Source organism: Mobula hypostoma, chromosome 3, assembly GCF_963921235.1.
Source record: "Mobula hypostoma chromosome 3, sMobHyp1.1, whole genome shotgun sequence".
Lineage (NCBI taxonomy): Eukaryota > Metazoa > Chordata > Chondrichthyes > Myliobatiformes > Myliobatidae > Mobula > Mobula hypostoma.
The window spans coordinates 92,695,042-92,839,220 of NC_086099.1; the positions used below are offsets into that span (position 1 = coordinate 92,695,042).

At 41.1% G+C, this 144,179-nt stretch overlaps 1 protein-coding gene across 1 annotated transcript; it reads left to right on the forward strand.

The window, feature by feature from the left end:
• Window positions 1–53,091: 53,091 nt before the first annotated feature.
• wdr1 (WD repeat domain 1) lies at window positions 53,092–97,309 on the forward strand. The gene is made up of 15 exons (XM_063043437.1): window positions 53,092–53,263; window positions 56,056–56,177; window positions 56,265–56,355; window positions 58,937–59,084; window positions 63,541–63,721; window positions 72,394–72,471; window positions 74,747–74,827; window positions 75,749–75,982; window positions 79,720–79,807; window positions 81,192–81,348; window positions 82,376–82,463; window positions 83,159–83,269; window positions 88,846–89,022; window positions 91,029–91,173; window positions 96,413–97,309. Exons 1-15 carry the CDS (start codon window positions 53,248–53,250, stop codon window positions 96,520–96,522), a joined length of 1,827 nt encoding a protein of 608 aa, XP_062899507.1. The 5' UTR covers window positions 53,092–53,247; the 3' UTR covers window positions 96,523–97,309.
• Window positions 97,310–144,179: the final 46,870 nt, after the last annotated feature.

Genomic DNA, 144,179 nt, shown 5'->3' on the forward strand with positions numbered 1-144,179 from the left:
CATGGGTGGTGATGAGTCAGCTTATACAAATGAGATAGTATACTTGGCTTGTGATGGAATTGAGTTTGCTGACAACGAAGTTCTAAAGTCAAATGAAGGACTTAAGCTCTATCAGATATAAATAGCACAAGCACTCTCACTGAAGAGATATTATACTGTAACTACCTAATCTTCAAAGACCAGTTCCCTGTATATTCTCCACAGGAAGTCAAACAGCCAATACTTACTATTTGTCCAGTGGTTCCCTCCTCCCTACAAAGAAGATACTCCCAGCTAACAGAGTATTTTAAAACACAGTTGATTTATTTTCAGCGATACACACTTAAATCCTATCAACATTCTTAAACCACTTTTTAAACTCACAATTGACTTCCAAGGCACAAACCATTTCCAAAACACATGAACAATTCCTATAAACTAAAAAAAGACATATCGACAATACAAACAAATTGCCTGTTGCAAAAAAAAATGCCTGAGGAATGCATTCCAGTTCACTTTTTGTTTCATCATGCTTTTTGATATTCTTCATCCCATTCCTAATAAGCTTGAACTGTTCCCTACATTTGTACAGTTTCTTTGCCACTTGGGCATGTCACACATATATGATATTTCCTCATATATCCTTTTCACACAAAAGGTCCAAAAGCTTTCTAGAGACACAGACCTCAGCTACCCATAATTAATGTTGTAAAGCTAACTTCTCTGAGTACATAAAACTCCAAACATTAATAGATTAGCAATTGATATGCTAAATGCTTGTTTCCATCTGGTCTGTAAGCTTCCTTGAACTAAACAACTTAGTTTGTCTATTTTAACACGAGTCAAATTAAATAACCCATTGTCTTACAATGCACATTTCGAGCAGTTAGCCTCGTGGTAGAAGCCAGCAAGTCAAAGCCTCTATACAGAGCTTGTTTGCAAGTTATGTTTTTAACTTCAATCTGATTATGCTTTCCATTTGCATTTTAAGCAAGCCTTGCAAGAAACAACGTGGCCAAGTGGTTAAGGCATTGGACTAGCGACCTGAAGGTCGTGAGTTCGAGCCCTAGCTGAGGAAACGTGTTGTGTCCTTGAGCAAGGCACTTAACCACACATTGCTCGGCGAAGACACTGGTGCCAAGTTGTATGGGTCCTAATGCCCTTCCCTTGGACAACATCGGTGTCATGGAGAGGGGAGACTTGCAGCATGGGTGACTGCTGGTCTTCCATACAACCTTGCCCAGGCCTGCACCCTGGAGAGTGAAGACTTTCCAGGCACAAATCCATGGTCTCGCAAGACTAACGGATGCCTTTATGCAAGAAACCAAAAGGCCCACTGGTTGAGGAAGTAAGTATCCATCACGGGCTGAGTATTGCCACAACAACAACTTCTCACTCAATATCAGCAATATCCAAAAGCTGATTGTTAACTTCAGAAAGGGGAAGGAGGGTGAACATGTTCACTTGGTGGTGGAGAAAGTCAGTAAATATAAATTCCTGGATGTTAACATATGAATGACTTAACCTGGATCACCTGGACCAAGCACACAGATGTAACCATAAGTAAAGTTCACTAGTGTCTTTACCTTCCAAGAAGGTTAAAGTAGTTCAGCTTGCATCATGGTCCGACATAACAAGTCAAATGCACAGGAAAGTAAGAAGATGCAGAAGTTAGTGGCCTCTGCTCAGTACATCCAGGCACATCCCTTCCCAGCAGTGGTAGTATCTCCAGGAAGCAAAGCCTCAAAAAGACATCCATTAACAATCCCCACCATCTGAGCCATGCTACTACTTACTGGTACCATCAGACAAGAGGTACAGGAGCGTGAAGCTCCACATCACTGGGTTCAAGAATAGTTATTTTCCTTCAACCATTCAGTTCTTGAACTAACCAGCAAAACCCTAATCACTTCAGTTCAGCAACAAAAATAGAAATGGCTAAATTAGCATCCTATATAATAAAAGTGTGGCAACCTGAATTGTGCAAATAGCAGTTATACCAAGACTCATTGCTAGAGTATGGGGAAACTAAAGTAGTATAAATCTGTTGAATAAGGAAAAGTTTTATTAATTTAGGTTGGAGTTTGGATCAACACAAATTATTTTTTTAAAGCTGCAAGTCCTGGAAAACAGAAAGTACTGAAAGCACTCATCAGTACGTACAGCATCTGCTGAAAGAGGATTGAAGTTATTTTTTTCAGTCTAAAGACATTTATTTCAGTTTCACAAAGTACCTTTGACCTAAAATTTTAAATTCATTTCCCCTTCCTGGATGCAGCCTGACAAGCTCGGTGTTTCCAACATTTTCTGCGACAGTATTAGATTAAAACGAATGATGCCTGCGAGAGCTGTTTCATCATTAATGTCACTTCCAAGTGTAGCAGCTACATGGATTAGAAATAACAGACTGGTCAGAAGAAGCTCAGGTATGCTTCTTCCCTTGCAAGGTAAGTGTTTCTTCAGGTTCCCAGAGCTCAGTATTGGCTAAGAAAGGAGAATAAAGAGGTCCAGTTGATCTTAACGAACCTACAACAGAGGTGGTTGCCAAGCTGGGTTTGAATCAGGGTTGTTATGGTGAAGGTCCATATCTTTAATCAGTGAACTACTAGAAGAGACTAGATTTAGATCAAGAGGGTCCTATTGCAAAGGAGACCAGGGATAAGGATGGAATTGAACAAAGAAAATTACTTGTGGTTTGGTTAGCAGAGAACACAGGCTAGGACTCCAGAATCACTGCACACAAAGCTGGGCAAAGATGAAAAAAGCAGAGGGAATTTAAATAAAGAAGCAAAACAAAAAACAGATGTACTGACAACTAAACCAAGACTCAGGTGAAAATAATCAACTAATAATAGGTGGGGGGGGGGGGGTAGTATTGGAATTTAGTGGACTCTGGCACCCCCAGGTGGTCAGAGTGAGGCATGACAGGATTCCCCCCTACCCTACTGCTGGCACCTGATGGCTCAGGGAAATTTAGGGTGGTGACAGTGGAAGTCTCCGATCAGGTCCTTTGTCCAGGATATCAAAGGAGAGAACCTATGACCTTTCCTCTGGGCTGTAACCTTCCGAATCCACCAAGTATTGGAGCCAGCTGACTGTTAAAGATGCGAGGAGCTGAGGCAATCTTGAGACAGGAGCAGATGACTGCGCAGGACGGGCCTTAAACGGGAGGTATGGCATGTGGCAACTGGAGATGGTAAGTAACTGAGTTGACCTAATGGAGAACCTTGTATGGTCTAATCCAGTGTGGCACCAGTTTCCAAGACAACCCAGAGAGGTGGAGAGCTTTGGTGGAGAGCTAGACCCTTTGAACAGGACAGTATGAAGATCCCAGCCACCTCCGATGGTTGGCTTGCCTCTGTTGTCGCAGAGGGGCTTTCGGCAGGGCAGTCCACACTTTCCTCCATTGCTGCTGGCAACGACAGACAGGGCTCCCACTCCTGCTCTGGAAGCAGAAGGGGTGGATAACCAAACTGACGCTTGAAGGGAAACATACCTGTAGAAGAGTGGCACCGATTTGTTATGAACAAACTCGGCCCAGGGCAGGAGATCACTTGAACTGCCTGACACAAGGTACCTCAGGGTCTTCTCCAGGACCTCTCTCTGCCCATTGGACTGGGGGTGAATTCCTGAGGAGAGACTGACCATGGCTTCAATGAGCCAACAGGAAGCCTTCCAGAACTGAGAGATAAACTGAAGGCCTCAGTCAGAAACAACGTCTCGGGAAAAGTCAAGCACTCTGAACATGGGTTGCAGGATAAGGTTGCCCACATACTGAGCTGAGAGAAGCTTGGGTAGGGACACAAAGGGGACAGGCCTTGGAGAACTGATCCACCACCATCACTGCAATGGTGGCAGACCAGAAATAAAATCCACTGAGATATGGGACCAGAGAAAGGAAGGAATGGGCAATGGGTCTTCTCCAGGACCTCTCTCTGCCCATTGGACTGGGGGTGAATTCCTGACGAGAGACTGACCATGGCTTCAATGAGCCAACAGGAAGCCTTCCAGAACTGGGAGATAAACTGGAGGCCTCAGTCAGAAACAATGTCTTGGGAAATGTCAAGCACTCTGAACATGGGTTGCAGGATAAGATCTGGACAGATCTGTGGACAGGATCTGGGCTCCTTGTTCTAGGCGCAGATAGGCTGCCACCTATAATTTTAAATCCCCATCTATGCCCAGTCACCAGAACCATCTCTTGATGAACTCCACAGTTGAAGCAGTTCCCAGATATTCTGTGATACATGATGCATGCCATCAATTAACATATCTGAACAGGCAGAGTTAGGGTTGAAAAGTCCATTTACCTGCGTCAGGTAGAGGCAGATACAATAGGGTCTTTTAAGAGACTCTTAAGATAGGTACATGGAGCTCAGAAAAAATTAGGACTATGCAGTAGGGAAATTCTAGGCAGCTTCTAGAGTACTTTACATGGTCGGCACAATATTGTGGGCTGAAGGACCTGTAATGTGCGTAGTATGTCATATGTAGTGTGTGTAATATGTTCTATGAACTTACAGTAAAAATTTTCAAACCCCAGAAACCACTGGAGCTGCTTGATCATAGTGGACTACAGCCAATCCCTGATGAACTGGATCTTGCCAGCAACCATCTGCAGTTTCTCCTTTGAGTCAATACACCTGAGAGGGAGACTGTGGAGACGTGGAGCTCACCTTTCTCCAGCCTGATGAATAGTTGGTTCTGGAGTAAACATTGCCAGACATGATGGACATGTTCATGATAGGTCTTGGAGAAGATGAGTATATCATCAGAGAACATCATTCATAAGATCCTGGAAGACAGCATAGGCGTTGACTAAACTCACGGTCAAACGTGCTATACATCCTTTTGGAAGGGTGGGGGGAGGATGAAGCTGGCAGCTGAAGAAGGCAGGCGGATGCCATATGTCTCCGAACAACTGTTCGTGTGCAGTTCCTACAGCATAGTCTCAAATGTCAGTGGTAATGGCTAGTAAGAGGGAGCGCGTGCACCAGTAGGGTCGCGTTAGAAAGAGCTCATCTGGCACCATCAAATACCCTGGTCATGTCCACTGACCAGTCAAGCATTTCATTAGAGGTATTGCCTTTAAGCGCACTATACAGGGGAAGCATAAGTTCAGCTGCTCGCGGAATGAAGCAGTGATAGAAATTCACCATACCTAAAATCTTCTGTAGGTTTTTAGTAGTGCGGGGCAGTGGGAAATTCATAACACCAACTACTATTGATGCGAGGGACTTTGCACCTTCTGTGGAGATGCGGTGGCCGAGGAAGTCAATGGTTGACAACCCAAACTGGCATTTAGCAGGGTTAATTTTCAACCCATGTTGGCTTAAGTGCTCAAAAAGTTTACAGAGGTGGGATCTGTGCTTGGATTTGGAAGCATTGATGACAAGTATGTCATTCAGGTAAATAAAATGAAAATCTAAGTCTTTTCATACAGAGTCAATCAGCCGTTGGAAAGTCTGTGCTGCATTTTTCAGCCCAAACGCCATATGCAGAAACTCAAAAAGGCCAAATGAGGTTATCACAGCTGTTTTGAAAATGTCCTCTGTACACACAGGCATCTGATGGTAGCCCCTAACTAAATCAACTTTGGAAAAAATTTACTTACTTTGGCTAAATATATTCAAAAGTCTTGGATGTGTAGGACTGGGTAACAATTGGGGATGGTGGCCTCATTAAAGCATCGGTAACCATCACTTGGGTGGCAATCACCATCGGGCTTAGGGACCATATGGAGGGGTGAAGCCCAGGCGCTATTTGACCAGCGTATAATGCCAAGCCTTTCCGTGTTGGCAAACTCAGCCTTCACGGTTGCTAGCTTTTCTAGGCCCAGTCTATGCACGTGGGCATAGACAGGTGGGCCAGTTGTGGAGAATGTGGGCTTGCTGAGGTTTTGGAATTTGCCCAGTCGTCAAGTAAGCTCACATGTGGTGGTGCCTACGCTTGACAGAGTCGTTGTAGTGAACCTACTGAGGAAGAAGGCTAACTACACAATCCTTGACATCCATAAGGCAACAGTTCTTATTAACCATCAGTCCTTGGGCACACAGGAATCTGCACCAAGCAGGTGTCTAGCCACTTTAGCCAAGATGAAATCCCATGTGTAACATCACCTACTGAAGCACAGCATCATCTGTCATGTCCCTTAAGTCTGGATCTTGCTGCCACTAGCGGCCTCCAGCGAGGTTTCATAACTCTTTGCCTTCTCATCAATATGCAAGGCTGGCAGCACACTCACTTGAGCACCCAGGTCTCTCAAGAAGCGTCGCCCTGAATGGGTGTCTGTAATGAATAGTAGATGACCCTGGCAGCTGGAGACAACAGAGTTCACAGACCTCTGATGTCCCGATGTGCTGACATGGTTAAATCTGCAAGGTGGTCGGCACTTCCTAGCATTCCTACTAAAGCATGCATGGTAAAAGCACTGGCCCATCATTGTCCTGTTGGGAGCCTTGCTGACCAGGCTTATTGGGGTAGACAGAGGAGGAGGCCTGTGTGTAGACTATCAGCCATTTTAGTAAGCTCCCTATAGTCCTTCACTGGTGCATTACCAAGGGTTATGAGAACTTGATCAGATATTTGCTGCATGAAGAGTTCTTTAAAAATAAAACAAGGACAGTGATCTTCCAGGAGAGAGCATGTAGTCTATTAGCTCCAAAGGCTTACAAATGCTGCAGCTGGGCCAACTGTGCGGCACCCTAGGCATTAGTTTAAAAGTCTGTAAGAGATTAGTTTTCAGCAATTGGTATTTATCAAGTTCAGGTGGGTGTTCTAGTAGACTCACCACTCTCACAGTCGTGGAGTTGCTGAGCGATGCAACTACATAGAAATATTTGGTGCTGTTGGTGGAGACTTCTCAAAGTGCAAATTGAGCCTCCACTAGTACAAACCAAGTGAATGCACTTTGCTCCCAAAACTCCAGCAGTTTCAAAGCAACTGCATCGGCTGACATATTCAATAACTCTAGAATCCTCTTCGAACATCAGGATCACCACTGTAGGTTTTAGCAAATAAAACAGCGGAGGTATTTTATGTTTCAGAAACTTATTATACCAAAAAAACAGAACTCAAATCACACTAAAAACCCTTTACATAATTACATCATCACGTTCGGACCAACCTTTTAAAATGAAACCCCAGCTCAATGTCAGTGGTTATGAATTACGCACATTTCCACCAACTACATTACCCTACAGACCAGTCAGTTTGTGGGTTGTGGAGTACTAACCAGGGGTGCCTCTATATCAATGGGAACTCAAAGGAATGAATAAAGTGAAATTGGAGAGAATCAGTATGCTGTTCTATATGTAGACAGATGGGGGCAGTGAGGCGACAGATCTTCCCAGAGCCGCAGCCATGACCATTTGGTCTAGACGGTCCAGGGGAACTTGAAGATGTTTTGCTAATTCGAGATCCACAAAAATTGCTTGCTGCGCCAGAATCCTTGAAGGCTCCAAGGACATGTTTTTGTTCTCGTTCTCCCAGCAGATGGAGGTAGACAGCATGACCCCAATGTAGATGACCTGGTAGGAATGGTGGAACCCATCACAGACCTCCCTTCCCCGAATGGGTCTGGATGTTCCCAAACAACTCAGCAGAGGTAGAACGGCAATGGCCTGGCTCACCACAGTAGAGGCATCACTTTCCCTTCATTCTCTGGTCCAGCTCAGCTAGAGAAATTCAGATTCTGCCCAGTTGGTAGGCAGACATTTGATGTCAAGTATATTCATTGTCTAGCCTTGGCCATCTTGCAATAATGTCATGGTAATTGGTGAAATATACCTACTTATTCCTATTTGAACCATCAGTTATACGTTATAAGAGCTACATGCATTCAGACGACAAGCCTTTAGCATGCAGTTAAATGGCATCATTCCGTTTTCCATTCTCAGGCTGTTGAAACCTTGATGCCTTTACACTGTCTGAATGATTTCTTCTGCAAAAATAGAAGCGTGGGAAGAGAGAATTGTTGAGAAAAGGAATCCATTGATTTGGAATGAACTTGGGCTTTGCTGTACTTCACTAAACTGAAATATGCTCTTTCACAGATGGCTCTACATAGGCACTGAGAACTTGTTATGTAATTATAACTTCATTTATAAAGTTCATTTTATTGTAAGAACATTTCTAGTGGGCCATAACAGAAGAAAATATTACATACCCATTTTACATACAAGGAATTTATAAGCAGTACTGAGAAACTTGCAAATAACTACAGGATATACAGTATATTAAGGCAATTTATGAGAAGATCATGGGGGGGCGTGTTATTGGAAGAGGTTTTCATTGGAAGAATGGTGAGGATGTGGATCATGTTATATGGAAGAGTAGTAACAGTAAACACCATTATCACATTTAAAATAAAGATATTCACAAGCACTAAATGCAGTAACCTACAGGGCTATGAATGAAAAATTAAGTGATTGAATGAGCAAAAATATCTGCTTTTAAACTAATGTGACACAACTAGCTGAGCAGCCTCCTCCCGTGCTGGAAATTTCTGCAATTTCCACCACCCTACACTTACATGTAGATTTACATATAGAAAGAATAGTTCAAAAAACTGTAATGAAGTGAAATTTAGCTTCAATGGACTGATTGGGGAGGCAGAAAACTACCAAATGGATTTCCACTTGAAGGGTGTAGTAATTGTGGCGACAAACCAAGTTATCAAAAGATTGATGCTAATGAGAGAGAGATAAGGGAGACAATGGAGAAACATTCAAAATGCTAATAAGAGAGAAGAGAGAGATTAACGAGAAAGAAACACATTTCAGATATTGACAGACCGATTGCTATGAACCTGAACTGTTTGAAGTTTGATGGACAGGCGATACCCCAGCAGGTGGATAAAAAGAACAGGTTCGCTAAGGCACGACACACACCACGAGATCACGAGATAACAAGACCCTGGAAGAGCGGTGTGCCCCCACAAGTTGGTGGGAGTTTGGAGGTCTGGTTCGAGGGAACCGACCATAGACTGACAGGGTGAAAAGATACGATCGGCCGGAACCTGGTGTGTGTGTCCGCCCTTGCCTGGATGCCGGGTTCACCGCGGAAGAACGGTCGTATCCGGAACGGAGGGGTCACAGTCGGTGACCACAGAAGACATAAAAAGGATCCGCCCGAAAGCCAACAGCGAAGAACATCAAAGGTCTGCTTGAATCAAAATTTGCATTCTCTCTCTCTCTCTCCCCAACGGCACAACAATTACTGTGAACTGTACTAAGCTGAACTGAACTCTGTATCACTTAAGACTGATCATTTTACCCCTAGACTGCGATAGAGCTTGGTTCTGTGTACATGTGTGTTTTATCGTTGCTAACCTGTTGCATTTATATCCTTACGATTAGAGTACTGTGTTACTTATTTCTTTAATAAAACTTTATTAGTTGCTGTTAAACCAGTTTCCAACTAGTGGTCCACTTCTGCTGGTTTGGCAACCCAGTTATGGGGTACATAACATAATATACATGGAGAGGCAAACAAGCTGAGGGAAAGTATACTAAATTATAGAAATCAAGGAAATGTGGAGGAGCAGAAGGATTTAGGTACATATGCTACACAGAAGAGCAGAAGACAGTTGGTGTTTACCTTCACCACTGCTAGCTTATTGAAATATAGTCATGGTCACTGTAAACAAGCTCCCCAAAAATTAGATATTTCCAAAATACCAGATGCCTGAATGCGAAGGCAGTTTATTCATATATTTAGAATGCTTGGAAAATGGTAAATGCACTCAAGGACAAAGGAAGGGAATTCATGCATGGAGCCAGAAAAGGTGAGCAGGTCCATGAAGAGTAACTCACATCCATATTTACCAAGGAAAAAAAAATGGATGATGGTGAGATTATGAAGGGATGTGTTGATATGCTAGGGCAGTAGTTCCTAAAACTCTTTGGGTTACTGAAGCCCTGGTCCCCAGTGCCCCCCCCCCCCGGCTTTCTGACCATTACATAAAAACTATGAAGAATTTTGATTTATGATGCACAGGGAAAAGAAGAAACTACAAATTCAAAGCGGTGACAAATAATTACAAAAATTATTCAAATCTTTTTTAAAGCTACAAATTAAATTACTTATTTATTTGAATACAGTAAAACAATTTTCATCAACAATTTTAGAGTGTACATTAGCAGTCCAACTACTCACTACTTCATAACTCCTTCACCCTTCAAAGAGATGGATGGGCTTGGTGCAGTGATATTAGTTTCTCAACATCAGGCTGACTGTCACTCAGAAGGAGTCTCAGATCCCCAGCATTCAGTAATTAGCAGTATGTTTCACTGCTTTGAAAGAAGTTGGGTGACTATACTGAAACCGTGCTCCACTGAATATGATGTTGGAAAGGCAATAAAGAACATCTTCACCTTTTCCACAATACTGGATAGCACTCAGAGATTTCTTCCTGCAACTAATTATATTTTTTTTGAACTTCTGCTTCAACTCAAAGTCATTTTGAAGTGAGATCAGTTCTTCCTCCATCCTTCCTGATAATTCCTCATTAAAAGTGTTCAGGAACGGATTTACTACCCAATATGGAATTTGGACCAGAGAAGATCCTGAAATCTCTCTGACATGTCGATATACAGCTCACCCAGGTGGGCACAGTACAGTTGATGTTCATCATCTGGTTTTCTTTCTTTCACTTCCAACTTGGAGAGGCTTGGAAATTGTAACAAGTTACAATGGCCTATGTTGCACTTAAATAGGATAATCTTGGATAGAAATGTGGAAACATTTAATTTGACTTTGATAAGACTCACATCATTTCCTTGCAATTGAAAATTGATTACATTAAACTTTGCAAATAATTATGACAAATAAGCAAAGTCTTGCCTAGTATTATTGAGTTTGATTACAGAATGTAGCTCTCAGGTCTTCAAAGAATTTTATCACAGTTTCAAAAAGCACATAGAAGTATCACAGGCTGTTTCCTTTGCGAGCCATCTGATTTCTATATGTGTAACAGCCAGCGTACAAACTGGTCATCATTCTCAATACAAAGCTCTCGAAAATAGTTGAGAATTGAGAACATGGAACTTGATTTTATTTACCAATGTGATAACAATATTTAATGATTAGTGTAGCCGATCACTTAGGTATTTTTGTGACAAGATGTTGCCTGTGAATTACAGAGTAAATGGTAAATATGTTAGGTACAACTACAGTATTTAAAGAAAATAATAACTCCAGTGTGGTGTCCTGTCACTGATGTTGCCCTATCTGTTGCACAAACAAGAATGTTGGTGAGAGGAATGTCCCTCTTTTTGAAAAAATTGCTCAACAACCCAAAATATTAACTTCCCCTTTGTATCTGTTTCTAGTTTCTTTGCAAATAGCAACTCTTGAGCCATGCTTTCATCTTTTATGAAACAAACATAACCAAGAAGCAAAGATCTTTTGCCTAGCAAAGTCGATTCATCCAACAGCAGAGCAAATTCTGTTGTCCTAAGTACATTGCACAATGTGTCTTCCACACTCTCAGACCTTTCATCTAGTCAACTTTGAACAGGTTTGTTATTGAGCAGAATTGCTTTAATTCTTTGATCTGGTGTCTTAACCTCCCCTCCTGCTGGTAGATTCTCTAATTGTATGGGGCTTTCCGGATTTATCAATAGCACTGAAAAGTTGTATGAAGCACACAAATCATCGCTGCTTTGTGGCGAGGTGCTGGAAAAAGTGTTTTGAAGTTTTTTCCTGTTTCTGGAAGTTTTCACAAAGTGACTGAAAATAAACCAAGTTCTTGTTTGCTTTATCAGAGAATATTCTCTTGAAGTGTTCAATGAGCCTGGACAGTTTTGTTGCCTCAATTGAAAAAGCTTTTTCATACAACAGACACATTGGCTGCTGTGGATTGCTTACTGCTGAAATAAATCCGTATTTCAGATACTCCACACGATACTGTCTACAATTCTTTTTCATTTGCTCTGCTTATGCCATTTTCATTATAGATTAATGACCGTGGTCAATTACCTATTGTTTAAGTCCAAACTCAAGTACTGCACTCAATAAAGGGTAAAGTTACGATGTCACCATAGCTCAGACAAAACCAGACTGTCTACCTGAAGGTACATAAAGCGGGGCAGTGATATCTCAGTTGGACCATGGGCTAGAGAAATTCCATCAAGACTGTTCGAAAGGGCAGATTGTGAGCTGTACCTGATTGAATACCAAATCGTAATTCACAAGAATTGCATCACTGTGTGATTAGACTGTGAGAATTTGCTAGCTAACACTGTGCTACAGTAGTGAATGGCTGAATAGTTATTTGTAAGTTTGCAAACAATATGAAAATTTGTTGATTCAGGATAGTGAGAAATGTTGCCAAAGGACAGAGCAGGATATACAGTAAATCAGTTGGAAATCTAGGTGGATTAATGGCAGATGGAATTTAATCCAGACAAGTGTGAGGTGCTGCCTTTCGAAAGGTCAAATGGAAAGGAAATTAGACAGCACATGACAGAACACTTAGGAGCATTTTGTATACAGAAGAATCTCAAGGTGACGGTCAATAAAAGAGCCAGCACAGGTGGATAGGGGCTTAAAAAAGAGAATTGAGAGATTCCTCAGGTGCTGGAAATCTTCAGCAACATATACAAAAGCAACTAGCATAAATAATGACCACTTTTACCCTGGTTAATGTCTGTCATCCCCAGGCAGAGGATACCACAGTATGAAAATGTGTACTATTAGGTTCAAGAACAGCTGCTGTTAATAAACCGCTTAAATGGATCTCTTGCAGATTAAAAGTGAACTCTAGGTCTTTCAACCTACCTTGCCGAGGCCTTGATTCCCTTCCTGAGGCAGTAAGACGTGTAGAGTCCAAGGAGGGGAGGCTGTTTTTTTTCTGTGATAGATTGGGCAGCATTCACAACTCTCCGGAGTTCCTTGCAGTCACGGGCAGAGCAGATGCCAGACTTTACAGTGATCCATCCAGATAAAATGCTTTCTGTGGTACATTTGTAAGTTGTGGTAAGGATCATCAGGGACATGCCGAACTTCCTTACCTCAATATACCTATGTATGGAATGATCTATCTGGATGGCATGCAAAACAGATCTTTTCACTATGTCTCGGTACACATAACATTAATAAACAAGTTATCAATGACCAAATTTTAAACAGCCTCTTCAGCTAAACTAGATATTGAACAGTCAAACCCTAAGCCTTTCTGGGGATGAACAACTTCGGTTATTTATAACTATAATAGGCCATTCATAAGTTTTATTTAATCATAATCACATTGCATTCCTATACAGTTACAGACTCATATGAAAACAAGCCCTTCGGTCCATCAACCATGACACCTATCTAGGAATGTAGGTAGAATAAAATCATTTTCACACTCATCCCCTTTTATTCTATCTACATTCCCACCAACTATTCCCATTACCAAAACTTAAGGAACAGCTTTCCATAACCAATTAACTGACTAACTTACACATCTTTTGGAAACTGAAGGACCCAGAAGCAAACCACATCGTTCTAGGGAGAACATGCAAACTCCGAGGTCAGGTCACCTCATACACATCCAGCATAATTTACAAGAAAAGGCATAACACTCATACAATACACTCATATACAATTGCTTGAGCACTAGCAAGACATGCTAGCGTGTCGACTTTGCAAATAGTCAACTCATTCAGGCATAGTAATGTTTAGAAGTCCTAATCTCTCTCTATCAGGGTCCCATTGTCACAGCTGGTCTAATTTGGCTTAGCACATTGATATTTGGCATTTCTTTTTGGGGGGTTATATCTTACTCTTCTATGAGAGAGCTGATAACACTTCACAAGTAAAAAAAATTAACACAAATAGATGAGTAGAACTGGTCTGCTGCACTTTATGTGCAAAACTGATTATTTCCATTTCATGCCTCATTAAGGGCCCCTGTTTGATGCAAAAATAATTCAAATGAACACCTGGCACGATTTTCCAGGATCGAGCCTGGGTTTTCTTTTTATTTCCTGTGCATTTGATTGAGATGAGAACTATAAACGGTATATGAATGACACAAGTCCCATGATGCCATGGAATGCTCTCTGCAATTTTTTTCTTCGCAATGTTTATAGAGCCTTTTATTTTAGAGAAGTATAGTTTTTGGGCACATTTTTATGGAGTAATTTCTTAAGAGGCTGGCCCAAAATTTCATCAGGGTTATTTGTGCTACCATTCAGCTGGAGTTGGACACATATGTTTAACTCTTTGCCTACAACCTGATAAATTCGAATTTCTTTGCTCATGACATCATTATCAGCAATTGATACTGCAGGAATTTTGGTGTGATAGTAGTGCAATCGTTTAGCTATCCTGCACAGTTCAGAAAGTGTGCCTACTGCAAGTTTTCACTCTCCTCTGTGACAGGGAGGAATAATATTAAAGGCTTTGCATATAACACATGGTCTATGTAACACAGACTGGTTGACCACTTGAGGAAGTTGGAGATTGATTTTTCATTCTCTTCCTCTTTGGTCACCAGGCTTTTTAAAACTTCCAACTCCCAGGAAGTTTTGATTCATGTCTGGTCTCAGGTTCTTTCATCTTTTCCCTGCTATTAAGAATGGATTTTGTCCATTTTAATTTTGTACGTTCTTAGTGGGTGATAAAAGCCAACGAAGCAACCTAAACTTCCCCAGAGAGGGCAGGATCAGGCTGATAGGGTGAATAGCTGTGAGGTGGTGCACTCCTTCTATCACTGAAGGAGGGCACTGAAGTGTGCTCCTAATGCATGGTTTCAAGGTTCTCAGTATAACCCAAATGCTCCTTCTCTACTCTGGGTGGTCATGGATGTCCTAAGGTTGGTGAGGATCTTACTATTTCAATAAGGTTTTTGAGCATGTCTTTTAAGTGTTCTTCTGCTTGTCAGGTAATCTCTTCCTGTAACAGAGCTTGGGCCATGCAAGTGCTTTGGCCTTCCCAAGGGATCCAACCGAGTGTAAATTTGTTCTTGAAGAGGATACTCATGTTGCTTCACTGATTCTTCCAGTGAATTTTCTGGATTCTGCATTCAACGGTCAGCAACATCAAGTACACACTTTCAGGATGCTGTGGCACAAGAGATTCTGCAAATCTTGAGCAATACACACAATATGCAGGAGGAACTCAGCAGGTCAGGCAGCATCTATGGAGGGAAATTAACTTTTGATATTTTGGGCCGAGATCCTTCATCTGGACTCAAAGGAGGGAGTTCAACCCATAACACTGACTGTTCATTTCCCTTTAAAGATGCTGCCTGACCAGCTGAGTTCCTCCCACATCTTGTAAATGCTCTGGCTCCCTCTCAGAAGCTATTTACTACAAGTCAATAGCTACCTTCATCCCATAATGAATATCCAGGGACCTCTCAAGCTCCAGGCCATCAAGGACACGATTAGGAGCATGCGGGCAAAATGCTGAATCGGGGTAATAGGTTCTACAGATGAAATTAAGATGCTATATTACTGTAAATAGAAGAAAAATCTGTCTTTGTCTCATGTGCAGCTAACCTGTGTGTTTGTGCATTTTTATGACAATCTGTAAGAGACCACCCATTTTATGTGAACATTTTAATCTGCCAATCAAAAATCCACTGTTGGTTCCTGTGCTAAGGTGAGTGGACAAAATAAAATGGATGTGCTATCAATTATAGTTGATCGGTCAATGAAGGTATTGTATGAATCCGCTGTCTGAGAATTCCTTCAGTAATGAGTAAAGACAGAGACGGTATGCATCACATATCCAACAAATATCCTGCCTAACAGAGCCTCATTTGATACCTAGACACCAACAGCTGCTCAGCTACCCTAAAAAAACTCTGTGTCTCTGCTCTCCAAGTGGAGAATCCGGGTTTCTCTTTTAATGTGCCCACCTCGCCTGCCCTGACAGTACCCTTCCTACTGTTGTATACATCAGCTGTCACAGCCAGGAAATTGGCCTAGGGCATAGAAGTCAAGAAATGATGTCACCAGAGGTATCAGAGTGAATCTATAAATCGGGCGTAATTGTTTCACATTTCCCTCTGGGTTTCAAAACTGTAACAGGAAATATTAGACTCACATCAAGCATACAGTATAACTAATTGCACAATGATGACAGTAAATATTTAAATTATTTTCCCTAAAATAGACATCGCCACTTTATAGCCAGGGTTATAAACTAAGAGCAACGACACTGGTACCTGTGAAACTAAAGAGATTTTTCACTTTGATAACTTTAGTTTGATCTCTACTTTAGTGTGAACAGTGAAGCTGAAGAATTTTCAGTGATATTTGTGTGTATTAAAATAGAATTTTCTGGTATAACTAACTTATATCCTGAACTTCTAGTTTGCAGCAGAAGATCTTAACCCCTTTCTACTATGAGCACTTTAAATGTGGTTAAATATAATTTGCTTATAACAGACCTACTGTTGATCTTTCGAACAAAGTGTTGCAAATTTATGAGGAGCTATATAGTAAATTATTGGGGAGGCTAGTCCTTAACTCTTAATTAGAATTAGCTATAGCCTTATTACTAACCTACCCCACAATGATCAGAACAAACGAGAGTTTAAACATTGAAAATCTTCAATTCCTTCTGATTCTGGAAAAGATATCCAACAGCATCTTTTGTAAAGTATAGATTCTCAGAGCATCATTATGACCTGCACACAGAGTTATTGCTGGTGGTCTCTGGTTCTGAAATGTTGGCCCAAACTGGGCATGTATCTATTGCAGTTTTTTCTCCTACATGATGAGGCGGTTTGCCAAAGGAGAAAAATCAGTCCTTTTATTTTATGGCCTAAATGTGGATTTGTGGCTGCAGGATGTTTGGTCCCAACACTTTTAAATGTGAAGGGAGGGATCAAAAAAATTCTCTGTAGCTAGAATCAGTAAATGAGATAAGTGAAGGTTTTTTGTCACTTAGTAATATGGGCTCCTTTCAGATCCTTTTATTTTGGATGTAAACTTATTTCTGCAGTAGAACTGAACCCCACGGTTCTTCCGAGTTCTCGAGCAGTGCATTTCTGCAAATCATCCCAGAGTGACTTTAATGTACTAATAAGTTGCATTTTTAAAATGATTAAAGAAATTTGCACCAAGATGACATAAAGTAGAATCAAAACAGTAATTTTCACATTTCGTTCAACCCAGTGATGTGTCAGCATTGGAGAGCATTAGGAGGTTCAGTGCCTTTATTTATAACATGCCTCATAGTCAATAGGGTAATTTTGATTTTCCACTTTGGAGGTCAAGAAATGAAATGTATCTTTTTATGTTTGCTGACAGAACACAAAGAGCAAAATTCTTTGTTTTCCTACCACTGAATTAGAAATATGCAGAGAATGTGTTGGAAATTATTACAAATTCCGAACTGTTGCATTCTTTCCCCACTATAGTTCCTGCTTTCCACAAGTACCTTTCATGACACTAAGTATGATTACCATCACTGGAATGCTAAGCAAGGAAGCCTTCCTCAAGTAATCTCTCATAGGAGCCATCAAGTAAGGTGCTGTGCCTTGCATTGTTCTATTACTTTTCTTGGACTCGCAGTATTTAATTTTTCACTTGATTTTATTTTACCAGTTTTTCTTCCATTCTGAGACTTTAAGAAACTCTGAAGTATCCCCTTATAAATATTTTTGTTTCCTTCAATCCCTTCCAAAGCAAATTTTAAACATAAGTGATCCAAGAGAAAATCTTCAGATGCTGGAAATCCAATCAACACACACAAAGTACTGGAGGAACTGGAAACACTCAGAGTTCCTCCAGAATTTTGTGTATGTTGTTTATACATAGGTGGCTGTATTCCTTCAGTGATCCTTCATCTCCTCTAATTTCTTCCCTGTGCCAGGATCAAAGAGTGCAAAGAATGTATTTGTTTAAATTACCTTGACGTTATAAACTCAGTCAAAGTCACTTTATTAAACTGAGCATAATTGGTCCCATGCATTGTAATTATTGCTTGCTACAATGAAAGGTTAGTTTCATGTCTCAGTATGCTTTACTTCCACAGTTCAGATGTTTAAACACTTTTGGCCAAATGTCAGAGGTACAGTAAGTTTCTTGCCAAAATGTACGGTTTTACCAGGATGACGTACTGCCAAAGCTGCTCAAGCCACACTGGAGATAATTAGACAGAGGTTCAACTATACCCAAAGTTGCCTTTTGTTAGTTTTTTCAAGGCTAGATAGATTGATTGTTCCAGCTGTCAGAGAAATTAGAGTTGCTGAAGCACCTACCTAGCAGCACGGTCAGATTGTCTTTGGTGTTCAAGTAGCTATCTCGCTACGACCTTTGCAACAGTAATTAGGGATTATAATAAATGTTGCTCTTGCCAATAATACCATATCCCATAAATAAAAGTAGATCCATATCTCAGCTATCCCTGTTCCATCCTTCTCAATGTGAACAAATCCAGCACATCCATTAACTGTGCTCCACTTGTTTGATGTCATTGAGAATGCATTTGATTACCTGTCTTTAGTGCATTGATAGAGAGTTCAATTTTAGCTTTCTCCAATGTCAATCCAATAACAATAATACCTGATTTCAAGTTTCAGCTGTCAGGCCAAATCTGATATTTTTGAGTTCTCAGCAGTTGTTTTACAATTTTAACTCCTGAGGCGCTTTGTTACCTGGCAATTCTCTGCTTGGATGTACCCAATGAAAAACTGTTTTTGCAGGAGTTTTGATTGAAATATTATGAGCAAAATATTTTGGCGTTTCTGATCTATTCTTTTAATTTTGTCGTGGGAGTTTGCAAATCATTATATGGTTGTTAGCTTAAATCTTTAGTAGAGAGGGCCCAGGACTTAAGTACCTTTACAAAGAAGGCATGACAACTTCTTAGAAGTTAGCAAAGTTTCGGCATGTAATCTAAAATTTTGACAAACCTCTAAAGATGTACAGTGAAGAATATTATGGTTGCATCATGGCCTGGTATGGAACCACTAATGACCTTGAAAGGAAAAGCCAACAAAAAGAAATGGATACAACTCAGTCCATCACAGGTAAAGCCACCATTGAGCCCACCTACAAGGATAGCTATCGCAGGAAAGCAGCATCAATCATTAAGGACCCTCATGATCCAGGCTGTGTTCTTTTCTCATGGTTGCAACCAGGAAAGAGGTACAGGAGCTTTAAATCTCATGCCACCAGGTTCAGGAATAGTTATTACCCCTCAACCAGCAGGCTTCTGAACCAGAGTGGATAACTTCATTCACCCAATTACTGAACTGAGTCCACAACCTATGGACTCACTTTCAATGATTCTACAACTCATAATCTTAATAGTTATTACCTATTTTTGGTGTTTTTATTATTATATGTTTTTCCCATACTTATACAATTTGTTGTCTTTTGCACATTAGTTGCTTGTCCAACTTTGTGTGCAGTTTTTCATTTATTCTTTTGTGTTTCTTACCATTTACTGTGACTGCCCACAAGAAAATTAATCTCAGGGTAGAATATGTACATTGATAATAAATTTGATGAAGTGCAATATTTTAGCTTTGCTTAGCAAATGGACTTCAAGATGCATACAAAGCAGTTGCAAATTGAGCTGATGTATTTATGTAAATGAAAGGTTGGCAAATCTCTCATGCTTTGAATTGGGCATTTTTGTTACAACCACAATTTTCTTTTAATTGATACAATATTTGAAGGCATTTCAAGAAGTCGCATTGGCACATATTTCACTTAGGCCATTGACAGAATTGAGTATTTGACAATGATAAAAATCATTAAGTGTTTTGTAGTTGGTCAGGTTCTCTCTTTCCGGAGATTGTCAATGCTTGGCACTTCTGTGGCACAAATATTACTTGGCACTTTTCAGCACATGCCTAAATGCTGTCAAGATCCTGCTGCATGCAAGTATGGATTGTATCATTTGCTGAAGTACTGTGAATGTAATTGAATATTGTGCAATAATCACTGGAGAGAATGTAATGAATAGGGGAAAGTATCCTTTGATCTACTTAGAAGTCAACAGTCCGTGATCTGGCACAAGTATGAAGGGAAACCTGTGTTTGGTAGACGTTTGCTGAGATATTATTAGAAGTTGTTCCATTTTTAACAAGAATTACCCAGTGGGGCTGATTGCTTAAAATAAATTATTATGATGCTGATTCAGCCTGAACAGTGTTAATGAGTATAGTTTTATTAGTCTCTGACAAATTTGTTTAAAGCTATATATAAATTGCCGGGACCACCTCCTGCAGTTAAGTTGATGTTGTGTTATTCAGCTGTGAAGTAAAGTGGAAATTATTTTATGTGAACTCTAAAAAGTAGATTCAGGAAAATTGTGATGTGTTTTTTTTTTCATTTTGTGGCACTTTTGAGTTTACAGCATACAAATAATGTTGTTAAATATAAACAAATTTTAATCGAGAGAATTTGAGTCGGCTTCTCCAACATGCTTTAGAAATCTGTCTGCGCTAAACAACATGGATAATAGCTTCACAGCCAAAGGAAAACAGCTAATTACATTAGTCTCAGGGGTAATATTCTGACTCACACAGCAGGGAGCCTTAAACACCAAGAACATTATTGGAAATGTGGGGCTATGCTGGCCAAGTTTTTCTAACTACAATCAACAAGATATCATGGGTCATGGGCATAAAGCTGATGACTGACCCTCCTGTCAGAACTATCAGCTCAAAAACTTAGCCCCCCATTTTTGCATTCTTCATGAACTGTGAGATGTTGAAAATCCACATTTATAATTGACACATTATTATTTATTTGTGAATTGTTTGGAATTAAAATTGTTAAAATTGAGATGTATTGACTCAAACATTAACCAATCACTTGCAGTGCACAAAGTTACATGAACACTTATCACTCCTAGAGATTATGAAGAAGTTGAGCCAAACATAAAATTCATTTTTACAAAACAATGGTACATTAAATTGCTGTTATTATAGTATTTTTATCATTTAAAATCATCCAGATAACTTTATGGAAAATATACTATATATCTACCCAGGAAACATAGACTGAAAGCACCTTGTAAAGAACACTGAGTTCTGTAGGACTTGCCACAAGATAATTGTATCCTAAACTCCGACCACATTGCCAGAAACACACGAAGCTGCTTTGTATATTATTCAAAATAGGAGACAGAGTAAAGACATTGAGTTCCATCCCTATAAAATTTGAGAATGAGGCATATAATATTTATGTGACTCAGACTCCAGTGTAGATTGAACAACCAACGTTTATTCACCAAACTTCCATTTTTCCTGACGTCCTGACGTCATACTCTGATGCCACGAATACTCACACAATACATTACAAGGCAGTTGTAATCATTGCAAGGATATTACTGATCAATTCTGATATTTCAGTACATTTATTATCAAAGAATATATAAATTATACAACCTTGAGGTTTGTTTACTTACAGGCAGCCGCAAAGCAAGAAACCCAAAGGAACCCAATACTAAAAAATGAGGACCAACCCCCAATGTTTGCAGAGAAAAAGAGAAAAAACACAAATCATGCAAACAATAGGAGTGAGCAACAGCAGCATTATTCCAAACCAAATTGAGTCCTTAGATCCAAATCTCTGGAGCAGCCTGGAGAAGGCCCAAAGCCTCAGTACTCAGTTCATCATATTAGTGGGGTAAATCGCTGCAAAGTTCACAGGCACAAAGCACTGTAGCTGGGGGCAGTCTCACAGCCTCAACGTCGTGTAGAGAGCAGCCCCTAGTCTATTTGGGCCTGCAATGAAATTGCCCAACCAGCTGATATCCATTGTTACTCTAAATTATATTTGCCTCCACTGAAATGGTCTGTTAGTTGGGTATTGAATCACTGACCATGTGAGGAAAAAATCATTTAGATAAGACAAGAGGATAACTTTTTATGAGTGGAATTAATGGGCATATGACACGGAGGAATAGGATTGTTCTGGGAGCCGGCAAAGATTTTGTGCACCAAATGTTTCTTCTATGTTGTAAGGAAATATAATATGCCAAGTATCCATAATACAAAACATTTTTTTCAATATCTCTTCATATTGCCTTATAATCCTTTTAGTATTTACCATGCACGGCCATACCACAGTTTTGATTAATTGCTGGTACAGTTTACACCAAAGACATCCTTAAGAAGTTACAAGGAAAATTCCTTGCACTGGATGCTTGTTAGTGCATACAGCTTGTGCTGCAAGTTGGACACATCCCTACTGGCATAAATGCTCTGCAAATCTACAACCTCTTAGATTATTTATAGGTTGAAACAAAAGGATGTGGTATCCCAAAGCAGAAGTAGTCAGTAATTGCAACTTCCTAATTCCTTCACAATGTAATCCTTCCACAGTTCAAAAAAAATCTTCAAAACACAAAAAAGAAGTTAACCAAATATTGTTCCTCGTCATTAAATTCAGCGTCTGTTCCACAGTTTCACTAGCGTTCATTTTTGGCTACCATCCTTATTATACTCTCACACCAACCAGAGTAACCATCTGCTCAGCCTGCCCAAACAGGATCTTATCAATTTCCAATCATTCATACAGAATTTTTAATGTAATATTTGTCTCTTTGGAACTTTACAAAAATGTAATATATGAAAACAGTGGCAAGACTAAATATGTAGGCAGAGAGATGGAGTTTGAGATGGGCCTTGAAGAGGAAGGAGTTGAAGAGGTTCATGTGGTAGAATAGACTTGACAGGTCTTTGGTCTAAATTGATTTACTACAACAGAGAGTTGGAGTTGATTTTAGCTGGAATGCGAATTACCTCATACAAAGCAATAAGAAAACTGCCAGTGAAATTTTCAGAATGAGATTTACCCATGATTGAGGGAAGAATTATGCTGAGAGCTTGATTGTGATGGCATCACAATTTAACATGAGAATACTGTCCCATTAGCTTAAACAGCTGAGTATACCATCGAAGGGCCAAACGGAATGAGGAAGTAAAATTCCCGGATGTCGTATGGTTGAATAAGATTACTGGTTTAAGGAAGAGAATGAGAATGGAGGAAAATGATTCTAAAGTAGTCATAATATAGGCCTAAAATACAAATTGATGATAGCAGGGAACTGAATGCCAATCTAAGGCTATGTCCACACTAGACCGGATAATTTTGAAAACGTCGGTTTCGAGTAAAAACGACAGGCGTCCACACAAAGCATTTTTCAAAATATCTCCGTCCACATTAGAATGGATATTTGGGCCAATCTCCTCCTACTGGGCATGCGCAGGACACACAGCAAACAAGCGAAGAGGAAACGATATACTTGGTGCGCGTTTGTCCAGTTACAGACTAGAAAAACTTTAAAGGAATTGATGTTGGCTCTCGCGCAGGAGGACTTAAAACTGAAAAATGACAAATACTGGAGCGTATGGAGGCAACCGACAGGGAGTTCACAGACAGTATGACCCAGCTGACGACGAACATTGAAAAACTGACCAACTCTGTTGCATTAATAAAGCACCTTGTTAAATGTCTAAAACATATCTGCATCAGTGTTATCTTGGATTTTCATATGTTACATTAGGTTGTTGCACATCTATCGTCAGAGAAGTACTTGCATAAATAGGTAAACCACCTTCATACAAGCAAGGACAGAAAATAGGGCAAAGTGAGTATGCTTATTTATTCAGTAAACTATGGGTCAAAGCATTTGGTGAGTACATTTCCAACTCTTCTGGCTTCAACCTCGTTGCCGTCTGTTCTGAAATTGTTAGGTTATGTGGGGGGTTGCTTTCAAGAAAACAACGAAATGCCGCGCTGCGGCAATCTGTTCCGGCACGTCATGACAGCGTTTTTAAATAGTCAAAAAAGCTCACTTTACAATTTAACTCTCACACAGTTCACACCGACTGCACGTTATAACAGCCATACGGCAGTGCTTGCGCAGTACCAAGCAGAAGCAGAAAAAGCATTGTTGTTGTGGTGTTGTCATGACAGCGTTTTAAAATATCTCCGTTAACCCCGTCCACACTACAATGCACAACAATCGTTTTCAAATTTACACACTCCGGAGAGTGTTTTAGAGAAGCTCCGTTTTCGGGGGATGAAAACACCGTTTCAATGTGGACGAAGGGTCAAAACGAAGAGAAAAGGCTTCGTTTTCAAACTTATCTGACATAGTGTGGACGTAGCCTAAGTTAATGGGTAAGTGTGATTTCATGTCAGATATGATACAGGCAGGAGAGTTCTGGATGAGCTTAAATTTAGGAAGTATGAAAAATAGTACGCCAACCTGAAGAGCACACCTATGTGAAATGATGCACATGAAAGGAACATTCCTCATTAAATTGAGACACTGTCACAATACACTCCTAACCCTCTCTGAACTGCCTAATTTCTGGGAACAGTTAATAAAACTCTCAATAATTAAGGTAATAGTATCAGAAAACTCAACCACTCCCACTTTCCACTTTCCGCAGGGAGTGCTCCTTTCATGATTCCCTTGTCCATTCATCCCTCCCCACTGATCTCTCTCCTGGCATGTATCCCTGCAAGTGACAGAAATGCAACACCTCTTCTCTCACCTCCATTCAGGGCCCCAGACAGTCTTTACAAGTGAGGCAACACTTCACCTGAGAATCTGCTGGGGTCATCTACTGTATCCGTTGCTCCTGATGCAGTGTCCTTTACATTGAAAGACCTGACATATATTGGGGGGCCACTTTGTTGATCACCTTATCATCATATCATGCTGATCTAATCTCATCCTGGAGATTTCAATGAACGTTTACCTATTTCTTTCTATGAGGTGATTCTCATTCCCAAAACTGAGTTGGTTGATTCTTATACATCAACACACTGAGAATGAATTATCATAATGGTGTACTATAATTGCTGTAATTAGTGACTTCTGTTTTGATCTCACTAAGGGAGGGTGTCTTGGCTCTGAAATATGAACTGGTTCGTTTTCCGTGGAGGTTGGGTGTTTCCAGGATTTTCTGAGTCCTGATGAATGGTCTCAGCCTGAAACGTCCACTGTGTATTTTTTCCATAGATTTTGTCCAAGTTCCTTCAGAATTTTGTGTGCTGTTCAAGATTTCCAGCATCTGCAGATCTATTGAATCCAGCATTTTCTGGGTTTTTTTCCCCCAGAATACCTGTTTTTGTTTTAAATTTTCATTCAAAGTTTTAGTTCGATACTTTCAAGACAGATGTAATGTCAACACAGGTGGTCAGGCTCTCTCTCTCTGTGCTGACACTGCCTTGTCCCATTATGTTCTGAACCCCTATTATGAGATATCTTCATCAAAAGCATCCTCAGAGCACTTAGTGACACAACTCAGTAGTTCCTGAATCGTCAATAGTGATTTAGAAGTGAGGCTTTGTTTTCATAAGAATGACCACAATATATAATTGGAAAAGGCTTTGAGCTAAATGAATCTGCAAACCCACACACTCTGATATATATATATAAAATTTGTATGGAAAATGGTTTATTCGCTGCACATGGGAACTTGCACTGATTAAATGGAAACTGCATCCCATCTTGTTGTTAATCGGGGACAGAGGACTTCCTCTTTGACCAGGTAGCTGACAATGCAGGGCGACGGAAAGGTCGGTGTAAGGTCGATCAAGGACCCAGAAAACGAGCACTGTCCGGTTCTGTAGGCGTTCCACCGTTGTCCTTCCCCAATGCGGCTGCAAGTTTGAATTTGCGGGTGTCGACATGGCGCGCTGAGGCCATCCAGTGGCTGTTGCGCGAGCTAAGCAGTCTTAATTTTCTGGAACGTTACTTAGTGTCTTATCAGCGGAACAGTAATAAATACCTTGACTCCATTCTATCCCCCTTGGTTCAGTCCCTTCCCATCCACATCCGCGACGCTTAACATGTTCTCGATTTCCTCAACAACTTTCACATCCTTGGCCGTGACTGGCTTAGTTTCAACATGGATGTCCAGTATCTATATGCTTCTATCCTCCAGCAAGAAGGCCTTAGCTCTCCACTTCTTTCTTGACATAAGACCCAACCAGTTCCCTTCCACCATCCCCTTCTTCGGACTGGCGGAACTGGTCCTCATCCTCAATTTCTCCTTCTGTTCTTCCCACTTTCTTCAAATTCAAGTTATAGTCATGGGCATATGAGCCCCAGCTACGCCTGCCTTTTTGTTGGCTACGTTGAACTCTTTCTGCGCTACATTGACATTTGCATTGGTACCACTTCATCCATCCATGCTGAGCTAGTCAATTTTCATCAACTTTGCCTCCAACTTCCACCCTGCCCTTAAATTAATTTGGTTCATTTCTGGAACTTCCCTCTCTGGAGACAAAGTATCTACCAATACCGATTCTCAGGGCTATCTTCACTATGTCTCTTCCCACTTTGTCTCCTGTAAAAAATGTCATTTCCTTTTCCCAGTTCCTTCTCTGCTGCATAGGTTGCCAGGGTAAGGACTTCCTTTCCAGGACATCAGAGATGTCCTCCTTCTTCAAAGAATAGGCTTTCCCTTCCTCCGCTATTAATGCTGCCCTCACCCACATCTCCTCCATTTCATGGGCATCTGCGTTCACTCCATCTTCCCAATGGCTTAACAGGACCAGACTTCCTCTTGTCTTTACCTACCATCCCATGAGCCTCTGCACCTAACACACCATTCCCAGCAATTTCTCCCATCTTCAATGCAATCATACCATGAAACACATCTTTACCTCCCCCACTCTCCACTTTCTGCAGGGAGTGCTCCTTTCATGATTCCCTTGTCCATTCATCCCTCCCCACTGATCTCTCTCCTGGCATGTATCCCTGCAAGTGACAGAAATGCAACACCTCTTCTCTCACCTCCATTCAGGGCCCCAGACAGTCTTTACAAGTGAGGCAACACTTCACCTGAGAATCTGCTGGGGTCATCTACTGTATCCGTTGCTCCTGATGCAGTGTCCTTTACATTGAAAGACCTGACATATATTGGGGGGCCACTTTGTTGATCACCTTTGTTCCATCTGCAAAGAATGGAATTTCCCTGTGGCCAACTAGTTTAATTCCTACCTCCATTCCCATTCCAACATGTCAGTCCATGGCCTCCTCTTTTGCCATAAAGGAGCCACTCTCAGGGTAGATGAACAACACTGCATATTCTTTCATAGTAGCCTCCAAACTGATGGCATGAACATTGATTTCTTCAACTTCCAGTAATTTCCACCTCCCCCTTCCCTCTTGTTCAACTCCCCCACTCTGGCCTCTTAACTCTTCTCCTCTCACCTCCCCCTGGACCCTCTCATCCTTCCCCTTTCCACCATGCTGTACTCTCCTTCCTTCTTCTCCAGCCTTTTGCCTTGCCACCTGTCACCTGCCAGCTTCTTACTTCTTCCCCTCTCCCCCACCCATCTGACCATAACATCACCTTCTAGCTTGTCCTCCTTCCCCTCCACCCACCTTCTTATCTGGCATCTTCCCCCTTCCTTTCTAGTCCTTATGTTGGAAATCCAGAACAACCCAAGCAAAATGCTGGAGGAACTCAAATGTTTATTCATTTCCACAGATGATTCCTGATCAGCAGAGTTCCTCCAGCATCTTGTGTGTGTTGCTTTGGATTTCCAACATCTGCAAAATCTCTTGTGTTTACAGTAATAATGGCCATTTCAGATGACCAGTTTACACAATTAGTTAAAGACCATAAGCTATGATTCCTAATTTTAACTCAACTGAAAACCACTGACTAAATTAATCACATTGCATTAATTTATATTTAAAACAAAATTTGACATACTTGGTCAACCATTTCTCCCATTTCTATTTTATCAATTATGACTTTAAAATGTAAAAGACAAAATCAAAATGGGATAAATGACTTTTAACTATTTTACACAAAAGGTTAATAAAATAGACACAACACTGACTCTGCTGAAGGACAAACTTCTAAATGTGGCATAATTGCAGATATAGTGAATTGGATAATGTAAAAAAGTTTATTAAAATGGTGCAAGGAATGGACATTAGTTTCAAAAAGTATAAGTTCAAAAATAGGTTGTGACTAAAATAAAACCTAATAGCTTTGAAGATAATGTGCCAAAAACAGAGAAGTTCTGGCACAGCTTAATATGTCTTTAAGCAGCTGCAGATCAATCTCCACTCCTTATATGACAATCTCGGTTTAGGTAAGCTGGGGTCCATGCAAGTAACACTCATTTCAGCTGGATGGATCCTCAGTGAATTATACCAGTGCAACTTTCAACTCCTTGGTTCTTCTTCCAGATTTGTTGTTTTTTCTCTCTTTTACATAATTTATTTCCAAAGAAACATCAAAACAGACTCTTAAACGGCTAAATACAGTACCAAACACTTGATACACCCAAGTCATAGTTGACCTTGATCCAAGGGCTGACAGGATTGTTACAAGTTCTTTAAATGGATAAAGATGCCAATAATGTCAAACAACATGGAGAATTTTGAGGAGGGAGATAAAAGACGTAATATTTCAGTTTGATGGGCTTTCAACAGAACTCTGTCCTGCCGAAGGGTTTCGGCCCGAAATGTCATCTGTACTCTTTTCCACAGCTGCTGCCTGGCCTGCTGATGTCCTCTAGCATTTTGTGTGTGTTCCTTGGATTTCCAGCACCTATAGATTTTCTCTTGTTTAACATTAACTCTGTTTCCCACTATACAGATGGTGCCTGACCTGCTGAGTATTTCCAGCAATTTTGGGTTTTGTTTCAAACCTTTGGCATCCGCAGTTTTGCTTTGCTTCTGGAGGAAAAAATCCTTTTAACTGATTTGTTTATTGGATTTCCTTATAAAAATCATAGTAAGGATGTTTTATTTCTGACAAACTAGAACAATGCACATTGATTGGCATGCCCATAGTGGGCTGAATGGCCTGCTTTCATGCTATTTGACACTGCAGCAGTACTTTTACTCTCCAGTTGTTATTGGAATAGGGCAAGCCCCTAGAAAGTGCAGGAAATCATGCAATATATTCACAAAATGATAATTACATTGTACCCAAGGTGAAGTAAGGTTTGATGAACTGGAGGAAAAAGGAAGTGTGGTGGTTCCCTCAGAACATAAAAGTTAGGGACAAGTGTAGCCCAATGACGGTGCTCCATGAATGAATATGATCATGGCTGCTGTGGTCTTCAGTCTTAAAGCTTCTTTCTTCCTTAGTAATCAGAAGTCTTGATTCTCCTGGCATTCAAATAAGTCCTGACATTGCTTACTGACTCAGTAAACATAGTTCTCTGGGGTACAAATTTTCAAAGGTTCACGGCAGTCAAATATTCCTCATCTCAGTTTTATATGATCAGTAGACATACGAAATAGAAGTATTTTATCCCCTTGTACTTCATGCCATTCAGTGGGAAAATGGCTGATCCTTATCCCAGCACCATTTTCCTGTATTAACCCCATATCCTTAGTTCTCCTGGTATATAAAAATCTATTGATTTCTACTTGAATCAACTGAGTCTGCACACATCTTGGGTAGAGAATTTGAGATTCAGTGCCCCTTGGAAAAAAAAATATTTTTTTTTCTGTCCTGTATAGCTGATCCTTATTTTGAGATGGTGAATCCTGAGTCTTGGCACCCTATCTCCCTATCTATCCTATCAAGTTTCAATGAGATCACATCTCATTCTTCTAAACACATGGGAGTGCAAGTCTATTCTGTTTAATTTATCCTCATACAGCAAACCAACCAGCTCAGAGTTCAATATTTTTCTACTTTAACTGCATGTATGTCCTTTTTTGGGTAGGGTGACTGGATCTGTACAATCAGATTAGTTGCGATAATAAATGCGGAATAGACTTGAGGGCCAAGTGGCCAAATCATGCTCCCAGTTCCTATTTTCATAGAGATGAAAACAAATTCAGATCCAACCTCACCAGGACTTGACCTAATTGGAGTTAGATATGTCATATTAGCTTGTCCTCCTCTTACTTGCTGAATTTCCTTGTTAACTTTGAACGATTTACATACAAGTACATCCATTCCTTCGAAATTTTCTTCTAAACATAAGCACCATTCAATTTCTCATTTAAAAAAAAGCATCCTTCTATTTTTCCATATTTTTCCTATTCCATATTCAAGATGCTATGTCCTTGTCCATTCATGAGCCCGTCTATATCCACCCATAGCTTTTGTGCATCCTCCTCACATCCCACACTGCCATCTACCTTGTATCATGAAAGCATTTGGATGCATGAGATTTGAATTAATGCTGCAAATTATAGATACGGATTGTGAACAGCTGAGGCCCAGTATGAATCTCTGCGGCATCCAAGCAGTCTCAACCAAAAATGACCTATCCATATTCTGTTTTCTGTCTCCTCTGTTCTCCAATATGATGCATCTCTTGGGCAGCACCCTGCTACAGCAAAGAGTGCTGCTTTCCGCAGAGCTCCAGCAGCCCAAATTCAATCCAGACCTCAGGTACTGCTGTCTGTGTAGAGTTGTACATTCTCCTACTGGCATTGTGGATATCCTCCAAGTGTTTCGGTTTCTTCTTGCATCCTTAAGGCATGCATGTGGGTAGGTTACTTAGATGCTGGAAATTACATGAGGTACATAAGGAAGAAGCACAGTAGAATATGGAGGAATTGAAGGGTATTTAGGGAGAACATTTAAAATGGGATTTGTGTGGAATTAATGTGAGTGGGTGCTAGATGTTGATTCACAACCTTTTTTGTAATGTATGACTCTTTCAAGGACCTTCAGAAACTCATGAGCCTGAAGTTGCATCCCAGCAGAGACAACATTTCCACAGCCTGTGGCTGTGAAGCTCCCCAAAAACTATTAAATGTTTTCCTCCTAATTTCCAGCTAACTTGCTTACAAAGGGGCCAAAGCATTGTTGAGGATGCCTACCACCCATCACACAATCTCTACAATCCCACTACATTCCCACTACACAATCCCACTACTTTCAGGAAGGTGTACAGGAGCATTAGGACTTGTACTGCCAGATTGGATAACAGCTTCTTCCCTCAGGCTATGACACTAACGAATAACTTGCCATCACCAAGGTCTGTCACTAGTACAGCAAGCTGTTTACTGTTTATTTTTACTGTTTATCTGTACTGCACACTACATGCACTTTGAATTATATTTTGTTAACTATTTGTGGTAATATTTTGTGTTATGTGCTGTATGCGACATATGTTTTGTGCCTGCACTATGATCCGGAGGAACATATTCCCATTTGATTGTAAATATGTATGTATTGTACAGTCAGATGACAATAAACTTGAATGTAAAATCCATTCATCGCATAGCATCTTCCTCATTCATGGAAACATTACTTAACTGTATTGATTCTAAGTGACATATACAGTATATCCTTCTTCAAATAGAATTAACATTACACACAATATATCAGCTATGGTCCAACAGTCAGAGTATGACTTCCTTAATTGTGCACTCTACTCCGTAGCAACAAAGATTTACAGTACTGTGCAAAGGTTTTTGGCACCCTAGCTACATATATGTGCCGGAGACTTTTGTACAGTACTAAATATACTCCGTTAATTATACATACTCTCTTAATTATTTACTGTACCTGCATGCTACTTTTCTGTTTACAGTAAAACTCCAAAAATATACTGACTACAGTGACACACTAATTGTTCACAGATAATGGTTTTTGCATTCCCCTGAAACTCACTGGGTTCCTGGTTGCTGTGTTCCTTTTAAACTTACTGAGTCATCTACTTTCCCCTCAACCAATGTACTAGCTGCCCCAGCACTCTGGTTGCCATTACCTGCAGCTCTAGTTTAAATCCCCACAGCAGTATTAGGAAACCTTCCCACAAGGATATTGGTGCCACTCCAGGTCAAGTGCAAACCATCCCGTTTATATCAGTCCCACCTTCCCTGGAAGAGTAAGCAATGATCCAAAAATATGAAGCCCTCCTGTAATGTATTTAATATTTCAGGAATATTTGAGTAATGTTGTAAATATACTGTTCGGTTAAACATTCTTTTTCATTACATTATTCATTCTGGGTTGTATGTATAAGCACACCAATGGCGTACGTCATTATGTCACCACATCATATGTGAGCACCTCAGTAAAGAAGGAAAACTAAGTACACAATCATCCCCAGCTCCTGTGTTTTTCATTCAATTAGTTTCTGGAGTTATGAAACAAAACAGTGGTGATTAGGAAGTTTTAAAATGAACCCAAGACCACTACCAACCTGTTGAAGCACGGCATGTTTTTTCTTTGGAAGGGAAGAGAAATGTTCAAGTTTTAAAAAAGGGAGAAAATGAATGAAATTCACAGGTTCGTAAACAATGAGTACCAAGTGATTATAGTAATAAATCAAAAAAGCAGAGAAATGGCTGGCCACATTGGAGAGATGAATGTGTTCCACTGCAGAACACATAACTGGATGAATTGAGCAGCATTTTGAAGCAAATGAAATAGTCAACGAAAAGAGAGTGCCAGTGTTACTGTGTGCAATAGAAAGAAATAGATATAGTTTGCATGGTGGTTATCTCCTCCAACCAAAATAAGTGTTCCTGATATTATGAACATAATGCAGGAACATTTAGAAGCAAAAACATTGTTGATTGCAGAATGTTTTAGGTTTCATAAGCAGAATCAAAAGGAAGGGCAGTCCATTTCAGCTTTACCCGGCTGAACTGAGGAAGTTGTCTGAGCATTATCAATTCAGTGATGGGCTTAATGATGCACTGAGAGATTGTTTACTTTGTGGAATCATACAAGAAAGCATTCAAAAATGGCTGTTAACTGAAGGACGTCACATTTAAGTGAGCAGTGAAAATCACTGTATCAATGGAAACAACAGCCAGAGACAAAATTGAGTTACTACCAGGAATGGAGGTGAGCGTGAACAAAATTGCAACATCTAAGCAGAAACCTGCCTGGCTGAATGAATTGTGTTACCGTTGAGGCAGAGGTCACAATGCCAGTTTAAAGGTGAAACTTGCAGAAAATGCAACAAGATAGGACACATACAAGGACCATGTCCGGCAAACATAAAATAAATGGATTGCACAGGGAAGAGAAAAAGCTAAAATGTCAAGTTAGTTTAAAAAGAGCACTAATTTGCATGTGGTTGATTAAAAATCTTATAATGATGAGAGTGGCACAGGACTGAGTAGCCTTAAGATTTACAATGTGAAAACTAATAGGAGACAAGCAATCTGGCTTCCACTAGAAGTGCACGGCAAATTAATAAAAATGGAATTGGCCACTGGCTTAGCTGTTTCAGTCATTCCACAAAATGAGTTTGAAAGGCATTTCTAAGATATGGAATTGAACCCTGCAGATATCCAGCTAAGAAATTATAGTAGAGAAAAGATAACACTTGTGGGAATAACATTTGTAATAGTGGAATACAACAACTAACAAGCCACATTGGGCAGGGAGGAGTGTAGTATATTTAATATTTCAGTAATATTGTTTGATGAAGAATTCCTTGTTTACATAATTTATTATATGCAAGAAGCACATGAATGTATACATCATTATGCTACCACATCACACATGAGTGCCCACTAAAAAAAAACTAAATATGCAAGTATTCCTGGTCCCTGTCTTTTTCTTTCAATTAGATTCTGGAGTTACAAAACATAACACCTCCCAGCTGCACCATCTTTATAGCCACATGTTAAACTGTATTATCTTCCTATTTCTAGCTTCATGAGCATGTGGCATGGGTAGCAATCCTAAGATCACTACCCTGGAGGTTCTGTTCTTTAACTTACCACCTACCTCCCTGAACTCACTTTGAAGGACCTTGACCCCCTTCCTGCCTACGTCAATGGTACTGATGTGGATGATGACCTCTGTCTGCTCACCTACCCCCTTAAGAATGCTATGGAATCAATCCAAGATATCCTTGATATTGGCACCTGGAAGGCAACATACCATCCAGGAATTTTGATCTCATCCATCGAACTTCATGTCTGTTCTCCTAACCAATGAATCCTCTATCACTTTTGCTCACCTCTTCTTCCCCCTTCCCTCTGAGTCACAGAGCCAGATTCAATGCCAGAGATTTGACTGCTGTGGCGTTCCCCTGCTAGGTCACCTACCCCTCCAATAGTATCCAAAACAATATACTTGTTATTGGGGGGAACAACACAGCGGTATCTTGCACTGGCTGCTCATCCCTTTTTCATCTCCTGATAGTTACCTAGTTATCTGTGTCCTGCACCTCAGGTGTAAATACCTCCTGTCAGGCAACCCCTCAGTTTCCTCAACGATCCAGAGTTCATTCAGGTCCAGCTCCAATTTCATAACATGGCCTGTAAGAAGCTGCAGCTGTATGCACTTTTTACAGGTGTTGTTTTCAGCAATACTGGAGGCTCCCAGCCTTCCCCCGTCCAGCAAGGGGAGCACTCCACAGCTCTGACGATCAGTCCCACAGCTCCGACCATCAGTCCCACTGCTCTAACTGTGCAATAAGAAAGAAGGAAAGAAACTTACCAGAATCTTGCCTTAGCCTCCACCTCTTCTTTCTGAAGCATCTCGAGCCCAAGCCTCTGCTCCCACTCTAACTCTGGCCCCCTCACACATGGCCACTACTACAAAGGCCATTCCACTTAAACCTAAATTCTTTTTATCAGTCCTTGCCAGATGTCGAGTAACCCAAATGATTTCAGGCTCTGCAGAAAGTCTTGGCAGGCCCCAATCGCTTTTTAAATCTCGTGCTTACTAGCAACAAGCAATGGCTTGGATGTCTTTAAGAGCCTCAGACAGAGTTCTCTGGAATTTCGTTTTCATAATTCTCTAAAGAAAGATGTACTTAAGGTATGTTGGAATATTTACAGCAATAACATCAAGTAATCCAGAAAATCTGCTGACCTTGAGTATGTTGGATTCTCAGAGTCTAACAGTATCTTGTATGATGATACCAGATTCCTCTAAACTACGGTTCTGTAACCTTCATGTGATGCCTCCATGCAGCACCTAAATTATACCACCTACACCTGCTGGTGATAATCATGAGCTGCCCTTTCTAATCCCCTGCCCAAACTGTTTGCTGGTGATAATCATGAGCTGCCCTTTCTAATCCTCTGCCCAAACTGTTTGCTGAGATTAATAAGGAACTGTAAAATTTACAGATCAAGCTAATTAACTCAATTAGTTAGAATATGACTCAACTCAGCGATGCAACCAACAGTCTCTTATGGTGACGATCTGAACTGAGTTATGCCAGACAAAACACCTTGTACGTATGTTCACTACATCTTTCATCAAGTGAAACATGCTACGGATTTCACAGACTTTTTTTTTAATATTCATAATATGGACAGATTGGCAGCCAAAATCTTTGAAAAAAGTGAACTTTTTAAGGTAGCTTCAAGGGAGGTTTAGAGATAATCTGATCTTTGGGCTCAAGACAACTGGTAGCATAACTGCTAGTGAGAAAGAGATGAAGTTAAATGGCTTATAAAGGAGACTTTCATGACAAGTATGAAAGATCAGGACACTTTAAGGGAGGCAATGCAAGTGTATGTGTTATTGCTTTTAATGATGCTTTAAGAAGAATGTACAACTTTGGCAAAACCTGCAACTGAAATGATCATGTCTGACATAAGATGTAGGAGCAGAATTAGGCAGATTTATTATCCTTCTCAACCCTATTCTCCTGCCTTCTCCCCGTAACCATTGACGTCTAGACTAACCAAGAACCTGTCAACCACTGCTTTAAATATACTCGATGACTTGACCTCCACAGCCATCTGTGCCAATGAAATCAACAGATTCACCTCTCTCTGGCCAAAGAAATTCCTTCTCATCTCTGTTCTAAATGGACGCCCTCTATTCTTTCTTTCGTCTTTTTGCCGTGTGCGTGCATGCGTGTGCGATGTTCGCGGAACGATGTCTTTTTTTCATGCCTTTACAAGGCGCAGGGCGAGAGAGACAGACTGTGTGGCGCACCACCCCTCACACAGACACTTTGCAGTATTTTTTCCTTTATTTTACGAGGTCAAGTTGCGATCTCAAAACTCAACCCGGCACGGATGGAAAGCATACTCGGGAGCGGCTGGATTCGAACCCCAGAACCTTCGTTCCAGAGTCTGGCGCTGATGTCATTGCGCCACCAGCCGGCCCTGGATGCCCTCTATTCCGAAGCTGGGACCTCTAGTCCTGGACTCAGCCACTATAGGAAATAACCTCACCACATCCACCCTATCTAGGCCTTTCAATATTCAATAGATTTCAATAAGATTGTCCCCTATTCTCCTAAACTCCAGAAAATACAGGCTCAGAACCATCAAAAGCTCCACATATATTAACCCTTTCACTCCCAGGATCCTGTTCTTGAAGCACCTCTGGACCCTCTTGGAAGCCAGCACATCTTTTCCTTGATACAGGGCACAAAACTGCTCATAATACTCCGAGTGTGGTCTGACCAATGCCTTATAAAGCTTTATCATAATCTTGCTCTTATATTCTACTCTTCTTGAAATGAATGCCTACATTGCATTTGCTTTCCTTAGCGCTGACTTAACCTGCAAGTTAACTTTCAGAGAATCCTGCACAAGGACTTCCAAGTCCCTTTGCACTTCTGATTTTCGAGCTTTCTCCCCACTTAGAAAACAGTCTACGTCTTATTCCTTCTGCAAAAGTGCATGAACATACACTTCTCTGCCACTTCTTTGCCCATTATCCAAATCTGTCCAAGTCGTTCTGCAGACTCCCTGTTTCCTCAACATTGCCTGCCCCACTATTATCTTCATTTCATCTGAAAACTGGCCCCAAAGCCATCAATTCCATTATCTAAATAACTGACATACTGTATAACATGAAAAGAATAGGTCCCGATACTGACCTCTGCGGAACACCACTAGTCACCCTTTAGTCCGACTCTTTGCCTCCAACCAGTCAGTCAATACTCTATCCACGTTAGTATCTTTCCTCTCATACCATGGGCTCTTATCCAGTTAAACAGCCTCATATACAGCACCTTGTCAAACGACTTCTGAAAATCCAAGTAAACAACATCCACTGACTCTCCTTTATCTATCCTGCTTGTTATTTCCTCAAAGAATTCTAACAGATTTTTCAGCAAGACTTCCCCTTAAGGAAAGCATGCTGACTCGGGCCTGTTTTATTATGTGCCTCAAGTACCCCCTGACCACATCCTTAATAATGGACTCCAACATCTGCCCAACAACTGAAGTCTGGCTACCTGGCCTATAATTTCCATTCTTCTGTCTCTCTCCTCACAGAGTGGAGTGATACTTGCAATTTTCCAGTGTTCTGGAACCATTCCAGAATCTAGTGATTCTTGAAAGATCATTATTAATGCCTCTTTTAAAACAATGGTCCATTTGGTCCTGGTGACATATCTACCTTCAGACCTTTCACCTTCCTAAGCACCTTCTCCTTAGCAATAGCAACTAACTTCTGGCCCCTGACACTCTCAAAATTCTGGCATACTGCTAGTGTCTTCCACAGCACAGATTGACACAAAATACTTAGTTTGTCCACCATTTCTTTGTCCCCTATATCTACCTCTCCAGCATAATTTTCTAGTGGTCCAATATCAACTCTCGCTTCTCTTTTACTCTTCAATTATCTGAAAAAATATATATCTTTGATATCATTGGCAAGCTTACCTACATATTTCATCTTTTCTCTCCTTAAGGCTTTTCTAAGTTGTCTTCTGTTGGTTTTTAAAAGCTTCCCAATCCACCAGCTTCCTACTCAGTTTAGCTATATTATATGTTTTGCTTATATGCTGTCTTTGACTTTCTTTGTCAGCCATGGTTGCCTCATCCACTCTTTAGGATACTTCTTCATATTTGGGATATATCTATCATGTGTGTTCTGAGTTGTCCCCAGAAACTCCAGCCATTTTTGTTCTGCCATTATCCCTGCTAGTCTCACCTTCCAATCAACTTCAGCAAGCTCCTCTCTCATGTCTCTGAAATTCCTTTTACTCCACTGTAATACTGAAACATCTGATTTTATCTTCTCCCTCTCAACTGCAGGGTGAATTCTATCATATTATGATTACTGTCTCCTAAGAGTTGCTTCACCTTAAGCTTCCTAATCAAATCCGGTCCATAACACAATACCCAATCCAGAATTGCCTTTCCCTTAGACAAATTCCCTCTCTTGGGATCCAGCACCAACCTGTTTTCCCAATCTACCTGCATATTGAAATCCCCCTTGACTATCATAGCATTCCCCATTTTACATGCCTTCTCTATTTCCCATTAAAATTCTTGGCTGCTGTTTGGGGCCTATATATATAGTAACCCCTTTCAGGGTCTTTTTATCCTTAGTTTCTTAACTCTATCCACAAGGATTCTACATCTCCGGATCCTATGTCATCTCCTTCTAAGGATTTGATTTCAACAGAGCCCTCTCAACCTCTCTGTTTACCGGCCTGTCCTTTTGATACAAGGTGTATCCCTGGCTGTTCAGCTTCTGACAATAATCTTCCTTCTGCCACAATTCAGCAATGCCCTAAATGTCATAGCTGCCAATCTCTAACTTAGCTACAAGGTCAACTACCTCGTTCTGTACATTGCGTGCATTTGAACTATAACACCTTCAGTCCTGTATTCATCAACCTTTATGATTTTGTCCCCATGTTATACTTCAACTCATCCCACTAACTGCAATTTTGCCCTGTTGTCTCCTGTTGTTCCTCACTACACACTGCATCGATGTATGGCAACTGCCCAATCCTCAGCCCTATCATTCCAGTCCCCATTCCCCTGCCAAATTATTTTAAACATTTAGAAAGTATAATAGGTACTTCAATTTGTTGAAACAAAAAAGGGTGCTGTGGATATGCTCCCATTCTGTGATTTTAATAATGTACAGATATTTTGAAAAAGAACATTATAAATGAATTGATTTTCAATCACTCTTCAGTGAAACTGACCAAGAAATTATGCTGCAATTAGCCTTTACCGATTCCAATCTATTTTTCATAGAATGTCATTCAGAAAAAAAAACAAAAGAGTGACACACAAATGGCTATATAAATGATTCAAAGGCAGAACTCCTCTCAGACCACGTGGTTTGGGCAGAGCACCAGCTGGACTCACTCAGCAGCATGCAGGAGGTAGGCAGTGTTACTGATAAGAGTTTCATGGGGTTCAGCCAGATAAATGGGTGACCATCAAGAGGGGAAGACAGGTGGTGCAGAATTCCCTACGGCTGTTTTCCTCTCAAGCAAGTATACCACTTTTGGTACTATGAGGGCCAGCCTCTCAGGTGAAATGACAGCGATACTCACCACAACTGTCTCAGAGACGCAGCTGGAATAGATGTGGGCAGGGAGAGATACAGTGGTAAGAGATTTGACAATTGGGGAGTCAGGATATTCTGTGGCTCTGAATAAGACAAGCATGTTGCCTCCCAGGTGCCAAGTCAAGGACATCACTGAGCAGTTGCAGAGGAGGAGTGGGAGCAACCAGAAATCGTTGTACACAATGGTACCAATGACATGGGTAGAAAAGATGGATGAAGTCCTGCAGAATGAACAGAGGGGGTTTGGTAATAGTTTAAAAAAGCAGAACACGGAGAGGTATATGGGACGTTGATATTATAACTATTACAGAAGGAAGGATTGGCAGGAATAGACACTTAGTAATGCAGAGTACAGATGCTATAGGTGTGATAGAAATAGGGGGAAGCATGACAGCTGATTTTTTAATTAAGAGGTACACTGCAGCAATATTTAGGGTATTTTTAGGGAATCATTCAGTGAGGCTACATCAGTGGACACAGTGATCACTTTAGTGGGATTGTACTAACGCTGTCACCTGCACTCACCCCCACCCTCATCCACCCGCAGTAGTCAGTGGGGAGCAAGTATGTAGGGAGATTGCAAATACTGCAGCTATAGTAACAATAGGGTTGTAAATAGTAGATGGTTTTAACTACTCTAATAGTGACTGGGACTACCCTAGTCCAAATGGCTTGAATGGGGTGCAATTTGTTGAGTGTATCTAAGAAAGTTTTCTCCAACAATATGTAGATGGGCAAGAAATGGCAAATGTAATTTTCCTTGGACAAGTGTGGTGTTGCATTTTGGCAAGTTAAACCTGGGCAGGTCTTGGCAGGGTCCTGAAGCACATAGTAGAACACCAAGACTGAGAGGTTAATGTGGGAGGTGAAAGATTTAAAGGAGATCTGAGGGGTGTCTTTTTTCATACATACAGTGGTGAGTGTATGGAACAAGCTGCCAGAGGAAGTATCAACTGCAGGTAAAATTAAGATATTGAGAAAAGGAAATTTGGACAAAAACATAGGTTGCACAGGATTAGCCAGAGGTCAACCAAACACTGGCAAATGGGACTAGCTCAGGTAGGCAAATTGATCAGCATGGCAAGTTAGGCTAAAAGGCACATTTCCATGCTGTAAAATTATGTAACATTATGCTTTTCACACTGTAAAGATTTGGATTACGTTCCACAAGAATCTGTATTTAAAATGCAAATATAAATTATCCCGAGCTCTAAATTTGCTGTTTTGGAATCTATACTAAAATTTACTACTTTCACTAAGTTCAGAGCCGCATAAAGTACCCAGTCCACCACTTCTCTGCCAATTCCTGAACATATGAATTGGGATGAGGAATAGGACACTCAAGCCAGCTTCACCATTTTATATGGTCATGGCTGATTTGGTTATGACCTCAGCTTTGCATTCCTGTCCACCCACGGTTACCTTTTATTAGCTTGCTTATTATGTATCCATTTACTTCTGATTTTAAAATATTCTAATGCACTGCTTCCACCACCCTTTGAGGAAGGGGGTCCCAAAGACTCACAATGCCCTGTGAGAAACAAGATAGTTAGTGTTGTTCCCCTGCAAATTTTCCTCTTTTATTCATTTCATGATACAATTAACTTCTGAAAATTACCATTGAAACTGCCTCTACTGCCCTTCCAGAGTGTGCATCTCAGATCATAATTATAATTTTCATACAAGTTCTTACATGACTCCTGCCAACAGGGTATAATTACTCTTTCTAAATTTGTGGAAATTGTGAAGCGGAAAGTGAAAGCCTTTAGAATGGTTTAGGTAAAATTTTAAATTCAATAGCAGTGGGTTACATTACATTGCTCTTTCATTATCAATGGGCATTGAAGAATGCAGTAGAACAGAGGGATCTAGGAATAATGGTGCATAGTTCCCTGAAGGTGGAATCTCATGTGGATAGAGTGGTGAAGAAAGCTTTTGGTATGCTGGCCTTTATTAATCAGAGCATAGGCATAGGAGTTGAGATGTAATGTTGAAATTGTACAAGGCATTGGTGAGGCCAAATTTGGAGTATTGTATATAGTTTTGGGCACCGAATTATAGGAAAGATGTCAACAAAATAGAGAGAGTACAGAGAAGATTTACTAGAATGTTACCTGGGTTTCATCACCTAAGTTACAGAGAAAGGTTGAATAAGTTGGGTCTTTATTCTTTGAAATGTAGAAGATTGAGGGGGGACTTGATAAAGGTATTTAAAATTATAAGGGGGTTGATAGAGTTGACGCAGATAGGCTTTTTAGATTGAGAGTGGGGGAGATTCAAACAAGAGGACATGAGTGGAGAGGTAAAGGGCAAAAGTTTAGGGGTAACATGAGGGAGAACTTCTTTACTCAGAGAGTGCTAGCTGTATGGAACGAGCTTCCAGCAGAAGTGGTTGAAGCAGGTTCGATGTTGTCGTTTAAAGTTAAATTGGACAGCTATACGGTCAGGAAAGGAATGGAGGGTTATGGGCTGAATGCAGGTCGGTGGGACTAGGTAAGAGTAAGAGTTCGGCATGGACTAGAAGGGCTGAGATGGCCTGTTTCTGTGTTGTAATTGTTATATGGTTATATGGTTATATATGAAAGCACAAGGAGGAAATGAATATGGTTCTGAATTACTCAAGAAACATGATGAACAGTTATGTGTCAACAAGGTGGATAAGGAAAGGAGCATGAGATATAAAAGCAGGATATGACATTGATAAGCTCGCTACCAATGATTCAGCTGCGGGCAAAGGGTTAGAAGCAATGTTTTGCCAATGCATCAGAGGATCTAAGGCCTTGACAACTGTGAGAAACCTGGAGGTTGTTGCATAGGTTTATTGGAGTGAGAGGATTTTCAGTTAAAATGGGGATTTTAATTTTAGTTTGTAGAGAATCAACATAGGTCATTATGCAACTACAATCTTCTGCAACTAGCGGCACAGACTGTATTTATTTTACTATTGCTGAATCCAAACAAGGATATGACTCATTTCAATGTTTTCTTCATGATTATCATGTAATGTTCTTTTTTAAATCTTCCACACCACTGATCTATCTTAGTGGAATTCTGTCTAAGTCATACATTGTACGAGGGACGAGAAGTGAGGCTGAGGATGAGGATGATACTTATAAGGAATCAAGATCTGGCCTGTAATGACAGGGATGTGGTGGTGCCTGGCACATATCAGCCAGTGTATCAGCTCATGACCTGGGACTCAGGACACTGGTGTTTACAGGATTCCCTGTGAATGCAGAGTAGTGTATATCGATCAGACAGGGCACACGGTGGAAACCAGTATCAAAGAGCACAGGATGTACATCCATGTGGGTTACCCAGAGAAATCGGTGGTAGCAGAACACTGCATTCGCAATGGCCATAGGATTGACTTCAAAGGCACAAAACTACTGTGCCACACCAATGGCTTTTGTGACCACCTGGTGAAGGAAGCCATTGAAATAAATCTAGAGAAAACAAATTTTAGCAAAGATGAAGGTCTCGCTCTAAGTAAGAACTGGAATTCAATTGTAAACAAGGTGGGACAGCAGAACTCACAACACGTTGGAGGAACTCAGCAGGTTGGGCAGCATCCGTGGAAACGATCAGTCAACGTTTCGGGCCAGAACCCTTCGTCAGGACTGTAGAGGGAAGGGGCCGAGGCCCTATAAAGAAGGTGGGGGAGGGTGGGAGGGAGAAGGCCGGTAGGTTCCGGGTGAAAAACCAGTAAGGGGAAAGATAAAGGGGTGGGGGAGGGGAGCAGGGAGGTGATAGGCAGGAAAGGTGAAGAAGGAATAGGGGAAAACACAATGGTTAGTAGAAGGAGGCAGAACCATGAGGGAGGTGATAGGCAGCTGGGGGAGGGGGCAGAGTGAAATAGGGATAGAGGAAGGGAGGGGGAGGGAATTACCGGAAGTTGGAGAATTCTATGTTCATACCAAGGGGCTGGAGACTACCTAGACGGAATATGAGGTATTGCATACCAAGGGGCAGAAATCTGATTGGATGAGAACCAACCAATCAGAAGGGACAGATGACGGGGGTATATATACCACCAGGCTAGACATGCTGAGGCATCATTCCTGATAAAGACAGCAGAGTTTGTCAATGAAACTTCGGTTAAAATCGATACCTGTACCTGCCTGGATGCCTGAGAAGAGTTTATTCATCATACACGCTAGGAAAGCACTAGATCTTTTTTCACATAACAGTCTGTTTGGGGTGAGTGATTAAAATGGTTGTGGTCCAGGTACATTTAAGTCTCCGCACTCAGAGTGTGGAAGCTGAGGCTGCAATGAAGAACAACTGAAGAGTGGGCTATGACAAGGTGAAGGCATCAAAAGGAAGTGCAAAGAGGCTGCTTCCTTTTATTGATATGTCTGGCAGTAGGGAGAGCATAAATGCTTCCCTGAGCCCCTAAAAATAAATTCTCCATACTGAGACCCAACTAGTCATATTGCAATTGTCCCCATCTGGCTGCCCTTAATCTCTTACATTTGGTTCAACTTAATGTAGCAGCACACAAAAGGGAATAAGGACTTATGCTGATAAGAGTTTGATAAATAAAATGGACACTGTGACCGATCTGCATACTTTTTGTAGATACTGAACACTTAGGAGACCCTGATCATATTGTCTCATCTTTGTCCCTGGTCTGAACATCTGGAAAACATTGTGGGGGGTGAGGGGTGGGGGTGTAGGGAAAGAGCAAGTACTTTGGAGAAACTTCCGGTTTGAGACTCAGAAAAGGTACTTCTAAAAGTCACTGTGCTTTCTCACTCACTGAAACACCAGCAAATACAATGCTTAAATCCTTCCCATTGAAACACCAGCAAATGCAATGCTTAAATTCATCTCAGTCCATGAATCAGGATAGCCACAGCTCTTTAACTGCTAAATCCCTCACCCCCAATTGTCAACTGAAAACTCTACTAATGCAAACAACTCCTAAACCTGCTCCTTCTTTTGATTTTTGTAAATAATCCCAAGCAAAATCACATATCCTATCTCATACTATATCCCACCACCAATCCATCACCCCAATACTCATCAAACTACACCACGTTCTAAATAAAAATAGAAAATCCTGTAAACACTCAGCTGATCAGGCAGCATCTGTGGAAAGACAAACAGTTCCTGTTTCCGGTTCAGAGCTCTTCATTCCTTTTTCCACATGTTTTGTTTTTATTTCAGACTTGGCTCATGAGGCTACGGTGAGCAAAGGCCCAAGTAGTGTTCTTTGAATTTCCTTTTCAGTCTTAGAGCATTTGGATGGTACTTAAGGCAGTGGTGTGCTCCTCCTGCAGAATGTGGGAGATTAGGGAGACTTCCAGTATCACATAACAGCTACACACATCAAAGTTGCTGGTGAACGCAGCAGGCCAAGCAGCATCTATAGAAAGAGGCGCAGTCGACGTTTCAGGCCGAGACCCAGGTCTCGGCCTGAAACGTCGACTGCGCCTCTTCCTATAGATGCTGCTTGGCCTGCTGCGTTCACCAGCAACTTTGATGTGTGTTGCTTGAATTTCCAGCATCTGCAGAATTCCTGTTGTTCACATAACAGCTATACTGACGGAAGTGGTGTCCAGTTGCATCTCCTGCCTGACCACGTGTAGGAGCTGGGTGCACTCAGGATTATTTGAGATGCTGAGAGTATCATGGATAAGCGTTCTAGTGAGGTGGTCACAAACAAGGTACAGGAAATAAGATAGTTGGGTGACCACAAGGAAGGAAACAGCAGTAAGAACATACAGTTGAAGTCAGAAGTTTACATAAACCTTAGCCAAATACATTTAAACTCAGTTTTTCACAATTCCCGACATTTAGTCCTAGAAAACATTCCCTGTCTTAGGTCAGTTAGGATCACTACTTTATTTTAAGAATGTGAAATGTCAGAATAATAGTAGAGAGAATGATTTATTTCAGCTTTTATTTCTTTCATCACTTTCCCAGTGGGTCAGAAGTTTACATACACTTTGTTAGTATTTGGTAGCATTGCCTTTAAATTGTTTAACTTGGTTCAAATGTTTCAGATAGCCTTCCACAAGCTTCTCACAGTAAGTTGCTGGAATTTTGTTCCATTCCTCCAGACAGAACTGGTGTAACTGAGTCAGGTTTGTAGACCTCCTTGCTCACACACTCTTTTTCTGTTCTGCCCACAAATTTTCTATCGGATTGAGGTCAGAAAATGATGCCAAGTCTGGTTCATCCTTGGGAGCAATTTCCAAATGCCTGAAGGTACCACGTTCATCTGTACAAACAACAGAATGCAAGTATAAACACCATGGGACCACACAGCTGTCATACCACTCAGGAAGGAGACGCATTCTGTCTCCTAGAGGTGAACGTACTTTGGTGCGAAAAGTGCAAATCAATCCCAGAACAACAAAGGACCTTGTGAAAATGCTGGAGGAAACAGGCAGACAAGTATCTATATCCACAGTAAAACGAGTCCTATATCAACATAACCTGAAAGGCTGCTCAGCAAGGAAGAAGCCACTGCTCCAAAATCACCATAAAAAAACCAGATTACAATTCGCAAGTGCACATGGGGACAAAAGATCTTACTTTTTGGGGAAATATCTTTTGGTCTGACGAAACAAAAATTGAACTGTCTGGCCACAATGACCATTATTATGTTTGAAGGAAAAAGGGTGAGGCTTGCAAGCCAAAGAACACCATCCCAAACCGTGAAGCATGGGGGTGGCAACATCATGTTGTGGGGGTGCTTTGCTGCTGGAGGGACTGGTGCACTTCACAAAATAGATGGCATCATGAGGAAGGAAAATGATGTGGATATATTGAAGCAACATCTCAAGACATCAGCCAGGAAGTTAAAGCTCGGTCGCAAATGGGTCTTCCAAATGGACAATGACCCCAAGCGTACCTCCAAAGTTGCAGCAAAATTGCTTAAGGACAACAAAGTCAACGTATTGGAGTGGCCATCACAAAGCCCTGACCCTCAATCCAATAGAAAATTTGTGGGCAGAACTGAAAAAAGTGTGTGCGGGCAAGGAGGCCTACAAACCTGACTCAGTTACACCAGTTCTGTCTGGAGGAATGGAACAAAATTCCAGCAACTTACTGTGAGAAGCTTGTGGAAAGCTACCAAAACATTTGACCCAAGTTAAACAATTTAAAGGCAATGCTACCAAATATTAACAAAGTGTATGTAAACTTCTGACCCACTGGGAAAGTGGTGAAAGAAATAAAAGCTGAAATAAATCATTCTCTCTACTATTATTCTGATATTTCACATTCTTAAAATAGTGATCCTAACTGACCTAAGACAGGGAATATTTTCTCCAATTAAATGTCAGGAATTATGAAAAACTGAGTCTAAGTGTATTTGGCTAAGGTGTATGCAAACTTCTGACTTCAACTGTAAGACATAGGAGCAGAATTATGCCATTCAGCCCATCAAATCCATTCCACCATGACTGATCCCAGATCCCACTCAACCCCATACACCTGCCCTGACCAATCAGGAATCTATCAACTTCCACTTTAAATATACCCGTGGAATTGGCCTCCACCAGAGGCTGTGGCAAAGCATTCCACAGATTCACCACTCTTGGCTTAAAAAAAAATTCCTCCTCATTTCTGTTCTGAAAGGTTGTCCCTCAATTTTGAGGCTGTGTCCTCTAGTTCTGGATACCCCATCAGAGGAAACATCCTCTCCACATCCACCTTATCCAGTCTTTTCAACATTTGGTAGGTTTCAATGAAATCCCCACAAATTCTTCTAAATTCCAGTAAGTACAGGCTCAAAGCTACCAGACATTCCTCATATGTTATACTTTATTGTCGCCAAACAATTGATACTAGAACGTACAATCATCAGAGCGATATTTGATTCTGTGCTTCCCGCTCCCTGAATTACAAATCGATAGTAAATATTAAAAATTTAAATTATAAATCATAAATAGAAAATAGAAAAATGGGAAGTAAGGTAGTGCAAAAAAACCGAGAGGCAGGTCCGGATATTTGGAGGGTACAGCCCAGATCCGGGTCAGGATCCGTTCAGCAGTGTTATCACAGTTGGAAAGAAGCTGTTCCCAAATCTGACCATATGAGTCTTCAAGCTCCTGAGCCTTCTCCCGGAAGGAAGAGGGACAAAAAGTGTGTTGGCTGGGTGGGTCGTGTCCTTGATTATCCTGGCAGCACTGCTTCATTCATAATCCCTTCATTCCTGGAACCATCTTCATGAACCTCCTCCGGACTCTCTCCAATGACAATTCATTCTTTCTAAGATAAGGGACACAAAACTATTGACAATACTCCAAGTGCAGCCTGACTAGTGTCTTACAAAGGCTCAGCACTATCTCCATACTTTTATATTCTATTTCCCTTGAAATAAATGCCAACATTGCATTTGCTTTCTTTACCACAGACTCAACCTTCTGGGAGTCTTGCGCAAGGACTCCTAAGTCCCTTTGCACCTCTGATGTTTGAATTTTCTCCCCATTTGGATAATAGTCTGCCCATTTAGATAATAATCAATACACAAGACTACGTAGGAATCCCCTGTGGCCATTCCTTTCAAAATCAAGTATACAGTTCTGGATGCTATTGGGTGGGATGACCTACCACCAGAATTACCGAGGCTCAGTGGGGAAAGGTGAAAGCAAACAGGATTCTAGTGATAGGGGATATGATAGTTAGGGGGACAGACAGAAGATTCTGTGGCCACAAAAGGGGCTCCACAATGGTACGGTCCCTCTCTGGTGCCAGACTCCACGACATCATGACTACAAAATATTCTCAAGGAGCAAAGTGATCAGCCGGAAGTCATTGTGCCTATGGGCACAAATAACAATGGTAGGGAAAGGGCCGAGGTCCGGTGGAGTGAATATAGGGAGAGAGAGAAGAAAATAAATAGCAGGCTCTTGAGGGTAGTAATCTATGGTTTACTTTCAGTATGTCATGCTAGTGAGAATGAGAGGAAATCAGTGGCTGAAAAAATAGTGTGGGGGACAGAGATTCAGATTTTTAGACCATTGGGATCTATTCTGGGCTGAGGTAACTTGTATAAGAGAGTCGAGTTACACCTGAAATGAAAGAGTTCCAGATTTGATAGTGCTTTTAGGGTAGATTTCAACTCGATTGTCAGTGGTGTGGGATCCCAAGCATAGGGAGGCAAATGAGAGGCTATAAAGTGATGCAGAGATCAGTGAGAGCAAGTTGAATACGCAAGAGAATGACAAGGAGTGAGAGAATTCTATTGGACTAAATTGCAATTATTTCTATATAAGAGATCTGACAGGTAAGGTGGATGAACTTGGGGCTTGGACCGCCATGTGTACCTGGGACATTTCAACCCTCAACTGTGACTGTTTGTTCCTTTCTGTGGAAGTTGCCTGGCCTGCTGAGTTCCTCCAGCATTTTTTGTGTGTTGCTTAAGGGAGGGACAGGACTGGCAACTTAATGTCCTGTGCACAGGTACTTTAGGCATGATAGAGATGGAGTTATTGAGTCACAGGGCACGACAGGACAGAAACAGGTCCTTCAGCCCATCCAAACTGTTATTCTGTCTTGTCCTTCCAACCCACACCTGGACCAGAGCCCTCTATACCCCTCTCATCCATGTACTTATACAAACTTCTCTTAAGACTGGCAATCAAACCCTATCCATCATTTTAGCTGGTAGCTTGTTCTACACTCACACCACCCTCTGAATGAAGAGGTTCCCCCTTAGGTTCTCCTTAAATATTTCACCTTTCACTCTTAACCTATGACCTCTAGTTCTAGTTTCACCCAACCTCGCTGGAAAAAGCCTCTCATATCTAGCCTATCTATAACTCTGATAAATTTGTATACCTCCGTCAAATCGCCCTCATTCTCCTGTGCTCCAGGGAATAAAGTCCAAACCTATTCCAATGTGCCAAAATCTCTCTTTATGACCTTGTATACCTCTGACGTCACTTTCAAGGAATTTCCAGATCCCTCTGTTCTACTGCACTCCATAATGCTATACCGTTCACTGTATCAGTCCCACCCTTGTTTGTCCCCCCAGCCCTAAAAGTACAACCCCTCACACTTGCCTTCATTAAATTCTATCTGCAGTTTACAGTCCATTTTTCCAGCTGATCCAAATCCCACTGCAAGCTTTGATCGCTTTCCTCGCTGTCCATTACAGCTCCAGTCTTGCTGTTATGTGCAAATTTGATCTCGTTGACCACATCATCATCCGGATTATTGATATGGACGTCAAACAACAACGGACCCAGCACCAATCCCTGCAGTGAGTGCACCATCAGTCAGAGTGGCAACCATCTCCTACCATTCTCTGGCTTCTTCCACTAAGTCAACGTTGAATCCATTTTGCTATTTCACCTGAGTGACTGAACCAAGCGACTAAAACTCCTTGACCAGCCTCTCATGCTGGACGTTGTCAAAGGTTTTGCTGAAGTCCATATAGACAACATACACTGCCTTTCCTTCATCAAATTCCTGCTAACCTTTTCAAAAAACTCTGTAAGATTGGTTAGATACCACAGGAAGAGGGAAGATGGGTGGGGGAGTTGCATTCTTGATGAAGGGAATGTTAAAGCAGCAGTCAGACATGAAATTACTGAAGGATTATCCAGTGATGCAGCTGAGGAATAAGAAGGAGATGATCACATTGCTGGGATTGTAGCATCGGCACAAATAGTCAATGGCAATTAAAAGAACAAATATGAAGAGCTGTAAGAATAAATGGGTTGTCGTGGTTGGGGACTTAAAGTTGCCTAACATAGACTGGGACTGTTAAGCACTTCCATGGGGTGGAATTTGTTAAGTGTATTCATGAAAGTAGAGGGTCCAACTATGGAGAGGGCAAAACACGACCTGTTCTTGGGTAATATGGTGGGGACAGGAGACGATAGGGAAGCACTTATAGACCTGTGTTCATATTTGTAGCTTTAAAATATTTGTGGAAAGGGACAGAACTGGTCCACAGTTTGAAGTTCTAAATAGGGCAAAGTGCATTTTGTTAGCATGGGACAGGAGCATGAAAGCTTAAGTGGAGCTGGTTGTTTATTGGCAAAAGGAACACAGGCACATGGGAAAGATAGTGAGAGCTCAAAGTCTGCATGCTCCTGTTGGAGTGAAGAGCACTGTTGGTAAGAGTAGGAAACCTGGGTGACAGGGGTTATTGAGGCACTGGCTAGAAAAATGGAGGAGGCATGGGTCAGGTTTAGGCAGTGGGGATCAATCACATCCCTGTTGGAGCATTAGGGATGCAGAAGCGTACACAAGAAAGAAATTAGGAGGGCAGGAAGATAAATTTGGGAGAGAAGGTTAATTAAATTTTGAAGAACATTTGTAAGTATATGAAGGGAAAAATAGTAACTAGAGAGAAAATAGGACCTTTCAAAGACCAAAGGGGACAACTTCGTAAGGAACCACAGATGATAGAAACATAGAAAACCTACAGCATAATACAGGCCCTTCGGCCCACAAAGCTGTGCCGAATATGTCCTTACCTTAGAAATTGCCTCAGGTTATCCATAGCCCTCTATTTTTCTAAGCTCCATGTACCTATCCAGGAGTCTCTTAGAAGACCCTATCCTATCCGCCTCCACTGTCGACAGCAGCCCAATCCATGCACTCACCGCTCTTTGCGGAAAAAAAACCTTACTGCTGACATCTCTATACCTACTTCCAAGCACCTTAAAACTGTGCCCTCTCGTGTTAGCCATTTCAGCCCTGGGAAAAAGCCTCCATACGATCAATGCCTCTCATTATCTTGTACACCTCTATCAGGTCACCTCTCATCCTCCGTCGCTCCAAGGAGAAAAAGCCAAGTTCACTCAACCTATTCTCAGTAGGCATGCTCCCCAATCCAGGCAACATCCTTGTAAATCTCCTCTGCACCCTTTCTATAGTTTCCACATCCTTCCTGTAGTGAGGTGCCCAAAACTGAGCACAATACTCCAAGTGGGGTCTGACCAGGGTCCTATATATATATATATATATATATATATATATATACACAACAACTTTAATTAATATTTATCATCTGTTTTTATAGTGAAGAAAGACATGAAGCCTAGGAAAAGTAACTATGGAAATCTTGTAGATAGTCTGCATTACAGTAAATGAGATGCTGGACATCTTATAGGTATGAAGATAGACAAATTTCCAGGGCCTGACCAGGTAGGTATACAAGATGATACAGAGACATAGAATGCCTTTCTCCCAGAGTGTATATAGCCAATTTGAGAGGGTATAATTTAAGATGATTGGAGGAAAGTATAGTGGGGATATCAGAGGTAGATTTTTTTTTAAACAGACAGTGGTAGGTGCATTAAATGCGCTGCCAGGGGTGGTGGTAGAGGCAGATACATTAGGGACTTTGAAAAGACTTTTAGATAGGTCCGTGGATGAAAAAACAGTGGTGGGCCATGTGTAAGGGAAGGGTTAGAATGATCTTGGAGTAGGTTAAAAGGTCAGTCCAACATTGTGGGCCAAAGGGCCAGTATTGTGATGTACTGTACCATGTTCTATATCTAAGAATGCTGCGAGAGGCTAAAAAAAAAAATTGTAAGAACCCTGGTGGAAATTTTGCATCATCGTTAGCCACTGGTGTGGTTTCAGTAGACTGGAGGGCAGCAAATGTTGTGCCTTTATTTAAGAAGGGCAGCAAAGAAAACCCTGGGCATATAGGCCATTAACATCTGTTGTAGCTGAGTTACTGGACAGATTTCTAAGAGGCAAGATTCACATACATCTGGAAAGACAGGATAGATTAGGGGTAATTAGCTTGGATAAAAAAGGATTGGAAGGATATGGGCCAAAAGCTGCCGAATTGAACTAGCTTGGATGAACATTTTGGTTGTAAGACAAGTTGGGCTGAAGAACTCGTTTCTGTGCTGTATGATCCTATCGTCAGCACCTAGTTCTTAATATAGCAGAATCAGGTTTAATATCACTAGCATAAGTCATGAAATTTATTGTTTTGCAGTAGCAGTATATGGCAATACAGAATAAAAACCTATAAATTACAAAAAATATATAAATATAGATATTTTAAAAAGTAGTGCAAAAGAGAGCTGGGGATGGGAGGTGAGGTAATTACATGAGTTCAGTGTCCATTCAGGAATCTGATGGTGGTGGGGAATAAGCCGCTCCTAAAACGTTGGGTCTCTCTCTTCAGGCTCCTGTACCTCCTCCTTGATGGTAACAATGAGAAGAGGCAATGTCCTGTATGATTGGGGTCCTTAACGATGGATGCGTCGTTCGAAAATGTCCTCAATGCTATTTTACCAAAACTTTGATAAAAGCTCTCATCCAATGTCTAAGGAACACACATAAAATGCTGGAGGAACTCAGCAGGCAAGGCAGCATCTATAGAAAAGAGTACAGTCGACGTTTCGGGCCGAGACCCATCATCGGGGCTCCAGTCTAAAATTATGTTTATCCCCTGTAACCCTCTTTCTGCCTTCCAATCATCAATATTATACCTGTAGCTTGAACTACGGAATTTGCCTCATATGCCTACAGCAATCTGGGCCTTAACTTTATGTGACCGTTCTAGTGGCCTCACTGCCTCTCTCCATTATTCTCAAAATCCCTACCAGTTTATATCACGCACCTCAGGGTTTCCTTTTCAGTATAATCATGTTCAGATGAAAACACCTTCTCAGAATTTACTACACTCAGCCGAGTCCCCACCGTTTAACGTCACTTGTAGGGGGGCTTGGAAAAGGTCTTCCACACGCCGGGCACGGGTGCAATGCCAAAGCTCCTCATTCCAGAGCACACCTTGGACCAGTGCGAGAGGCCACGACCTGGGGCGGATGGCGATGTGGTCGGGCTCGGCCGGTGAGCGCAGCACAGGAAGCACGTACACCTGACCGCGGTGCGTGCTGACGTCAGCACTCGGACGATGGAGGAGGCGGAGGTTGGTGGTGAGGCTGCGGCGCCTCACAGCCAAGGCGAATCGAGCAGCTTTGACTATATATGGTCAAAGCGGCGAGGGAGCCGCCGAGCGCTTGTTTCCGGGTTTGGCGTGCGCTCGCTCCCCAGTCTACAAACTTGCGGGGAGGGAAGGCCGGCCGGCGGCGTGGAGTGGAGTGGTCGTTGCAGAGTAAAGGAGTGCGTTAGCGGCGGCTTGCGCTACTCTTTCCTTTCGCTGTGTTCCGGGCCGGCGAGCGGCTGATCTTGTGACGATGCCTTACGAGCTGAGTGAGTGTTTCCCGGGGGGGGGGGGGAGAGCAGGAGTACCGACTGAGGGAGGGAGCGAGCGAGCGAGCGGGCGGGCGGGCTCTGCTGCCCGTGACTCCAGAGCGGACAGTGTCCCTAGACCCCGTTAACTCCGGGCAGAGTGTGGGCAGCGTTGCCCAGACCCGGCCGTGCCAGTCTAAGGCCTGGCATTCGAGATGTGCAAAAAAAAAGGCCTCGCCCTTCCTTTCGTGATTTGGTTCCCTTTCTTCTTCCTTTACCCCTCCCATTAAGCTGGTTCAAACTTGACAGTTACATTCTTGTCATTGCGTTGCCATGCCGCCAATTCCGCAGTAATAGTATTAAAAGGTATATTTTATCTAAAGGAGATTGGCCGGCAGATTTGGAGATCGATGTAGTGGAATTAGGGAGTTAACAAGTGTCCTTTCCGTCATCTGTGTTTAACTCCAGAAGGACATGCCTTACGAAAATAGTTATATGTTTTAACGATTCATTCAATTAATTTGAGAGCTTTAAAACGCTCCAAGCGTTTTTTTTAACTTCGACTTTGCAGAAGCGTAGGAGCTACTTTGTTACTGTTTATGCTCATAATGTTACACATTGTGCCATTTTTCTGCTCTGCTTTGCTTCTTTGGCATATTTATCATAAGTGTATTGGATTTTATATTCAAGTGTATCACAATTACATGACACGATCTCAGCAATTAACTCTCTAATGATCCAAGATCAGTTCCCGCAGATTAAAACAGGACTCGGACCACAAGTTGTTTTAAACTGAGTTGTCTTTCTGTTCACTGGGGAGTTATTTTGTATCCCAATGTAGGTCCTTCTCTGGATTACTCTTGACAGCATTCTGCATGTATCTGTTAGTAGAATATGTTTACTACCTTAATTACCACACCAAATATAAAAATATATGAAATTAAAGGGAAATTATCATTTAAGGGTCTAATTAATAAAATTTTTGCAACAAATTTTCATAAATGATGGTATTCCTTTGTGAAAATTAGCACTTCCCTGTTTTCAGGAAATTACTACATATCTTAGCTCTATCTAAACAGAGACTCAGCAGAAATGCCCCAGCTTCAATATGCTATTTATTTTGTCATTATCCATAGATCAATAAGTAAAACGTGGCTTCTATAAAATAGGGTCTGACTAAACATATTTTAACTCTAGTTATTCTTCAATTAATGACTTCATAGGGTAACTGCTGCAAATATAGGGGATGTTAAACAGCTGTCTTAAGTAGGGGTGTAGTCACTGTGCAGGATTAGTACATTATTGGAATGACAACTGTGGGAAGACGGAAATATAACATGATACCATGCCTTTTGAACTTGTCAACTAATTCTTTCCATTAAAGCTGCAATAATGCTGAGTTGGTTACCAAGCTTGCTTTGTGTATTTTGACAAGATCAAAGGTTTGTTTGCAATGACATTGTTTGGATGAAATGCATGTTCATCCATAATAAGCCTTTCTTGATCAAGGATTTATGTATTCTGTGATTCACTTAAATCTTGGGGGGGCTGGTGCTACAGAATCTGCATTTATTTAATGACTGCAACTTTGTCATCACAGTAAGCTTAATAGCCAGTGGTCTGCTTTTGAATTGTGTTCACTGGTATAACAAATGAAAGCTTGCAAACTTAAGCATTGCAGATTCTTACAACTCATGCTGAAGAAAACAAGCAGCTATTTTTGGTTGTTAAAGGAGAGAATTTTTGAATAGTGCCTGAGATGAAGGGTGGGAAGATGATGCTTAAGTTAATACAGTATACTTGTTATTGTACAAGTGGTTGCATAAGCTCTGTGCTTTCTAAAATTGACCCTGAGCTCCCAGAGCTTTATGCTGAGCCAGAAGGTTTAAAAAATAAGTTAAGGGAAATGACCTTAAAATCGGAGCCTTTGTAATTCTAGACTTTGAATTCAAATAAATAATGAATGAAGGAATCCATTTGTATAGCAGCAAGTATTGGTGTTCGAGTTATTTTTAGTGAGCCAAAAGCACTTTGTAGTATTGGCTACTTGTATTTATTTAGAGATGCAGCATGACCTAATGAGCCGCATCTCCCAGCAACCCACCTATTTAACCCCAGCCTAATCACAGGGCAATTTACAATGAGCAATTGACCAACTAACTGGGATATCTTTGGAATGTGGAGGGAACTTGTAGTGCCTGGAGGGGACCCATGCATTCACAGGGAGGATCTGCAAACTCTTTACAGGCAGCGCTGGATTTGAACTTCAAGCTGTAATGCCCCACGCTGTAGTAGCATCGTGTTAACCGTTCCACTACCATGGCATCCAAATGAGGAATGTTGCCAAGGCCATCAGACAAGTGCTTCCTCACAATGAATTTTTAAAGAAAGTGTCTTATTTTTCTCATTGTATTGGAAGAAATTTGCCTGTGGCTGCCCTTATTTTTCCTATATGGTTACTTTCTGAAGTTGTTCATAGAGTATTTGATATTTTGAACAAGCTGAATTTGAATACCAAATAGCTGAAAGAAATATGAAACATTATAGAATTTCAGAAAAGTGAGTGATTGCATTGGGTAGGGCATTCATATATCTTGGTAGCTGTAAAATTACTTAAAGTGACTGGTTTTCACCCTGGCTTTGTAAGCACTCTTGATTTGATGAAGACCTTGATATCAAAGTAAAAATACTGTGGTTTGCAAACATGTTTGCCTGATTTATAGTTAATTTTCTGGACACATTCCTTATCTTGTAAAATGCTGATTTGAAAACTATACATTCTCCCTTTTAATCTCTTCCTTGATTTTCAACAGGTAAAGTGTTTGCATGTCTCCCTCAAGTGGAAAGAGGTGTTTCAAAAGTTATTGGAGGTGATCCGAAAGGAATCAACTTTCTTTACACCAACAACAAAAGTGTCATCATAAGGAACATCGAGGTAACAATACTTTATTTCACACATTTTGATTTGTTTACATATTTAAGAGGGATTGGAATATTTGTTAAAGACCATTTCTGTTTTCAGAATCCAGGAATTGCGGATATATATACTGAACATGCTCGTCAAGTTCAAGTTGCCCAGTATTCACCCAGTGGATATTACATTGCTTCAGGAGGTATGTCAAATAGACTTCAGTCTCCTGTGATTACCTTGCCCAACATGATTTTTCTTATTTTTGTATTTCTGGTGTTCGCTATTTTAAATACTGACTAGAATTTTTATAATGTGCTTTAAAGAAAAAAAATCATAGTACAGAAACGTCATTAAACTACTTTTTGTACCATTCTCTTCCTTGATGAGCATTAATTTGACCAGTTTGGAATATTTTTATGCCCTAGTGAAGGCCTCTATGTAGCAACACTGGAACTAGTTGGGGAGGTGGGAGAGTTAAACTTATTTATAAACACATGAAACTGCTCTTAATTGAGATATATTACAGGAAATATTCTTGCTTAAGCTTGCATCTTAAATAAAAGTAGGTGACCCTTTCAATAAATGGGGCCATACTGGATATGTGAGTAATATTAATGGGGCAATACAAACTACTTCTTTCCCATTAGCTAAGTGACTTGTGGTGTGCACACATCTAAAGCCATCCATGCTAAAATGTGTAGGCATGAAAATCCAGAGTGCATAGTTGTATACTTTATAGTTGATTAGTGATTCACTATGTACTTAGTACTTTAGTGCAATCTGGATTGTTGTTCACAGACAGCAGAACAGTTTGAATGTCTGATATAATTGTATCATTTTGTTGATAGTGAATAACTTGCTTAACTATGTTTCCATGGGTCATGTAGCAAAATGTTGCATATTTCATTGAACTTTGGATTCAGGCCATAGCTGGTAGAGAAGTTGTACTGTACTAATCTGTTTCCTTTGCAAAGATTTTGGCAGCAGCATCTTGGGGGGGGGGACTGAAAATCAAGTACTAATTTGGTACTCCAACTATGCCTTCTGCATCAAATTATAAATTGCTCCCTTTGTTCCAAGTTGGTTCCTACTGCTTTCCACTTACTATTTACATGTTTTTGAAAGACTTGGGTTTCTTTTGATGTAACAACCTTCTCTGTGCCTATCTTTATTTTTAGCCTTTTAGCCCACTGTGACCAACCTGGTTTTCTTTTATTCGTTTTAGTTCTATCATTTTTTTCCAGGATGATTTTGTTCCCTTTGTGAAAATGCACTTGATTTGTCTGAAGTATCTCTTTAAAAGTTGCTGTTTTACAATTTGTACAATGAAATTTGACTTCTCTATTCTGTCTAGGTTACTTCTCATCCCATTAAGATCTACTTTACTAATCTGATTTTCCAGTTAAGTTAGTTTTCAGATGTTTTCTCTGCTGCTTTACATTGTTAATCTAAACTTTTGTTTGATTTGTAGTTCCCACTTGGCTCAACTATTTCTCCTAAAGCACGTTCACCCCTGTCGTCTTTATTAGGTTGACACCATATTGCAGAGTTGTAAAATTCTGGAAGTGCACCTTTTCACACCATTCTGTAATTTCACTCAAATTTCTCATCTGGCTCTCCTATTTGATGGCCTACTTAACTTCCTGTACTTGTCACATGCACAAAATGCTGGAGGAACTCAACAACTCCTGATGAAGGCTCTCAGTCCAAAACATCGACTCTATTCATAGATGCTGCCTGACGTGCTGAATTCCTTCAACATTTTGGATGTTACTTTGGATTTCCAGCATCTGTAGAATCTCTTGTGTTCCTGTACTTGTATCCTGCCTTCTCCAAGCAAAATATCTTTTTTTACGATAAACCCTTACTACATAAACCAGCTTCACTGAATATACACTTAAATACTAGCTTGTAGAAATGGAACTGAAGGTTCTTGGAATTAAGTTTCCTAAGTGGATTCATAAGCACAAGAAAGCATTGTATCATATTAAGTTCTCATAAACAAAGCTATGCTTGATAGATCTCTATATTACACAATGTTTTTAGTTTGCTAAGAATCTTCTGAATAAATGAGAATGGCTATCTTCATGTCCAATTATTCTATGATTGAAAATGAATTTAAAATGTTGATCATGGGGCAGTTGGGTGGAAGAAAGGCCTGGCAATCTGCTTCCATATCTTGCCATGAATACCCTATGGTCCATGACATCACGAGGAGTCAGACACAGAAAATGCTGGAGGAACTCAGCACAATAAGTCTTTCAACAATGCCCCCCCCCACCCCTGCTGCTGAAGATGTTGGCATATGTTACAACATCTGTGGCCATGACAGTCTGTTCCTCCATTCTGTGTGGGGAAAAATCTTAATGCAATATAGAATTTTACTAATCTAATTTACTATTTTCTCTGAACATGCTCTGAATTAAATTTAAGATTGATATACATTTTACTGTTCAATTCCCTCAACTATCATGCTACATATTACAACTACCATTCTAGTGCTCTTTTACATGCTAAGAAACAAAGGTTCATTTGGAGCTTAGCTGTTGAATGCCTGGAATCAAGATCATGACACTTTTCCATACTTTACAATCATTACTGATCAAGAAACAATATTCAAAGTGTGACAGCTAGAATCCTGACCTTATCATGGTCTGATGCAAGTTAAATGTTTTAGTATAGGTTTTATGACTGAGTATTGTTTTGGTTGAAAAATATTGAATAAGGGTCAATCCAATACTCATTTCTCTGCCTAAATTAAGGATTTTTTAAAATTGTGACAGATATTTCTGGAAAAGTTCGAATTTGGGATACTACCCAGAAGGAACATTTGCTCAAAATCGAATACCAACCATTTGCCGGCCCAGTCAAAGATATATGTTGGTCTGCAGATAATCAAAAGGTTGCAATTGCTGGAGAAGGCAAGGAAATGTAAGTTTTCAATGGAGATGCTAAGACTGCCTTATTCCCCTTTTATAAAGAGAAGAACAATCAGAATTGTTGACTGTACAATTTTCTGTTGCATTTTAGTGCCAGCATTGAATATAAAGAAGCATGTGTGTTATTTGTTTATGATTACCTATAGTAGTCAAAGAGCACTACAGAACAGAAACAAGCCTTTTGGCCCATCTAGTCCATGCCAAACTATTCTACCTAGTCCCATCAACAGCACTGGACCATACCCCTCCATACCCATCCCATTCATGTACTTTCCAATTTGTCTTAAATGATGTGATCAAGCATGCATCCACCACTTCTGACAACTCATTCCACACTCGCACCACCCTCCGAGTGAAGGTGTCGCTCAAATTCCCCTTAAATATTTCACCTTTAACCTATGATCTTTAGCTCTAGTCTCTCCCACCCTCAGTGGGAAAAGCCTGCCTACATTCATCTTACCTATATGGCACATAATTTTGTATGGATTCTCCTCAACTTCTCCTATGTTCCAGGGAGAAAAATTCTAACATGTTTAACCTTGGGTCCTCAAGTCCATGTATATAAAAAAAAATTGTAGGAATTTGTATTTTACAAACTGACAATAGGATTTTATGCATGTTTTGATTATTAAGAGATGAGTCTATCACTGACTAACATGAGGTTTTTGTGGTAAGAATTTGCTATCTTCAATTTCCAAAGAGGTTACAAAGCCTAGAAAAGGCCAGATATGTTCCCATGTGCAACTTGTGCTTGACTTATACGGTAGCTATAGGGAGCAAAATACTATGGAAGCTGTCCAAATGCAGGCAGAATGTTAGATATATATTTGGCAGGCTAGGCAACCACTCTGGAGTCTAATTACCAAGATTCTGGCATCTGGATTCCAGAGGTTACAGGTTAAGGGTGAAAGGTGCAAAATTTAAGGGAAATCTGAGGGGGGACGTTCTCTCAGAGTATGGTGTGAGTCTGCAACAAGCTGTTAGTGGAAGAGGTTTGGTTACAACATTGCAGAGAAGTTTGGATATGTACATGGATGAGAGGGCTATGGAGGGCTGTGTTCTAGTGCTCTATAACTGATTATAATACCAGTTCATATTGTAAGTTCAGTTTAATCTTCCTCATGGAATTAGAGCTAATTCCTATAAGTGCCAACCTGGAATTGAATTGTGTATTTTACCTCCTCTAAATCTGTCCAATCAAACATGCTTCTCAGAATTATTAAATTCAATACCTTGCTATTCTACAAAAGAATCATTCTGTAAATTTGCCATCTGTGACTTTATTACACAAAGTCCAGTTTTCTAAAAAGAACTGGATAAAAGTGCATCCCTGAGCTTCTGTGGCATAGGATCTAGTACCATTCACCTAGCTGATGTAGAAGTATGTAAAGAATACTTGTTTTTAAGATTACCTTCCATTGGGTAGACCTACTTGCTTGTTATATAGAAAAAATAAATAATTGTTATATATAGTCAAGTCAGAATGATTGTTTCATAAAATTAATGTATAACAAGGATATAGTGAAACATCTTAGAAGTTGCTTAGATTTTATAAATGCAAAATAGTCAAACTTATCACTTGTTGATCAATGAAAGCTGGCATGAATATGTTGAAGTAACAATTTTGAGGACTGGCAAATACTGTAAAGCATACTGTATTTGCTAAGGAGCTGCAAGATGGCTTGTGAGGAGTCTTGGCATCAAGGCAAAGAGATCTGGAATATTATGATGGAAAAATTGGTTAGATTAAAAGTAATTGAGCAATAATGAAAGGTCCAGAGAGAAATATATGGTGGTATTCAATAATGGTCAGTAAGACTGTTTTACTGATTAACAAACTATTTATTATGTAAAGCTACAGTGCAGAATAGGCCCTTCTGGTGCTTCGAACCAATCTGGCATAACCTAATCTCGGGACAATTTACAATGACCAATTAACCTACTAACCAGTATGTCTCTGAACTGTGGGAGGAAACTGAAGCACACAGAAGAAACCCATGGAGAGGATATACAAATTCTTTATAGAGGATGCTGGAACTGAACTTTGAACTCACTGACAGCCTGAGCTGTAATAGCTTCATGCTTACTGCTGTGCTAACGTGACTTGCGTGTATGACTTGCATCATTTCCAGATTTGCCAGTGGCAAAAATTGGCATGTGCAAATCTGGCACAAGAGTTGAAATACTCAGTGAACCATAGACAGACTAATGCTATGACGGCTATTTTGCTGAGAAATGTAAATTGCTGCATTTTGGGAGAAAGATTGAGAAAGGATTGGAGATGGAGGATTGTCTGGTATGAAGCACTAAGAAAGAAGTAAAACAATTTGGAAGGGTAACTTAGACATTTTCCAAAATGACACTTTGTGGGGGGAGGGGAAGAGAAGGGACTTGGATGAAAATGGAATAAGGAAATGAGGTTTTAATTAAAATAGATCGGGTTGCATGGGGATCTGATGGAGGTATAAATCATGAAAGTTGCACAGATTGTAGATGGAGAGAAGCTTCCCAGAGGCTTCAAGGAGTAGCAGTCATGGAATGATGACAAAAAACTGGAAATAGATTTTACACACAGTGGATGGTTGGAGTATACAGTTACTGATGGAGCAATAGTGAAGGCTGTCTTGGTTGTTAAATTCAGAGAGCCAGATCAGAAACTGAAGGGAAAGCAATTTATTGGGTTCAGTGGGATAAGCTGAACTGCTTTTGCATGAACTGGCAGAAACTTAATGGTTATAGTTATTCAGCCATTTGATTGATATGAAATTGGCCACTAAAGTACCTTAAGATAAGTTTAATTGTCTGAATGATGAACAATTGATTCTGTTGGAGATTCCTAATGACCTTCTGACAAATTGATTTTTAAATCTGTGACTCTTGGGGAAAATTAAAGTGAAAAGTTTATGAAACACTTATCTTGTTTGTGTCCAACATGAAATTCATGCAGAAATTGAAGATTACATTATCTGGGTACATGTTCATGTTATCTGCCTAAACGCTGCAGAGTGTAAATTTTAGTGTGAAAGCATTTCCTTGAGTTAATTGGTCCTAGGACGTGGTTGTCCTGTATCTGTTAAGGTATAACGTGTTTTTGTTTTTCTAAATTTTGTTGCATCTTTGTCAAACAGCATGATTATGGTGTCATCGCAATAAGGTTGAAGTGGGAAGAATGTGGTAACTTTCAATGACAAAGTATTTCGAGGTTTTTTTTTGGAGATGAGAAACAAAACAATGAATAAAAGGAACTGGGTCATGCTGAAAACTGAATATTAGCAACATTTGGGGGGCGAAATCTATAGGGATGGGTATGAAAGATGCAATGGAAGGTATTTCAGAATATGAGTGGGAGACTGCTAGAGGTTATCTCTTGGAAGGAATAATTCAGGAATCCAGAGTCAAGTCAGAATTGATATAAAATTCTTGCTAACAGCAGTTGTAGAGCCAAAGACCTTTTGTTTAAAATCAAACTGTATTTCAGTAGGAAGCAACTTAATGATAATATCAATATAGCCGTATCAAGGAAAAGGTAAATATTCTATCTGAAGGTGCAAAGCATAGTGGTAAATGTGTCTGATTTACCATTCCCTTCTCAGGCTATGATGTAATGTAACCAAAACTAGAAATTACATAATCTAAAGTGCTTGACGTTTGGAGAAAGATGGAGAAAATGGAAGAGTTTGATTTCCCCTTTTTGCTTGTAAAGGGAAGGATCTTGTCCCAAAAATAAAGGCATGTAATTGGTTTATGTGGTGCTAATGAATGAAAATAAGCAGGAATCCCTTGGTGACAGGAAGAAATTATAATTTGGAGCAAAGGGGCCCAAAGAGTATTTGGCAAAAATGGGACAGTAATGATATAATAAGAATTAAGAGCTTAAAGGAGCTAATATTAGTACAGGAGAAGTATTGGGACTAAAGCCCTGAATTTTGAAATTTGGCTATTGTAATGGCTATATTGCATTTTAATTTGCTCGAATTTGTTAATGGCCTTTATCATTTGCAAGACAGTAAAGAGAGGAAACTGGGAACTGTAGGCCATAGAGAATAGGATCTGAAGCTTGGTTGAGACACTTCAGGATGTGAAAGCTCGTTTGAGTAAACTGCTAGGAGAAATTTTAAGGTAAAGCCAGGGTTTTTAGTGAAAACTGATCATATTGCCACAGTTCTTGCCAGTCCAGGGCTTGATAATCATAGTAGCTTGACGTCATGGTGCTCTAGATGGAAATGCCAACAGTAAACCATTAAAAGCTGACACTGCAAAAATAATGCTGCTAAGGAATAGTTTGTATGTAATGAGGGTTATGAGGTTCTATAATATCTTTTCTGATTGTTTGGAAAGATAGGACTGCTAATATAGGGCAATCATGTGGAGAGTTGTGTGTTGTGTTTATATGGAATAAGAGATGCAATTATTTGTCTCATTCAAATTGATCATTGTGAATATTACAGGAATGCAGCAGTCATACAATACGATACAGGAACTTCAGTTGGGACTGTGACAGGACATAGCAAAGTCGTAAACAGCATATCTCTTAAACCAAGTCGCCCATTCCGCGTTGTGACTGGTAGTGATGATTATTCCTGTGTGTTCTATGAAGCCTATCCTGTGAAGTTCAAGTTTTCAATCAATGTAAGTAACCTATGCCAAATATCTCATTTATAAGATGTGTTGCCAATAGGTCAATAACACGGAGATCATAATTCGTTGCATTTCAGTTAGTCTTTGCCAGCAAAGAAACCTATCCAACATGATTACTTTTTAACTCTTTGTTGGTAAGGTAATATAGCAGCAATTACAGGCCAAATCAATTTAATCCTGTCAGTTACTTAAAACTGGTCCCTGGTTATTGAACTCTGCTAACAGAGATGCTGTATCAAAGTCATCAGCATTTTATATAAGCCTATTAATTGTACCCTTGCTCCTCAGTCTTTCTTTGTAGCTAGAATTCACCGCTAAGCAGTATTCATTTGAATTTTCTCTGTGCTCTATGGTGCTATCAAATTCTACCTCTAATATGGTGTCCAAATTTCAGTACTCTTGGCTGAGGCCTGACTACCATTTTGTGCCACTTTACTTCTACCATAACTACATTTTTGATCTTGCCAAAGAATGTGTTCAATAGGCATTGCATTTCTAGTGGCTGTGATCATCTTGGTTGTAGGACCCGGAACCTGATTAAGAACTCTGCCCTTTGCTGGGAGAGGAACTGTAGACTCTGTCAGTGGGAGAAGTGGGGCTGCAGGCTTGGAAAAATGGGGCCAGAGCCATTTGGGAAGGGCAGATAGAATAATCAAACTAATGTAGGCTAAGGGTTATGGAAATGACCCAGAATTACAGTAATTACTGTGAAGTAATTCAGCAATGCTAACAATTATGCCCATCTACACAAATCTCACTAGGCTTTATTTATTCCAGTTTATTCACTGCTCATTCAAGTACCTGTCAAGGTTCATTTTAAATTTTGTTACTGTTCCTGTCACAATCGCCTTCTCTGGCAACTCCTTCTAGATGCCAGTTAATCTTTGTCTAAAACGTCTACTCCATGTATGACTTTAAACCTCCTCTTCATCTTGAACCTATGCCCTTTTGTTCTATTCACCCGAATCATGGTAAATGGACATTAATTTCTCCATGTATGCCTCTCTCAATTTTATATTTCTATCATGTCACATCTTGGTCTCCTTCACTCCAAGGGAAACAGACTTGGGTTAAGGTCAGGACTTTTGACTGCGTCATTCAAAAACATATAATTTACTTAATTTAAAGCCACTCCATGGTCCTCTGGCAGTCAACGTTGGGCCATTGTCATGCTGAAAGATGAACTTCCTACGCATTTTAAGCTTTCTGTTGGAGGCTAGCAGGTATTTATGCACGATCTCACCGTATTTAGCATAAATTCTCAACACATTTCTAGTCCCTGCTGCTGAATGGCTTCCTCACAGCAAGATGTTACCTCCACTATACAGTAGGAATAGTGTGCACAGTATTAGATTTACGTCACAAGTACCATTTGGTGATGAGGCCATAAAGTTCCATTTTAGTCTCATCTGACCATAAGACCTTCCATAACTTTACAGTATCTTTTAAGTAACATTTTGCAAAGTCGTTACAGGCAATGATGTGCCTTTTTTTAGCCAGGACTTCTTCCCTGCCATTCTTCCATAAATACCTTTTTTGTCCAAGGCCTTCTGCAGCTCACTTGGTGACTGTTGGCGTCACAGTAGCCTGTCTTACAAGTGCCATTCTTCTCCCATGACTAAGTTTAGAGGGGTGTCCTAACCTAAGCATTGTGGTTTCATACTTCTTCCACTTTTTCACAGTGGGCTGCTGTAAGCTGTGGGACATGTTCAGTGCCTTTGAGATGGTTTTGTAGCCTTCCCCAGATTTGTGCTTCTCTATTATCATTTCCCTAAATTATCCTGAATACTCTTGACTTCATTTTGGTTTGGTCTGTTGGAAATCAACCATGCTGTTGGACCTTGCAGAAAGAGAGAGAATGTTTATTCTTATGAAATTATTGAAAACTAGTGATCTTCTAATTTTCTACCTCAACAAATTGGGTGAGTCGGTAAGGTGATATGTATACTGCACCTGAAGATAGTGTAGTGGTTACAAAGGGGATGAATTAATTTTCAGCCTCACAATTTTGTTTTTAAATTTTCAGTAAATTGTTGACGGGTTTTGGAATTTTTCTTTTAATTTAACATAATGCACATGAACATTTTGTAGATTTGCTCAAAAAATCCTACTTCGATATATTTTTAAATTGGAAAGTGAGACAGTAAAATCTGAAAATAATTGTGAGAGCTAAATATTTTATCAAGGCACTGTATAATAGTTACTGTTTAACCACATCAGTTCCTGAGGTATTGCTGAGGTAAGGTTTAGGAGTGTTTGACACTGAGTGCTATTTGCTCAACACCAGCTCTTCACAGAATAGCAGCATGCAACATTAGAGAATGTTTGTGGGCAATTCTGCCAAAGTAGGCTAATTAGACTGCTGCTTCAGAAGCAGCTATAGATGCTTCCCATTTATTTTCAAGAGCATGTTATGTACTTTTAAGTTGGAAGAAAGGGCACTTAAAAAGTTCAAAGTAAATTTATTATCAAACTGCATATGTCACCATATATAATCCTAAAGTTTATTTTCTTGTAGGCATACTCAATAAATCGCTAGAATAATGACCATAACAGAATAAATGAAAAACTGCCCAATTTGGACATTCAACCAGAGTGCAGAAAGCAATAAACTGCAAATAAAATAATAATAATAAATTAAGCAATAAATAACAAGAAACCTGAGATGAAGAGTCCTTAAGTGAGTTCATAGATTCTGGGAACAGCTTAGTGATAGAGCAAGTGAAGTTGAGTGAAATTATCCCCTCTGGTACAGGAACCTGAATACTGAGGGGCAATAACTCTTCCTGAACCTGGTGCTGTGCGTCCTGAGACTCCAATACCACCTTCCTGATGGCAGCAGTGAGACAAAAGCATGACCTGTGTAGTTGAAGTCCCTGATGATGGATGCTGCTTTCCTCCAACAGTACTCCATGTTGATGTGCCAATGGTGGCGAGGGTTTTACCCATGATTGACTGTGCTGTATCCACTGCAACCTACAGGATTTTTTTGTTCAAGGGCATTGGTGTTTCCATACCAGCTTGCAATGCAGCCAGTCAATATAGTCTCCACTATACATTAATAGTGTATCTTTGTCCATCTGGCATTCAAATGTCAAAAGATATTTCCAACAGCAGTAGCTGTAAGCCAGGCAATAACACCTGCATAATCTCATGGATTTAAGCTTGCTTAGTTTATAGCTCAGAAGTAAGTACAACCTTGTCCAAGAGAATTTAAGATGAAGCTGCTTTTTGCAATGATTTTAAAATCCTAGGTGTTTTGCATGCTGGCTGTCAACTGAACGTTGGGGTGGTGGGGGGGGGTGTCCACAATTTCTGAATCAACGACCCTGTTTAAGAAAGGTTCTAAAAATAAACCAAGAAATTATTGGCCAGGCAACCTGACGAGTGGGAAAGTTATTGGAAGGTTTTCCAAGGGAGAGGATATATAAGTATTTTGATAGACAGGAGGCTGATTAGGGATAACATGGCTTTGTGCGTGGCTGTTAGTGTCTGACCAATCCTGTAGAGTTTTTCGAGGAAGTTACCAGGAAAGTTGATAAAGGCAAAGCAGTGGATGTTGTCTATATGAGCTTTAGCAAGGCATTTGGCAAGGTCCCACATGGAAGTTGGTCAGAACTAACACAGTGAACAGGAAGGCCCTGAAGAGTGTGGTAGAACGAAGGCATCTGGGATACAAGTCCATAATTCATTGAAAGTGGTGGCACAGGTAGGTAGGGTTGTAAAGAAAGCTTTTCGCACATTGGCCTTCATAAATCAAAGAACTGAGTACAGTAGGAGAGTTATTATATTGAAGTTGTATAAGACATTGGTGAGGCTTAGTGGAGTATTGTGTGCAGTTTTAGTCACCTAACTACAAGAAAGATGTAAATAAGGTTGAAGGAATACGGAGAAAATTTATAAGGATGTTGCCGGGTTTGGAGGACTTCTGTTATAGGAAAAGGTTGAACAGATAAAGACCTTGGAACATAAAAGATTGGGGAGAGATTCGATAGTTACACATAATTATGAGGGATATAGATAGGTTAAATGCAAGCAGGCTTTTTCCACTGAGTTTCAGTGGGACATCAACAAGATGACAGGTTAAGGGTGAAAGGTGAGAAATTTATGGGAAATGTGAAGGGAAACTTTTTTGCTCAGAGGGTGAAACATGCTCCTAGTGCAAGTGGTGCATGAGAGCTCGATAGCTACATGGATAGGAGTGGTATAATATTCTGCAAAGTCCCAACCTATTCTTGATCCAGCATTGCACTCCAACTTTTGAATGATATTAAATTGTTGCTGCCCAAACACCAAAAGAGGTCCTTTTTAAGATGTGAAAGAAATGTTTCTGCTTTGCTTTGTAGTTAGTCCTCTACTTCGTGGAGCATCCAACTTCGGATTGTGAAATTAGCAGAGTGGTTGGTTTCGTTGTATAACGGCCAATAGAGTAGCAATGCCTGCATCCTACATCTCAAACATGGTCAGACTGAAGTGACACTCAGGCCCTAATTCGTGGTCAGTAGCTTCTATCAGTTCCCAGTAAGTGAGCACAATTGACATTCGGCATACAAATAACACGGAGGTGTGGGTAATCCAGTTGTTACAAATTACTATACCATTGGAGAACTTATTTACAAAAGCTACCCTCTGATCTTGGCGTCAGAAATCAGACATAGACTTAGGAAAACTTGGCATTCTTTGCTAGCCTCAGTGGATGATTAAACAGTTACAAGAACAGACATGTTTTCTTTCTGCATTAAATAGAATATGTACACATAACTGTTATGTAGCTGGTCTTCGTATCTGTACATGATCAGAACATTTCCAGCAACAGGCTGCAGTCTGTGTCATGGGTTTGAACGCTCTCTCAAGTTAATGCTAGACAACAACTATCACTTTTCCTTTGTGTATCCTGTTTGTTATTTCCTCAAATAATTCCAACATATTTGTCAGGCAAGATATTCCCTTAAGGAAACCATGTTGACTTTGGTCAGTTTTATCATATGCCTCCAAGTACCCTGATCCTTAACAATCAACTTCAGCATCTTCCCAGCCACTGAGGTCAGGCTAACGGGCCTATAATTTCCTTTCTTCTATCTCTTTCCCTTCTCAGAGTTCAGTGACATTTGCAGTTTTCCAGTCCTTTGGAACCATGTTAGGGTTTGGAGTTTCTTGACAGATCATTACTAATAGCTCCAAAATCTCTTCTGCCACCTCTTTCAGAACCCTGGGGTGTACACCATCTGGTCCAGGTGACTTGTCTACCTTCAGACCTTTCAGTTTCTCAAGAACCTTCCCTGTAGTAAAGGCAACCCATTCGCTGCGACTCTCCCCAGTAGATTGTCCTCTTCAACAGTATCCAAAGCAGTATGCTTGTTATTGAGGGGCACAGTCACAGAGGTACTCTGCACTGGCTGCCTGTTTCCTTTCCATCTCCTGAGAGTAAACCGGGTACCTGTCTCCTGCAACTTGGGTGATAAATAGGAACTACAGAGAGATAGTCACTCCTGTTTTCCATATGAGCCGAAGGTCATCGAGCTGCAGCTTCAGTTCCTTAACATGGTCTCTAAGGAGCTGCACTTGGTACAGATGTGGTTATCCAGGAGCCTGGCAATCTCCCAGAGTTCCCACATCTCGTGTAAAAAACATAACACAGCCCTTGAAGTCATTCTTACTGCACTAGCTGCTGAAGAAGAAGAAACTTGCCTTGCCCATGCCTGTTGAGCTAAAGCCTCTCCACTTGTTCCTGCCTTATATTTATTTTCCCTTGCTAATGAAATGTGATAGTGTTGAATTGCAGGGTGTTGTACTTTTGGTCAATTATAGAACTGCCCATTCAATCAGCTGGTTCACACTGGTGGATCTATCATGCGCTGAAGGCTTTGAATACTTTGAATTAAATTTGAATGGTTTTCCCAAATGTTGAGAGTTTAAACAAAACTCCATATGGTTTCGGTCCCATTCAAAGCATCAGAGTTCCATTGTAAGAAACCCCAGCAGGGATGATCAGTAATAGAAAAGTGAAAAAATTAGGGTTAAAATTGTGCCTGACAATTGTCAAAATTTGTATGTTCAAACATTCTTTGCAAAATTTGAAATGAATGAAAAGTGCATGTGAATCATAATGTTAACCATGAACACACCAGAAGTGGAGAATGAATCTGTCTGGAATACATCTGTATTACAATTATCTTCTGAGCCAAAATAGGTAGGTTAACAGTGGGCTGAGTCAGAAAGCCATATCATGTGCCTGACTGTAGTTCTTGGAGGTCTGAGTATTAGTACCTTTTTAAGAAGATTGTGGTAACAGAAACTGATACAAAGACTTGCAGTATTGAAAGGCTTGTCATACGAGGAGCATTTGCCTCTGGGCCTCTACTCACTGGTATTCAGAAGAATGAGAGATGACTTCATTGAATGTTGCACAGCCTCGATGGATTGGATGTGGAGAGGATGGTGTATGGTAGGGGAGCCTAAGATCAGAGGGTACAGCTCAGAATAGAGGGGCATCTGTTTAAAACAGAGATGAGGAGGAACCTCTTTGGCCAGAGAGTGATGGTTCTGTGGAACTCATTGCCAAAGATGGCTGTTGAGACCAAGCCATTGGGTATATTTAAGGCAGAAGTTGATGGATTCTTGATTAGTCGTGAAGGTAAATGGGCAGAAGGCAGGAGATTGAGGCTGAGAGGGAAATTGGATCAGCCATGATATAGTGGAGCAGACTCGATGGGCCAAATGGCCTAATTCTGCTCTTGTATCTTATTCTCATAAAAGAGTTAACTATATTTGAGTACAAGTGACATATTATGATGTACTTCTGATCACTATGGTTCAGCTATGATCACTTTGTGTTAAAATATACTTTTGTTCCAAAAAAGATACTGTGTGCCTCTGCTGCTGCAAGTGGGGTTTTCATTGCACCTTTGCACAATGTACTCGTGCACATGAAAATAAACTCAACTTTAGTAAATAATATTCCATCTTTGATTAGCAAGGAGATAAGTATAGACTGGACTTGTCAGTACATTTAATAGTGTTCAACTACAACAGGCCTTTCCATAACTATGAGGAAATTCTTAGCTACTGGCATGGTGAATATGCAAGTAAAATTCACGTTTAGTTCAAATTCTAGACCACTAATTAAAAGGCTACCCATTAGATAGATGTTTCTTGTTTTGCTTTCCAGTTTTTTTTCCCAAGCCAGCTTGGTTAGATTCCTTCAAATAAAACTGGAATTTCCTCTGGCGGCTGATTACCAGCTTTTGAAATTCATATTGGAGAAAGCCATCCTGTTTCCTTGGAACACACACAAAATGCTGGAGGAACTCAGCAGGCCAGCCAATACCTATGGGGAAAAAAGTACAGTCAACGTTTCGGGCTGAAACCCTTTGGCAGGACCACTTTGTGTATGTGCTTGGATTTCAAATCCAAATTTTATCTGTTTGTTTCCTTGGATTTTTTTTTTGGATTATACAAAATCTTGGCTTTGAAACCCCAGTTGATAGAAATTGGCAAAAAAACACCAGTTGACTGAGTCTAGGAGCTGTTCTACTGACAATAAAAGAATGACCATTCAGGAAATGAAAAATTCTCCAAAAGCAATTTTCTAGGGAACTGAACCTCATTTGGCAATTGGCCTCATGACTCGCCCAAAACATATAGCAGCTAGTGTATCTTGAGTATTTGGCTAATTAAGCAGTCTTGTTTTTTTTGAGGCAAAGAACTTGCTGCTGGGGGGGGGGAGGGCGGGGGGGAGTTAAACTCAGTATTTGTGGGGGTAAAATAGTTGTCAACATTTTGGGTTGAGGCCCTGTATCAGGACTATGAAATAGTCAGCTATGTTTTGTGTTAAAATGAGAGTTGGGTTTTTGATTATATAACTTTAAATGCTTTCACTGAAGTTTTTGTTTCGATGCATTAATAGCAAATTTGTGGGTATAGGCAGCATTACTAAGGCTTCGCTTATCTCTAGTTTCTGATGAAGTAGCCTATATTTGCTGCATTTCTCTGAAGTTGATGCTTGAGATGCTACTAAAAACTTTGGTCACTAAATACTGCCTTGATCACTTTCCTGATGGCCAAATGCAAACCAAAACACTTGACCTTTTGGACAGTCTGCTGCTGACTTCAATCTCTGTAAAATAACCAGTCCATTAGGCTAATTTGCCTTATTACCTGACCATCTTCAATTTTAACATTTTTATTCCATTAAGTTGCTCTGATCTGTCCCTTGTATCTAAAATAATGCAATTCCCTTTGTTTATAGTTTTGCACATCTGTGACTTTCATTACTTCAATTTTGGCCGTGCCCCATTTTTAATTTGGGGCACATATTCTGGGTTTCCCTTGTCTTCATGTATATTAATTAATCCACCAACCTGCATGTCTTTGGGACATGGGAGGAAACTGTAGCAACGAGGGTAAATCTGTGTGGTCACAGAACGTGCAGACTCAACTTGACTACATTGGATGTCTGGATTTACAAACGTTTGTAATTCTTGAGCTGTGAAGCAGCAGCTCTACTGACTGGCCCACCTCTGTGCTACTTGCTGTGTAGATTGTCTTACTGTCTGTTCTGTAATATTACAGAACATTTATTTGTCAATTTAATATCTTAAAACTTCATTTATAAAACAAGTGCTTTGTGTGTGCTAATTCTCTGGATTTTGATTCTGTTGTAGAGCCACTCAAAGTTCGTTAACTGTGTGCGATACTCTCCTAAGGGAAAATTGTTTGCTTCTGCTGGTGCAGATGGGAAGGTCAGAGCCTTTATTTGTTAATTATCTGATTTGACTTTGTTTGTGACTTGCAACCTCTTTTTTTTCCAGGTTGAAATTTCAGTTTTGTGCTCCTACATGTTCTGACTGCATGCTGAGGCAACTTGTGCTTGATGAAATTACACAGTCACTCAAGACTGTCAATATCTATCAGCAATTTTTGCTTTTAAAAAATCTTTATGAATTATATTATAATTTACTTAAAGTTAAATTATTTAACTTTAGCCTCCTTTGCTAAGGAAAGTAAGTTGATCTTTTACCGTAATGAGAAGTGCTCCTTTAACTTGAATAAAGCTTGAGAGAAAGCTGTATTAAATGTGAATTATTTGTCATTGACATCAAAGAAATGAGTTGTTTTATGGTGCAAAAAGCTTCAAAAATTTAAGTTTCAAAACTATCAAGTTAAGTAGTCAGTATAACATCTGCACATATTATGTTAACATTTATATTGCCATGCAGTTTTCCCAATGTTGGATATACGGTATTAAAAGTGGATAGTGTTGTGATTATAAACTTTATCCTGTAACTTGTATCTTTGTCATTCTAGAGATAAAACTGCTTATGACTAGTAGATCAATGTAATATTAAGATCACAATTCCAATTTCAAAGCCTTATTTCAGATGTTGTGTTTTATTTTATTGACTCATAAGCATTGATTCTAATAAGTGTTTAAAAACATTATTTCAAAATTAAAATTAGTAGGAAAATACAATAATTTTGTACACATTGAAATCTAATCCAATCTAAAACCATAGCATAACTTTAAGTAATCACTTGTAGTTATGTTGTGTATTTTAGATCCATAAATTTTCTATGGCTGCTTATTTAAGTTTATATTCGCCATAAGGAATGCCGTTGAATATGCTTGGCATCAGCTTCAAATTGGCACTTCATCAGTTTAAATATGCAAAAAGGCACCTGAAGCTTTTGCAAAATATGCTAGAAAATTAGTCCATCTGAGCTCTGTATGGTTTTATCAGTTGGAAACTACTTGAGAAATGATAGGGAAAATAGTAGCGTGGATTCTGGTTAATTGGGGCAGGTTGTCAAGCACTGGTAATGGTTCTGTTGGACATGAATGCAAGCTGGTATATGGCTAGCGAATGTTAATTTCTACAGAATCTGTGAAGAGGCACTGTGCATTGAAATTGTCAATACTCATGGTAACAAAGATCTGAGTGAAGGTTCCGAATTCTAATAAACTGATGCGTGAGCTAAGTTGGGAGATACTTATTTTGTATTTTAGAATTAGCAATGCTGATAGTTGTAGTGTATGATCATCAAGTTTGTCTTTGCCAAATCTATGTCAGTGTTTCACACCGTCTACTTCTGGTGTTGTTATTTATCAGGCAGGAGGAAGGAAGGTATCAGTAGCAAGCAAACATAGTTCCTTTGTGTATGGAAGATGGTTCTTCTACAATTTGCCATTATTTAATTGAATTAAATTTTTACTCTTTTGTCAGATCTGCATTTTTGACACTTTAGAAACTGAAAAGTGAGATTTGGTTTTTGGGTAAATTTGGCAATCATTTTCAAGCATTGGAAGTTGTCGATCAATAACAATAAGAAGCTAATGTTAAGGATGAAGAATAATACTTAAGTAAACTAAAAACTACAGTATGGATATGGGAACTAGTGTAGACATTTTTTGATTATTTCTAATTATGGCCAAAATGAAGCCAATATGTTGGGTCACAGCTGATTGGTAGTTGGAAATACATGAACTCGAGATTTTGCAGATGCTGGAAATCCAGATCGATGCATACAAACTGAGACAGGAACTCAGAAGGTCAGGTAGCATTCTATGGAAATGAATAAGCAGTCAACAATTCAGGCCAGGACCCTTCATCAGAACTGGAAATGAAGGGGGAAGATGCTAGAATAAGGCGGGGTGTGGAGGGGTAGGAGGACAAGCCAGAAAGTGATAAGTGAAGCCAGGTGATTGGGGAGGCACTTGGAAGCTGGGAAGTGATAGGTGTGAAAGGTAAAGGGCTGGATAATAATGACCCTCATGACATTATTCTAGTTTTACAGGTGCTGCTCTTAGATAATGTCAACTTTTTTGGGAATCTTCCTCAGGGCTAGAAACACTGTTCATTTCTGTAAAAGAGAGGATTTTTGGGGGGATTGTTTCTTTCACCATTATGTTTAAATGGTTCATTTGTTGTCTTTTGCTGCAGAGTCTTGTATTAAAGGAATCAGCATGTTATATTCTATTTTATGAAATAATTATTATCTGCCTGTAATTTCAAATAGATTTTTCTCTATGATGGGAAAGATGCAACTCAGTTAAGTTCTCTTGGACAAGATGAGGCCCACAGTGGAGGTATATATGCTGTAAGTATTTTCTTTTCATGGTAACATTGTTTTAACTTTTACTCGAATATCCAGCTTTTGCTGATAGGCACATGCCTCTACCTGGACTGAATTTTTTTTCTTAAAATCCAACTTTTATATATCCAACACCACACACACACACACACACACACACACACACACACACACACACACACACACACACACACATTTTGTCATTTGGAAATGTCTTTTTTCCCATTTTTCTGTTGGTTACTTGACATTTACAATACAGCACCTACTTTATAAATTCACATAAATTTTCCAAAAAGTGCCAATGGCCGGATGATCAGTTTTTATTGGCCAAGAGCATAAAGGAAGATCCACACAGTCTTCTACAGGAACTCAGCAGGTGGAGGAGCATCAATGGGAGAAAATGATTGATGCTCTAGGTCTTGCACCACTCAGTCCATTGTTCAGTTCAGAATCCTTTCTTGTCACTGCCCTTTTCTCTATGCTGGCTATTTCTCCTCTCCGCTGTCAATCCTGACAGCAGGATATAAACCTGAAATACTAACACTGGTTGGGTTGACCACTAGTTCCTCCAGTAGACTGTGTTGATGCAGATACCAGTATCTAAATTCTCTTGTGTCGTCAGAGATGGCTCTCCTGCCCCTTGGAATTGATACCATTGGATATTAAGAGTACATTGAAAGAGCAAACGGAACCTAGATGGCAACACTTTCTTCATTCTCTATTTACAAGACCAGTCTAGGTTTTTAAGATGGACCATGAATTTCAAATTCATTGCCCCATAATGATGTTTTCACTTACTAAAGTATTCTGCAAGCTTGAACCATGTGGTAACTCGGTTTAGAAGTTACTGGAAAACTATCAGTAAGTTGACATACTAACTCATTTATGTGCCATATTTTAATGTTTGTGTTTTATTGCAATCAACAGATTAGTTGGAGTGATGATGAAAGATATCTCCTTTCTGCCTCTGGTGATAAGACTGTTAAACTATGGGATGTTGAAACCAATACTGCAGTGACAACATTTAACATGGGATCTGATATACTGGACCAACAGTTGGGCTGCTTGTGGCACCCAAAATATCTGCTGAGCATTTCACTTTCTGGATATATCAACTATCTGGATAAAGATAATCCCAACAAGCCTCTCCGTGTTATCAAGGTATTTGTGCATTGTCAATTTCATTCACGGATGCAGTGTTTTCATGTCATACGTCAATCAGGAAGCAAGTTATCTAAAAAATAGTCTATCATTCAGACTTTGACAAAATATAATTTGAAATTAAAGTTCAATCTGGATGTCATTAGAAAAATTACACTAGGGTGTGAAATACTAAAAAAATAGTTTTCTAAATTATCAGGTTTTCCATGTTAAAGGTCAATAATGTATGTTTTGGAAATGTGGATTCCTCGTCCTCCTCAAGAATCAGCAGTGACTGTCAGTGCCTCATCGTGAAATTGCATACCTTACTAAGGATGGTGTTAATAAACATAACTGATAATTCATGAACTTGAGCGTAAAAAAAGTAACGCTAGCTATATTCAGTTGCTGATGACCAACTTGAAAAACTGGGATGAAGTCAGATGGGAAAGTACCAATGCAGTAAGATTTTCTTAGAGGGGTGGAAATATTTATGAAATATAAAATATACTCTACCTTTCAATCTGAGTTATATACAAAAATGCTTTTGGCGTAGTTTAAGAAAGTATAATCTTTTGTCTAAATAATGAAATTTTATTGTTTTTTTTTCCATCCTACTTTCTCTGTACTCCCTCTTTTAAAAGTTGACCCAACAACATAAAGTTTTTGCTGCATTGTAATATTAGCTCTAGGGGTTCCACCTTCTCCACCACCCCCATCCCTAAACTTTGCAAGCTGTTTCTCCCAATATTAACAGCAGAAAATTCTGGAAATATTCAGAAGATCACACTGCTTCTGTCAAGTGAAATGGACTTAATATGTTGAAGGTTCCCAGACCTAAAATTTTCTCCTTTTAACTAACTTGCTGAGTTTCCAGTGTTTTCTATTTTTATTCCAGATTTCCAGAAATATATTTTGATTTTCATTTTCCTACAATTTTATCTTTATGATGACAGTGCTGTGCACTGTTTTACCAGACAATCCCTGTTCCCAGCAGAGCTATAGCAGCCATTGTACAAAGTGGACAGTTTGATCATTTTAATTGCATTGATCCCTCTGAGTACCAGTTCCTTGTTGACAGTTGTTTATCCTACATTTTGCATTAACATTGTCTTACCTAACTGTCTTGTAACTTCTACCATCCAGAGGAAGAATATTCTCAAAAGCTTGTTAGTTGTTGTAAATTAAAATGATGCCAAGCTCTGTGGAATCTGAAAGTGCAGTATCAGGGCAGCTTCTGCGAAAAGCTTTAGCATGTTGCTTATTTAAATGCGTATGTGATACTTCAAGTGGAAGAACAGCAAAAAAAAAAGGCAAAGGAATTATTCAGCTTTTTTCTCTTCCTGTTTGATTTGGGTTTGCACTTTGCCTGTGCAATCTATGGTTTTAAGTTAGTATTGAGATAGCATTTTTTTTTTGTTTTTAAAAGTGATTAAAAACAATGGTTGGCATTCTGCTTGTTTGTGCATTAAGCATTGTTTCCAAATTCTGGCTTGTTGAATTCAAATATGCCTGCAGTTCGGGTGTTAGAATGGATCAGGCAGCAGTGGAAGTCAAAATGGGCTTTAATCTGAGTTGGGACTTTGTAAGATGGTTATTTTCCTCTGGTTAGCATGCAGTCTATTTTATGTACAGATCAAATATTAAGAAATTCTAATCTAAGATTATCAAAACTCCAGATTATTTACATGTAATTTATGACATGCATGTCATTTTGCTTGCAAGTGATCTTCATGTGGCGGTTATGGTGGATTTTAACTAATTTTGTACTTTAGCTTGTCTTCTGTGAAATGATTTGTGCTTTAAATTATCTTCATGAAGAAACCCATCCTCTTAAGGTTCTGTTACTATTAATATGGTGAATATGATCAGAATTCTCTTGGGGTATAAAGATTGGAGGAACACTTAACCTTCAGCATAGGAATCATACCTCTAGTGCTAAAATAACTGTAATTGATATTGTTGGCTTTAATTGATATTGTTTCTTTATGTGCAGAAAGGCAAAATTTTCTGGATCTTATGAAAATGTTATTTACATTTTACTTTACATGAATCTACCAGAAGAGCACATGACATTTCATTTCATAGTAGTTGTAAGAGCCAATTATAAAGTTGAATTACAGTGGGATTAAATGTATGTCAGGTTTAGATACTTCATTAGCTCTGTCATTTGGTACGATTTTTTTTGTAGTTTGCCAATGTATCCTGAGAAACATGCTTGTGTGACCTTATCAATTGTAAAAAGTATCATGTACAGACGTGCTTGAAACAATTTGAAAAGAGTTTATGCTGTAGGGGAAAATATGACTTTTAATGAGGGCACTAATAACAGGTTGCTATGTTGCACAATTAATAGCTTGATCCTCTCCACAGCGGGCTGACAATATTGGAACATTGTTATAAACTCCAAACACCTCTATAAACTGGCTAGGATATAAATATCTGGCTGGGGGTGTTGAATGAGGGCCATTAAAAATGTGCACATAACAAAAGAGGGAAGGGATAAGATTCATTTGTGTATGATGCGATCATGGGGTGATTTGTCTGTGCCAGGTTACTTTTATTTTGGTAGAATTACTATTCTCGCGTTTAAAGTTTAATCTTTCATGGGTTTTCTCAATCTCTTATGGTATCAAAATGTCATTCTTTCTTGAGCTAAATTCACAATAATGCACCTCCATATGGGTCCTCCCAGTTTACAAATGCATCTTATCTGGAGTGATAAATGGGGATAGAATTCCTGATTGTAGCACCTGGGTGGGAAAGGGGCATTTCTATGTTCCTTCTCTCCTCACCTGCACCACCCCTTGTGAGTTGCAGCAATTTTTTTTGGGGGGGGTGGGAATTTGAGCCCAATAGAGCAGAAATGGGTTGCTCCCATACTGAGGCCAGCCAGTGGCTGCTTTACCCAGGCCCTGGTCACTCTCCCATCACAGCTGTTCATGTGATATTGGAGATCACACACTGGGTTTTCTTTTGTTCCAACCAGAACAGTTATCATGAATAGAAACCTGTTGTAACTAGGTGACTTCAATTATATTTCCAACATAGAGGAAACAATGACTCTTAAGTTTGTGACAGTATAGAATCAGACTAAAGAGGACTGTAGTCCATGTGTGCAAACTTGAATATATTGCACCTAGAGTCCAAATTGCAACTCAAACACAGTATACAAAAGCAAACTGAACAGACCAAGACTGTCCCATTGCACACAACATCTCAATTAGCTTTTTCTTGGCAAATAAATAATTGCTGATAACAAATAAGCCCATGATTTTTTTGAGTAGAATTTCATAGTTTAAGGCACAAAAATTGTCTCTTTTATTAGAAGATTAGAATAGTTTGATTCAATGATGTTTTCATGTTTTTAGGGTTTAGATGTAGCGAAACAGTTCCTTGATCCTTACAATTTCTGAAACTGTGTAGTGCCTGTGCTTGGTCTAAAATGCTGTCCTCCACAAAACTTGAATCATCCCTGGAGCATTGACTTTGGTTTGGGTGCTTCAATAATATTTGTTTAACCTTTTAAAGACCATTGCCATGTTAAAAGTAGAAAATTATTTGGAATTAATTAACCAGGGTATATGTGTTAACCTTTTGTGACAAGTTTGAAAGATTTTGTTGCGTTTGGCTTTTCTTTCATCTGTTTGACTTATCCTCAATCGTGTTGTTGGCCTGGGTTGCATACACAACCAGATTATTTTTGTATCTGTGCATCTGTATGTCCTAAGTTTTGATAATATTGTTTTATTTTATAGGGACACTCCAAGTCAATTCAGTCTTTGACTGTTCACACTGATGATGGGAAGCAATTTATTTACTCGGGCAGCCATGATGGTCATATAAATATCCTTTTATTTTGTTGTGGATATTTTGACTGGACTTCAGTCACATGCCGAAATATTTAACTGCATAGCTTAGAACATAGTGGATAAAAATAATTTGCCTATTTTATTTCATTCAATTCCATAAACTTTGTTTGGCTATAATGAATTATGGTTTTTTTTGTAGATTCTCATTAAAGATTTTAATTTGTGTTATCCCCAATTTGTTCTACCCAAATTTGCTGAGCTTGAATTTGTTGTTGCTTATAAATAGCATTTTGGTGATACTAGATTTTAGGAAGTGATTTTGATATTTAATAGTAATGAGAACCTATTTATTTAAGGAACTAGGTTTAAACAGTAATGTATTTGTTTCTGTCATCCTGTTTGGAATCATTTTCTTCATGCTGATATTTTCTGTAAAATGTGACTTGGGCAAAATGTTTTATTTTCTTCGGTAACAATGCACTGTATTTTCAAATATGGCCATCTTAACTGCCTGAAATTGAAATATTGCTGTTTTATTTATGAAATGGAGTATATTTCATAAGAATTCTGCATGACCTCTCTTAAAGTATTTTATTTCATCAACCTTTTAAATCTCCTCTGATAGAGGAACTATAGGCCATTTTCAGCTTTGCTGTCAGTGAAGTAAGCTGTTATCTTTATTGCAAACATCTGTAAAACACTTCTATTAGTAAGTTGAATCAGAATGTTTTATTCAAGTTTCAAGCATTCATTATTTTGCTGTGTAAAGTCACTGATCATTCCTGAAACGTATTCAACAGGAGTAAAATCCAGGAGTCAATAGGACGTAATTGGAATTGGGTATTTAATTACCATGCATGTTTTCCTGTAGATTATTTAAAATAAATTTGATATTCATGCTACTTGTGATCATGAGCTATTTTGAAACCAATACAGAAATTATAAAGTATATTTAGTTAGGAAATTTAATGATATCTACCCTGGTTGATTTGGTTAACAATTGACTCAATGCAACCATAAAAATTTGGGGCAAACATTTGGTTTGCACTGAGCCATGCACTAAAGCAGCAGTTGCCTTGTACAATTTTTCTCCATGGGAATTTCCTGTAAAAACAGTCTTCTTCCCAACTTTTTGAAAGCAGCTTTTCAAAACTTGGCCATTAAACTTGGGTTGCAACCAATATTTTTTTTCCCATGAAGGGAAAGTTGAACAACAGTGCAAAATATAATATTACTTTTTTGCACTTTTAGTTTTATGACTAATTCAAATCAAATAATTTAGTGTTATTACAATGGGACCAGGTCAGCAACATTAGACCAAACTGGTCTTTCCCTGTTTAAAATGTGTGAAATAACAAAGGCTTTGAGTGTATTGGTGAAGTTTCTATTTTACCTTTCCTTGATTAATATGGTCTCACATTACTGGGATGCTCCATCTGGAGAGAATGATGGTTTTTCAGGGAAAGGCCATACCAATATGGTGTCATCTATGATGATCAATGATGCAGATGAACTTGTCAGTTGTGGTATGGATGATACTGTGCGTTACGTCAATTTGATCAAGAAAGAGCACAAGTAAGATATTTTCATTTCGTAATTCCATATTTTTCCTGGGGGAGCACAAACTGGCCTTTTGCAATTATCTTGCACAAGATATCAACTTGTTGATAAGGACTAGATCCCACATTGTGGGCTAGTCTAGACCTTTGACAACAACCAACATGGTAGGCAAGTCTGGAACATTAGATTACATGGAGTCCCAGGTGAGCTAGCCAAATGGTTACAAAATTGGCTGTGTGGGACTGGAAGGTTGTTTCTCAGATTGGAGGCCTGTGTACCACAGGGATCAGTGTTGGGTGCACCATTGTTCATCAGCTTTATTAATAATTAATATATGAATGAATTGAATAAGAGTGTAGTTGGCATAGTAAGTTTGTGGAAGACACATTTGGTGGTACAGTGGATAGTGATCTAAGATTACAACAGGATCTACATCAACTGGCATATTGGACCAAGGAGTATCATATGGAATTTGGCTCAGATCTTGGCAAGATGCAAATTCAGTGAGTAAAATGAAGGCAGGGCTTGGATAGTAAATGGAGTTGCAGGTAAGTTGTTTCCTGAAAGTGATACCACAGATGAACAGGATACCAAAGAAGATATTTCCTTGACATGCTTGTCTTCAGCCAGATCACTGAGCATAGGAGTTAAGATGTCATGTTGCAACTGTACAAACCAGTGATGAGATCATATTTGGATTAATGAGCAGTTTTGTCACCCAGCTTTTGGAAGGATGGCAATCAGTTGGAAAGGTGCAGAAATTTTTTTAAAAGGTTGTTACTGTCACTTGTTATAAGAAAAGTGTATATAGGTTAGACTTTTTGTCCTGGAGCATACGTACTGTAGCAGGTTCAGAGGTGACCTTAGAAATATAGAAAATCATGAGGAGCATTGGTAAGATGAGTGTTTATTTTTATTGTATCCCATCTTCTTTTCTCCCTCCCCCTTCATGGGAAAAGAGATTGGATATTGTAAGTTATTTTGGGGAAAATGATGGAATAATGTGTAAGAACATGAATAACTTTGCTTTTGTTTTATTTAGTGCTCAAAATACAGTAAAGCTGGATGTCCAACCCAAGAAATTAGCAGTTGGTCCTGGTGACTATACAGTGGTTATTTGTATTAACCAGGTAACGTTAAGCCTTATGAATGATGTATAGTTTTGTGACTAAAAGCTAATACATGATACATTTACTTTAGGGGGTATTGTCCGATACATAAGTTCAGCTATTGTGGTAAACCATATATATATGTTGTAACTGGGTTAACTGTCTGGACACGCCCCTCTGCTGACTGCCCCTGTGGCTCCTCCCACAGAGTCCTGTTTAAAGGTGTTCACCTTGCCCCTCCCCCTCAGTCCGGGGGCAGACACTCACCATGGAGGTCGTATTATACAGCGAATAAAAGCCTTTCAGTATTTTACCAAACCTCAGTCTTTTGGAGTTATTGAAGGTGCTTCAGCTATGGTCTCATTTAGCAGAACAGGCTTATGGTGGTGTAAATAAAATTATTCTGTTTCTGTTTTATTCTATTTCTCTTTTGGAGGGGGTGGAGGTTTTTATTCAGATTGATTCAGATTATCTTATCTTGTGTTTATAATGTAATTGAATCTTGTTGGGCTTAAATAAAATATTTAATTTCACTATTTTTTTTGCTTTGTCAATTGTTCAACTGAGAAGGGCCACTGCAAATTTGGAAGAATTTTATTGTGTAGTTTCAAATGGGCAAATTAAGTTGTATCATTTAGCTTATGATTCTTTAAACTTGTTCAATCTACAACAAATAGCTTTTAAAATGAGGCTACTCAATGTATTTGTATGCTCAGATTGTACTTCTGAAGAACAAGAAGAAAGTTTTCACTGTTGAAAATCCTGGTTATGACCCAGAATCTGTGTCAATTCACCCTGGAGGAGTAACTGTGGCTGTGGGAGGAAATGTAAGATACTATCTTTTGTTCACTGCTTTTTAGGAACATTTTTGAAATTGAATGAAACTTTAACAGAACAAACTTAATCGAAGTTTGTAATTGATGTACATTTTAGCATGTAGTTCTACTGAATACGCAATTGCTTTAAAAACACTTAGATACTCCTTTACACCTTGAAATTAGGGTGGCGCAAGGATGCAGCTGCTGCTTCATGGTGCTGACGTCTTGGCTTAGAAACATAGAACATAGAAAACCTACAGCACAATACAGGCCCTTTGGCCCACAATGGTGTGCCGAACAGATACTTACTTTAGAAATTACCTCGGGTTACCCATAGCCCTCTATTTTTCTAAGCTCCATATACCTATCCAGGAGCCTCTTCAAAGACCCTGTCGCATCTGGCTCCACCACCGTCACCGGCCGCCCATTCCACACGTTCACCACTCTCTGCATTTTTTTTTTAAAAATCCCAAGCAAACTTACCCCTGACATCTCCTCTGTACCTACTTCCAAGCACTTTAAAACTGTGCCCTCTTGTGATGGCTGTTTCAGCCCTGGGAAAAAGCCTCTGACTATCCATGCGATCAATGCCTCTCATCATCTTATACACCTCTATCAGGTCATCTCCCACCCTCTGTCGCTCCAAGGAGAAAAGGCAGAGTTCACTCAACCTATTCTCATAATGTATGCTCCCCAATCCAGGCAACATCCTTGTAAATCCCCTCTGCATCTTTTCTATAGTTTCCACATCCTTTCTGTAGTCAGGTGACCAGAACTGAGCACAGTACTCCGTGGGGTCTGACCAGAGTCCTATATAGCTGCAACATTACCTCTCAGCTCCTAAACTCAATCACACGGTTGATGAAGGCCAATGCACCTTATGCCTTCTTAACCACAGGCTTCTACCCTGACCTTTGCATATTCTCCCTGTGATCCTCTAGCGTATTTTTCATGTGCTCAGATCTCATCCTGTTTTTCAAAAGACATGGGGGTTGGTAGGTTAAATTAGCACTGTAAATTATCTATAGGGTCATGGTAAGTGGTGGAATCTAGAAAGAATTAAATTGGGGAAAATAAAACAAGGAATTAATTTAGGATTTGCGTAATTGGGTGGTTTATTGGTCAGCGCAGACTTGGTGGGCCAGAAGGACTCGTTCTGTTCTGTATGCCTCTAACCCTATAATCAATAAAATCATAAAGACGACATTTTTTCTACATCTATCCTCCAGTATTTCATCTGTGGCCCTGCAGATGGTTCTTTTAAGTGCCCATCCTAACTTCTGTTTGAATGGGATGAGGGATTCTATTTGTACTAAACCTTTTAGGCAATGAGTTCCTGACATTGATTGAACTGTTTTGGGGGGTGGGGGGGGGGCGGAATCCCTCATAGAGTTTGTAGAAAAGTACAACGCAGCCCAACTAGTCCATGATGAACCATTTAAACTGCCTACGCCTATCAAACTGCACCGGGACCATAACCCTCCGTTTCCCTACCATCCATGTACCTATCCAAACTTTGAAATCAAGCTTGCATGCACCACTTGTGCTGGCAGCTCATTCCACACTCTCATGACCCTCTGAGTGAAGAAGTTTTCCCTCGTGTTCCCCTTGAACTTCACCTTTCACCCTTAACCCATGACCTCTGGTTTTAGTCCCACTCATCCCAGTTGGCATTTACCTTATCTATACCCCTCATAATTTTGTCTCCTTCTATCAAATCTCTCAATCGTCTACATTCCAAGGAATAAAGTCCTAACCTATTCAATCTTTCCTCCACACCTGGCAACATCCTTGTAAATTTTCTCTGTATGCTTTCAACCTTATTTGCACCTTTCTTGTAGGTAGGTGACCAAAACTGCACACAATACTCCACATGAGGTCTCACCAATGTCTTGTACAACTTAAGCATAATAACACATCTCCTGCACTCAGTACTTTGGTTTATGAAGGCCAGTGTGCAGAAAGCTATCTTAACAACCCTATCTACCTGTGACGCCACTTTCAACAAATTATGGACCTGTATTCCCAAATCACTTTGTTCTACCACACTCCTCAGTGCCCTGCCGTGCACTATGTAAAACCTAGCCTGGTTTATCCTACCAAAGTGTCATCTCCCCTCTAATTCTTCTAGCAATAACTTCAGATCTGTGCCCTAGATCTTCCAAGGGGATTTGCTTTTTCTTATTTACTCTATGCTGCTTAATTTTGTGCTCTTCTGTCTCCATTCAGCTATACATGTATGAAAGAAAACAATTGGAGCTTAACCAATCTTTCTTCAAAGTTTCTGGGCCTAGTTTGCCACTCTTCCTAGGATCTCAGAAGTTTACATTTTCTAAAAATTTATATTTCCATTTAGGACTTTGAATATTGTGCTTAAGATCCATGTAAACCACCAATTTCAATGCCTTCATCCAACCTCCTCAACTCAAAAAAAAAGATAGACACAATCTTCCCTTAATAAATCCATGTTAACTGCCCTTGATTAATTTGTGCATTTTTAAACATAACTTTGTAATGTAGTTAATCAGAGAGAAACAGCTCACCATTACTGCTTAATATTTTTATATCTTAGAGACTTGCTTTCAAATTTGCTCCCTTATGTCCCTTGGAGGGAGGCCTATAAGACAAACTCAATTTTAAAAAAAGGTTGTTCATTATGTTCAACCCTTGATGATCCTCCATAATATATATTACACCTATGCTTCTTTCTAAAATTTTGGTATTGTTTCTTCCTCCTTTGGTAATTTTTGTCTGTGTCATTTTAGTCAATTTCTTCAATTTTCCTTTAGAAGACCATAAAACAAGAACAGAATTGGGCCACTTGACCCACTGAATCTACTCCAATATTTGATCATGGCTGATTCATTGTTCCTTTCAACTTCATTCTCTTGCCTTCTCCACATTAAATATACCCAGTGACTTGGTCTCCACAGTTGTCTGTTGTGACAGATTCACCTCCCTCTGACTGAAAAAAAAACTCCTTCTCATCTTAAAGGGACACCCTTCTATTCTGAAGCTGTATCTTCTGGTCTTAGACGCTCCCACTATTTGGAACATCCTCACCACATTCACTCTATCTAGGTCTTTCAATATTCAGTATGTTTTAATGAAGTTCAGTCCCTCCCCCCCCACCCCCCACCTCCAAACTCCAATGAGTACAGGGCTAAAGCTTATCAGATGCACCTCATATGTTAACCCTTTCAATCTGGGATCATTCTTGTAAACCCTTGAGGTCTCTCCATTGCCATCCCCATCCTTGAATATAGGGCCCAAAACTACCTTAGCATTACATTATTGTTTTGATATTCTAGTCTCCTCAAAAGGAATGCTAACATTGCATTTTCCTTTCTTACTACAAACTCATCTACAAGCTCACCTTTAGGGAATTCTGCACTAGTAATTCCAAGTCCCTTTGTACCTCTGATTTCTGAATTAACTCCCTGTTTAGAAAATAGTCTGCACCTTTATTCTTTCTACCAAACTGCATGACCATACACTTCCCAACACTCTATTCCTTCTGCCACTTCTGTGCCCCCATTCTCCTAATCTGTCCAAGTCTTTGTGTTTACAGGATGTATTTCTCAACACTGTAGTACCTACCCTTCCACTTATCCTTGTATCATCTACAAACTAGGCCACAGAGCCATTCATTCTGCCATCCAAGTTATTAACATAACATAGCATGAAAGGCAGCAAAACAAATACCGATCACTGACATCCAACCGGAAAAGGTGCCTTTTATTCCCACTCTTTGCCTTCTACCGGTCAGCCAATCTTTTGTCCATGCTAGTATCTTTCTTGTAATACCATGGGCTCCTAACTTGTTTTGCAGTCTCGTATGCAGTTCCTTGCGAAAATTCAAAGGAGAGTCACCTACTCTCCTTTGTCTATTCTGCTTGTTAATTCCTCAAAGGAAACCACATTGACTACAGTCTATCTTATCAGGTGCTTCCAAGTACTCCGAAACCTCATCTTCAATAGTGGACTCCATCTTAATAACTACTGAAGTTAGGCTAAATGGCTTATAATTCCCTGTCTTTCGTCTCCCTCCCTTAAAGAGTGGAGTGATATTTGCAATTTTCCAGTCCTCCAGAACCAGTCCAGAATTTAGTGGTTCTTGAAAGATCACTACTAATGCCTCCACAGTCTCTTCAGTTGTTTCTTTCAAATATCTGGGGTCTAGTTCATTGTTCCAGTTCTATCATCAAACCTTTCAACTTCCCATGCACCATTTCCTTAAAAATAAAGACTACTTTTTGACGCTGTTGATTTTCTAGCATACTACTGGTGTAGTTACACAGTTAAAGATGGACAAAAAAACTTAGTTCATCTGCTATTTTATTGTTTCCCCATTACTATTTTTCCAGTATTGTGTTCCAGTGGTCAAATGTCCACTCTTGCTCTTTATATATCTGAAAAAAAATGCAATCTCTTTTATATTATTGGCCACCTTTCTTTATTTCATTTTTTTTCTCTCCTTACTGCATTTTGAATTTTTTGCTATATTGTATTCCCACCCTTTTGCTTTTAGAGTATGCTGTCTTTGACTTCCCCTGTCACCCACGGTTGCCTCATCCTCCCTTTAGAATGTTGATTCTTAGAGATGTATCTATCCTGCAACTTCACAATTGCTTTCACAAACTCCAGCCATTGCTGCTGTACCATCATCCCTGCTAGTGTCCCCATCAAATCAACTTTGGTCAGCTCCTCTCTCATGCTTCTCCCTTCAAACAGCAGGGTAAATTCTATAATATTATGTTCACTGCCTCTAAAGGGTTCCTTTATTTCTAATCCCAAAGCTGGTTCATTACACAGTGCCAAACCCAGAATTGCCTTCTCTTGTGGACTTAACCACAAGCTGCTCTAAAAAGCCTTCTCATGGGCATTTTACAAATTCCTTCTCTTGGGATCCAGCACCAACCTAATTTTCTGTATATACCTGCATATTGAAATCCCTGTGCTCATCATAGCATTGTCTTTTTTATCTCCTGTTGTAATTTGTACCCCACATCCTCACTACTGATTAGAGGCTTGTATATATTTCCATTCAAGGTCTTTTTACCCTTGTAGTTTCTTAACTTTATTTGCAAAGATGCTGCATCTAGTGATCATATACCACTTCATTCTAAAGATACAGTTTCATTTATTTACCAAAATAAAACCCTCGGCCCACCTGCTTATCTTTACATTAGAATGTCTATCCTTGGATTTTAGAGCTCCCAGCTGTGATCTTCTTTCAACCATGACTTTGTGATGCCCACAACATCAGACCGGACAATATCTAGCTGTGCCATAAGGTTTTCTACCTTACTTTTGTATACTGTATGCATTTGAATATAACATCCTCTATTCATTGCCTTTCTTCTCAATTTTGTCTCCATGTTGTCTGAAGTTAAATTCTTGTCCCTTTCTGGAGACTTCAGTAACATCTCCTGGAATTTGTATTTTTTTTTCCATTTTAAAGACCATATCAATGTTAAGTTTCATTGTGCAGTATTATTGTTTTGTTCTTGTGCTTCTAATTCTGTGTTTCTTACTTTGGTTCTCTTGTTAAATTAAATTATGGTATTTGCTTTTCTTTGAAGGATAGCAAAGTGTACCTATATTCTATTGAAGGAAACACATTGCAGAAAAATGAAAAAGTTTTGGATCTTGATAGCAGAGCACTTGTTACTGATCTATCTTATTCACATGATGGTGCAACCCTTGCTGTCTGTTCTGCAAATAAAGCAACAACATTCACGGTTGGAGATGATTATAAGGTATTAAATTCTATTTCTGTAGGAGATTAAGAATTACTCTTTCCTTATGATAGCGGTAACAACTTAATTTGTCATAGTTCATCTTGTGTATAGCCTGATCAAATTATTGGATTAATTAAAGGAATTCAGCTCTTTCAATATAAGGTGTCTTCAATAAACGCTATTGTCCTCTCCCACAGTCTGGTAACTCATCCACATCTGCTTTGTGTATAATTGGCTCTACAAAAATTTAGCATCATCCTTTCTGCAAAATAAATTCATTTTAATTAAATAAACTTGGTCTTGAACTTGTTCTATAATTAAATGGAATGATGAACTTTACTATTTTTGTAACTTCAACGTCTTTTTTTCCCACATGTCGTACACATGCCATTCTAGGTGATAATTCTCCCCCAAAAAATTACTCTAGTTTAATAGGAAGCATGGCACAAAAATTCACAATTGGAAGATTTTTCAGTTTGAGCCATATTAACTGGTTGATTTTTTTTTCCCCCCACTCTTGGATAGCAATAAGTGTGGCTAGACTTTCTGGGCTTGGAAGTGAAAGCACACCTGTGTATCTCAACACTAATATTGTCCAGCTTCTCTTGCAGGAAATTTTTAGTTGCCCATATCTGTTGCAAGTTCTTGCACTGCAGAGAGATGAGTAGATAGGTTCTTGCCATCTTCAGTAGCAGTAATATATACAGACTTGTTAACAGTGCTGTCATTCCATAAGGGATTTCAACTGTGGATGCATGCCATAGTAATGTGCTTCTCTGTTACCATACAATTTTAATTCACTTGACCAATGCCAAGGCCAGACATTACCACTGTTTAGGTATGATTGTAGTTTGAATGTGTACTTGTGAATCTTGAATGTATTATGTCTAGCACGAATGAGTTTCTGCCCCTTTCTCCAAGTGAGAAATGTCCCCAAAGGGTGTTCATTCTACAAACTATAAATGGTGAGGTTTCCATGTAGTTTTGTGATGAATCTTTAAATGTATATATCTGATGTCGGGTATTGACAGATAAATTGTGGTATACCCATAAAGATCTGAGATTGTTGCAGTAAAACTGATCATGCTAACCAATTGTCCTAACCCCACATGAAATGATTGGTTACTGCCTAGGGCTTGCATGGTTGAAAATGTGCAGCCCAGACCTAAGGGTTGGCTGGGAAAGGTGGGGATATTTGAATGGTGAATCCATAAGCTAGTTTGATCTTCTGCATTCGTCTGGAAAAGGAGATAAGCCAGGATACCCTGTGCTGTCATTATGGTGAATTGAGCATTTGTGGGCATTTTTAGAGCTCTGCATACTTTGGGAGAGTCGTTGCTTTGAAAATACAAGCTTGTGATGTGTTGAAGGATGAAGTGAGGAAAGGCTGAAAAATTGTGACTGACATCCAAGTAAGCAAGGGATTTGACCTTGAAATAAGAGGACTGAGTTTGAGAGAATGCAGTGGGTGCAGTGTTAGGAAGGCACCAGACAAAATTTAATGAAGGTAAAGGAAAGTTTGTTTGTTTGTTGTCCCAATCAAACACTGCAGTGACAAATCCTAGTTGTTCCTACAGTGACCAAAACACAAATTATATTGCAGCCACAAGCTGTCATTCACCTGAAAGTAACAGGCTGCTTACCAGATCACCACAGTACAACAGGAAATAATTTCACTTTGACGGAAATTACTCTAAATTGCATAACTATATTCAATTGATTTTCTTTTACACCAGTTCCTTGTATTTCCCACTAAAAGTTATTCTGATTCAACTTTAAAACTAGCTGCAAATGACAATGGAATGCATCTTTTTACTTTGTATTCTCTTAAAAATGTACAAAATGTTTCTCCAGATTTTAGCCTTCCACAGCAGGCAGAAACCTGAACTTTAAATAGAGATTTGCTTAAATTTTATTCATTGAAATGTTTTGTGTTGACTGTTCTCAGAAGGGTTGGCCACGTGGTTGGAGAAGTTGGTGGATTTTGAACTGTGCTAATTGTAACGATGTGTGTTTTTGAACAGCAAGCAAACGAATTCTATGGCCATCATGCTAAAATTATCTGTGTGGGATGGTCTCCCGACAATGAGCACTTTGCAACTGGTGGAATGGATGGATTGGTCTTTATTTGGAGTTTGGATGATTCAACTAAAAGAATCAAAATCCCAGGTATGTCAGAAATTTCCCCCCTTTTTAAATTCTTTTCATCTCGTTCCTGTCTCAGCTCTTCCTAAGCTTAAATTAGTCATGCTTTAAGAGGCATTTCCATATTGTCATCTAGTTGTGATTGACAGACTTGAAGTAGTGGTGTTTGTTTCTCTTTCCACAGCGGTTATCTGACCTGAATCTTAATACTTTTTGTTTCCAGTTTCCTCCGTTTTCTGTCCTTTTCTTTTGTATCATAGTCTAATTGGTCATGTTTGAGCAATATTTATGTTCCTTTTAGTTCCATGAACATTCTGGGTTGAGCCCTTGCATAATTTTTGGACTGATCTGAAATGCCGGCAAATCATTGCAACCCCCCCCCCCACCCAAACAGAAGCTGCTTGATCCTCTTGTGTTTCTCCATCAGTTTACTTTTTGTTCCTGAGGAGTTGCTTTTATTCATTTTATTCTTTAATTGGTGAATATACCATACAGATTTTTAGAAGGTGCGTGAGATGCTGCAGCAAAGAAAATTGCAGAAAATGGAACCTCATGGTGAGGGAAGTAACATTCACACATATACAACCAGAAATTAGGAATGGTATATATTTTACTGATTTAGACCTGTATACAGTAGTGGATATTTAAAGCTGAGGTGAATACATTGGAAGAAGTTTGGAGAAGATTTCTTACACTACTGGATTAGGCAACTTGTTTTGTGAGGAAAGGTTAGACAGATTGGACTGGAGTTGAGAAGTACGAGAGGGAACTTGTTTGAAACTTGGACGCTCTTGTCAGGGTGGATATGGAGGTAATGTATCCCTTTCTGGAGACGTATTTTCTTTTTCTCTCTTGGGAACTTCCTTAAAGAATGGTAAAAATGGTCTGAATATTTTTTTAAACCTGAAGTAGATGTGTCCTTGATAAAATGCAGGGTTACCACAGGTTGACAGGACTGGAGAGTTGAGTGTAAAATAGTCAATAGTCTTTTTAAATGGACCAGGCTTGTGGAATCAAGCCAAATTTGTATGTTCATGGCAATCCACTCTTGGGGATGTGTGAAAACAGCAACTTTTTAATCAGGGTGGTGATTGAGATTTTGAAGGCAGAGTTTCGCAGCAGTTTTCCTGATTTGAGAAGCAAGAAAGCAGCAGTGCATAAAGAGGGCTACCTTTCAGTCAGGTCCGCAGTCAAGATTTAGAATGCAGAGCTGTAAACCAGTTTTCTTTGAGTTGGAAAATCCACACCAGGAGTGTGAGAAAAGAACTACTTTTTAATCAGGGCAGCGATCAAGATTTTGAAGACAGAGTTCTGTGGTAGTTTTTCTGAGTTGTAGAGTGAGCAGTCAGCAGGAGGCATTCATTAGAAAGAGCCAATAAGATTAATTCAAGTGCAAGTAGAGTGGCCATTCCTTAGAGTGTGCGACACACACAAAAAATGCTGATGAACGCAGAGGGTCAGGCAGCATCTATAGGAAGAGGTACAGTTGACGTTTCAGGCTGAAATATTTTCTCCAGGGCCTTGCAGAGACTTGTTTAACTGGTTCGTATGATGAAAACTGTCTGTTAAGTGGGCTAGTTTCTGCAGCCAATCTTCATCTTCAAAGCACTTAGCAAAATCAGGCCTACGATTTTCTTGACAGTACTCCTGTAATTCACCTTTCAGCTCAGTCACTCTGTTGAGAACTCTTCCTCTACTAAGCCATCGGATTTCTGGATGTAGCAGGAGATTGTTATGCTTTGCCTAGGTTTTCACACAATTTTTTTTAAAAACATTCTCGAGTGAATTGGTCTTAAAACTACTAAATAATTTGCTTCCTGAGTCTTTTTACTGACTGCAACTTTATTTTCAAAATTTTTAATCTGTTTTCAGTTTGTTTTAAATAATCAGCACTTTTACGTGTTGTAGGGCTGTGGTTTGTAGTTGAGTGTCTTTTCAATTTTGCTAGAGCCATTGCTGCATTTGTAAGTTGTTTACCACAGACTAGGCACAGGAGAATAGGGCAACTTGGATCACCGGTCTACGTAAAACCCGTTGATAAGTAGCTTTCATTGTAAAGAAATGGTACCGGCTGAGTACTTTAGTTCTGCCCATTGCTTTTGTCTCCAGGACCCAGAAGTGGCTGGTGGACCTCTTCTGGGGCAACAGGAGGCATTGGGTCTCTGCTGTGGTCCAATGAGCGGAGGGTGGTCAGTCATTGGTCTGTATGCGCACCCACCTCGGGACCCTGCAGAGATACCAGTATAGCGATCACCAATCTGAGACTGCATGTGCTGGTGACGTACTTCCTCCGCCGGAAACGTTACCTGCAGGAGGGCACAAGGCTTCCGGTGGACAGCAATAGCCACACAGCTTTGAGGGAACCACCTCACTTTTACCAAGAATTGTTGAGGGTATGGGGTCTAGTCTCATCCGGACAGGGTGCTCCAGCTGCGGGGTGGTGGGGGGGTGGGGGGGAGGCAGGGACTGGTTCCCATCCCATAACAGTGGGTATTAAGGATGCTCAGGGAAATGGAGGGTGTTCCAGCTGCACCACCACCTGCTGGGACCCAGGCCTCAGAATACCACGCGGGAGAGAGTCCCATACAATTCCAGGTTTGAATGGCTTGCCATATGAAAAGCATCTGATGGCCCTGGGCCTGTTTTCATTAGAATTTAGAAGAATATGGGGTGATCTAATTGAAACCTATCAACCAGTGAAAGGCCTTAATAGAGTGGATGGGGGAAGCGAGTTTCCTTTGGGAGGAACATCTAAGACTAGAGGGGACAGCCTCAAATAGAGGGGTGTCCTTTTTTGAATGGTGATGAGGAATTTCTTCAGCTAAAGAGTGGTGAAACTGGAATTCTTTGCCACAGGCAGCTGTGAAGGCCAAGTCTTTACGTATATTTAAGGCAGAGGTTGATAGATTCTTGATTAATCAGGGTATGGAGGGATACAGGGAGAAGGTGGGAAATTGTGGCTAAGATGAAAAACGGATCAGCCATGATGAAATGGCAGAGCAATCTTGATGGGCGAAATGAACTAATTCTGCTCCTATATCTTACGGTTTTGTGAATTCTATCACTCAGTAGACGCAAGCATTGTGGTATACTGCCATCTACAGGTTCTTCTCCAAGATGCATGCCATTCTCACCTGGAAAATTGTTGATAACTTTGTCAATTTTCTAGCTCCTGGACTCCCTATTCTAGTGCAATTTTGGAATACATTGAGAAAGTCCAGAATATTTATTCACCACCTTACCTTGCGATGGACAATTAATGCTGGCTGACAAAATGCATGCAAATCATGGAAAAAGAATAACAAATTAAGTCTTCATCCACCATATCAATTACCTCTGTCTCTGGCTGTTTGTGCAGCATTATAACTAGGTTATTTTGAGATTTGGTGTCACTTTTAGAAAACTGACAAGACAAAAGGAAAGAAATAGGAAACAAATCTTGAGATTCTGCATGTAGTTTCAGCTAACCACTGCAGTGAAACACTATTATAATTGGAGCAAAATTGTTAAGATACACACAGTAACCAATATATTGGGTACCTTCTGTACCTAATAAAATGGCCACTGAGTTTGTTTGAGGTCATCTGCTACCGTAACCCATCCAGTTCAAGGTTTGCCATGTATGTTTAGAAATGGTCTTCTGTACACCACTATTGTAACACATGGTTACTTGAGTTACTATCACCTTCCTTTCAGCTTGAACTAGTCTGGGTGTTCTTCTCTGACCTCTCATTAATAGGTATTTTTGCTCACAGAAGTGCTACTCACGGGATGTCTCTGTAAACTCTAGAGACTTGTGTGTGAAAATTCCTGGAGAGCAGCAGTTTGAGATATTCAAACCATCCTATCTGGCACCAAGAATCATTCAAGTTTCAAATTTAATTATCCTTCAAATATAAAGGAATATAGCTGTGAATATGGAGTTCCTCTGGGACCAAGGTGCAAAACACATTACCAACAGCACACTACACAAGCACATAATGGCTAAGATTTTAAAAAAACACTTGCAGTCCCAAAGAGGAAAAATAATATGGGCCATTTCCTGGCCTTGTTTTTACATCAAATAAACACTGGAGGCCAGCCCCAACCCAGTACGAAATCCAGTGGTACATAGCTATCTTCAACCATAGCTGCAAACAGGCAGCTCTAAGGCATATGAGCCTTTTCCGTACAACAACTAAGGCAATGCAGTCTCCCCCCACCCACTATCGGTCTTACGAGTGAACCGGGTTTGCAGTATTCTACATTACCAATGTCTGACAAAGTCTTGTGATCAAACTAACGACATCAACGACAATCACTTATTGTTTTTTGGACTGCACACAATCTCAGCACAACGTTATATAACAAGCCGGGCAACAACACATCAGTGCGCAATTTGTCCAGCTCCGTCACCATCAAGCAACTTGCTGATGGGATAGTCCTGCAGTATTTGATGTTCTTACTATGCAGCAGTGACTTTCAATCATAAGAGACATACAGGATGAACAAATAATTGGGCCCAGAGTGACCTCTGCATCCAAGTCCACTGCTATCTTACTGGATGTTCAGACACATGCATCATATTTCTTCCCCATTCTATTGTTTGGTCTGAGCAACAGCTGAAATTTGACCATGTCTATATGTTTTTTATGCACTGAGTTGCTGCCACGAGACTGGTTGAATAAAAGAGGAATTGTTTCAATTTAATAGAAATTCCAGATGGTGCATGGAAATCTTGACAATACATTGAAAGTATTTTTTCGAGGTGGTTCAGATTAGATTTCATTCCCTTTTGTTGAGTTTTTGGGTTGTGATTTGAATATTGTATCCTCATGCAGAGATTTTGTGGATGAAATTGATCTACCCTGGTAGTTTCATTGGTGACATTATAACATGGTTTATTGGGTGCTGTTGTTTAAAATGAACTGCTTATGGTTAAGATGTTTACTATCTTAAAGTGGACAATTTGCCAAAGCTTTGCACTTGTAATAGTGTTTTAAGTGATAAATGAAGATTGTAAATTGTCCTAAATGCATGTGCTTCAGATCCTGAGTTTTGAACCTGTTTTTTTTTTTAACCACACAATCTAAGAAATGCAGATAAAATTAAAATCTAATAACAGCCAAGATGCAAACCAACACAATTCTGAAGGAAGTCGGTGGAAATGAATTGTTGACATTTTGGGGTCACACCTTTCATTAGGGCTATGGATTGAATGCTTCCTTGCTATTTTTAATTACTTCAATTGTGGATTTTCATTATTTGTTTTTTCTCCCCATAGATTGTCATCGATTATATCACATTGCCTGTGTTGCTTGGATGGATGAACATACTTTGGTGACAACATCCCATGATGCTTGTGTAAAGCAGTGGACCATTGCCTACAACTGAACAAACTGGTTTATTTCGGGAGGGTGCCTAGAATTTCAGGGACTAGGGTTGCTGCTGTAGAAACGTAGTATCGAGCAAAATATTTCTTTGCCCAGTGGGCCCACATCACAATCCCAGTTCTAATATACTATGTTTGGAAAGCTTTAGCAGAAATAAATTTGCACGCGTAAAGCACTTGTTAACATAATCTCTGGAGTTTAGTCTTGTATGTTCAACATTCCAGAGGCAACAGCCTTATTTTTATTCCTATCATCCTTACTTGCAGCTTTTTTTTGGTTGAAGACCAGATCCATGACGTATTGAATCAAATCGACAGTCTCAAACTACAACTGAAGAATATTTCTGTATAGTGGCAAGATAATTAATGTGTGATTGGAATTGATGCAAGTGCAGCTACTGTATATTGTACATGTTATTTCTTTTGCTTTTGAAATCTGTACTGCACATTTATTGCCTCAAATGTTCTCCAGATCAGAAAAATACCTAATAAACTTTTTAATGCTTTAAGAATTCAACAATTGGAGTGCTTGTTCCATTGGATGCAATTTATACTCATTGAACCATCTGAGATGTGATATTATTTGTGCTGTGTCAAAGTGATATATAGGGAAATTCTCATCATACTATTTCAGAAAAATGTGATTACTTTAAGAATGACTTTCCTAATTGCATAATAGGAAACATAGCAATCAAGCTGTTTGCAACATGTATATGTGGGCTTCTGTGGCAATAAAGATTTTAGAATAAATAGCCAATTGAATCTTGCATGATGACAGGTGTTTACTGGGTTCATGGTGCTTGACATTTACACCATGTGCATTGTGTATATACAAATTTCTTTAGGTTTTCAAGCCTGGAAAATTTTTTCCTGAAGCACTTTTTTTGCAGCCCGGTTTCCATCAAAGAAATAAAAATGCTTGAGTTGATCAGAATTTGTAAAAGTTAGTTTGTATTATATTTGAAAGGCGAGAACTCTGATAGCTACTGCAGAGAGTTTTGACTTGCACATGGGGCAGAGGGAATGTGAAAAATTGAGTAGTCAACTAATCAATTAGATCATGTACTGTATGTGCATTTAATTGACTTTATTTCATATCCTTTGTATTGCCTAACAAAATTCTCTTTACCTCAGTATTGAAAACTTCAGGTTGCCTGGCATCTACATTTTAATAGTTATAGAGTTACCAGAGAAAATTTTAAGATTTCTAGTTCCCCTTGTGGCATAAGAACTTTCTGATTTTGCTTATGACTTCTTTCTGGATTTGCCTAGCAGAGATGAAGAATTTCTACCCTACCTATGTTTTTTTTCATAACCAACTTAATTTTCAATCAGATCACTCCTTAATCCTTGGGTATACAAGCTAACTTATGCAAACCATCTTAGCTAATGTTTCTATTGTGTGTGCACCATCTCAAAATAAAATCCTTTCTGAAAGGCTGTGGAGATTTCCATGTACCATCCGGAATATATCAGTTTCTCTTAATTTTCCACTTATTCCAGTCCCATTGAGAATGAACAATCAGAATTTCCTTCGCTTTTAGTGCTTACCCAACAGTAATTAGTATTTTGTGTATGTGGTTATTAAAATCTTGTTGGCCTTCCATAATTCCTGCATACTTGCCATTTGGATAATCTACATTTTGAAGCTTAATGTAATTGACATTCACTGCCCCATACTGAGCATTATTGGATTTCTGCTTTGCTTACTTGTTTAATTTTACCCTTTTGTAAATTCCTGCTCCTGTTTACATAGATGCTTTTAGTGGCCTCCACAAAACAGGCTATTTGGCCCATCTAGTCTGTGCTGACCTTGTCTTCTGCCCTTCCATCCACTTTTCTCAAATATTACAATTGAACCTGCATCTATCACTGCTGCCGCTAGATCTTTCTACAATGAGCCACACTCTACATGGAGGTGCACCCCCACAGCTGCCCCTTCGAATTTCACCTTTTACCCTAAACCTATGACTTCATGTTGTAACCTGACCCAACTTGAAACAAAAGCTTGCATGCTTTCACCCTGTGAGGGTGAGGGCCACTGTCAGAGTTGACCAAGGGTATTGCATCCTAGCTGTCTAGATAATGTGAGGCTGAGCAGTACGATATGGAGAACAAGGTGATGCCCATGTAGCAAGCTCCTCCTCACCACACATCTGACAACCCCAAAAGGAATGGCAGAGACTGATACAGTTTGGTGCTAGCAACATTGCAGGAGCTGTCAGTCAATGTTGAACTCAATGTAGGACTGCCTTAGGGACTCCAGCTGGATTTTTTCTTTCCATTGGAGTTTACTCCCGAAGCCTTCTCCATGAGTAGGTATAGCTGCAAGGCAGTGGAGGTTTGATAGCAGAATTTTCCTCCTAGATGAAATGCCAGCCACGGCTGACGAGCCCTATCTGCCCGAAATGACTAGTCTTAAGGTAGCAGTAACCTGCCTTTGCCCCTTCTCCTGTCAGTAGAAACTGATCTGCCGGACTTAGTAGCTAAGTCACATTTGAGGACCAAGAGCTGGACTTGGTTGTCAGTGGCTGTTTGAGGCACATGCCATTGGGAGCATTTAAATGGAAGTGGGAGCGTGTCCCCATTATCCACCTCCAGCTATAACAAGAAACCATTCGCCCTATCTGTACCCCTCATAATTTTGTATACATCTAAGATGTCCCCTCATCTCCTGCACTCTATGGAATAAAGACCTAATCTATTCAATGTTTTCCTGTAATTTGGATCCTTAAATCCTGTCAACATGCTTGCAAATTTTCTCTACAATTTCTTAAATTTAAAGATAACTTCCCTATCGGTAGTGATCAGTATTTTTTTTATTTACATAGAGATACAGCGTTGAGCAGGTTCTTGTGACCCATCCTATTTAACATTAGCCTAATTACTGGACCATTTACAAAGACCAATTAACCTACCATCTGGTTCTTTTTTGGACTATGAGAGGAAACCTAAGCACCCAGAGGAAATCCAAATGGTCATGGGAAGAACTTACAAACTCTTCGCAATCAGCCTTGGAATTGAATTTCTGTGTTATACTAAATTTTGTAAAATGTTGGATAAAAGTTTGAATAATTCCAAGCGACACTTTTAACTCTTTGTGAGCTCGCAGCATGTAAGATGTCTATACAAGTTAAATGCTGTAGGTCTATTCATATAAAAGACCAAGTAGTTTGTCTGTCTCTGCATGTCTCTCTACGCTTGTGGAACTCCAATCAAAACCACGCTGAGTTAGTGGCATGAGAACAAAAGATTGGAAGTTGTCTCTGTGTGTGTCTTTAGTCTTTCTCTACTCTTTTGGATCTGCTGTTTATTGGGGCACCCTTCCCTCCTTTCTTGGGATTTCATCAAGACTGAGGAAATCATGATCAGCGCAGAGAACCCAGTGTGGTTTCACAAGTCGGAATGTGGAGATCTCCGACAACAGCGACAATCAATTGGTGACCAAGAATCCTGAGCCCCGAAATCTTTCTAACTTACTACTGCTTTTATTTTATGATAGTCAATTAGGCCTAAGTTACTTTGTTGTGCTTGTAGGGTTATTATCAAACCTCTTGGCCACTCGATTTTTTGGGGGGTTTGATCAACCCAGCCAGGTACACTTCGGCGCTGCGAGCAGGGTCCAGGAAAATGAGGTGGTGGACAAGCAAGCCAAGCGATACCGTACCCGAGATTTATCAGGTCCACAGATGGACGGATTTCCCTGAGGGTTTTGGATGCTGACTAATTTTCTGTGTAAATGGGGTCCTCCTAGATACATTGGGAGAAGGCACTTGCTGAATTGTCTGATGGTAAGCTTCTGTGTGTAACATCACGATGCCTTAACCATGCAGCTTCTCCCTCTAACCTATATGATTCTCTGCCTCAAGTAGGGTGTATTTTTATGACCACGACAGTTAAGTACTCAGAAAGGTCAGCTCTCTGGGGAAATTACGCGACTGCAGCATGAGTTGGTCTCTCTCAATTCTCAGAACACCACTTTAAATGAAACAGCACGCGAGGACGTTGTACACAAACTGCACAGCGGTGGCGTGTAGATTAGCTACCATAACGCAGGCACAGCAGTTGCATGACGGTGGATCCTGTAAAAGTCGGATACATGGTCCTGCAGGAGGATTGGGATCCAGGTACCCGGGTTGGGGATATCTGGTATGATGATGATTCGGATGGGGATCAGAACAATGTAATCGATGCGCGCCCCCTCTGACAAAAAGTAAAGAGGAATGCTGGAATGCTGATAAACAAAATCAAGTTCCAAGGGCTGTCCCTACTATCACCGAGACCACAATCTGTAACTACACTACCACCACCACCCACCCTCCCCCCGCCCCCAGGCTCAGAACCAGAACTGCCACACCCAGGGGAGGATTACCAGCAGTACCTGAGCCCACAGAAGGTGGAAGACTTCACAAAGGCGGTGGGCATGAAGGTTCAGGACTGCGAAGGTGAGGGCGGCGAGCAGCTGAAATTAAGAACTGTAAACGATGGCAGGCCTTAAACCGGCGTGCTTGAACGTGCACAGTTTGACGAGTACTGGGCGATGCGTTAGCGCGCTCCAGTACTTGGACACTGTAAAGGCCGACGTGACCTTCCTCCAGGAATGCGGACTACCACGCCTCCGCAACTACCGGAGCTGGTCACGGTGGTGGACCCAGGGTTTGTCTGTGTGGTCGGGGAGCAATGATTGTCGAGCCTCCGGCTTGGGGATTCTGCTACGGGGAGGTAACTTCTCAATCACCCAAGTTAAAGAGGTGGTTGCGGGGCGCCTCCTGGTAGCAGACGTCAAATACCGGGGCACTCCGCTCCGGCTGATCAACGTGTACGCCTCGCCCGTGCGGAGCGAGCGGCTGGCCGTCTTCGAGCAGCTCCCACCGCTGCTGGTGCCGGCCCAGCCGGTCGTTCTGGCCGGAGACTTCAACTGCACCATTGATGCGGCTGGAAGATCCGGCAGTGCCGACGGCCGGCTGGACGGTACCTCCAGACTTCTGATGGAAACGGTAAAGACAGCCAAGAGGCGCGACGTCTTAGGCACCTCCACAGGTGGAGCACAGCCACAAGCCACCTGGACACGATCGGACGGCTCAGCCCGCTCCCGGATCCTCTTCCTCTCAGAGTCCCTCACGGTCAGGTCCACCGACATCACGCCGGTGTTCTTCTCTGACCACTGCCTTCTGCGAGCCACCTGTCACTTACGGGAGGACCAGAAGGCAGTCAGGGGGACATGGAAACTGAATGTAAAGCTGCTGACCCCAGAGAACAACGAGGAACTAGAGAGGGAGTACACAGGTTGGAGAACCTTGAAAGCCTTCTTTGATTTCCCTGTTCATTGGTGGGAACCACCAAGGAGAACCTCAAGAGGTTCTTCATCCGCAAGTGTATCCAGAAAGCAAGGCAGGAGCAGAGTGAACTGCGTAAACTCCAGACAGAGTTGCAGCAACTTCTCCTTCTGCAGTCGAAGCGGGTGGATGTCAGGGAGGAATTGCGAGAGATGAGGGGCCGGCAAGCCCAGCACCTCGCCGCCGAATCCTCCAAGATCATCTTCCGATCAAGGGTCCAACCGTGGAGCAGGACGAGACGTGCTCACGCTTCTTCTTCCAAAAGGTGCACAGGGGGAGCTCTGTGATCCACAACTTTAAGGAAGAGGGCGGCTCAGTCGCGTCCGCGCAGACAGACATACTGAGGATCTGCAGGTCCTTCTATGCCGGTCTGTACGACGAAAGGGCTACAGAATCCACTGCCTCCCGCAACTTCCTGTCGTCTATCACGCAGGTCTTAGACGACGGCAAACGGCAGAGTCTGGATCAGCCACTGACCCTGGACGAGCTGAAAGGCTCCATCCGTTCCTTTGAGTCGAATAAGACTCCCGGAAGCGACAGCTTACCAGCTGAGTTGTACTCGGCTCTGTGGAACGGGATGGGCCCAGACCTGCTGGAAGTGTACTACGCTATGCTTCTGGCCGGCTGCATGTCAGAGTCCATGAGGAAGGGCATCATCACCCTCATCTAATAGCAGAAGGGGGAAAGGGAGGACATTAGGAATTGGAGGCCCATCTCTCTCCTGAATGTGGATTGCAAGATCCTGTCCAAGGCTATCGCCAACAGCGTCAAGTCTGCTCAGGGACAGGTGATCCACCCGGACCAAACCTGTGCTGTACCGGGCAGGAAGATCTCAGACAGCCTCGCGCTGCTGAGGGACACCATCGCCTACGTGCAGGACACGGGGGTGAACGCCTGCCTGGTCAGCTTGGACCAGGAGAAAACCTTCGACAGGATATCGCACATGTACATGGCGGACGTGCTCTCCAAAATGGGATTTGGGGAGGGAATCCGGAATTGGATCAGACTGCTCTACACAAACATCTATAGTCCAGGTCAACGGGTGGGAAACAGACAGCTTCCCCATCAGGTCTGGAGTAGATAGATAGAGAGATAGATAGATAGATAGATATACTTTATTGATCCCGGGGGATATTGGGTTTCGTTGCTAGAGCGTAAATATAGCAATACAAAAACCAAAAACAATCAAACAACAACATGCAAACTATGCCAGAGTCAGGCAGGGCTCGGCCTGAAACGTCGACTGCACTTCTTCCTAGAGATGCTGCCTGGCCTGCTGCGTTCACCAGCAACTTTGATGTGTGTTGCTGTCCCCTCTCCCCTGTCTTGTTTTTGTGCTGCATTGAACCCTTTGCCGAAGCCATCAGGAGGGATAAGGGCATAAGAGGGGTGACGCTGCCAGGCAGTGGAGGGACGCAAGTGAAAACCTCCCTGTACATGGATGATGTCACCATCTTCTGCTCTGATCCGAGGTCAGTTCGCAGGCTGATTGGCATCTGCGAGCAGTTTGAGTTAGCGTCGGGGGCTAGGATCAACCGCACGAAGAGCGAAGCCATGCTCTTCGACAACTGGCCCGACAGATCCAGTGTCCCTTCACCATCAGGTCTGATCACGTGAAGGTGTTGGGAATCTGGTTCGGAGGGGCCGAGGCGTGCAACAAGAACTGGCAGGAGCGGACTGCCAAGGTGAAACAGAAAGTGGGACTGTGGGGAGGGCACTCCTGGTCATCAGGTGTGAGGTGCTCACAGGGCTGTTGTACTTGGTGCAGGTGTGGCCCATCCCCCGCTCCTACAGCTCGGAAATCACCCGAGCTGTCTTCAGATTCGTCTGGGGATCCAAGATGGATAGGGTCAGACGGACCGTCATGCACAAGTCCCTGGACCGTGGGGGCAAGAACGTCCCCAATGTTGCCCTCACCCTGATGGCCAGCTTCGTGTGTGGCTGCATCAGGTTGTGTGTAGAACCCAGGTATGTGGGCACCAAGTACCACTATGTGCCCAGGTTCTACCTGTCGCCCTGGCTACGAAGGATGGGTCTGGCCCCATTGCCGCGCAACGCCCCAGTCAGCTGGTCGTTGCCGCCATAATTGTCCTTCGTAGAAATGTTCTTCCAGGAGAACGCCTTTGACCACAGGGCCATCAGGCAGTTGTCGGCACGTAATGTCCTGCAGGCACTGCAGGAGAAGGACGTGATGGACACAGTGGGGTGGTTCCCTGAGCAGACCGTCCAGTTCATCTGGCAAAATGCCTCATCGCCAGATCTCACCAGCAGGCATCAGGACCTCGCCTGGCTGGCGGTGAGAGGGGCCCTCCCGGTCAGATCCATCCTGTTCGCCCGGAACGTCGTCTCCACACCTCACTGCCCACGGGAGGACTGCAGTGAGGAGGAGTCTGTGACCCAATTCTTTGAGGCTGTGACACTGCTGAACCTCTCATCACAGCGCTAAGCAGTATTGCATCCGTATTGTACTGTTTCAGTACAATACATTTACGAGGCCGAGTTGCTAGCTCGATTCTTAACTCAGCACGGATGGAAAGCGTGCAAGGGAGCTGGCTGGATTCGAACTCGGGAACCTTCGCTCTGAAGTCCAGCGCTAATGCCACTACGCCACCAGCTGACTACATATTTGTGTGTCGTAGCATTTTTTTTTAATTCGCAGTTATTTTGTAAATAACACTATTCTTTGCATTTCTGGTCAGATGCTAAATGCTTTTCATTAGCTTTGTATCTGTACTCGGCACAATGACAATAAAGTTGAATCTAATCTAATTTAATCTTTGCACACTGTCAGTTGGCAGAGAGGGTGTGGAGGAAGATGGACAGGCTAGTGTCACGTTTCATCCCCAGCAGCAGCGTAACAGAGGACTCTCTGATCTACGGGCTGTTCCCGGGGACGCACACGGAGACAAACATCCGGGGCTGCTGGCAGATCATCAACTCGATGAAAGACGCTCTTTGGCCGGCCCGAAACTTGATGATCTTCCAGCACATGGAGATGTCCGTGGGAGAATGCTGCCGACTGGCACATTCTCGGCTGCAGGAGTATGTGCTGAGGGACGCACTGAAACTTGGTGCAGCCACCGCAAGGGCCCGGTGGGGAAGGACCACGGTTTAGGGTTCTTCTCCCGCGGGAGTAGGAGGGGTCGGGTGGCGGGGAGTAATGGTGTGGTAAGGTGAACCAGCGGATTGCCACGTGGGTGGACAGAAGTATGGATCTGTAGAGACCACAAGGGAAACATATGTGAAGGCTTGAGAGTCATTGAATGGTTTATTGTATTTAATTTTATTTTTGAGTAAAGTATATTTTGAAATTAAAAAAACTGCACCACCACCCAGTGACAGGATTCTGCCCAAAGGCTGTGTCAGGAATTCTTGGCTAGCGGGATCACCCGCCTATGGACCTTAGGAAGCTCCCGACTGTATATTTATTGTACCATGAACTGAGTTAGCAGACCCGACGCAGACTGGGAGACCGTTTCGCTGAACACCTACGCTCCGTCCGCCAGACAAAGCAGGATCTCCCAGTGGCCACACCTTTTAATTCCACATCCCATTCCCATTCTGACATGTCTATCCACGGCCTCCTCTACTGTAAAGATGAAGCCACACTCAGGCTGGAGGAACAACACCTTATATTCCGTCCGGGTAGCCTCCAACCTGATGGCACGAACATTGACTGCTCTAACTTCCGTTAATGCCCCACCTCCCCCTTGTACCCCATCCGTTCTTTCTTTCTTACTTTCTTTCTTTATTTATTTATATACACACATTCTTTTGCTCTCTCTCCTTTTTCTCCCTCTGTCCCTCTGACTATACCCCTTGCCCATCCTCTGGGTTTTCCCCCCTCCCCCTTTTCCTTCTCCCTGGGCCTCCCGTCCCATGATCCTCTCGTATCCCTTTTGCCAATCACCTGTCCCCTCTTGGCTCTATCCCTCCTCCTCCTGTCTTCTCCTATCATTTCGGATCTCCCCTCCCCCTCCCACTTTCAATCCTCTTACTCACTCTTCCTTCAGTTAGCCCTGACGAAGGGTCTCGGCCTGAAACGTCGACTGTACCTCTTCCTAGAGATGCTGCCTGGCCTGCTGCGTTCACCAGCAACTTTTATGTATGTTGCTTGAAATTCCAGCATCTGCAGATTTCCTCGTGTTTGAGTTAGTTAGGGTCATTAACTGGTTTTTTTAATTGAACATTAATTGGTTTTGGCTGAATTCTCCCTGTGAGCAGTAATTATGCACGCTGTTTGTGTTTGCTACCCTGCCCCTTTGAATTGGGGTACGTCTGCTCGTCCCTGGAACACACCCCCCCCCACCCCCGGAAGCTATTTCATGCCTTCGTAATATGGTAACGGCATCTGCCATTTATAATAATACCTTTAATGGACCTGAGGCTATCCCCTTATCCCTTGGGATGCGCATCCGATTGATGGAAGAGGGATTCCCATGATGACATGGTGTCTTGCTGACTCTGTTGGGACCAGCTGAGGGTTAGACTGTTGCAGAGACTAGCAGTCTTTTGGCCCAACTTGAATGCAGACCGGGAACGGGTACAGGTTGCGACTGCTTTTAAACCCTGGCAGCAGCAGGGGCAATCTGGGCGCATGATGAGTAGAACTAGCAATGTTGCAAACGGGCGGCGGATGTGCCTCAGCAGTCGGTATTAACGAGCTCCTCTTCCCGTCCCAGCAGATAGGAAATGTTTCTGTCCCTGCGAAAGGCAGGGCTGGGAAAGGGAAAAAAATAACAATGTACCGATTGATGTTTTTAATGTGTCATACTGTGAGTATTATGACCCGGGTGGGTTGCATTCGATACTCCAGACAAAGGGACTGGTCGCCCTTCATCGGACTGGAATGTTAATCCCAAAAAGCAGAACGTTCTCCGATTATAACAGGGCCTGGGTGAATTGGACCCTGGCTGGCGGGTTGCTCAGATCCTTCCCTAGGGGTATGGCCAGGGCTCTGGGACCGCAGTTGTTGCTATGACGACTCATATATCCGGCATCCCAGTGGGAGACCTGAGGCCATTTATACCTATCTCCCTCCCTTTGGTAGTTACACGATAATAAGCAGCAGCGAATCGCCCTGGTGAACACTGGGGCTGAGATTACCTTATTACATGGGAATCCGGATCTAAAAGCAGGGGAGCGAGTGTGCATTCAGGGATATGGGGGTCGGTTACGAATGTTGTACGAATAAAAGTCTGCCTCGCTTTTGGTGAGGGACCTTCTCGGTCTGTCCCTGTGCTCATCTCCCAGGTTCCTGAAACCATTTTGGGATTTGATTTATCAACGGGAACTTCGATCACGATACCCTTTGCCAAATTTGCAAGAATGTTGAAATGGTTGAAATGGAAGAAGGTTGAAATGGCAAAGTTGGAACCTGTCTTTATACCCTTGCTATCGCAAACGGTATTTGCCAAAGCAATATTGTATCCCAGGAAGGCATAAAGAAATCGATCAGACAGTCCGGTCCCTTTTAAACCTGGGGGTTCTTTGTCCTGCCTGATCCCCTTACAGCTCTTGTTTGCCCAACGGAAATCTGATGATTTATAGCACATGACCATTGATTATCTATCGCCTGTTAAATCGGTTTGCCCCTCCGCTGGCCACAGCTGTTCTGGACATTGTGACCCCGATTCAGGACCTCTCTAGTGGGACTGACAATTATTATGCTGTTATTTATTTGGCTAATGCTTTCCTCTCCATCCCTGTTGATGAGCAGTCCCAGGGTCAGTTTGCATTTACATGGAATGGCCTTCAGTGCACCTTTAAACGGCTGCCATTGGGATATGGAACATAGAAAACCTACAGCACATTACAGCGTCTCAGGCCCACAATGTTGTGCCGATCATGTAACCTATTCTAGAAGCTGCCTAGAATTTCCCTACCGCATAGTCCTCTATTTTTCTAAGCTCCATGTACCTATCTAAGAGTCTCTTAAAAGACCCTATTGTATTCGCCTCTGCCACCTTGGCTGGCAGCGTATTCCACACAAGCACTACTCTCTTATGTGAAAAACTTACCTCTGACATCCCCCTTTTACCTACTTCCAAGCACCTTAAAACTATGCCCCCCTCCATATGTCCGTAGTTCTACTATTTGGCATGGTGTGGCGGGTCAAGGTTTACGTGAATGTGCCTATCTCCCAGCAATGAAATAGCTCACGATACAATGTTCTATTGTGGGGATCTTCTGCAGGAGGAGATTTCTGAGTCCTTTTACTTTGATTAATCACATGTGATCGAGGTGATGGGAAATTCTTCTTCTTCTTCAGTTGTCCATCAAAGTCCGATGACGATATCCACTCCTTTAATGGTGAGATCTTTGATGACTATACAGTCCTACCCTGGACCCACAAGCTCTATTGCAGGTGGGACATGTATATGTGGTGGTGGTGGCAACCATGGCTGCATTTCTCCTGGCTCTCTTCTACTGTCTTCTGGTTGTTCTTTCCATCTCCAGAATACGAACCCCGTCCCTACACAGCTGCCGCCACGTGGTACGGTCAGCAGCAACCTCCTCCAGGTCCTCGGGTCTGATCTTGTGCTTCCTTAAAGCATTCTTCATCTGATCCTTCTAGCGCTTCTTCAGCCTTCCAGCTGAGCGTCGACCATGATGCAGCTGGCCGTATAACACTCTGCGGGGTAGCCGACATGGGGGCATCCTTATCACATGCCCCAGCCACTGCAGCTGACGCTGGGTGATCATGGCCTCAATACTCCTGCCGTTGGTCTTTACAAATATTTCAGTGTGAGGCACCAGCTCACGCCAGGTAACTCCCAGCATGCGCTGGAGGCAGCTTATGTGGAAGCGCTCCAAGGACCTGATGTGACGGCTGTAGGTTACCCAAGCTTCACAGCTATAAAGGATGGTGGTGACACAGACCGCTTGGTATACGGCGACCTTTTTGGAGGGACGAAGGCTCCTGTTCTGAAAGACTCAACGTCGAAGTCTTCCAAAGGCAGCTGATGCCTGTTTAGCACAGCTCTCCACGTCGTCATCAATGCCGCTATCCTCAGAGATAATGCTCCCCAGATATTTGAAAGATGGCACTACCGACAGTTTTTCATCACCAACAGTGAAGGCAGGTAGAGTGGGTGGGACACTGGTACTCCACTAGTAAACTGCTTCTGTCTTGGTGGCATTGACAGTCAGCCCCATCCTGCTGTACGCTCTCACTGCCACAGCAAGGACAGTCTGAAGTATGGGCCACAAGAGCACAGTAGTCTGCATACTGCAGCTCCAGGACCCGCTCTCTACGGCGTTTGGTGGTTGCGTGGTGCCTCCTGATGTTAAAGAGTTTGTCATCTAATCTGACGTTCACTGCCACACAGCTGCTGTCTTCAATCTCGTTGTGGAGAAGCTTGGTAACACACAAGAGGAAGATGTTAAAGAGCACGGGTGCTAGTATACACCCCTGCCTCACCCCTGTGCGTGCAAGGAAGGGCTCGGACTCTTGTCCTCCTATGGTCACCGGAGTAGGTGTGCTCTCACCCTTAAGCTATCACCCTTAGTATTCCCAGAAAATGAACAGTCATAATGGGGCTCTGCATTTTAATCAGGGTTAATTTCCCATCACCTCCTCTAGTCAGGTGATTTTCTGGGAATACTAAGGGTGATAGCATAATTACAGACAAGGTAAGAAATAAGTCCTAGACTTAGCACCCCGTAGGACAAAACAAGAAGCCTAACGCTTTGGCCTATTGGGATACTTGACGGCTTCACATCTCCATTTGACTATGCTCCTTCGAAACTTCTACATAGAAATATAGAAAACTTACAGCACAATACAAGCCCTTCGGCCCACAAAACTGTGCCAAACATGTTCTTACTTTAGAAATTACCTAGGGTTACCCATAGCCCTTTATTTTTCTAAGCTCCATGTACCTATCCAGGAGTTTCTTAAAAGACCCTATTGTATCCACCTCCAACCATCGTTGCCGGCAGCCCATTCCATGCACTCACCACTCTCTGCATAAAAAAATTACCCCTGACATCTCCTCTGTACCTACTTCCAAGCACCTTAAAACTGTGCCCTCTTGTGATAGCCATTTCAGCCCTGCGAAAAAGCCTCTTACTATCCACATGATCAATGCCTCTCATCATCTTATACACATCTATCAGGTCACCTCTCATCCTCCATCGCTCCAAGGAGAAAAGGCCAAGTTCATTCAACCTACTCTCATAAGCCATGCTCCCCAATCCAGGCAACATTCTTGTAAATCTCCTCTGCATCCTTTCTATGGTTTCCACATCCTTCCTGTAGTGAGGCGAGCAGAACTGAGCACAATACTCCACGTGGGGTCTGACCAGGGTCCTATATAGCTACAACATTACCTCTTGGCTCCTAAACTCAATCCCATGATTGATGAAGGCCAATGCACCGTATGCTTTCTTAATCACAGAGTCAACCTGCGCAGCAGCTTTGAGTGTCTTATGAACTCAGACCCCAAGGTCCCTCTGATCCTCCATACTGCCAAGAGTCACCATTAATACTATATTCTGCCATGATATTTGACCTACCAAAATGAACCACTTCACACTTATCTGGGTTGAACTCCATCTGTCACTTCTCAGCCCAGTTTTGCATCCTATCAATGTCCTGCTGTAACCTTTGACAGCCCTCCACACTGTCCACAACACCTCCAACCTTTGTGTCATCAGCAAACTTACTAACCCATCCCTTCACTTCCTCATCCAGGTCATTTATAAAAGTCACAAAGAGTCGGGGTCCCAGAACAGATCTCTGAGGCACACCACTGGTCACCAACCTCCATGCAGAATATGACCCGTATATGACCACTCTTTGCCTTCTGTGGGCAAGCCAGTTCTTCATCCACAAAGCAATGTCCCCTTGGATCCCATGCCTCCTTACTTTCTCAATAAGCCGTGCATGGGGTACCTTATCAAATGCCTTGCTAAAATCCATATACACTACATCTACTGCTCTACCTTCATCAATGTGTTTAGTCACATCCCGAAAAAATTCAATCAGTCTTGTAAGGCACGACCTGCCTTTGACAAAGCCATACTGACTATTCCTAATCATATGATGCCTCTCCAAATGTTCATAAATCCTGCCTCTCAGGATCTTCACCATCAGCTTACCAACCACTGAAGGAAGACTCACTGGTCTATAATTTCCTGGGCTATCCCTACTCCCTTTCTTGAATAATGGAACAAAATCCACAACCCTCCAATCCTCTGAAACTTCTCACCAGAGGCTCAGCAATCTCCTCCCTCACCTCCCACAGTAGTCTGGGGTACGTCTTGTCCGGTCCTGGCGACTTATCCAACTTGATGCTTTCCAAAATCTCCAGCACATCCTCTTCCTTAATATCTACATGCTCAAGATTTTCAGTCATCCCTACAATCACCAAGGTCCTTTTCTGTAGTGAATACTGAAGCAAAGTATTCATTAAGTACCTCTGCTATCTCTTCCAGTTCCATACACACTTTTCCACCGTCACACTTGATTGGTCCTATTTTCTTACGTCGTATCCTCTTGCTCTTCATATACTTGTAGAATGCCTTGGGGTTTTCCTTAATCCTGTCCGCCAAGGCCTTCTCATGGCCTCTTCTGGCTCTCCTAGTTTCATTCTCAAGCTCCTTCCTGCTAGCTTTACAATCTTCGTATGACATGACCAGAAAGAAATTTAGATTTGTATCGGGCTCCGAGCAACAATCAACTTTTGAGGCTGTAAAGGAAGCCGTTGCAGTGGCCTTGTTAAATCTTGTCGTTGGCGAATCACATTTCAAGTGGGTGTCGACGTGGTAAACTGTAATGGTAGCATGCGATGATCGGTTCCAAATGTCTCCTCTTTGAGAAGTCCTCCCGTTGGAACTGAAAGTTTCTGTTAAAGATGATATGGCTGTCTGGAGCCTGTGGTTGAAGTTTGGAGGATAGAACATGCCTCTGAGTTTCTGGTCCTGGAGGCTTCCTGATGATGCCACCTGATACACTGCATTTGAGAAGCAGCTATTGCCTGTTATTGGGCTTTAGCAGAGACTGAAACACAGAAAGGATATTCATGCCCTGGCCTTCCTGTTGTGGGACAGGTATTCTCTGACACACTCGACCACAAGGTAGGACGTACATAGCAGAGTTCAATCGTCAACTGGAAGTGACATATTTCTGAATGAGCATCAAAGGGGCCGGACAGAATTAGTAAAATACATGAACTGGTTGCTGAGTCCCCTCAGACTATGTCACCCATGCCTGAAGCTACTCCGGTCGAAGTCTTGTCTATGTTGCGGAGCATTCCGTTTGATCTTCTGACTCCTCCTCAGTAGCAGCAATCCTGGTTCACAGATGGCTCTGCAATATGGAAGAATGGTTGCCTTTGTTAGAAGGCTGCTGCCTTTAACCCTCTCCCCCCACAAGTCCTGAAGAAAGAAGGCTCTGATGGGTTGAGTAAATATGCGGAGCTTGTAGAGATGTCCTTATGCATGAAACCGAATGAAGCTCATATTTATACTGATTCTTGGGCTGTTGCTAATGGATTTGCTGTCTGGTTGCCCCCAGTGGAATCGGCACTCTTATACTGTTATGTGATGTTTCTTATGGGGAGCAGAGTTATTTGGAACTGAACGTCACATGTTACCATAACAGTTTACCATGTCAACACCCATTTGAAAGGTAATTTGTCAATGACAAGATTTAACAACATTGCTGAAAAATTTGCTTGTGTTGACACAATGCCATCCAGTCCCAAGCCTCAAATAACATAATTGCCACTTGGTTGGTGGGCCCATGAATCTTCTGGGCATTTGGGGGCATAGGGTACCATAGAGTGGTCCAGGCAGGTGAGATTATTCCTTTCCATTTATGTAGCTCATACAGTGGTAGAAATTGTGGGCTATGTTTGGAAATTAAAAACCAACACCTTTTAAAAAGACACTTGGCTTCCAGTTGACATGGGCGTGCTCCTGCTCAGATTTGGCAAATAGATGTTGTTGGTCCCCTTCCTTTGCAGAAGTGATTCCAGTATCTCCTCACTATGACAGACACTTATTCTAGTGTTTTGATGGAAATCCCTACTGTTAAAGCTAATTAGGATGATACGCTTTGGGGATTAAAACATCTTGTTTTTGCACACGGCGATCCCCTTGTAATTCAGTCCGATAATGATTCACACTTTATGGGTTCTAGGGTACAAGAGTGGGCCGTCTCTAATCGTGTACGGTGGGTCTTCCTGTCCCCTATTATCCTCAGACCAGTGATCTGATTGATTGAATGAATGAATGGCCTATTAAAACAGCAAATTTGTTTACTTACTCCTGCCCATACCTGATCTGGATGGTTTCCTGTCTCTTCCCACGTGTTGTATAATTTCAACAACTACCCCTTAAAAGAAGGTACTCGTTTTTTGTAAATAACAAGACATTCTGTTATTTTTGTTTCTGATGGCACAACTGAATGCGCTGATAAAGAACCGATTCAGTTCTGCAAGGCGGGGTTGAGGGGGGGGTGAAGTGTTTGTGATATACCTGCCTTTCCCTCCATTGCAGGGTGAGATTATTGCCAACGGACAAGGAAATACATTCTGGGTGATGGTACAAGGACAGACCCATCCTGTGTGTGTGGATAAGGGTAATTTGACCAAGAGGGAATGAAAGCATTGCTAATTATCTCTCTGCTGCTGGTTTTAAAGGTTCTGCTGAAATGGTGCCTTGTTCTGTACTAATGCTTATCCTGTGTTTTGTTGTATGTTGGGCGTCTGTTGAGACCGAACAAGACATTGAAAACCTTGCAATTATGTTGAAATTTTATTATTGTTTTGTGAAAATGCATTTAATAATAATAGTAATAATATTAACAATAATTATTATTTTTATTATTATTTTGATCCTGTGGGAGATTATTTCATTACAGCAGCAACATTTAAAACACATTTAGCAATAATAATAAATAATAATGATGAATATAATAATATTAACTAATAATATACAGAATAATAATAGGCAAAATAATAATTTGCCAATATACAATAATGTGCAATACTGTGCAATAATAATGTACAAAATAATAAAATAGAATCTATTTACTATGATGTGTGTTTTCCTGTAGCACAGAGATGAACTGTTTTATAGTTTTATTGCATTTGGTAGGAACGATTTTCTGTAACGACCCTTGTGATAGAGTAGCTGAAAGAATCTGATTGAAAGGATGCTCCGCTATTTATTCAGTAGGTCATGGAGAGGATGTGCCTGATTGTCCATGGTCAATAACAGTTTGTTTAGTGACCTCCTCTCCAGCAGTAACTCAAGAATCCGGGCTATAGCCAAGGACGGACCCAGCCTCTCTGATGAGTTTATTTAGTCTTTTTGCATCACTAGCACCAATGCTGCTCCCCCAACATAAAGCAGCAAAAAAGACTGCACTCGCTACAACAGACTGGTAAAAGATATTCATCATCCTGCTGCACACATTGAAGGATCTCACCTTGAGGTGAACACTCAAGTATTTGTACTCCTCCACCACCGCAACTTCTTCTCCCAGTATGTGTACAGGTATCGTCACAGTCCTCTTCCTCCTAAAATCAATCACCATCTCCCTGGTTTTGGCCACATTCAGGAGCAGCTGATTCTTCCCGCACTGCTCCACAAACGTAGCCACCAGTCCTCTGTACTCTGACTCCTGCCCATCTCTGATACACTCAACCACCACAGAGTCATCAGAGAACTTCTGCAAGTGATAAGACTCAGAGTTGTACTGAAAGTCTGAGGTGTACAGTGTGAACAGAAACAGAGACAGGACAGTCCCTCCAGGTGCTCCAGTGTCACTCACCACTGTTTCAGAAAGAGAACTACCCAAGCATACAAATTGGGGTCTGTCTGCCAGGTAGTCAGTAATCCAGGAGATAGTGGATTTGTCTACGCCCATCCTTTGCAGCTTCTGGCTCAGAAGAAATGGCTGGATTTATTGAAGGCACAGAGAAATCAAATTATGTCATATGTACTAATTGTGATAACTGGGGGGCCTACAGGTGTGAGAGTATGCTGTAAACCTAGAGTGACTGGCCCCATATGACTTTTTCCTGTGAAACAAGTAAAGTGCCAAATTGATTGTAATCTGCCTTTTGTATTCCCGATCTCAATATGGTGTTTGTAAATCTTACTCATTCTATTTTAATTGTCAACAATATGTTGTTAGTACCTCTTAAAGATGAGGATGTAAATTTTAATGTGTATGTTGAGGTTAGTAATTGGAAATGTGTAATTTTTCATATTTTAATCATTGTGATAATATCAGTTTCCAATCATCCAAGGGATATTCATATTTATTCTTCATTTTAAGCAGAAAGAAGAGTTCTATGTGTCCAGGCATTCAAAGAGGTGGAATGTGTTTTATTAAATGTTATAAAATACTGCATGAAATTCTGAACACTTCCAAGTGACGAATTAATTGTTTGTGAGGTTGCAGCATGTAAGCTGTCTACATAAGTTAAGCACTGTATATTTGTTAATGTCTAATGTTTGCTGATAGTGGTTGGATTCTTTCCTGGCCTCAGGCATCAACAGCATGAGGACAAAAGACCAAAGAGTTTATCTGTCTGTGTGTGTGTTTCATTCTCTCTCTCTATATATATATATATATATATACGCTTGTGGAATGGCTATTTATTGGGGCACCTTTCCCTCAATTCTTGGGACTTTGCCTAGACTGAGGAACTCGCGATCAGTGCCTACGATCCAGTGTGGTTTCACAAGTTGAAATTCAGAGCACCCCCATCAGCAGGGATAAGCAAATTGCTCGATAACAGTGACTATCAAGTGGTGACTAAGAATCGTGAGCCTTAAAATCTTTGTGGAGTTCTTTGTAACTTACTACATAGTATTTTGAGTGGTTTATTTGTGCTTCCTATTTTATGATAATAAATTATGCCTAAGCTACTTTGTTGTGCTTGTACTCTTATTACCATATTTCCTGGACATACAAATTTTTTAGGTCTTTTGGGTTTGTGCAACCCAGCTCATTACAACATTGAATGTTGATGTCCTGAACTGTAATAGCAGTGCACTAACTGCTACATCCCAATTGCTTGTAGTACTCCAAATGTGGCCTGATCAACATCTTTTACAACTTCAACATAACATCCCAACTCCTGGACACAATGCCCTGATTTATGAAGGCCAGTATGCCAAAACTTTTATGTGTGACCCTATCTACCTGTTGCCACTTAAAAGGAATTATTGAACTATATTACCAGGTCCCTTCATTCTACCACACACTTCAGAGCCCTACCATTTACTGTCTAAGTGAACCCTGGTTTGTCCTCCCAAACACCTCACACTGAACTGCATTTAATTCTATCTGCCATTTTTCAGCCCATTTTCCCAGCAGGTCCAGATCCCACTACAAGCTTTGATAGTCTTCCTCGCTGTCCAGTACACCCCCAGTATTAGTGTGTTTTGAAAATTTACTGCATTATCATCTAACTCACTAATACTGGTGATAAACACTGGACCCAGCACCGATCCCTGCGGCACATCACTAGTCACAGGCTTCTAGTCAGAGAAAATCATCTACTGCCACTCTGGCTTCTTTTGCTAAGTCAGTGTTGAATCTAACTGGCTGCTTCATTCTGAATGCCAAATGACTAACCTTCAGGATCAGCCTCCCATGTGCAAACTTAGATTGATACTTTGTTAATCCAAACAATCAAATTGCACATTTCTGAGGAACAACTGACAATTTATTTGAATTAGAATCAAGTTTATTATTGCTGACACTGTTATTAAGTTTATTGCTCTGTTGCTCCAGTGCAATACAATGTTATTACAAGCAGTGCAAAAGGCAAATAATAACGTAGTATTCAGGAGTACATGGACCACTCTGAAATATGATGGAGAAGAAGAAGCTGTGCCTAAAAATTGAGTCCATATCTTCAGGTTCCTGTACTTCCTTCTCAATGGTAATAATGGAAAAAAGAGCAAGTCCTGGATGGTAAGGGACTTCAAGGCCATGGCCTTGAAGCACTAAGTCTTGAAGGTGTTGTTGATAGTGGGGAGGGTTGTGCCTGTGATGGAGCTTAAGGAGTCTACAACCTCTTGGGAACCTGTGCATCGGAGGCTTTGTGCCAGGCTGGGATGCAATCATTGCTCTCCATTCTACATTTGTAGAAACTTCTCTGCCTCACTCCTCTATGCTACTATGCCACTGTCTGAGAGTCTGCTAACAGTGGTGAATTTATAGGTAGCATTTCAGCTGTGCCTAGCCACATGGTTATGAATGTAGAAAGAGTAGAGTAGTGGGCTAATCATGCATCCCTGAGATGTTGATAGTCAGCAAGGGGGAGATGTTATTACTAATCAGCACTGTGGACTCCTAATAAGCATGTTGAAGATCCAATTGCATGAGCAAGATACAGAGATGGAGGATTTGAGGCTTTGTTGATTAGTCATGAGGGGAATGACCGTGTGGAATGTCAAGTTGTAATCAATAAACAACAGCCTGACATAGGTATTGCTGTTGTTCAGCTGCTCCAAAGATAAGTGCAGAGCCAGTGAGATCATGTCTGCTGTAGACTCATTGTGGCAATAGGCAAACTGCAGTGGGACTATGTCCTTGCTCAGGCAGGAGTTAATTCCAACCATGACCAAACTTTCAAAGCACTTCAACATATGAGTGCTACTGGACAATAGTCATTGAGGCAGTTCACCCTGGTCTTCTCGGGCACTGGTCTGATTAGTACCCTTTTAAAGCAAATGGGAATTACTGACTGCAGTACTGAGAGGTTAAAGATGCCCTTGAATACTCTAGCCAGTTGGTTGACACAGATTTTCGGTATCCTCCCCGGGAGGCTGTCAGTCCTGATGCCTTGCAAGGGCTTACCCTCTTGAAGGATTTTCTGACTTCAGCCTCTCAGACAGAGATTACAGTCACCAGATGCTGTGGGATTTGCACAGGCCTTATGTTACTCTCCCTTTTAAAGCAAATAAAAGGAATTGAGCTCATGAGGAAGTGAATCATCACTACCGTTTATGCAGTTAAGCTTCACTGTATGCAAACTCTGCCACAACTGTCAAGCATCTGATTTGTCTAACTTCACATAGACTTGCCCTTTTGCTCTCACGATGGCCTTCCCACCAGTCACTGCAGTCAGCACAGAATGTCCTACAGGCTGCGGAGGAAGGATTCAATGGACACAGTTGGGTGGTTGGGTTCTGTCTTGGTTTACTAGTGCTCATTGTGACAGAAGGACCCAGCAATATAATGGATCCAGCAAAGGTTGAACAACGATGTTTTGATATTGCTCGGCATTTGGTGAGGATGACATCTATTCTCACTTTCGCATTCTGAATCCACATTCTGAGTTTCTCTAGTCTACATTCAATGCTTTTCCTAAGGTTTCCTAGGTCTTCCATGCCCCCCCCCCCATGTTTATGAGTTTTTTTTGAATATGAGGACACTCAGTCCTCGTTTATTGCCATTTAGAAATACATACATGCATTAAGAAATGATACAATGTTCCTCCAGAGTGATATCACACAAAAACAGGACAAACCAAAGACTAACACTGACAAAACCACATAATTATAACATATAGTTACAACAGTGCAAAACAATACCATAATTTGATAAAGAACAGATCATGGGCATGGTAAAAAAAGAGTCTCAAGTCCCGATCAACTCCTATAGTCCCCGATAAAAAGGGAGAAACTCCCCTGCCATAAACCTCCAGGCACCGACAACTGACAACCGTCGATGCATTGGAAGCACCCGACCACAGCCGACTGAATCCATCCGAAAACTTCGAGCCTCTGACCAGCCCCTCCAATACACCCTCCCGAGCGCCACCCTCTGCCGAACGCCTTCGACCCCGTCCCGGCCGCCAAAACAAGCAAAGCCAAGGACTCAGAGACCTACCCCTCCGGAGATTCCGGATCACACAGTAGCAGAGGGAGCGAAGCGAGCATTTCAGAAGTTTCTCCAGATGTTCCTCCGCGCTCTCACGTCTGTCTCCATCAGATCAGAATTGTGCACAGCACCCTTCTTAACAAATACAAATATCATTCCGGAGCAGCCATGCGCGTTGTGTTGCGTCGCGCCGCCATCTTCTCCTCCTCCTTCTGATTTTTATTCTATAGAGTTTTATTTCTATAGAGTTCTATTCGTAGAGTTTTATTCAATGTTCCAAGATTTATTCATTGCCTCCTCGGTTTATTCCATGTTATCGCTGTCTCGAGTTCCCCAGGCTTCTCTCGAGTTATCCCTGGATCATGAGTTCCCCAGGTCTCCCTAGGCTGTCTGCTGCCAGCCATGGTGGGTGGATTCTGTAATGAGCTCTTCAGGCCTGTGTGGGGAGCCAGAGAGCATTAGGCTATAATATTTTTAGAGCACCTGACTTAGTTAATTGTTGTTTAACGCGAGTCACTAATCCCTGGTGCTTTCTGTTTAATTCTGTTTATTTTGACAAGCTCAGGCATTCCATGTTATTGGTATTATATAAGTGGATGCCTGATTAGCGCTTATCATTGGCTCCTAGTTTTGAGAATGTTATGTCTTACGATGTCGCTCGGCCAAGCCAGCAATGTTCTGTTGGAATTCTTATGGTCACCATCTCGACATTGGCATCTGTCTTTCCTGTGCATTTGGGTTCTGCCATTGCCAGTGCTCATCGTGACAGAGTGAACAGAACAGCATGGAAAGTATTGACTGAATGTAAAGAACGAAAAGGCATTGTACCATTTATTTTTGTAAATAGTTTTATTATGAATGAAGTTTAGTTTGACCATAAAAAGAACAGTTTGAGGACTCCTTTATCAAAATTATCAGACATTTGAGACTGCTTAATTAGCTGCAAGTTGCCCAAGGGTTAATTGAGTGAGGGTCATCACATTAGTATTAATGTTGTATCAGTACATGTTTGTAAATTTTAATAACAGAATGATCAAATACCCTGTGTAATATCCAAATGTTAAACTGCCAGCTTCAAGTAGGATGTACAGTAGCTAAATGGACTGTGGAATATTTTAAAAATTGGATATCAGCAAACTCGGTGGCACGAAGATAAGATAGCATCAATAATTGTGCAAATAAACGAGAACTAAAACTGGTTTATTTACCAAATTAATCTGGTGGATGCTCATTTGGAATCTAAATGTGCTCTTAGATACTATTTCAATATTTGACCAAGGCCAATCTTGCTAACAGAATGTCTACCATATAATTGTATGTTCCAGGTATAACTTTTGGAAATGCATCTACTATCTAAACCTAAATGAAACTGATGGATTTCATAAATGCACTTCTGAAAGATGTAAGAGTGATTTTGAATGAGTCCAGATTTTAAAGATCTACTCAACCCAGCCGGAGCACCGGACACTACAATAGATCAATAGTTCAATAGTTCCATTTAATATCAGAGAATGTACACAATATACAACTTGAAATTCTTGTTCTTCATATAATCCATGAAAACAGTAGTGTGCCCCAAAGACCGAGTGACAGTAAAAATATTAGAACTCCAAATCCTCCTTCTTCCCCTCTCAAGCACGACCAGCTGCAAAGAAATGCCCTTCCTTCCTCCTTCACTAATTTCAGCAAAAAAAGCATCAGCATCCTCCACCCACCAATCCAGAAATACCAAAGCCCACCAAGAGAAGCCATGATCTGCAGTACAACTAATTGTCCATCCGACAAGTCAACATACCACAAGCGCTCTCTCCCTCTCTCTCTCCCTCCCTCTCTCTCTCTCTCTCTCTCTCTCTCTCTCTCTCTCTCTCTCTAATAAAGGGACAGAAAGGTGTCATGCAGCGAGAAAGGAGAGCAATAAAAACAACTCCCTGATAAACAGTGTTAAAGTCTGCCGCATCACTTTTTTTTCCTGAGTTCTCCAACTTAAGAATTGGCAACAAACTTTCCCCATCAATGAGAAAAAGAGAGAGAGGCGATTTAAGTACAAAGCCCTCCGACAGCTGATCCACTGTTTTCAATATTCCATTTTCTCTTGCAACACTTTGGTTGGTAGCACTGGCATAGAATTGGCTCATCCCTAGGAATGCAAAGCCTCAGAACCCCGAAGGCGCACTCATCTTCTAGGCTGCATCCTTAGGATTTTGAAAAATGGGCGGTTAGTGAGCCCCGAGAGCAGATCCCATCACCGCAAAGAACCAAAGTTTGAGTGTAGCTCCTGTCAGGGTCTTCGACAGAACCCCAGCCACCTTGAAAAGGGAAAAGAGAGATTTTAAAGGTAGAAATTAAGCTGTTTCTGCAGATGAGCTTGAAGATGTTAGTCATTCTTGCTCAGAGACTAAAGTGTCCGGCTGCCATTTCAGATCTGTCATGAAATAGCGGTGGGACAACTTGGCTCAGGAGCCAAGGAGCACGCAGGCCCATGATCAGTATGGGAACCAAGGCAAGTTCTCATCTTCCATCAAATGAAAGCTTCATACTGCTCCAAGATACAAATCTGCAACTCATCTAGAAAGCTATTATTAATTATGAATCACCACTTCCATCTAATCAAAGTCTCCTCAACTCATTTTACCACTGCAATAATGTGTCACCTCATAGCTTCATGGTCAGCTTTTTAACCATTCCAAAAAGATTACACACTAACATACTGCTTTTTCCTCAAATGCACTTGATCACTAATAAACTTATGGCAGTAGCCACTATGTGTAAAAACTGTGGTCTGTTTTACCTTCTTCCTCATTTTGCTAAAAATTCATTCCCACAAATTTTCCTAGCTTGAAAATGCGAATGGTTCAAGGAAATCTTTCTTTCTTTCTGCCTACTCTCACTATGCCTGTTCAATATATACTTGAATCCTCTGGAACAGGGTATATTTCAGCTTGGTAGATTTTAGGTATGAATGGGTACACATATTGTTTTCCATCCCTCATCTGTGGAATCTGATTATTTGACATGCAATTGTTGTGTCTGTTCTAGCAGAGGAGGGTGGTGATTTCCACCCTACTTTGGGGTTGAAAGGATGTGAGGAGTAAGCAACTGAGAGGAATTTATTCTGTGACCCATGACAGAGATTTTACTTGTCTTTATTGGCCTCTAAGGAATAGCCTAATTTGAATTTAGGCACAATGCCTGCAATATACTGTAGGAAGTTTCCAACGTTCCTGAGTATGTGCATTCCCTGCACATTTTCTTCCTTTCAGCATTTTGTACGGAGACTTAGTGGGGTCTCTGAAATGCAGAGTGAATATCCTTTGTTATCTCATTAATCAGCAAGGAAAGTGTAAGGTTGTCCCTGATCCTGACAGTGAACATCTCTGGAGAGTAGCTGCCTGTAAATCAATAGCTCAGGAGATAAGGTGTTGATCCTGCAGCAGGTGACTTCACCATGACAGGGCTGTTACATTTTTCTGCTTGATGTAAGGCAGAAAGCAGTTCTGAAAGAAATGGGATGCATCTCTTTATATTCCACAATGAGTAACAAGCCAGTGACACAACAAAATAGGCACTCTGTCCTGGTAAACCCTTCAGCAGGGCCGCAAAACACTTATGCAATAACTACAGGTAATTTGTCAAAAGCCTTAAGATGGAGTGGTCTGGCACAGTTCAGAACTTCATTGCTGAAAACAACCTTACTGCCATCTTCTGAATTCACCAGCAGACTTCAAGACACACAAGGATTTTTCAGATAAGAAAACAGTCAGGATTGTAATAGATGTGATGTGAGAATAAGAGCTTAAAAACTACAGGGGAGAAATTCAGAAAAAGTAAAATATAATTTCTAGTAATAGGCCTTTAAATTGGTTATTGTCTGGATTTTTAGAAACTAAATAAATGAGAAATTAGCAAAAGTGCCTGGTCTGAAGATATTGATTTTGTAGGGAATTAACAGTGGGTTCAACATCTTCATGGCTCTAATATGATACCAGCTACTGTTTTCATGCAGGGCTGGCTGAGGTGGGGGAGGGCTAGATCTTATAAGAGGCTAAATGCCATCAGTCTTTCCAAAGAGAGGTTTTGAAATAACAGAACAATAAGTTAACAAATCTGCAACATGATTTTAGAACTATCAAGTAGAAACAGCAAAAAACACTTGTACATCATAGAGAGCTGAATTATGCTGGACTGGGCTCTCAGTCCTGGAGCTGGGTTGCAAGGGTGATGAAGAACTGCTTACACTGGTTATGCCCCATTCTTAAAAGTGAGAGTTTTTAGAAGTCTCTGATATTCAGGATCATTCAGACATTACTAGAAATGTTTAGATAGTCAAATCATAAAAATTGATTAATTGAACACTTGTATACTAAGTATTTTTCCTTTCATAACTTCTTAAATTCATTATGCAGAGTTGCAAAACTAAGTATCAGGAACAGTTTAGAATTTGGCATTGGAAGAGGAAGGAATTACTAAGAAGAGGATAAGAGTATGAGAGTAAATTTGCAGAGAACATAAAATTTGACTGTAAAAACTAGAAGATCTATGAAGAGAAAAAGAGGAAGAAGAAGCTTTGTGAAGACAAACATAAGTTCCTTACAGTCAAAAATAGGGGAACATATAATGGTGAACTAAGAGTTAACAAACCTCTTGTTTTCAAAAAGGATACAAATAACATGCCATGAAAGTTGGGAACACAGGATATAGTCAGAGGGAAACTTAATGAGTATGGAGATTGTATTGTGGGAATTGAAAGAATTAAAGACCAAAATATCCCTAAGTAGTTTGATGCATGAGAAGATGAGAACACTTACTAGAAAAGGTACATGGGAGGTGACAGATAAAAAGCTCAATATGCCATAAAGTCACTGAAACAGGCTCCTACCATCCAGGTATCCAACCAAACTTCTCTTAAACATTAAAATAGAGCTTGCATGCACAACTTGTGCTGGCAGCTTAATCCATACTCTCATGGTCCTTTAAGTGAAGAGGTTTTCCCTCATGTTCTAATTAAACATTTTACCTTTCACCATTAACCCATGACCTTTGGTTTGTGACAGGATCCTGAAGTACCCCTATTAACTGTGCTTTTGAAAAGAGAGAGAGAGAAAGTTATTTAACACCAACAACTTGTTTTTAAAAGACAGAAAGAGATGAAGACTAACAGTGGGACTGTCACTTTAAGGAACGAGAAAGAACTGATTAACTGTTGGATTTCTGCTGAAGTAGAGATAGCACCAAGCAGCTCGTAAGTTGCTATGGTGACCGAGGGCATTATTAAATGGACAATTGATGTTATGATTTTCAGCAGGTTGTTGATACTTCTTCAAGGACTTTTGCCTGCTCGCATTTCTTTCACAGATAGGGGAAGGGGGAGTTATGTGAGTGACAGTTGATGCTCAGCACGGGAAGATAAAATAGGAGGTCAGGTGATAGACTTCAGACACATGTTTAGACACAGAATGAGCATTGTTGTGCCCACAGGAAAAGTGGGTTTTGGAGGATCAATCAGGCAGATTGAACAGTTGCTCTTGCAGTGGAAAGAAGAAAGGGGTTGACTGGTGGGGAGTTGTCCATTTGTCCACTCTCGCCTGGGGGATAGCTCCACTACAGAAAACTAGTCCCCTTTGTTAAAGTCACAGTCGGTGACTTTTAAAGGATTTTGAAGGACAACAAGAAGGTTGATGGCGTCAGCTCACCTGAAGACTCAAATCTGTCCCTCTCTCTCTCTCCATCACTACTCAACTCAATACCACAAACTGAACTGAGCTGAACTTTACACATCATCGTAAGACTGTGTCTTTTTACCCCTAGACTTAAAGAAGCTTGGTTTTTCATACATATATTTCCACACTTACTGATTTACTTACTTATATTTATAATCATTGCTAACCTGTTTGTGTTATCTACATTTATATTACTATATTGCGTAGTTACTAATAAATATTATTAGTTTATAGCAATACTGGACTCCAAAGTGTTTTGCATCTCTACTGGTTCTTTATTCCTGTCACGGGGTTCGTGACAAAATTGGGGGCTCGTCCGGGATATGAACAAATTGGTCGGGAGGCTGGTTTGAATTGATTGGGGAAAAATTCCTTTTGATTTGGTTTTGTGGAAATACAGCAGAAATGGAAGTTACTGTTGAGGCGTTTCTGTTGGAACCAACCCCGGAAGTGTTGGATGATGCTACGAGGGTTGTGCTGTTGGGAATTGCTCAAAAGTTAAAACTAAAGGTGACCACTAAAATGAGGAGAGCTCAGATGCAGACGGTAATAGCCCAGCGTTATATAGATATTGGAACATTTGATGAGGAGGCGTTAGACTTGTTCATGGAAGGTAAACCTATTGAGGATGAGCTTCAGCTTCTGTTGGAAAAATTAAAGATGGAGCAACTGAAATTAAAACAGTTCAAGAGAAAGGCTAGAGAGGCAGAAAAACAGAGTCAGTTTGAGAGGGAGAAATAGCAACGTGAAGATCACGTGGCAGAAAGGCAGAGACAGTTTAAAAGGGAGAGGTTGCAGCAAAGAGGTTTAGTGTCAGACCCTGGTGATTTTTGCAGCTCAGAAGGCTTGTTTTGTGTGATGAATTTAAAAGTTGTGTTCCTGATGAGGTAAGGGCATGCCCAGATGCAAAGGATACCGCAACCCTGCAGGGGTCTGATAAGAAAGCAGATGAGGAAGTTTTAACCCACGAGGTTGAGTTTACTCCAGATGAGAGTTTGCCAGAGAATAGCTGAGAGGTTCGGGGTGACCTTGAATTTGAAACTGGGACAAATGATGACAGCCCAGAAGAGGCAGCTGTTCTGATTGAATATGTTCAGGCTGTTGAAGTACCTGTGAGTTCACAGGATTCTGAACCTTGTGTTGAGGCACAGTTAAAGTCTGAAGAGCCTGATTTAGTTGGAAAGGAATGCAGTTTTTGTGTGTCAGATGATCTTGGTACAGTGAATAAGGGGTTACCCTTGGTACCAGTGGAATGTGAGGATTCTCAGTTACTTGTATTAGACAGTATTTTAAAAGTTAGTCATGAGGTGAAAATTGGCGAGGTCAGCATTGCTGAAGATAATGGGAAAAGTGCTGTTCCTGGACTTTTGGATAAAGTGCTGGAAAAGGTTGGATTGGTTGTGCGACCTTTGACCCTGCTTGCAGGACAAAGGCCTGCTGAGAAAGGATGCACTACTCTGTTGAATTTTGTTTGGACATGTAAGCACCTGCAAGGTCATGCTGTTATTCAATGTAATGTTATAGAGATAAGTCGGAGAGAAAGTCGGAGGAATTTGATGAATGGATTGTTTGGTCTCTTCCATAATGTATACATGATTCTCATAAGCCTGGCAATGGTTAGCGTTTGGTAAACAATGGAGGCATATTGACACCTCTCCAAGATAAAAGTGTTTCAGCAATCCAGCTGATGAATAAGGCTGTTCAGCTGATGAGTAAGCAGCCTATGGAGGCCTATGATAGCAAAACCAGAGGTTTAAATTATGATGATGTGTCACAGACTTTGCTACCTTCCAAATTTCTGCAGGACTTAGAGGGTGGTAGTACAGCTGATGAGAATAAGGTGTATGAGAAAGGTTTGTCTTTATTGAGGTAGGAATTTATAGAGGAACAGAAGCGAGATTCTGAAATGGTGGCTTTAAAGGAGATAGCTCTCACAGGAGAAGAGGTTCAGAGAGAGTCAGTGGGATATTACCTTAAAGATGGGATGTTGATGAGGAGGTGGACAGCCACAGTGCCTGCAAGTCACGTGGTGGTTCTGAAAGTTTACAGGGCTGAAATTTTAAACATGGCTTACAGTATGCCTTTAGGTGGACTTCATGGAGTGAGAAAGAGAGTGAACAGGATTATGAGGGAATTTTACTGGCCTATTTTAAGAAAGGATGTAGTGAATAGTGTGGGCCCGTTGCGAAAGACTGCAGCTGGTTATCAGTATGTGTAAACAATTGTGTGTGCTGTGTCTAGGTCTCCTGAAACAGTGTCTTTTGAAAACACCGAGGCCAAGACTATGGTAATAGCATTCAGTAAGTTTTCAAACTGGTAGGTCTGCCTAAAGAAATTCAATTTGACCAGGGTAGTAACTTTACTTCGAGAACATTCTAGGGGGTAGTTAGAGAAGTGGAAGCTAAGCACATCGTGTCATCTACAAATCACACAGAGTCCAAGGGAGCCTTGGAACGGCTCAGCTCAACTCTTAAGACCATGATTAAAGGACATTGTGTGAGAAATGGGAAAAATTGGGATGAGGGGGTTCCCCTCCTCTTACTTATTGTTGGAGATTCGATTCAGAAGGCAGTGAAGGGTAATTTGTTGGAACCTGTGTTCAGTTACAGGCCAAAAGGACCTTTGACCCTACTCAAAGAACTCTAGAAGGGATTTAGTAAGCTTTGTGTCCTTGTAAAGGAAAGTTTACAAAATGGGTGAATCAAAATAAGACACTTGTTTGCTAGAATTGCAGCTGGGAGAATTGTTATGCAACAAAATGGAGTTATGGAATCTGATAATGGAGTGGAAATATATGTTTACCCATTAAATCTAGTCTCACCAAAATGTCAGAATTCCATTGTTTTAGAAAATACTACTGATAAGCTCCATCAGTTGGACCCAAAACCGCAAAAAACAAGTAAAAGGACTAATTGGCATTTTGAAATGGTGCACAGGCGCAGTGCATCACGTCGTTATAAATTCAGCCCAGCCTGTGAAACGGCATCTTCACAGTGAGAACTTTGAGGAAAGTAAAATGGTTGAAGAAGGAATTAGAAACAAGAAAGAACAAGGAAAGAGAATGGATGACTGTATTGATAGAGTGGGGAAGGCTAAATACCTTATAAAGATTGACTTGTTAAAAGGATACCGGGGTGTTCCTTTGACAGAGAGGGCTAATGAGATATCAGCATTTGTGACACTGTCTAGACTGTATGAATACAATGTTTTACACTTCGGGATGAAAAATGCACCAGGGACATTTCAAAGAATGATCAATTCAGTGATTAAAGGTTTAGAAAACACAGGGGCTTATATTGATGACTTAGTGGTCTGGAGTGACACGTGGGAAGAGCATGTTGCAGCGGTAGAAAAACTATCTGACAGACTTTCTAAGGCCAATCTTACTGTGAACCTCGCTAAAAGTGAATTTGGCCATGCCACAGTTACCTATCTGGGTTATGTGGTGGGCCAAGGCCAACTGGTTCCTGTACGGGCCAAGGTTCAAGCTATTGCGGAAGTCCCTGTTCCAACTGGCAAGAAAGCTTTGAGAAGGTTTTCAGGAATGGTTGGGTATCATCATAAGTGTTGTAAGAACTTTGCTGACATCACTCTCCCCCTAACAAAACTCCTATGAAAGAGTGAAAGATTTGTATGGAATGACCTTTGCCAGGAGGCATTTGAACGGCTGAAAACCATCCTGCCTTATCATCCTGTGCTCAAAGCACTTGATTTTTCAAAGCCATTTTCTATAGCAACAGACGCTAGTGATGAAGCTGCTGGGGCAGTACTGTTACAGGAAGGAGTGAAAGACATTGAACATCCAGTAGCTTATTTCTCAAAGAACTTTAAGGTGCACCAGAAAAATTATTCAACTTTTGAAAAGGAATTACTAGCACTTATTCTGGCCTTATAATATTTTGAGGGCTATGTGCAGAGGCCTCAAAACATTTCTGTTGTCCAGAGACCACTTGTGGTTTACATGGGTTATAATCTGTTGATATTTCTAACTAAGATGCAGGATAAAAATAGAAGGCTGTTAAATTGGAGTCTGATATTACAAGAATGTGACTTAACAATCAAACATGTGAAAGGTACTGACAATATTATAGCTGATTGCTTATCCAGATATTAAGTTGGAAATTGTATACATTTTTGCTCTGTCATCTGATGATTGTTTCAAACTCTGTAATTTACACTTTGACAAAAAATTGTCTTCGTCAATTTTTTTCTCAAGGAAGGGGAGTGTGATGGGACCCTGAAGTACCCCTATTAACTGTGCTTTTGAAAAGAGAGAGAGAGTTATTTAACACCAACAACTTGTTTTTAAAAGAGAGAGAGAGAGACGAAGACTAACTGTGGGACTGTCACTTTAAGGAACGAGAAAGAACTGGTTAACTGTTGGATTTCAGCTGAAGTGGAGATAGCACCGAGAAGCTTGTAAGTTGCTATGGTGACCAAGGGCGTTATTAAATGGACAATTGATGTTATGATTTTCGGCAGGTTGTTGATACTTCTTCAAGGACTTTTGCCTGCTTGCATTTCTTTCACAGACGGAGGAAGGATGAGTTATGTGAGTGACAGTTGATGCTCAGCACGGGAAGATAAAATAAGAGGTCAGGTGATAGACCTCAGACACATGTTTAGACATGGAATGAGCATTGTTGTGCCCACAGGAAAAGTGGGTTTTGGAGGATCGATCAGGCAGATCAATCAGTCGCTCTTGCAGTGGAAAGAGGAAAAGAGTTGACTGGTGGGGAGTTGCCCATGTGTCCACTCTCGCCTGGGGGACCACAGAAAACCGGTCCCCTTTGTTAAAGTCACAGCCGGTGATTTTTAAAAGATTTCGAAGGACAACGAGAAGATCGACGGCGTCAGCTCACCTGAGGACTCAAATCTCTCCCTCTCTCTCTCTCTCCATCACTACTCAACTCAATACCACAAACTGAACTGAACTGAACTTTACCCATCATCGTAAGACTGTATCTTTTTACCCCTAGACTTAAAGACGCTTGGCTTTTCATACATATATTTCCACACTTACTGATTTACTTACTTATATATATAATCAGTACTAACCTGTTTGATTTATCTACATTTATATGACTGTATTGCATAGTTACTAATAAATATTATTAGTTTATAGCAATACCGGACTCCAAAGTGTTTTCCATCTCTGCTGGTTCTTTATTCCCATCACGGGGTTCGTGACAGGTTGCAGTCCCACCCAACCCCAGTGGAAAATGCCTGTTTGCATTTACTCTATCTATACCCTTATAATTTTGTATGCCTCTATCAAATCTCTTCTCAATATTCCATGTTCCAAGGAATAAAGTCCTAACCTATTCAATCTATTCAAACTTCAATGTAATGTCCCAACTCCTGTACTCATTACTTTGATTTATTAAGGCTCATGTGTCAAAAGCTTTATTTATGATTCTGTCTACCTGTCTGTGATGCCACTCAATGAATTATGGACCTGTATTCCAAAATGCCTTTGTTCTGCCACACAGCTCAGTGCTCTGCTGTTCACCGTGTAAGATCTACCGTGGTAGGCCCTAACAAAGTGCAACACCTTGCACTTGCCTGCATTAAATTTCATCTGCCATTTTTCAGCCCGTTTTTCCAGATGGTCCAGATCCTGCTGCAAGCCAAGATAGCCTTCCTCGCTGTCCACTACACCTCCCATCTAGTCATCTACAAATGTGTTGCTGCAGTTAACCATATTATCATCCACATTGCTGACATAGATGACAAACAGCAATGGACCCAGCACTGATCCCTGTGGCAATCCACTAGTCACAGGCCTCCAATCAGAGAGGCAACCATCTACTACCACCCTCTGGCTTCTTACGCAAAGCCAATATCTAATCCAGTCCACTACCTCATCTTGAATGCAGGGCAGCTGAACCTTCTTGACCAACCTCTCATGCAGGACCTTGTCAAGTGCTTTCCTAAAGTCCATGTAAACAACATTTACTGCATTGCCTTCATACACTTTCCTGGTAACTTCCCTGAAAATCTATAAATAACATGACCTACCACACACAAAGCCATGCTGACTATTCTTAAACAGTCCATATCTATCCAAATACTTATATATATGGTCCCTTAGAATACTTTCCAATAACTTTCCCATTACTGATGTCAGCCTCACCAGCCTATAATTTCCTGGTTTACTTTTAGTGCCTTTCTTAAACAGTGGAACAATATTGGCTATCCTCCAATCCTCTGTTAACTCACCTGCTGCTAAGGATGATTCAAACATCTCTGCCAGGGCCCCAGCAATTTCTACACTTGTCTCCCACAGGGTCTGAAGGAACATTTGGTCAGGTCCTGGAGATTTATCCATCCAAATTTGCCTCAGGACAGCAATCATCTCCTCCTCAGTAATCTGTATAGGGTCCATGAAGTTGATGCCACTTTGCCTCACTTCTCTAGGCTCTGTATCCATCTCCTGATTAAATACAGAGTCAAAAATTGATTTAAGATCTCCACCATCTCTCTTGGCTCCACACACAGATTACCATTCTGGTCTTCCAGAGGACCAATTTTGTCCCTTGAAATCCTTTTGTTCTTAACATAACCGTAGAATCCCTTGGGGTTATCCTTCACCTTGTCTGTAAGAGCAACATCGTGCCTTTGTTTAGTCCTCCTGATTTCTTTCTTAAATTTCCTCTTGCATTTCTTATACTCCATAAGCACCTCATTTGTTTCTGCCTGCCATACCCACTATGCACCTCTTTTTTTTTCTTAACCAGGGCATCAATATCTCTTGAAAACCAAGGTTTCTTAATCCTGTTAATTTAACCTTTTATTCTGACAGACATATACAAATTTTGTAATCTCATAATTTCACTTTTGAAGGCTTCCCACTTACCAAGTACACCTTTGCCAGAAAACAGCCTGTCCCAATCAATACTTGTCAGATCCTGTCTGATAGCATTAAAATTGGCCTTTCTCCAATATAGAACCTCAACCCATGGACCAAACCTATCTTTTTTGCATCATTACTCTGAAACTAACAGCATTGTGATCACTAGATGCAAAGTATTCCCTACACAAACTTTGTCACTGCTCTGAATCATTCCCTAATAATAGATCAAGTATCCCACACTCTCTCACTTGGACTTCTACGTACTGTTAAGGAAACTTTCCTGAACACATTTGACAAACTCTATCCCATCTAGTTCTTTTACTGTGTGGGAACCCCAGTTAATATTTGGAAAGTTAAAACCATCTACTATAACAACCTTATGTTTTTTTTTGCAACGGTCAAAGATTTGTTCCTCTAAATCTCTAGGATTGTTGGGTGGTCTGTAATATAGCCCTATTAACATGGTCATACCTTTCTTATTTTTCAGTTCCACCCATAACACCTCATTAGATGACTTTTCCAAAGTTTTAAAGGTTCAAATGTTCACTTTATTGTCAAAGTATGCACGTACAATACAACTCTGATAGTTGACTTCTCCAGATAGCCATGAATACTGAAAGACCACACATCAACTCCCCCCTGCATGAAAACGAAAAAGAAACAAAAGTCACAGACCCCAAAATGCCCAATCCTTCCCTGCAGAAAAAAACGGCGACAATAGCAACAAATCTCGACCCCTCTCCTGCAGAAAAAATACAGTAAGAATAACAATCCATGACCCTCCTCACTCACAGAAACAAAACAGCGACAGCACAATTGCAGAGAAAAATAACTCAGTGATTCCCGGTCTGTCTTGACAGAGCTCTGCAATGACATTTTCCCTGTCAAGTAATGCCACGCCTCCTCCTTTAATCCCTCCCACTCTGTCGCGTCTAAAACAACGGAACCCCAGAATATTTAGCTGCCAGTCCTGTTCCTCCTGCAACCAAGTCTCACTAATGGCTACAAAATCATAACTCTAGGTGATGATCCATGCCTTGAGCTCAGCTGCCTTTCCTACGATGATACTTGCATTGTAATATAGGCAGCTCAGGACACTAGTCACACCATGCTCAGTCTTTTGATTCCTGACTTTGTCTGAGGTCTTACCGCCATCTGTCTCCACAATCCCTCCACTAGCTCTTCTGGCACTCTCATTCTCATCCCTTTGCAACTGTACCTTAAACTCCACTGCGCAATGCTAGTAAACCTTCCTTCTAGGATATTAGTCCACTCTGGGTTGGCTGCAACTATCTCTTCTGTAGACTTGATTTATCCTTGAAATCATTCCAATGAATATTATCAGCATTTTAGTTAATTTGCAAAAACTACCAGCCATGGGTACCACTAAACCAATTTTTGCTCACCTAATTTGGTTCTCAGTTCTAAGACTTGAAGTTCATACTGAATAAATGCAATCTCATACCTGGAGCCATTTATCAGTTCACGCCACATACAATCTTACATATTTCAAATCCGAACAGATGAGAAAATGGAATACACACAGGAGTGAGCTATATAATCACCTGAGTTTGCTCTACCTTTCAAAAAGATCACATCTCATTTCAACTTGATCTCAGATCTATTTCCTTTCCAATTCGATTTAACCCCACGCTCTGATGAAAGATTTATCTCACTCTTAAATAGATTTAATGACCCAACCTTTCACAGTTCTCTGTGTAAAAATAAAGCCTGACATCACAAAACAATATTGACTTTGCTTTTGAGTTAAAAAATACACGTGGACTAAGATGTTAACTGTCCTGTGCTATCACCAGTGGGATCATCAGTTGATCTGCCACCTGTCTTCAGGAGTTTCGGCCCACTTATGATCAAGACTCCCTCAAGGTGGTGGGCCAGCAGTGCTAAAGTACCACCTCCCACTGGTGAGCTTAAAAACTTGGCATCTGCCTTTATCGGAGTTGTTGGTCACTTCCATCCGAAAGATAGTCTGCTCTTCAGGTGTCTATGCAACTACTGAAGGGTTTGCAAGATATGTATACACTGTCTGATTATCTGCCCCTCTGGACATACTTGGTCCACACCCATGCTGATCCTTTCTCTGCTGACTCAGCTACAGCCCTGCTGGTTGACTTGATCTCTCTTCTAGTGAAGCCAAGGTCACGCAACCACTTCTGGAAAGTGAATGCAATAAACCCACGGCAGCCTACTTTGAGTGGATAGCATGTGACCTTCCACGCTCTGTCTCTGCACTCTTATCTTAATTCTGCATACTTGGTTAACTTGCGCTCATGGGCTTCATCGATGTTGTCTTCCCAGGGGACTGTGAGTTCACCAGTAACCACTTCTCTACTAGTGTCAGACCATACGATTATATCTGGACGCAATGTGGTGAAAGCTATTTGCTCCGGGAAACTGCCTTTCCCGTCCAGGTCGGCCTTGACACACCAATCATTGGCTGGAGAAAGTATGCTTGATCGTGAGCCTGCACTGTACACCCTTGACTTGGAGCCTTCTTTCACAAATGATATGCGATGTTCTGTGCAGCATGGGGCATGAGATAAGTTGTGCTGCAGTACTCTCTGCTCAACCGCTTCTGTTACAACTTTGAGAACGTTGTTATGTCTCCAAGTGTACATGCTGCTGGAAAGATTGGCTCTGCATGCACTCAAAATAAGCTGAAGTGTTCCCTTCTCGCCACAAGCAGCACACCTGTCTGTCTTATCTTCATACTAGGTGCTGAGGTTGGCAGGTGTTGGGAGCAGATCGTACGCTGCTCTGCATAGAAAAGAAATGCGGAGCGATTCCATCTGCCACAGAAAATTTCAAGATAGATGTCGGTGTTCAACACTTTCCCACCAGGTCCAAGCCCCTTGTTTGGCCAGGCTAACTGTTTTAGCTAACCTCTTCTCCTCTTCTACCACTCGTATTTCTTGTGTTACAAGCTCACGGCACTCCTTACCTGTAGAAGATGACCACCACTTGTGGGTTGTCCATTCAAGTCCCTGGTGGCCTAGCTGGATAGCCCCAACAGTTTCCTTATGCTTCAATCTAGACTCTGCCTCATCAACTGCTACACGGGCTGACCAATTCCTGCCTGATCTCACATCCAGCTGGGTGTTCCTGATGACAGGGTTTTTTGAGTCTCGAAGCATCAAGAATGATCTTACCTTGGCTACCTTGACCTCTTCAACAAGGGATTGCACTGGGTTGGTAAGCTTTGTCTGGCTGCTGTGAATTGCGACATTGGTGAAGCTGCTTGGTACTCCAAGCCACTTCTTCATATACTTGTTGATCTTCCGTTCTATTGCCTCAACATGGGACATTGCCACTTCATAGACAGTTAGTGGCCACATTATCCGTGGGATCAGTCCATACTGCAAGCACCACAGCTTCAACTTGCCACGCAATCCACACGTGTCAACAGACATCAGACCTCTACTGATCTGTTCTCCTGTCTCTTGAACCCTCTTGGTGTCTCTCAGCTCCTCTGTGTACCATCGCCTGAGGCTCTTAACTGGTTGGTCCTGAATGGATGGAATCTCCTCTCCACAAAGGGTGAAATGAAAGTCAACCAACTTTCCTCTCCTAAGAACAAGGCTCCTTGCCTTCTTGGTCTTGAACTTCATTCTTCCCCAATCCATTAGCTCCTCGAGTCTAGATAGTACATTTTCCACTGCCTCCGTGCTGGGACCCAAAAGGGTGAGATCGTCCATGGACGCTCGTATTGGTGGTAACTCCACTCCGCCATCAAGTGCGACACCTGGTCCCACTAATTCTGCAGCCTTCACAATGACCTGCCTGGCTAACACAAAAAGGATGGGTGAAATCGCACATCCCATTGGGATTCCAACATCCAAGCTCTCACCTAGTTGTAAACTGCTGAGTGGAAAACCTCATCCGGAAAATGTTGTAGTACTGCATAACAAAGTTCCTCACCTTAGCAGGAATCCATAGGAATTCCATCACACACTCAATCAGGACATGGGGAACAGAACCATATGCATTTGCCAGATCAAGCCAAACTACAGCCAGATTTCTTCTCAACCTTTCTGACTCCTGGATGGTATGCCATCTCATACTAGAATGTTCAAGGCATCCTGGGAAGCCTGGTATTCCTGCCTTCTGCACAGGTGTATTTACTAATCCATTCTCTATCACAAATGAAGATATTCTTTCTGCCAGAATCCCAAACATGATCTTCCCCTCTACATTCAGGAGTGAAATTGGTTGGAACTGTTTCAAGTAGTAGAATTCTCTTCCTGCGGGATGTATACTCCTTCAGCCTCACTCCATGACAAAGGAACAACACCTTGTCTCCGCACCACCTTTAACAATCTCCACAAGTATTTCCTCAGCTCTTCACACTTCTTGAACACCTTATACGGCACTCCATTAGGTCCTGGCACTGAGCCTGACGTTCCCTTTCTGATGAACTGTTTGACTTCTGCCGATTTGTGTTCTGACAGATCAAACTTCACTCCTGGCTTGGTAGGCTTCACAAGCCCTGAAATGTCAAGCAAAGGAGCCTCCCGCTGTTCATTAGAGTAAGTGCTTACCAGGTGATCCTCAAGTTCTTGTTGAGAGATGTTAAGCTGCCCGCTCTTACTTTGTTCAAACAGTTTCTTTGTGAACTCGTGAGGGTTCTCAAAGAATGACTTTCTTGCCTTCTCTCTCTTCCTTCTCTTTTTATATTGTGACTCTGCACGACGGAGTGATGCTAACCTTATTCGAAAATGCTCTCGGAGATCAGCAAGCCCTGGCTTGTCACCCTCATTTGTTACCTTCCACCTCTGTCTCAACGATGGCACCTTCTTGGTGTCTGTGTAGGCTTTGTTTTCTTCAACTCAACCAAACCAAACCTGTGCTTTCCAACATCGTAAATCATATCACCCATCACTTCCAACTTTCTCTTTGATGTTCCCCTGAGTGTGTTCTCCAACATCATACTGATATCCTCATCAAATACACACCAAGCCTTCTCATCTGCCATTGCTGGCCACTTGACCTTCCTCTTCTTCTCTACCTCCTCACCACCGCCATCATGCAAAGGATCTACCTGGGTACTGTGGTCTGAAACCTGACCTGGGTTATCTCTCATCTGACCTGGAGTGTGATGACTCTCTCCAGAGCAAATCACTGTGGTTTGTGAATCAGTGGTTGAAAAGACCACATCACCTGTGCTTGGTGAAGTAATCTCATCTTCATCAACTTTGTTTGGTGGACTCGTAAACCCATAATGCTGGAAAACACTCCAGAAAAAGCTCTCCTACACCAACACACTGGACGCTCAGAGCCTCTTATCCTAGCTGTTGGTCGTAGTCGTTCCCTGTAATTAACTGTATCCGTCCGATTGGGTCCTTCGTTCTCCCTCCCTCTCAGAGGACCCTGAGGGTATGGTATCTCCATGTAAACTAGAAGCTTCAAGAGGTGGGTGCTCTTCTGAGCTGGTGCCCAGAATGCCAAACCTGACACCCTCGGTGCAAGTCTTTCCTGGCTGTCCGCTGTCTCTCCACGCTGTCACCGGACTATTCCCAGTTGCCAACCAGACTATTCCTGGTAGTCACTGGTGTCCAGAACAAAAGAGTTACAAAATACACATGGACTAAGATTTTAACTGTCCTGTGCTATCACCAGTGGGATCATCAGTTGATCTGCCACCTGTCTTCAGGAGTTTTGGCTTTTTGTTTTGTCTTCCTTTTTGAATGAAGGAGTTATGTTCACAAAAAGGAGCTATGTTCCAATTTAATAGAAACATTCCCAAATCTAGCGGACTTTGGGAAATTAGTACCAATATCATTACATCACTAGCCATACTTTATGACCTTTGGATAAACCAAACAGGACCTTGGAACCTTTTGGCCTACAGCCACGGCAAGTTATTAAGTAATGACAATTTTGCTGAGTTCCTCCCTTCCTCTCATTTCCAGTTTTCAGCAACTTTGATGAGGTTGCTAATGTTCTTTATAATGATTGATAATGCAAAATAGCTGTTCAATTCATCTGCCACCTCAGACGCAATTTCCACAGGACCAACATTCAGTTTGTCATTCCTCATTCTTAATTGTCCATGGAAACTGAGGTGCTTAAAATATTTATCTTACAGAAGTCAATAAAGGCCTGGAATTCTCTATCCCAAAGGTTATTGCAACCAGATTGCTGGAGGCAATTAAAGAAAAAAAATATATATATTTGGGAAAGATTGAGGAATTGAGCGCTGTGGGGAATTGGTTCAAAAAGAGGAGCTGAAGCCTGTGGCTGATCAGCAAAGATCATATCGAAGGTAGAACATACTTGAGAGACCAGGCAACCTGCTTCTGCTTCTTTATTCATATTTATTATTTCTTTATATATTTCTAGCTTGATTCATACTTTAATTGTCCTTGTTCAGATATTCTTTGCTTTCTTGAAATTTTATCTGCCATCTATCTACGTGAAATTATGTGCCTTTTCTTTAAATTTAATGATTAGTTCAGCACAGAAAGAATGTCAGTCTTTGGAAGTTTTCCTTTGTGTTAGAATACATCTGTCCTATGCAATTCAGAACACCCTTGAATGTTTGCATATTTAAATCTAATTGTCATTTCATTTTAGCTGATTTATTTCCATCTTCTTATACTCATAAATAGATACAGCACAGTAATGGGCCTTTTAGGCCACAAGTCCATAATGTCAAGCAGCTAGTTACACTAGTTCTACAGTTTTAATTCTCCCCTTGTTATCAGAAACTCCCCACAGATTCTACCACCCATCTCCATATGAGGGACAATCTATAATAGCCATATTGTTTTAGCCCTCCTAATTTCCCTCTCCTCAAGTACCTAGTGTTTTTCCTTTCTGGTTATAACTGTCATGCACATTCTTCTTCTTAACTAAGCCCTCAATATCTCTTAGACCATAAGATATAGGAGCAGAATTAGGCCATTTGGCCCATCAAGTCTCCTCTGCCATTTCATAATGACAGATCCATTTTTCCTGTCAACCCAATCCCCTGCCTTCTCCCCATATACCTTCATGACCAGACCAGTCAGGAACCTTTCCACCTCTGTCTTAAATATATGTAAAGATTTGGCCTCCACAGCTGCCTGTGGCAAAGAATTGCATAGATTCACCACTCTCTGGCTGAAGAAATTCCTCTTCATCTCTATTCTAAAAGGACAACACTCTGTTCTGAGGCTGTGTCCTCTGGTCTTAGACTCTCCCACCAAAGGAAGCACCCTCTCCACATCCACTCTATGAAGGCCTTTCACTATTCAATAGGTTTCAATGAGGTCACCCCTCATTCTTCTGAATTACAGTAAATATAGGCCCAGGGACATAAAATGCTCTTCATACGACAAGCCACTCAATCCTGGGATCATTTTTGTGAACCTCCTTTGAACCCTCTCGAGATTCAGTACATCCTTTCTCAGCTAAGGGGCACAAAACTGCTCACAATCTCACCAGTGTTTATTAAAGTCTCAGCATTATATCCTTGCTTTTATATTCTAGACCTCTTGAAATGAGTGCTAACCGCATTTACCTTCCTCACCACAGAATAAACTTGCAAATTAACTTTTCGGGAATCCTGCACAACACCTCCTAAGTCCCTTTGCACCTCATTTTTTTTGTAGTTTCTCTTCATTTAGAAAATAATCAACCCTTTCACTTCTTCTACCAAAGTGCACGAACATACACTTCCCAACATTGTATTCCATCTGCCACTTCTTTACCCATTCTCCTAATTTGTCTAAGTCCTTCTGTAGCTTTTCTACTTCCTGCACCTCCACCTATCTTCATATTGTCTGCAGACTTTGCAACAAAGCTATCAATTCCATCATCCAAATCCAAACACAAGATGTCCCAACACAGACCCAGGTGAAAAACCATTAGTCACCGGTAGCCAACCTGAAAATGCTCCCTTTATTCCCCCTCTTTACCTCCTGCCAATCAGCTACTGCTTTATCCATGCTAGAATCTTTCCTGTAATACCATGACCTTGTAGCTTGTTAAGCAGTCTCTTTAGCCAGAGAGTGATGAATCTGTGGAACTCTTTACCATAGACAGCTGTGGAGGTGAAATCTTTATGTATATTTAAGGCAGTGGTTGATAGATTCTTGACTGATCAAAGCATGAAGGGATATGGTGAAAAGGCAGGAGGTTGGGGCTGGGAGAAAAATTGGATCAACATAATGAAATGGTGGGGCAGACTTAATGGGCCAAAGAGCATAATTCTGTTCCTATATCTTATAGGTGGCACTTTGTCAATGACCTTCTGAAAATCTAGGTACACAACATCAACTGATTCTCCTTTGTCTATCCTGCTCGCTATTTCTTCAAAGAATTCCAACAGATTTGCAAGGCGAGATTTTTCCTTGTTGACACCAATCTGACTATGGTCTGTTTTATTATGATCTGGCAAGGACCCCCAAATCTCATCTTTAACAATTGACTCCAACATTTGTCCAACCTCTGCATTCAGATTAACTGGCCTATAAATTCTTTTCATCTGCCTCTCTCCCTTCTTGAAGAGTGGAATGATATTTGCAATTTTCCAGTCGTCTGGAGCCACTCCAGAATCTAGTGATTCTTGAAAAATCATTACTAATGCCTCCACAATCTCTTCAGCCACTTATTTCAGAACTGTGGGGTATAGACCATCTGATGCAGGTGACTTCAAACCTTTCAATTTCCCATGATCCTTCTCCATAGAAATGGAGAAATGGTAACTTCAGATACGTTATGTCCCCTGACACCTGGAACTTGCACCTTACTGCAAGTGTCTTTCTCAGTGAAGACTGATGCAAAATATTTATTCAGTTTGTACACTATTTCCTTGTCCCCCATTATTACCCCTCCAGAATCATTTTTCAGTGTTCCAATATCCACTCTTGCCTCTTTTGCACTTCCTCCGAAGAAACATTTGGTATCCTCATTTCCATATGGCATAATTTACATATTATTATTTAATTATTTATAGTTTTATATTGCCATATTTATACTCTATTCTTGGTTGGTGCAACTGTAACGAAACCCAATTTCCCTCAGGATCAATAAAGTATGTCTATCTATCTACCTATCTATTATTGGCTAGGTTGCTTTTGTATTTCATCTTTACCTTCTTAAAAAACAACTTTCTGGTGGTTTTTAAAAGCGCCCCAGTCCTCGAACGTCCCAATAATTTTTGCTCTATTATATACCCTCTCTTTGGCATTTATGTTGGCTTTGACTTTCCTTGTTAGCCACAGTTGTGTCAGCTTTCCTTTTGAATTCTTCTTCCTTTGTGGGATGTATATATACTCTGTGCATTCCAAATTGCTTCCAAAATTCCATCTATTGCTGCTCTGCTGTCATCTGTGCCAATGTTCTTTTCTAATCAATTCTGGCTAAGTGCTCTCTCATGCCTCTGTAATTTCCTTTACTCTATTGTAATATTGATACATCTGACTTTAGCTTCTCCTCAGATTTCTGGATGAATTGGCTCATATTTTGATCTCTTCTCCCCTAAGGGTTCTTTTACCTTAAGCTCGCTAATCAATTCTGGTTCATTATACAACACCCAAACCGGCACAGCTGATCTCCTAGTGGGCTCAACCACAAGCTGCTCTAAAAAGCCTTCTCATTCGCATTCTAGAAATTTCCCCTCTTGAATCCAATACCAACCTGATTTTCCCAATCTACCTGCTTATAGAAATCCCCCATGACTATTGTAACATTGCCCTTTTGGCATGCATTTTCGATCTCCCATCGTAATTTGTAGACCACGCCATTATTACTGATTGGGGGTCTGTATTGAACTCCCATCAGGATCTTTTTATCATTGCAGTTTCTTAGCGCTACCAACAATAATTCAACACCTTGCGACCCTATGCCACCTCTTTCCAATGAATTCCTTTCATTTTTTCCCAGCAGAGCAATACCAACCCCTCTACCTTCTTAGCTGTCCTTTTTTATACAGTGTGTATCTTTGGCCATTAAGCTCCCAGCTATAATCTGCTTTCAGCCAGTTTTCAGAGATTCCTGCTACATCATACATGCCAATCTGTTACTGTGCTACTGTTCATCTAGCTTATTCCATATACTGCACGCATTCAAATATAACACCTTCAGTCCTGTATTCGCCCATTTCAATTCTTCCACCTTTTATGTTGCAACTCATCCTGTTGACTGCTAGTAGTCTCAATACATATTGCCTCTGTTTGTAAGCCCCATCTCCCTGCCAAATTACTTTAAACTTGTACCTTCCCCAGAAGACATCCTAATGATCCATAAATCTGATCCCCTGCCCCCTGCATCAGTTCCTCACCCACACATTAACCTACCAGATCATCCTATTCTTACCCTCACTGGCTTGTAGCACAAGCAGCAATCCAGAGATTACTACCCTGGAGGTCCTCTTTCTCAGCTTTCTACCTAGCTCCCTAAAATCTAACTTCATGATATCCTCACCTTTGCTACTTATGTCATTGGTGCCAATATGTACCAAGACTTCTGGCTATTCACCTTTGTCCTTAAGACTGCCATGGACCTGATCTCAGACATCCCTAATCCTGGCACCAGGAGGCAACATACCATCCGGGTGTCTCTATCACGCCCACAGCACCTCATCTTTGTTCTTCTGACTAATGAATCTGCTATCAACATTGCAGTCTTCTTCACCTCTCTGCTTGTCTGAGCATCAGACTCAATGCCAGAGGCATGGTCACAGTGGCTCCCACCTTGTAGGACATGTTCCTCAATAGATCTAAAGTTGTATACTTCTTATTAAGGGGAATGGCCACAGGTGTACTCTGTACTGGCTGTGTATTTCTCCTCTTCTCCTGACAGTCACCCCGCTACCAGTCTCCTGCAACCCTGTAGCTCCTGCCCATCACTTCCTCATTCTCCCGTATGAGTCGATGGTCGGTGAGCTGCAGCTGCAGCTCCAGTTCCTTAATATGTTCTGTCAGGAGCTAAAGCTTGGTGAATCTGGTGCAAATATGCTTATCCGGGAGACTGGAGATCTCAGAGACTTTCCACAACCCACCCAGAGTACAAAACACTGCCACTGGAGCCATTCTCACTAATCTGCTATGCCCTCGCCGATGAAGAATGAACAAATAAGAACAGAGAGTCTTTAAAATCTTGTCCTGATTAAAAGGTAGCCCTTTATACGCACTCCTGACATGGATTGCTCAACTCTGGAATCTCTTGAATACAAAGCTTCCCTAAACATCTTTTATTCTGAGATCAACATACAAACTCTGCACTCTCAAAATTTCACTTTTCAAGCATTCCCACCACCTTTAAGGTCCTTATTCAGCTTCCAACCTAGGTCTCTATATTCTCTCTTCTGGACCCTTTCCCTACCGATTTCATTATTACCAATCTGGACCATGACTTCTGGCTCCTCATTTTCCCCTTTAAAAATGAAGTGGACCTGATTGAGATGTCCCTGAGCCTGGCACGCCAGAGGCAACCTACCATATGATAGTCCGTTTCAAGTACACAGACTCTCCTGTCTTTTCCCCATACTATTTAATCCCCGACCACTCTGCTTTTCTCCCTACTTTCATCCTAAGCAACAAAGCCAGAGGCATGATTGCTCTGGCTTTCCCTTCGTAAATCTCCTACAATTATAGCAAAGGTAGTATACTTGTTATTGAGGGGAATAGCTGCAGGGGTACACTGCACTATCTGCCTATTTCCTTTCCCCCTCCTGACAGTCACCCGACTATCTACCTCCTGCAACTTACTAGTTTGGACTATCTCCCTGTAACTCCTATCTATCACCTCTTCATTCTTCCCGATAAGCCATAGAAGATGTTTGTGTGGCTACATTTGGAATATTGTCTTCAGTTTTGGTCATCCTATTTTGGTTGGAGGGATTTGAGCCAAACACAAGAAAATGGATTCAATTAGATGGGAATATTGGTCAGCATTGATTAGTTGGGCTGATGCTCCCAATTTCATGTGGAATCTGACGCTACGATGGAAACATTCAATGTCCATGGTTTTAGAGGTTAGGCACACTGATTGCTAACATGCCATGGACAGTGATGGGAAATGAATCTTTTGACATAGATATCATCTGGAGGTTACACTACAGAATTCACCCAGTCAGAATGTATCTGCAACTCTTCATGCTAAATCTACAGATTTTAAGTCTACAGATGCTGGAAATATAAAATGTAAAAAATAAAATATGCTGGCAGAACTCAGCAGCAACTGCAGAAGAAGGCAAAGCTAATATTCTAGTTTGAAGACTCATTGGCAGAAGTGAGAAAGGGAAAACTAATATTGGTTTTAAGTTGTAGTGAAGGTGATGGGGAATGTAAGCAAAAAAGCTGAATATCTCTGATAAGAGTGCACGGTTGAAATGGTGATAAACTGTTGATGAAGCCATCTGTTTAGTTGGTTATTAGACATTGAAAGAGAGACAATAAAAACAAAGGAACACATAAAGAGTTGTGAAATGCAGTTCAGAGCAGTTGGAACTGCAATGAGATTTCACTATCAGACTAACGATCAGGGTTTCCTGAATGTGATATTACCTGTAGCCAGGGTGGGTATAGAGTCATAGTCAAAAGTTCAAAGTTCAAATCATATTTATTATCAAAGTATGTATATTTTATACAACCTTGAGATTTGTCTCCCCACAGGCAGACACGAAGCAAAGAAACCCAGTAGAAGCCATTAAAAACAAAAGAAGACCATCAAACACCTGTTGTACAGTGAGATTAAAAAAAACAAATTGTGCAAACAATAAAAGCAAGCCATCAGCATTCAGAACTGAAGATCACAAAGCTAGGCATCACTGCAGTTGATCAAGAAGTCCACTGGCTGCAGGCCACAGCCTCAGTTCAGCACAGAAATGAACAAACCCAGTGGAGCAGCGAGCCAGACCGGACCATCGATTACCCCCAACCCT

What these genes read in the sequence shown, in the direction of transcription:
- wdr1 (XM_063043437.1), top strand. An exon ending in CTGCTGGTGCAGATGGGAAG is followed by an intron (nt 72,472 to 74,746) that starts GTCAGAGCCTTT and finishes AATTTCAAATAG; the next exon opens with ATTTTTCTCTATGATGGGAA. An exon ending in CAGCCATGATGGTCATATAA is followed by an intron (nt 79,808 to 81,191) that starts ATATCCTTTTAT and finishes ATATGGTCTCAC; the next exon opens with ATTACTGGGATGCTCCATCT.